The sequence below is a fragment of the Rhamphochromis sp. 'chilingali' genome, assembly GCF_963969265.1.
Source record: "Rhamphochromis sp. 'chilingali' genome assembly, chromosome: 3".
NCBI lineage: Eukaryota > Metazoa > Chordata > Actinopteri > Cichliformes > Cichlidae > Rhamphochromis > Rhamphochromis sp. 'chilingali'.
The window spans coordinates 46,158,902-46,301,730 of NC_137931.1; the positions used below are offsets into that span (position 1 = coordinate 46,158,902).

At 44.9% G+C, this 142,829-nt stretch overlaps 5 protein-coding genes across 10 annotated transcripts; 2 read left to right on the forward strand and 3 right to left on the reverse strand.

Annotated features, from left to right (window-relative positions):
* Positions 1 to 10,364: 10,364 nt before the first annotated feature.
* fbn2b (fibrillin 2b) lies at positions 10,365 to 74,682 on the forward strand. 3 transcript variants are annotated; one of them, XM_080876788.1, is made up of 65 exons: positions 10,365 to 10,525; positions 13,752 to 14,067; positions 21,008 to 21,090; positions 21,222 to 21,317; positions 29,025 to 29,120; positions 29,483 to 29,578; positions 37,944 to 38,141; positions 41,044 to 41,169; positions 45,252 to 45,377; positions 48,217 to 48,369; positions 49,774 to 49,968; positions 50,070 to 50,213; positions 50,389 to 50,508; positions 50,610 to 50,735; positions 50,814 to 50,936; positions 51,555 to 51,830; positions 51,944 to 51,997; positions 52,078 to 52,203; positions 52,600 to 52,725; positions 52,823 to 52,942; positions 54,168 to 54,305; positions 54,433 to 54,483; positions 54,589 to 54,714; positions 54,797 to 55,024; positions 55,099 to 55,224; positions 55,319 to 55,447; positions 55,567 to 55,692; positions 55,809 to 55,934; positions 56,643 to 56,765; positions 56,842 to 56,967; positions 57,221 to 57,346; positions 57,609 to 57,731; positions 58,484 to 58,606; positions 58,688 to 58,813; positions 58,894 to 59,016; positions 59,107 to 59,229; positions 59,377 to 59,538; positions 59,624 to 59,692; positions 59,775 to 59,900; positions 61,493 to 61,618; positions 61,716 to 61,865; positions 61,947 to 62,018; positions 62,109 to 62,234; positions 62,603 to 62,728; positions 63,246 to 63,371; positions 63,703 to 63,819; positions 64,199 to 64,327; positions 65,200 to 65,319; positions 65,413 to 65,535; positions 65,629 to 65,781; positions 65,872 to 65,937; positions 66,027 to 66,152; positions 66,336 to 66,455; positions 66,545 to 66,667; positions 66,857 to 66,988; positions 67,074 to 67,199; positions 67,283 to 67,489; positions 67,694 to 67,819; positions 67,893 to 68,015; positions 68,379 to 68,495; positions 68,604 to 68,732; positions 68,858 to 68,977; positions 71,390 to 71,621; positions 71,727 to 71,880; positions 71,971 to 74,682. In XM_080876788.1, exons 2-65 carry the CDS (start codon positions 13,889 to 13,891, stop codon positions 72,346 to 72,348), a joined length of 8,610 nt encoding a protein of 2,869 aa, XP_080732914.1. In that variant the 5' UTR covers positions 10,365 to 10,525; positions 13,752 to 13,888; the 3' UTR covers positions 72,349 to 74,682. The 3 variants fall into 3 exon arrangements, with proteins under 3 accessions (XP_080732914.1, XP_080732915.1, XP_080732916.1); XM_080876789.1 differs by lacking the exon at positions 10,365 to 10,525 and adding an exon at positions 10,528 to 10,650; XM_080876790.1 differs by lacking the exon at positions 10,365 to 10,525 and adding an exon at positions 10,549 to 10,664.
* A 723-nt stretch (positions 74,683 to 75,405) lies between these two features.
* Positions 75,406 to 91,336, reverse strand: ctxn1 (cortexin 1). Of its 4 annotated transcripts, none has more exons than XM_080876791.1 (3): positions 91,198 to 91,336; positions 82,198 to 82,300; positions 75,406 to 78,896 (listed from the first exon to the last, which is right to left on the reverse strand). In XM_080876791.1, exon 3 carries the CDS (start codon positions 77,876 to 77,878, stop codon positions 77,498 to 77,500), a length of 381 nt encoding a protein of 126 aa, XP_080732917.1. In that variant the 5' UTR covers positions 77,879 to 78,896; positions 82,198 to 82,300; positions 91,198 to 91,336; the 3' UTR covers positions 75,406 to 77,497. The 4 variants fall into 4 exon arrangements, with proteins under 4 accessions (XP_080732917.1, XP_080732919.1, XP_080732918.1 ...); XM_080876793.1 differs by lacking the exon at positions 91,198 to 91,336 and adding an exon at positions 85,800 to 86,080; XM_080876792.1 differs by lacking the exon at positions 82,198 to 82,300.
* Positions 91,337 to 116,184: 24,848 nt separating this feature from the next.
* On the reverse strand, positions 116,185 to 125,520 carry timm44 (translocase of inner mitochondrial membrane 44 homolog (yeast)). The gene is made up of 13 exons (XM_080877312.1): positions 125,451 to 125,520; positions 124,908 to 125,012; positions 124,260 to 124,463; positions 124,099 to 124,179; positions 123,868 to 124,017; positions 123,561 to 123,697; positions 123,067 to 123,152; positions 122,201 to 122,293; positions 121,023 to 121,147; positions 120,818 to 120,868; positions 120,572 to 120,661; positions 120,229 to 120,339; positions 116,185 to 119,501 (listed from the first exon to the last, which is right to left on the reverse strand). Exons 1-13 carry the CDS (start codon positions 125,478 to 125,480, stop codon positions 119,382 to 119,384), a joined length of 1,383 nt encoding a protein of 460 aa, XP_080733438.1. The 5' UTR covers positions 125,481 to 125,520; the 3' UTR covers positions 116,185 to 119,381.
* Positions 125,521 to 125,722: 202 nt separating this feature from the next.
* Positions 125,723 to 133,267, reverse strand: hnrnpm (heterogeneous nuclear ribonucleoprotein M). The gene is made up of 16 exons (XM_080878709.1): positions 133,025 to 133,267; positions 131,923 to 132,104; positions 130,315 to 130,367; positions 129,614 to 129,621; positions 129,415 to 129,508; positions 129,067 to 129,324; positions 128,799 to 128,952; positions 128,644 to 128,693; positions 128,508 to 128,565; positions 127,932 to 128,039; positions 127,781 to 127,831; positions 127,631 to 127,696; positions 127,430 to 127,531; positions 126,727 to 127,337; positions 126,587 to 126,638; positions 125,723 to 126,500 (listed from the first exon to the last, which is right to left on the reverse strand). The coding sequence occupies exons 1-16, from the start codon at positions 133,114 to 133,116 to the stop codon at positions 126,337 to 126,339; spliced, it is 2,103 nt and encodes a 700-aa protein (XP_080734835.1). The 5' UTR covers positions 133,117 to 133,267; the 3' UTR covers positions 125,723 to 126,336.
* An 895-nt stretch (positions 133,268 to 134,162) lies between these two features.
* On the forward strand, positions 134,163 to 139,300 carry dmap1 (DNA methyltransferase 1 associated protein 1). The gene is made up of 10 exons (XM_080878708.1): positions 134,163 to 134,404; positions 134,699 to 134,790; positions 135,002 to 135,197; positions 135,314 to 135,472; positions 135,579 to 135,746; positions 135,887 to 136,072; positions 136,415 to 136,486; positions 137,067 to 137,139; positions 137,519 to 137,862; positions 138,259 to 139,300. Exons 1-10 carry the CDS (start codon positions 134,309 to 134,311, stop codon positions 138,316 to 138,318), a joined length of 1,446 nt encoding a protein of 481 aa, XP_080734834.1. The 5' UTR covers positions 134,163 to 134,308; the 3' UTR covers positions 138,319 to 139,300.
* The last annotated feature ends 3,529 nt before the right edge of the window (positions 139,301 to 142,829 follow it).

Here is a 142,829-nt window from a genome sequence, read left to right on the forward strand (position 1 = left end):
ATTCAAAAGTGGGATTTCAAATGTAATGCATACTTGTGAATGTACATTTTAGCGTAACGCACAAAATGTCAAACTGAGAACATTGTGGACCGCATACAGCCCAGTTTGATCCTACGTGGGCCAGACAAGTGAAACTACTGTTAGAAGCCTCTAAAGTGTTTCTCACCTCGTTTAACTCCACATTTAATCCCTGAGATGTCCTTAGAAGATTAAGTGTAATTTCAACAATATGTCTCAGTGTTTCCACATTATAAAGAAATGCTGTGGTGTCTGAAACCTTCAGCTTGGCTCTTTGGGCCTTGACTAAGAAATGAAAAAAAAGAAAGTACAGAAAAGCACTGGCAGCTCGTTATCTGCACTTTCCTTTGTTAATCTGAAGAAGATGTCCCGTTTTTCTTTTTAAAAAAAGTGCAGTGACTTTCTGGAATAACCTTTTTAGTAAAACACTAACAGTAAGAAAGCACCTTGATCTCTCTCATCCAAAATTTCTCCTTCTTTGCAATTTTAACAACCTTCTCGTGAGCTCGACCGTTTCAGTTTCCACTGGTATCTATTCGGCTCAGCTCAGCTTGACTCTGTTTTTAGGGTTTCCCCAATAGGCGGTAGTAGCTGGTACCGCATCAGCAGACAAAAAGCCATACACTGAGCAGCAGGTATGTGACGTAAGACGACAGTATGTGATCTGGACTGACCAAAGAACAAAGAGGAAGAAAATCAATCCCCCATCTCCCTCTGCTGTGAAGCAACACCACTAATCCCCGAATGAAGGTGCAGAAATTAGAAAGTGAGCTAACTAGCTTCTAAAACACTGTGTACATTAGCAAAGCATCGGCAGATGAGAGAGATGGGAAGTACTCTCAGATGTAGTAAACACAGCTGGTCACCTGATGCTTTAAGCCCAAGCTAAGCGACTTTGGGTCGCTCGCATATTCACAACGGGGTCATGACAGTGGGTAGCTCTGCATGTTGGATTTGGCAGATTTTTCAGCGGATGCTCTTCCTGAGGCAACACTGAAGGGGTTTGTGCCTCCTCCTGGGATAACCCCTGGATCTTTTCCCTGTTAGGTGAACGTGTAAACCCTACACGGCGGAGCCATTACTAACAATTTGCCCATGTAGTCTTGTGTTCACACAAAGTTCATGCAAACACATTATGTGTCACAACCATTTGTCTAAATTAGAAGTTTTTGAGTGTGAAAATCAACTCATCACCTCTTTAGATCTCACCCCCCCAACCCAACCCCTTTATTTGGTTTGTGCTTGGGTGGTCTATTGATACGCAGCTTTAGAGGGCCTCACATGTCTTACAGTAATGAAAGTTTGACCCTAAACAAATGTTTCGCAGACGGTCACGGGGTACAACAGGATTTGCTTGTGTCAATTTAGGGTCAGGCCTTCAGTTTCCCATAAAGAGGATAAGAGAGGCATTTTCTCGGATTGTTGTATCAGAACGTATACTGTATATGCTTTTCTTTCTCTTATTGTTAGCACAGTCCTCGGTGCCCGTACCCACACCCCATTCTTTATTGTTTTAGTTAGTTTCTTTCAGGCGTACAATAAAGATCTGTCCCACTGCTCCTTTGTCTTCAGCTCTGTGACTCACGTTAAAACATTTTCCAAAAACAAGACACAACCGCGAGATAACAGAAGGTCCGGCTGGATGGAAGGAATGCTGACAGACAGGTAGCTTTTAAGAGGAGTTTCCAAGCGCTCCCTGCCATGTAGGAGGCTGGTTCTTCCTGGACATCCTGTTCTCCCATTTGTCCGGTACACCTGCTCTCTGGAGTAAAGAGTTCACGGGGGTTTCACACTCATAAAAGGATTTTTGTGGCTTTTCCAACCCATAAATTGACCAGAACACACACTTAGCCTTCTAAGGTATGCATGTATATGTGTGTGTGTGTGTGTTTGTGCACATATACTACGAGACAAACACATGGACAAATGTACACGTGTTATTGTGTGCAGAAAAACGTGAGAGAAAGCAGACTGATACTAAATTACATGTGCTGTGTGTTTGGGGGGGCTGCAGCTCCGTTTGTCTGCTAATCAGAAGGCTCGGTTCTTCTGCAGGAGTGAAGCTAGCATGCTAGGCAGCCACTAAAACAACACAGCCTTCCTCTATGATCCTGAAGTGTTCAGCACAGTAATGCATTGGTAGTCTGTAGGTATCTGCATGTTGTAGCTGTCTACTGTCACATGTGGGCTGCTTCTTCTTTGCTTTAGACCTTCTGCTGCCATCAATCCTGCTTTCTCCAAATCTTCCTCCAAAAGCCAATACATCTGTCTGTTTTGTTGATGCGAACAGTTTGGACGTCACAACAATCCACCAACGCTTTAGAGTAACAACATGTTACAGCGGGGCACGACTCACTGTTTTGTAATTGACACTCTTTGCATAATTTGTTTAATTTTTATTTTTACTGCTATAGATTCTTGTCAGGAGCATTTAATGCAATCATGTTGTGTAAAATCGTTTTTGGGGGTGAAGAAGTACAGAAGGATGTAGAGCAAAGTTCACAGCAAAAAACAAAAAAAGCAGAATTACAACATCAGGGTTGAAGAACCAGCACGTGTAAAACAATGTTGTCATAAAGTCATGTGAATTACAATGAGCACAGCTTTTTCTAAACTTCAACAGGTATTTAAGTCTTTTATAATGTAAGACTTCAGCACATTTTTATCTGCATGTGCAAATTACTGCTCCGCCGAATCCAGATGACAAGTTTATGACATGCTAAAGTGCAAACATTTTAAGAAGCGGGGAGGATTACATATCAAATCTATTATACTGAGGTTCTACTCGACACATGCTTTCAGAACCCAGACTCCATTTCCTAGCACGCCGCTGCAGCCCTTCCCCCAATCCAACAGCCGGCGAGAGGGGGAGAAGGGCTAATGTTCATTTTTCACCATTTTCCTTTTTAACTCGGTGGCATAAATCATTTGGGAGGACCACACCTCAATATGAAATGCTCTATACTGACCGCAGAGGCTGGAGGAAAAGTCTTGGAAGCTTTTATTAAAAAACTATTCACTTTGAATAGTTTTACAGTAAAACTGGTTACATCAAGTCCTGAATCTGAGGCAGTAGATGTAGGAAACTTTAAACAGCAAATGCTTAAACACCAAAAAGAAAATCATGATAATCATGAATCACAGTAGTGTGGACAACATGTGGTTTGTATGAGAACACTGAAATGAGTATTTTCACATCTAAATATGAGAATCTCCATCCAGTGACTGGGATCTATGAATGTCTGTCCTGCAGTAAGGTTGCGTCTGTTTGATGGAGGTTGAAGTTAGATGAGAGGATCAATCAAATTCTCATGTATGAGATCAGCAAATGCAACAACCTCAGTTTCTGGGGTATCACATTTGACTGCAAGGTGACTGGACGGGTTGACTGATGAGAGGCAAACTGTCTCCAAACAACTGGGGTCCATCTTTGACAACAGCTGCAACTGGTCTCTTTGCAAATTTAACAAATGTGGACTTTATTAACATTACAGCAGCACAAGAGTCAGATAGAATTAGAATTAGAGATAAATTAAAATTAAAAATAGAAAAAAGAAGAAAAACTGCCAAAAATGGAGAATTAGGAAAGTACTTTGTATTATGTACAAATAGCGCTGTATACAGTAAAATATACTACAAGAAATCTCCCGATCTGATTATACCCTTATATAAAAACGAGGTTGTCTGTGTCATTTTGCAATTAAATCCTGCAGCAACTATTTGGCAATTTGTGGAGGAATTTATGACTGGACTGTGACTATAAGAAATTTATGTGAAATTCAGTGAATTTCTTTTGTATTTAGACAGCAACATTTCTGTGACTTTTATCACAGTTAACTGCTGCATTATTACAAACAGATTGCATTTTGCACAAACCACAGTCACTTTGAAGACTACAGTGATCATCGGTCTTTGAAGCAAGTGCAACAAGATCGCATGTTCAATGCAATAATTTTATTTGTCTCCAAACGGGTCATCTAACAAGTCTATGGTCGACTTCTTTTGTAGAGTAAAATTTGGCTTTTGTTTCTCTTAAATTTCAAAACTAATTAGCAGATGTATGACACTCCCATTCAGTCTATGGATGCAGCTTGCTAACCAAGCTAGCCAGTGTTAGCTGATAGCATAGCATTCCACTGTCTTATTTCCACATGTGGTCAATGAAAGATCCAAAAAAACAAAACTGCAGTGGTGCAAACGTCCAAAGCTTCAAAACATGAAGTCAGTGACAAGTTTTTCCCATATTTCCTTTTTTTTTAGTTTGTCTTCTAAGCTAAGCTAACATGTTGCTAACTGTAGCCTCATATTTAACAGCCAGCAGTGTCTAGCTTGTAACGTCTTGATGCATTCTCAATCATCCAGGTAAGTAAATGAGAAACGTTTCATCACACATCCAAGTGACTTCTTCTCCCACAAAACGCTACGTCCAGATGAACAGAATCAACTTTTGGAGACGTAGCTTGTAACTTAACTTGAAAGTAAATGTGCGTATTTTCACAAAGTTTCCCAATTTGATTTTAACCTGAGTTAAGCTGCTTATGCTGCGCGTTCTTAGAAAGCTTGGTCTCTTTCATTTTTAAGGCAAAAATGCATATGCATCTCCATGAAGCCATAATGTGCACGAGGCTGGTCAGGAAAACTCCAGCACTCGGCTGCCTCCCCCTTTTGCAGCCAACTTTACAGTTGGAACAAGAAATGACCTCACCTCATCCAAGTCTCGTTCCCCCAAGGTTTGAACAGGAAATAGGGAGAACACTACCCCCGCCCAGCTCCTCGCACCCATTACAGCGCTCTCAGAGAGAGAGAAACCCAACATTACAGGCGAAACTCAAAAATGAAAGATGGTTTTTGAAAAATACAGGCCTGTCTGAGGCCGTGAGGCATATAATGCTTGAAACGTGAGCGAACATGAGATAAACATTTTGTTGTAACGGCTGTTGTGAGTTTTGTGGATTCCAGCCATTGTTTGGATTCCTCTGAGAGGGAATGTTTTATGCTCCTTTGAAAATACAAAAGGAGTTGCACACATCTGAAAGCCATTAGCCCCTCAAACTGTTAGCAAGCAGTCTGAGGATTCTTTCCGCTCTCGTGGACTCTCGCTCCAGTTCTCTCTTTGCTTCTCTTCTCTTTACATTTCTTTCTTTCACGTTTGCAACCTCTGCCTTTTGCAGTTACAGGGATTGTGGAATTTCACTGCTCTTATCCAAAATGTTTTACTCCGTGGACCCCTTGAAACCAAATTCTTCCACGCTCCATCTGTCTCATACACAACAGCCTTTCTTCATTTCTAGCCCCGCTGTATTCTTGAAGAGTCATTTTACCATGGCCAAGCAGGCTTTGGAGGCTTGCAGTGTGCTCTGTCACTTGGGAGCAGCATCACGTGTATACCCGCCTCTTTCTGCTCCTGGTTCGCACACAAAGCAGGGTGGGGACATGTGAAGCAGGTCTTCCCTCCTCCTTCTCCTCTGTAGCCTAACCTTGTCTAAACGGACCAATGTGTTTCTGTGCTCTTTTATTAGATCACGTATTCGCATCCCCCCACCCGAACACTGACATCTTTTGTCTCTGCCCGTGTAATACTTTGAAGTTTGACATTCCTCTCCCACTGCATCACTGGGGCAACACAGCTGCGCGAGGCAGAGCCGAGAAAAGCAACGCTCCAGGTGAGACGAGGCGAGTGAGGCTTGCCTCGTGAGCAAACGATGGAAGAAAGAACGGCGGAAGAAGAGGTAAGAGGAAAAACATTTGAGATGCAGTAAGACTGTGTGTCTGTCAAATTCTGAACGAGTTTGTGTGTCTTTCTGTGCAATAATCATATTTTTACCCAGCCAGAGAAAAAACCACAAGTGGGACCGCAAGTTCCCCTGCTGGGAAACCACAAACCCCAAGATCATGATGACACCAACCTTTTAACCCAGACATCATCCTTGAAAACCCTCAGCCCCACCCTAACACACAAACATATATCACGTGTGCACACAGATACACACATCTCCATGCTCCCGTCCCCCCAGGGTCACCGCTCTGCTATGACCACTGTGATGTCTCCATATGAACATAATGCAAAGTGTGACAGTCAGCGATGCACTCGAACAAGTTCTGAAATTCTTTCACTGTGTGAGGACTTTGACTTTCCGGTAATCGTGATTAAACTCGGAAAGAGCAATCAGAGCGGTCATGATCCTGCATCCTGTGTCTTTATTGAAGACACAGGATGCATAAACACTTATTCCGTCTCATCATGTATGGCACATGTGCAAACACTTTATTAAGGTTAGTATTCATCGTCCTAGTGTTACCCCGTGCTCTGAAAGTGGTCTGCTGGCAGCTTAGTTCTAACTCTCAACACTGAGCTGAACATCGGCCTGAAGCATAATTCAACTGGGTCTCCAGGAGGTCTTCTAACGTCCCTCCTCTCTCATTCCTTCTGTGACCCAGAAATCGCTCTCGGCACACAGTAGGCACCATAATAGGCACAGACAGAGATGAGAACAGGCCTGTTGGTGGACAGGTACTCCCTTTGGAGAGGTCTCCTCACCTGTGGCGTATATGCCTCAATTAATTTGAATATAAATGAACACCTTAAAGTTTAATTGGTAGGAATCATAAAAAACTGCAGCAGCTCTGCCACGAACAACCTTTTAAACTGATGCTTTAAAATTACAGCTCTGTAGCAAGAGCATCTCCTTTACTTAAATACCTGTTGCCTTGAAGTCCCGCACTCATATCCTAGATAAGAGGACTAGGATGAGTCGAGGAAAGGTATCAAGGATGTGCCAACTGAGAGGTTAGAAGAGGAGCAAACAGCTCATAAAAGTCTGTTTTTCTTTTTTTCTTCCTATTCTGACATGTTTCAAATCATCAGATGTTATTATGAGCCATGCGTTTGTATTCTGAAGAGCACTTGGGTTATACAGGAGGACAGCGATGTGAAATACACAGACAAGTTCATCTGTGAACGGCTTAAAAGAAGAAAATGAAGGTTATGGAGTGGACTAGTCACAGTGCAGACTTCAGTAGGACCTCTAACAGGACATTCATGCTGGAAAAGCCTCCAGAGTGGCTGAATTAAAACAGCTCTGCGAAACAGAGTGGAGCCAAAATTCCTCCACAGTGATGTGAAAGACTCGTTGCCAGCAAACGCTTGATTGTAGTTCTTGCTGCCAAGAGTGGCACAACCAGCTATTAGGTTTGGGGGGGTCAATTACTTTTCCACACAGAGCCAGGTAGGTTTGGATAGTTTTGTTTCTCTTTAATAAATAAAGTCATCATTTTAAAAATGCATTTTTGTATTTATTCGGGTTATTTATGTCAAATATTAATATTAGTTTGATGGTTTGAAACCTAGAAGTGTCACAAACATGCAAATACAAGGCAAACATGCTTGTTCACTGTGTGTGCACTGTGCCTGCAGGAACCTCTGAACTAATATGTTTTAGATGATAATGGGAATTTAAACTTTGTGAATGTTAACTGTTAGTTACCCAGTCGTACAGAGTAATAATACATAGCTTTGGTAAGATCACTCGTCCTGCGTGTGCACCAGTTTACCTCTATGGGCAGCAGTGCAGTACAGACTAATTCTGAATGAGAGGAAAGTGATTTGGCTCGGTAACGGCTCTCCTGGCTGGGATTAAAGATGATCTAAAAGCCTCCATCACGCACTGGTGGTCTCTAATGGTTCTTTCTTTTAGCACTGGGAGAGAATTCAGCCAGTACACAAGTGCAGGTGAAAGTAATTCCTTTGAGTTTACACAGTCATAGAGACACTGCTGAGTCTGTGAGTGATGATCAAAGCCGACATAGACATGGACTCTGTGAGGTGTGGGAACTGAAGCGTACGCGGGCTTTATGTGTGCGTGTCGTGAGCAGAGGGATGTTCATGTGAGGACTTTCAAACATCATCTGGTTCCTGTACTGGCTTGTCATCTCTCATATCGTGTCAGCTACAAGAGGAACCCCGAGCTCCACTCTACACCAGCGGCCGATCTCCCACATTCCTGCTGGTTCGGAGCCAGACGGATGATGTAGTCTGGTCCGTGTGAAACAAATGGCTTTCTATTGTCACCACAACGCCGACCACGAGTCTCACAGGGACCATTTTTCAAGGAGTAATAATAAACCTGAAAGCTTCTTTTACCTTCTTATCTTGTAATGTGCAAGTGTTGAGCTGAACATCGTCCTCGACTGTAAAAATCAGTGCACACCATTCGTTGGTCATTCCATTCACTGCTCCTCCAGCCGTGCATTGTTACCTTTGGTCGACACATGGTAGGCCTGCGTGAGGGCGTGTTTACACATGTGTACAAATGTATGTGTGGAAAGTGACAGAGAGCGAGTGCAGAGAGGGGGGGCAGTAAAAGTATGTCCCTGGGCTCCAAAAGTACAATGCACTCCAGACAGTGGTGTGTTTTCACTATAGCCAGATCAATGCTCGGCAAAATGTGGTCCTGTTTAGAGGGTGGAGACACACACACACACAATGAGCTTAATGCTCCTTGAGGGTCTTTGTTTCTAGTCGTCTCAGTCTTTCATTGTGTCAGTGTGAGACTGTGAGACTCCCCAAGAGCTTGTGCAGCACACTGCAAATCATCCTGGGTAACTCTGCTGCATGTCAAAAGCTGGTCCCACAGCATGCTGCATGTTCCCAACTAGAACATCCTGCCATGTCCAACAGCGTGAAGCAACTATGTGGAAGTTTGCGTGTCTATTTCAGCCTCCAAGGAGACAAAACGGCAACGCTGAGATCCGATTTAAGGGAATATGGCTTAATACTTTCATTGTTGTGTCAGGCATTTGGTGCCAAGTGCACACAAAGTCTATCAGTGAACACGATGTGGAAATAAGTAACAATAAAACTTAAATACATCCCGTGATAATCACAAGTGGTTTTACATCATCTCTTCTCCGGAAATCCTCGCCGCCAGCATTCAGTTTGGCAAATTTAGATCATGCCGTGTCCTGCAGAGACAAAAAAGGATCGCGCACATGGTCGTAATTATCCAGCTTTGTTAATGTTCTCCTCGAAAACGGGCCGAAGATGTTACCACAAAGCTCCTTTGTCAGGCTTCGAGTGGAGGATGTTTAGGGAAATAAAAAGCATTTCCAGGTACCAGGTGTTGTGTAAAAATACTATTTATGACGCATACCAAACCGATGTGCGAACAACCAGACAAAGTGTCCCCTGTAAATACCCAATCGGCTCGTTCTCCTCCAAGGAGTTTGAGGTCATTGGAGGGCTTAGTGGTCACGTGGCAAAGGAGCATTTATACCCTGAGTATTCAGAAACATCAGTGGTTCCATTAAACCACACGGTGCTTCTTTTAACTCTGATAGCTCTCCAAACTAGGGTCAGGGTTAGGATATTCAGATGACTCGGAGGTGCCGTAATGCACCATGAAAGCCGTAACTCTTCACTGCCATCGTTTTTATCTGCACGTCAAAAGTGACAAAAGTTTAAAAGTTGGTTCTCAGTCATCTGGGTCACGTCGTCTCAGCTGCTTAAGAAGAAGGCAGCTGGTTCGTGACGACGTTTCATCCAAGACGTTTTTGAGGAACCTAAAGAAGATTTTTTTAAACTCAAGCACACCTCGCTTCCTTTATTATCTTTGCACATGCAGGCAAATTGGTCGGACACTGGCCTGAGCTCACTGACAGTGCAACTGCAATCCCACCTTTCCCCTTAGCAGTGAATTAGCTATGAAAATGCAACTGACTGCTGTGTTTAAGCCAAGATGAATCTTCATTTTCATGAGACTTTGTTTTAAAAGTCTCCTTTGTAGAACTGCCCTGAACCAGTTCAGCTCTGAGACCTCCTCAGCTGTCCTAACCAGTATAACCAAACATGAATGCTAACTTCCTACCAACACTTGTGGCAATAAAGGATGTGTCAGTCACCGGCAGTAAACAGATAAATCTGTTTGAACAGCAAGTGCACACTTGAAACTCTTGCTTTATACTTAGATGTAAATGAAAAATGAATTGTCTGTGATCAGAGCCACGTGTGAGGCTGTTGGATTTTTTAAAACTTTATATCTACAACGACCTAATCCCAGTATTTTAGGCTCTGATCACGAACATCATTAGAAACCATTTGGCAGTTTTGCCTCTGTCTCCACTCCTGATGTTGCGATTCGTTCGGCATCCAAGAATATTTCCTTTGAGGAACTCTTATCTCATCACTTGGTTTAGCCTGAAGGGGAGTTTTGTGCTCCGTGATGATAGTGGAGCTATGTCAGCCACAGTGTGGAGGTTTAGCTACTTGGCCCCTGTTATAACAACTCTAGGAGTCTTGAGGAATGTGGGTTTGTCCTGCAGTCCGTTACTACCCCCCTCTCGCCCAGTGTCTGCCTCACTCTGTGTCCCCTCCCCTCTCCCAAACAGGGCAATTCCCTAACTTTTCTCTTTTTCTCACAAGGCTATAGTTCAATATTCCACTCGGGGGCACATATCCTGTCTCGAATTCCGACGGGGCTCCTCGACGCCAAGGCACTCCAACTGCTGCAAGGTATTAGTACCTCTTGAGAACACTAAAATTTGCTTATCAATGGCTCTGACCATTCTTTCAGCAGCCCGTTGTTTCACGGAGATGATCTCTTTATATGCATGGCTGCCATCTGAAGATGCACAAAGGTAGATGGAAAAATGTAAGAATGCTAACGGATGAAGCGCGGATGCTGCACTTTTCTCTCTAACCGGCTTTTTGGTGTTAAAACGGGCTCGTCGCGTTTTACAGATAGTGCATTGCTCGCCTTGTTTGAGTTTTAGTGTGGTCTTAAGTTTCTAGCAGAGTATAGCGGAATGAAGAGCGCACTCACCTATTTTTCCATCTGTTGTGTTTCAACTAGTAGGAGTTGATGTTGTGTTTTTTCTCCATTCATAAAGTCGTGGTGGCGTGCAGATGTGTTTTCAGCGCGTCACTATCGTGGAAACTCTTATGTGCCTTTTTGGTCAGCTTGCAGCAGATGTCTTGAATGGCTGGTTTGCACTTTTTAAGAGTTGGGGACTGAACCAGACACACTTGTGCACAGCCTGCTCCAAATTATCGGTGCTTCTCTGTAGTGGATTAACAGCAGGCTTAAATGTACTTGTAATGTTGCACCTTAAGTAATTATTAACTGTTTAGGTGGAAAAGAGTGTAAACTGTGCTTGGTGTGATGTTTATCTCTAAGCAAATAGGCTCATTTTGTGTTAAAGGGCATGTTTTGCACCAGCGGTCCGACGATTAAACGATAATCCTGACGGATGCTTTACCTGCTTTATTTTGACAGCACGCTTGGAGAAGTGCTCGGCAGAGCTCGCTCTCCGTAATTGATCGTGCATTTCTTTTGTTCGGCTCTGATCCCGCCTCCACACTCAGCTGCAGGAAGCGCAACATTTTGGTTTTCGAGGGATTTTTATTTGAATCGGTGTTTAGAACAAAAAGCGACGATTAAAAAAGGACGTCGCGTAAAAGTTGTGCCAGATTCATGTTTGGACGCGCTCCGGTTTTTTTTGCCTTAAAGAAACGGGAAATGTGAATTATAGTATAATAGTGGACAATTATATTCACATTTCTTTTTTCCTCAACATCCATCTCTTCCTGCCGGGTTTTGCCAGCACCTCTCCCCGTGTCTGAGCTCTGCATACTTGACTGAGTTCACGGCTCATCCATCTCTCCTCTTCCTTTAAGGATGTGGGGCCATATTTCTCCTGTATTCCGTGTCCAGCCCAGCTATGTGATGCGGTTGGACACTGGGTTTGCTGAGGTTGTATATCACAGGGAGCCCAGAGTTCCCCGTTAAACCCGTAGTCTGTGAGGAGGTAAAGAAGGAGCCTCACGGCTGTCTAATGCCGCTGGCGTCGAGATATTTTTCATTTGAATTTAGCCTAACGCCCTCAGGACTGAGCTGCACAGTTACATTTAGAAACCAAGGCTTCATAAATCACTTGATGAACACTGTATGAGTGAATAAATGTCTAATTGTTCTTTGTTTTCTTTCTGGTTGTGAAATGTGGCATTTTGACCCGACTGATCATGTGATACTGTACACGACTATCTAACCCTCAACTCCTGCGCTTTTCTCCCAGCACGCCGTTAGTCCTGCTCTCTAGCTCCCTCTGGTCTGAAGGCAGCCATTTGGACCAGTAGATAATATGTGTAAACAACACACTATCCTTTAAGGGACAGCAGTGTAAAAGCTTCTTCATGGTCCAGTGTCCCAAAGGGCAAAAATAACCTCCCCCTTCACTTTGTTTTAATTTTAATGAGTAAAATCTTTATTATCCTTTTTAATGCCAGTAAACAACACTGAACGCTGTATGTTTGACACACAGCATGTTTCTCTAATCAGTTTATGACCTCATTTCCCAGTTTTTGCAGTTTTCTGTGTCTGTTGAGTGATAAACTTGTTACGAGAAGGCTTTGAAGTGCAGTATACTGAAAACAGATTGCTAGAAGTCAGAATTTAAGTCTCTCTTCTCTTTCCTTGCGTGTCCACAAATCACATGTTTTCTATTGTCTTACTGTAACCGCCCAGCATCACAAAGGAAAAGAAGAAAAGAAGAAAATGAAATGCAAAGTGTTTTGCATCGGAGTATATCGTGTTCTCTTCACAGTGGTCAGAAATCTATGATGGGCATCATTTATTTCATCTGCTCATTACACAGGGTAGACGTGGAGCTTTAACGATATATAAACTCACTTAATTAACTAGCAAAGTTATCATCATCAATAAGATACCATAAAATCGTTTATTGTAACAACATTACAAATTAAGAGTGTATGAAATTCAGATATGAAGCAGAGAAGTTGAAGTGGTGTTGTTAAACTCTCCTCATCCAAAGCTTTGCGAGGCCTGAGTGTAAATGTGAGGCTGTTAATACACCGCACTAAGATTAACAGCAGCTCTACACCATCGCCACGCCCACCAGAACCTACCGTGTAACCCGACATGCACCTCCCCCCGAAGTGTAACTACACATGACGCACAGGTGTCAGTGCCACTGTCCAACCTGTCAGGTTTCATCCTAGAAGCATAAATCTACTGTCTTCTTTGGCGTGAACCTCTTGGGATGTAACTTTGGTGCTCTCAGAAGACCCAGACAGGGAAGCTTGCACGAGCAGCACTGTAAGATCAAGATGTCGTCTGAAAGTTCAAACGAGGAACAGATAAAACAGCTAAAATGTAAAATAATTGAAACTGCTGGCTTCTTGAAACATTGAAGTAGTTTAACTAGCTAACACTGTAAAGAAACAGATATAATAGCCAAAGATACTATAAAGGACTGATAAATGTAACATCTGCCACTTGAAGAATCAATGCTTAACCAAAACACCCCCCCAACCGGCTGCAGAAGAGGGCTTCCTGTTTAAAGGGAGGCTTTCCTTCCCACTGCTGTCAGGTTGTAGCTCATAGGGGCGATTGTTCGTGGGGGTCTTTACCTTACAATTTAAAGCACCTTGAGGCGACTGTTATGGTGATTTGGTGCTTTGAAAATAACATTGAATTGAACTAAAACACTGATGATGTGATGGAGTCACAGAGCTGATGTGAAACATAGTTAAGATGAACTTTTCTGTAATTAGCAGCGTTAAAAAATCTAATTTATTCAAATGAACTCAGGTCATTCTGGTGAAATGGGCCCATCTGAGAGGCCTGCAGAGTAAATCTGATGGAAAGGTGCTTCCTGTTAGACCAACGTCTGTGTTTAACTTGTCTCTTAACTTTAATATCCTTTCTTCCTCTGTCTAGCCCTTACTGTGGAGTGCACACCGTGATTTGGTCTGGATCCAGGTCCAGGTCCTGCTGCTCAGTCTGGGTCCGTAAAGTGAAGAGTCACGGAGTGAGCATCAGCACAGGAGGGACTCAGGTGGAGGTATAGCCGACCGATGGGATCTGGGAAGCTGACCCAGGCTCTGCTGGGATGGGTGGTGATGTGCCTCGGGGCGGTTCAGGTGGCTTGCAGTCAAACTGGGAATGGCCCGTACCAAGCTAGCCGCTTCACCGGCACCGTGGACCAGAGGGAGGCGCAGCGGGTTCGACGCCGCGGCCAAGAGACATTGAGAGGGTGAGAATCTGTGTGTTTTACTGTCAATGGCCAATCACAAACATAATACAGAGTCACATGGCACTGCAGGCTGAAATGAACCCAAAGTTCATGTAGCAACATTTGTCTCTGTGTCTGAACAAGGATCCAAACCATGAATGTTTCTCCGTCTTTGAGCTGCTGTGCTTCCTGGGCTCAGACCGAGCTCGCCTTATACCAGAGCATGCTGCTGATACTACAGCGCTTTGTCAAAAACAGGACATTTGACATTAATAGACCGCTCGCCAGAATAAAATCTCCCGTGTTTTGTGGAACTTTCTATACAAGTCATGACCCAAATACCCCGACGTGTACTGGTTACGCTATACAAAGGTATTCAGGAATGTAAGGAGATTATAGGCCTCAGTGTTTAAAGTATTTAACAGAGAAATTCAGTGAGCTGGGAGGTGCAGTGCTGTGCAATAACATCAACCACTCCTCATTTCTTTATATTTTCCTTTTTCGAGCAGTAGTTCTTCTTTGTTGGAGGTCTTTCAAAGTTTTTCTTTGGGCTTTGGCTGCTTTTCGGAGTTTTCTGAGGACTGTCTTTTTCACTGTTAAACTACTTCATGCTGACCTTTAAATCATTCATGCATAAAAAGGCATCTAACATACGCCACGAGCCTGTGTCGTGCACCCAGACAAACACATATTTGTTCCCATTTCTTTAGCTGAGTATTTGAAAAATGCCAAACATGACACAGTTTGAACACCAAAGCATTTTACATCTGAACCTATGAATGTTTTTAAAGTGCTGTTTATTTGTCTGTGTGTGGGGAACATCCAGAAACATCATGTCAGCAGCTGCAGCCGCTCACCTCACCCTCCTGTTTCACTCTCTTTCACTTTGTTACCTAAACATCATGAATCAGGAACACACACGTTAGTGCATCAGAGTTTTCGTTGTGTATTTCACCTCTTCTTGACAAACAAAGAGTGTTTTGTTGGAGCCAGCTTCAGTGTCTGCATCAGTTGTTCCAGTCAGTCTCCCATCTGTCCCAGCTTACGGTTCCCCCGGTGCCAAGTCACAGGAAATGAGGTATTCGTATCACCCACGGGGGGTATGAAAAGGGCATTTGTTTCACCGTTGCAGGTGACGGAGCAGCTGAAGGAGTAACGTGGGGCTGGAATGAAAGACAGCCGAGTACCAGAGAGGAAAACTATGAGCGCATAGCTGCAGGTTTTGAGTTGAGGCTTATTAGAAGTGCGGGGCGGCGTCACCGAGCCGGTGTTTTCTCTCACAACATGTCCAGCGCTGAACCACAAATAGGCCGGCCTGCCCGTCGCTCAGACTGACTCACGTGTTTGTCCTTGACATATTTAAAGGAGATAGGCCAAAGTGCACGACCCCTTTACCAATCCTACGACTTATCCTGCCTGACACAAATATAAGCACGGACATGTGATCAGCAATAATTCACATTCACAGTTCGTGTGACAGGCAGTGGAGAGAGAGGCACGAAATCAGGAGAGCCTTGCACAATAGCGCACTATTACCATCAAATAGAGTGCGGTTTCATGAGAACAAGTAACAAAAGCCTGCAGACTTTTTCCATTACATTGCTGAGCGAACCCCACAGTGTCAGGAATAAAATGCTCATGCAGCGATAGTTGCGCTGAAGTGAACTCACAGCATCTTTGCTTTGAAACTCGGGCGTGTTTAGGCTAAAAAAGGTCCGCTCGCACGCTGGGCTTGGGGCCACGGCGAGTTCCACGAACCAGAGTTGTTTAACAAAACGCTGGACTTGGTTTCTGATTATTTTGATCGGATTACTTCGTGTGCCTCGGTGCGCCTGGTAACTGTCACTGAAATGATTCTTTTAAGCTGCCTCCCGTGTATTGCAGCGCTCCGGCCAAAGCTCACGAGCCCAAATGTCGAATCTAGTTTCAGCTACACTCTGGGGGTCGTTGGCCCGAAGCGACGGCGGTTCATCCGACATCGGGTAAAATTAGTCATCTGCACATGAGCAGCTCTGGACGGAAGCCTCGAAAATGAAGAAATCTCATTGGTGACAAGTTTGGGCTGTTAGGCTTTTGTAGCGCGAGCTCAGTGTTTGTTGAGTTTCATGGCAGTTCATCCACACTGGGTCTGTATTCATGAGAGTGGTGCTAATCACAGCAGGCTGTCGGTAACTCGGCGTTCACAGATTCTCCGTGTGGGTGATGCAGGCACGTCAGCCTAACGATGGTCATCACGTTGGCCTTGGGCTGAGGTGCAGTGTTTATTTGCTGGCTACAGCTCCAGATCCCCTGGTCTGTCTCCGGCAGTGCTGGGTTTGATGTTGACTGACTGATTTTTGTGCTCCCGCAGCACACCGCACCCTGGCACCGCCTCATGTGAAGGCGGGATCGAATCCGAGCTGGCCGGCTCCGTGTCCCACCTGCTTTACTTAAATCTGTGATTGACTAACTCAAACGAGTGTATCATTTCTTTATCATTTAGTAAGACTGCTCGTACGTTCGGGCTGAAAAGTCTTGCTTCATGATTTCTTTCACCGTTTTAACTTAGCCCTGCTCGGCAGCTCCTCGCCCGGCTGAGATGCTGGCAAACCGGCAGCCAGTCGGCCTCAAACCAGAGGATTACATTTAGTTACTTTCCAGGATGATGTCAATACCACCCTGATGGCCTGGATGGGGTCCTCTATTTACAGACTGCCTTGGCATGTGCCTGATTTGAAACAGAATAAAGAACGATTTTGGATATCGAAACGGTTTCACCTCAGACCTGCAGGAGTGTGAGTGCTTTCAGAGCACAGGAAAGAAAGTCCCTCTTAAAAATATAGCCACAGAGTTTCCCTTTCTCTTTTCTGCACATTCGGGTCCGTTTTGGGATTTTATGCTCGCTGCGAGTGAGCTGACAGGATTATCTGGGACAGCTGATTGGCGTGTGGCTCCTGCTTAATGTCAGACTGCGTGAAAAGACTTAGCCACAAGTTTCCTTCCTTCTTCTGATATGTACGCACAAGAAAACACATTTGTGTAGCTGTATTTGTTTTACAATTACCTTTGTTCAATTAGTCCATGTTTCTTCACAAGAAGCACTTTTCATGGCATGAATAATCTCTGCCCACAGAAACATAATCACTTCTTTTTATATCAAAGCAATAAGAACAAACACTCGCGCTGGGCCTACAAAACCACAAACACAGACAGTTACTGTAAAACTTTATCTCCCTCAGTCCTTCTGACTGACGCAGGATAAAACAGATTTATTGTAGTTCCTGCTCCGCTTTGATCGCTCAGCGTTTAGCATCTTCAGAGTTCCTCCTTTTTTTATTCCAGTCTGTTCTTCAGTTTTTAATTTTCTCGCTTGCCTGAGTTTCTTTCCAGGTTTTAAACTTGATGGTTTTCTTCAGCTGCTTTGAAAGCATCAGACATTGAATCATTTTGCACATATTCAAGGGCTTAAACGTGTCATTCGAGCTGGGCCAGAGTTTTCCTCCTTTGTCTGTTGCACATTATGTTTTCCAGCTTGTTAAAGCCAACTCATAAAAAGTTACCGATCATCGTCAGCTTCGTATCTGTCTGCAGCTCATTTTCTCACATTTCTTTATCGTCAGACTCATTGACTCGTTTGTAGAGAAACGGGCTGTTTGAGGCTTCAGGCGTCTGAACCTGTGACCAGTACAATCACAAGCGTACGTGGGCAAAGACACCGTGAACTGAATGAGTCAGCCCGGCGTCGTGAGTCCGCCTGCTCTGCACTGGCCAACGCAGATCAGGGTGACTAATTTTCTCAGCATACCAGGTTTCTGGGCCACTTCCCTGTAACTTTGCCTTCATTCTTCACTTTCCTTTGGATGAGGTGGCAGCTATTTCCCTTTTGTTATTATTAATGGCAGTTAATGAGCGATCCACAGGACGGGGGTTAGCTTCAAAGGCAGCAACATGGCCACAGAAGAGTTCACCTGTTGTAGTTTTAGCTGTGAGAACAGTAGGACGTTTCAATATTGGGGGAACCCCCCGGGGCTTAAACTCCTTTTTATGGCAGTTTTTCATTTCGCTCTTGGTTCGTCCTGTAAAGCCTCCTCTGTGCAACGGGAGACAAGGCGCTGACCCAGAGGAAAGAGGTGAAAGAAAGAGGAAAGAAAACAAACCAGAGCTTCTGACCTCGGGGTCGCGCCCTCGTAATTCGTTGTATATTGACATCAGGTCAGCGGAAAATCGTCAGTGCCGCGTGAAGGAATGGATCAGGAAACAATTTTGCTCGCGAGCGCTCGTTAGGCGTCGGCATTTAGATTCTTGCTGTGTCCATTTCTGAACTTCGGTTTGTGTGTTTGCAGAAATGCAGCCCCCACTCAGGGTCCGTGCAGCTCACGCTGCTCTTTGCTTCGTTTTCATATCTCTGTTTTCCGCTTCTCCTGCTTCCTCCTCTTCTCAACATAAACTTGTTTGCTTTCTCTCCCACTGATCTCCTGTTCCTTTCCCACCAACCAGTCTTTCCTCTTCCTAATCACCATTCCTTTCGCTCTTTTCACCCTTTCTCTCCAAAGGTCACAATTTGGTTTCTGCAAACACCCTTAAAGAAATTTTCTTTGTTCTTTTACGTGTTTGTCTTCTTTCTTTGTCTGACCGTTCATTCTACCTTCATTAATATCTCTCGTCTGCCTGCCCACCTGTTTTTCTGTCCTGTTGTCCCGCAGTGCCATCCGGGAATGTGGTTGGAGGTGTGTTTCCATATATCAGAGACTCAAACTCCAGCTGTCATCTTCCTGGTAAAAAACTAGGATTATTGCAGATGCTACCCAGTGAGGCGGGGTAAGCACACAGGAGCAACTTAAGTTCATCAGCGTCAACGCCTTAAATTCCAGTTTTATTTGGGATTAATCAAGGAAAAGCTGCACTGTGGTGTTAGTGGGTTGGAACTACAAATACATCAACCTGACTGTTACTGGTTTGTCTTTTTTTTTTATTCACTAAAATCAACTAGTTTCCCCATAAAATGTTTTAAAATCTAAAATCTTTTCAGCTGTTCCGATTAAAAAACAAAAACAGTCGGGCACATCGACAGTTAGCAAAAAGAAAATGAAATGTATTTAATTATTGAACTTTAAAGACGCTAATGAGCCGACGATCAAGAAAAACTAGCTGCTTTATTCATTTTGAGTCTTAATGCTAAGCTACGCTAACAGGCCTCTGTTCCCACTGCATACGAGGGTGTTAGCATCGTCTCATGAAGCCGAGCTGGTCTGAAACCCGGACACGCACCCAGTCAAACGTCACTCTGTGTTTTTGGCTAGCTTGGTGTTAGCATGCTGTCTGTGCAGATACTTACAAAGAGCTTAAGCTGTGTTTGCAACATAATGCGGATGTTTCTGTCCCTGTTGCAGTTTCCACTCTACCATTGCGCCGTTGTCAGTTTTTGCAATAAAAATAGAAATAACATCCATATTTTCACCCTCGAGACCTGTATCGATGGACCTTCTCTCACAGAAACCGAAATAAGCCGACTGTAACAAACACACGTAAACGAAAACGCACTTTTGTTTGATTTTTTTTCTTTCTATCCACCTGGTACGCAGGTAACTGCAGCGCCTCCCCAGCACAAGTAACGACATACAGTAACTGTAACTGTAAAGTAAGCAGTGAGTTTAGTACAGTGATGCGTCTCATTATTAAGTTATTGAAACAGGTAATGTGATTACAGTATCTCGTTACTGTAATCACTGTGTGTGTGTGTGTGTGTTATAAATATGAACGTGTGTGTTATGTAAAGTGAGAGCAGAGTAGAGTGCTGGGTGACCGGAGTCCATTCAACATTTCTTAATTCGACATTTCTGCCTTTGAGCTGATGTTCTTAGAAAGAAACGGGGCAAAGATATTTCTGTTAGCTCTGGAAAAGTTCTAATGCAGGACTGTGTTGAGCTGCATCATGGGAAATGTAGTATCCAGCAGTCACTTAGGGACCAGAACATCTCAGCTCTGCCAACTTATTTTATAAGTCTGGTTTGTACTGCTTCATGTTTGGTGTTATAAGTTATGAGTAATCTACTTTTACCAAAAAAAGTTTCTGTTTTCACAACACGATAAATTAAATCCTGGGGGTAGAAAATTGTCCCTGTGGCAAATTATTTTACTATGAGCATCTGGATCAGGCTTCATCCAAACTCACCACGCTGCGGTCCGTCGCTACTTAGTCATGCCATCGGCAAATGACCAACTTGGATGACCGCAAACACTCGTCATTATACGCTCTGGACGGTGACTGAGGATAACAGTAGTTTAGCCACACAGCTGGAACCCTGACCGACACTGACCTGAGTGTCTCGTGCTTGCACGAGTCTTTGACGACCGATGCCCGTTTGGACAGCTCCTCCTTTAAATATACAAAGAGGTGCTTTTATTCACGGAGCTCCTCTCATTAGCTTGTAAAACAGACCTCAGTCCTGACGGCATGTTTATGTGTGTGCTTGAGTGTGTGAGCAGACCCAGTCGGTTCTAGATGTGGTTTAGCCATTTCCTCTGAGGAAAACTCTGTGGCTAACCTTTAAGGCCAGACAAGCAGCCCATGAGCTGTAATGAGTGTTACATCTGTCAGACAGGGTCAAAGTTTGCTGTCTGCCACTAAGGATCAGAGCCGACTACCAGCAGGGTCTGTGCCAGAAATCAGGGCGGCCGGGCATATCTTTGAGAGAGAGGAGGACTCTGCACATCCTGTCTTTCCAAGCTTAGAAATGAGCATTGAAGGAAAACAAAACACTGAGCTGAAGGCCTCTTGCATTTCCCTCCTACCAAGCCTGAGAATACCTCAATCCATCACTTTACAATGCTTTCATATCAAAGTTTGTTTTTTCTGAAAGCAGAGACCGAGCAGGTTCTGGGCTCCTCAGAAATGAGCTGATGTGTGTGTGTTTGTTCAATGATGTACTGAAGTGTGCTGGCAGTAGTAAGTAGTGTGTTTCTTTGTTCTTTTCTCTATCAGACCCAATGTGTGCGGCTCTCGCTTCCATTCATATTGCTGTCCAGGCTGGAAGACTCTGCCGGGAGGAAACCAGTGCATTGTTCGTAAGTTCCCCACATCGCAAAACTCAGCGGAGAAGATAGCAAATAGGCATAGCACGATTGGTTCGTGCGATTATGTATGGTCATTAGATCGACTCTCCTTTCCGCTCTGTCTTGGTCTTTTCGCTCTCCAGCGATTTGCAGGAATTCTTGTGGTGATGGCTTCTGTTCCAGACCCAACATGTGTACCTGCTCGAACGGCCAGCTTTCCCCGAGCTGTGGAGCAGGAGGTCAGTACCTACACACACACACACACACACACACACAGTTATGATGATTATCATAACTGTAACTATAAAAATCAGTTTGATAATGACTTCGCTGGGATGCCAAGAAATCTCCAAAGTTTTCCACTTTCTAAACCGAGTGTGACCTTTGTGACGAGCCGCCTTATCCTGACGGTTACACTGTGGTCACAAAGGGACGGTCAGCAGCCGTCTTTGGGTAGGCTGTGGTTTTTAATGCTTTTTGATATGTATCAAACAGTATCGCCGTCACTGTTACACCACAACCAAAGCAGGATCCTTTCATGCTGCTTAAACCAAACTCTGACGCTGCCACCTTAATGCCAAAGCAGAGACTGAGACCAGGAAACCTTTGCTTAATCTTCTGTTGTCCAGCTTTGGTGAGCGTGAGCCTCAGTGTCCTGTTGTTAGCTGACAGGAGTGACGTCCTGTCCAGCGTTACCTTCCTATCAGCTCCAAACAGGCTGGTCATTCTTCTCTGTCCTCTGGCATCAACACAGCATTTCCCAGAGTTCTGCGACTCACGTGATGCTCCTTGTTTTTCAGCCCATTCTTGGTAAACCGTGACTGTGTGGAAAATACTCAGTGTGGCACCAACAAACATGACACATTCAAAGTCACTTTAATCACCTTTCCTCCCCACTCTGATGCTCAGTCTGAACTTCAGCAGATCATCACCAGGTCTGCATACTTAAATAAACTGCTGCCATGTGATTGGCTGATTTGGCATTTGTAGCAGTAGATTAAGTAAATCAAACAAAGCCTCTTTCTCTCTTTGCCGAAGATTAAAACCTCTGAAAACTCGATACACAGAAGATCTAAGCAGGACGTAGCCAGCAGCATCTTAGCATAAATATGAGAAGACCCGTCGAGTTATTCAGAAGCAGAAAACCTGTAGCTGTTTCTGCAAATAGTCGGGTACCAAATTCATGTAAAATGACATCATGTAAGAGTCACATGTATCTTGTATCAAGTCCTAAACATGAGGTGGTTTCTTTTTCTTCAAATTCAAGCCTTTTGCTTGAGAGCATGGCGTCCACTTGTATGTGTCCTTACTAGCACAAGCAAAATAATCAGCTGTCACTGTTATAGTGGAAAGTGCAGAGATGGTGTATTTCCTTTAGTCCTCTGCATGGTTTCAGGCCTTACTTCACTCTGCTGTTCGAAGCTGTGAAGTGTTTCTTTTCCTCTGCCACACGTCTCTGTCCCACCTTACTCTTATAGTAACACTCAGGCCCGTGTAATAGCAGTGTGTGGAGCCTGCTCAGGTCAAAGGGTTTGTCAGGATTAACGTGGAGAGTCTGGCTGCCCGGCTCAGTCTGCTGGATTACTTACAGACCACTCAGGATGTGTGTTTGGAGCAAAGTGTTGTACTTCACATACAGAGTGTGTGAAATCATGTTTGTCTTTATGAGATTACTGCACAGTGTGCGGCTTTTCAGTATAAAGTTAATATGTGCAAGACACACTGCAAACATTGTTGTTAAGCACCACTGTGGGAGCAAGAAAGTTGTGTTGGTGTGTGTTAAGTCGCATGCAGTGCGTTCAGCTTCGTTGCTTTAGTGGGCCAAAGTCAGCTCATCAGTCACGCCTGGCCCTGCCAGACCCTTTGCACAGACTCACATTCCTCCAAGCCCACTAACACACACGGCGCACACAGCGAGGCAGAGACACTCGAAGCGAAATCCAAACAGACAGAAAAATGCGTCTCACACACACAGTCATCATCATTTGGCTCAGAGCTGTAAAACAGGATCTCTTCCCGCCATAAGTAACGATTAGGAGAAGGCTGGAGGGCGGGGTGAGGGAAACGTGCCTTTGACCTGTCTGGCAGAACACGCACAGATGTGCAGTGAAATCTGTGCTCTGGCTATGAAGTCATGCTCCTCAGGGGCGTGGAAGTGAAGTGAGAGATTAGTGGGAGAGCTTGGACCAAACTTCCTGTCGCACTCCCCGAGCCGGGTGTACCCACGGCAACGGCCACGTGACCAGTTTACTCACAACGTTACAGCTCAGTGATTGGTTGATGGAAAAGGTGCTAAAAGTGTGGAGCGTGTGACCGTGCAAGAACGTCCGCTGGCCTCTGTGGCTGCAGTAATCAGGGTCAAAGGTCAAACAACTTTATGGCCAGAGATGAGTCAGTTTACCAAAGCGATCGAGGATCATGTTGTAACTTCTGCTCTGTAATTTCAAACATGAAGTTATAATCCTGCCAAACCTTTCCTGCCAGTTTCTCCTCCAAAAAGAAATGAACGAGTGATAAAGAAGAGCGTGCACAGAGGTCTGAATCAACCGGTAGGAGTTTGCATGTTCTTGTTGCTCCTCTTTGGAGTCCAGCTCTGCCCCACAGCCCACAGTCAGGAATCATTTGTGAACCGGCTGTAGGTGTAAGTGTGTCTCTCTCTGTCCACAGTGGATCCTCCTTTCACAGTCAGTGGTTGAACTGCTGCTTTCTGAGCGAGCAGACGAGAAAGCAGAGCCTGTGTGATTCCAAAATAAAGGCTGCTGCACAATCAGGCCTGCGTGAAATGAAAGCAGGAATTATTTTCCACAAGTCAGCAGATAAGAAAACGTTCTTAATCTTCAAAAAAGCTCTCAGCTGGAAGAAACTGGCTTTGTTTAGAAAATGTCACCTGAGTTGTAAAAAGGCTGTAACTTTGTTGGCATGCGATTTAAAAGAAACCGTATTCATATGAGCTGTTGGGTCGTTGTTCCTCCAAGGAAAAGCTTCCAGCTGGTGACCCAACCAAAGAGAGGTCCGCTCTGCTGTTGTAGCTCTGTCCATAGTCGGTTGTTAGGCTTGACTTGTTGAGCCAGTTCTGCAGTTTAAAAGGCTTTTTAACCCCAGCAGTCTCACAGGGCTCATCTACACTCTCTGTGTGGCTGCTGTTGTCCCAAATATGCAAACTCCCTAATTCAGCTTTGGCCAGAGTCCATCATTTAACAGGATAATTCAGTGCAGTTGGAAACAAATTGCAGCTCTATGGAATTCCATTTTTAAATGCCAATTCCTCCGCCTTAATTATACGGCCCACTTCTAGCACCCTGCTCTCCAGAGTTATAGATAGTGTTTTCATGTTTCACGTCTTGCCTGTGGAACGCAGAGGTTTACATAAATTAGCAGCACAGTTGTGACTTCCTTCACGTGACCCACGTGTCTGTGATGACTGCTGCGTCCACACAGATGGCCGTGATATTTTTTAACTAGCTCTTCCTGGAATCTCGTGTTTGCCAGGAAACAAGGCCAGGCAGGATCTGGGAAACGTACACATGTCCAGAAGAAGGAATGTTGAATGTGTGTGAAAGCAGGCTGATCGAATAAATGAGTCACATTTATCGATAACCAGAAAGTACGCGTCGCTTCCAGACAAGTCGCCCTTGTTAGCAGCCGAGTTCTGGCAGAGCAGCTGTGCTGGGGTGTCTTTAAAACCTCGTCTCGCAATAACCGTAATTACAGAATCGTTACCAGAGATGCGCTGATGCTGAGAAACAGCTGTCTCTGAGCTCTGGGGCTGGAGAGACGCAGATTTGATCAAGTCTCAGTCAGACATGATTATGTTTACATGGCTCGCTTAAAGAGCCACTATAGTCACTGGTCTTTGTCCGACCTCTAAACTGCTCTCAGGTGACTGCCGGGCTTTAACCAGCATTACAGTTTTTCTCAGCTGCAAAACATGCATACTTAGAAAAACCTGAAGCTCGCCCCAAACCATGAATTCATTTGTTAAAATGAGGTTTTTGCTTCAATGAATAAGTCAGTGCCACTAAAATGACAAATTCCTTTGACACTGTGTAAACGTAGGTAACCCAAATATTTAGATATTTTCTCTGAATGATCGAAGCTTTTACAGGATGTCCTAGCAGCATAAGATGGAAACGTCCCACAGAAAGATCCTCCCAAAGGTGGTTGCAACAAGCGCTAACCACCTCGCATCCACGCTGCCCCTAAACTATTAACAGGAACAATGAAAAGTTTACACGCTTTTGTTTATGTTTGCTTATGTTTATTTTATTTATATAGCACATGTCATTACAACAGTAGGATTGGCCAAAGTGCTGCACACAGATACAAATTACACAGTAAAAGGACTTAAAATACTGATACAAAGTAACAACAAGAGAGAGAAAAAAGCATTTCTGTGTGAATTTGTACATCTGAGTAACAACACAGGGCCAGCCTGTCTTTCACTTCACCACAGGTGTGTGTGTGTGTGTGTGTGTGTGTGTGTGTGTGTGTGTGTGTGTGTGTGTGTGTGTGTGTGTATCACCTGCACTTTTTTCTGCATCTTCTTATTTCTGACGTCTTCCTGTTTGCTGCGCTGCCACACATCCTTACTGCTCTACTAGGAGACACGTTGCGCGCTGATTCGAAGGATTTCAAACAGCTCGACTGCATCTCAGGAGTTTTGTGCCAAAGCAACTGAGAAGAACTGTAACAGCTCCAGTGTTGCAACCAGTGTGTGCTGTCTTTAATAAGAAGTAAAGCTGGAACCCACACAGGCAGATTTAGAGACTTATTGAGTAAATGATCCTGTAGTTATTCTATCACACATGGAGGATACGTCTGAGTGTGTTTCATGGGAAACTGAGGTTGACAGTTTGACTCAGCAGTCCAAACAGAAAAAGCATCCAAAGACAGTTACGATACGGCTTATCTGCTAATGCAGTCAGAGTCTCGGGTCAGTCACGTCTGTGCTAAAGAACCAGCACGATCATTCAGGCTTGAAACCAACATCATATTCCATGAAAGGAAAGGAGTGCGGCTTTGAAACCAGCCGCTCCACTGCAGTTTTATCTTGCACAGAAGTGAGTCTCTGTGCTGTTTGGTGTAAAGTTTAAAAATGCAAATAAAACAAAAGAGTTGTTCTCATTAACCCAAAAGCTGATTGATGACTTGAGCGAGGTGCAGAACTAAACAAAAGTTGGGGAGGGTTATTTCCTGGAACTCAAAGACTCCTTTGTGGTCGGAGCTGCTTTGAGAGCATCTTGTGCAACCTTTGTTTTCACTGCATCACGGGGACTTGTCACAGGTCTCTGGGGTGTGTAAATCAGGACACAACATAGCTATAAAGCACCTCAGTTTTCCATCACACTCCCGCTCAGCTCCAACACACACTCACACGCGAGCCTCGACTTCCTGTGTTTCTCAGATTCTCGTAAAAAACACCCAGATGTGAGCAGCTTACCGACGATACAACCAGAACACAGAAGCGCATTGTGCTGCCACAACCCTGCACCCCTGCTTCTTTGGATGACACACACACAGCCTCCCAATCATGCTGCTCTGCACGTCCAGCTTTCCCATGCACGGGTCATTGGGGCAGACCATCTCTTTCCACCTGCAGGAGATGGAGCGTCATGAGGAGAAGCTATCCAATGAGATCATATTTTCTGTGTCCAAATGTGGTCATTCCTCTCCTCCTCCTGCTCCTGCTCCTTCAGATGAGCTCCTGTAACAGAGAAAGCTCGTGACATGAAAGCTTACCTCCAGTGTCTCTCTCTTCAGTCAGCAGCCTCTTATCCTCCTGAGGAGCAGAGGATGATAAGCAGACAGAGAGCCTCACACTACAGCGTCTCTTGCTGTTAGCCAAAGTCTTCCTGCTCTTCCTGGACCTATTTAAAAACATGTTTTTGTGAGGAGCCCTGAGTTTAGGGGGTTTTCTCCACGGTTTGTTTCATGGAGTGGGAAAATTGTAATCACTGACTGCAGTCATTATTTATGATTCACATGACTGCTTCTATTGCTGGCCTTACAGACAGTTGCTGTAATCTTCCATCTTGAAGGTTGAAAGCTGGGAGCAAGGCCGTACCCGACTCCCTAAAGGATGAACAAGAAGAACGTTGAAAGACAGAGGCAGCCCACTAGTACACTGACCTGTAAATGCAGGCTCCTCCAGAGTCCCAAACTATTTGCTTTCATTTATCACCATGTGTTGCTATGAGGAGCAGTCCAGACAGAATGAGCTTCTGCCAGATCTGTGCATGGAGCCTGCCAAGAGTTGCACGTCAGAAAGCTAACTGGGACTTCTAGATGCATTCAATCTATGGAACAAATGAAGTCAAGTCAAGTCAACTTTATTTGTCAATTCTGCCACATGTACAGGACATACACAGAATAGAAATTGCGTTACTCTCAAACCCTAGTGATTAGAAAAATGCAAATAAAATAATTAAAAAGTAAAAATTTAAATAAATACAATACAATTTTACGTATAACAAAAAAAGCTATGCAATATACAATATACAATATTCAAGTAAGAAGGCATAGTGGTGCAAAATAGGCAAATAGTGCAAATGGGGATTTAGTAGTGTACGGTAAGAGATAGTGTAACAACAGAGTCTTATGAGGTCCAATGCTTAAGCAGTCCAATGCTCCACAAAGTGACTGGAGCAGGCCGGTGAGTGCGTCAGAGAGTGAGTGTGTGTGTGTGTGTGACAGAGTTCAGTGAGACCGTGGTGGAGAAGAGGGGAGAGGGGGGCAGAATCGGGAGGGAGTTTAGCTTCCTGACAGCCTGATGGATGAAGCTGTCCTTCAGTCTGCTGGTCCTGGCCTGGAGACGCCGCAGTCTCCTCCCTGACGGCAGCAGCTTGAAGAAGCTTTGCATTGGGTGCGTGGGATCAGCCGCTATGCAAAGGGCTTTTTTAGTGAGACGGGTGAGAGAGAGCTTTGTAAACCATTCCTGTGAAAAATACCTCGCCTTACATTTTCCAAAACTGCACAGGATCCAGATCCAAGGATTCGTGCCATTGTGCTTTGACTCATGTACACTAAAACTTGGTGCTGCGCGAGTTTCCAGTAAGGCAGGAATCTCAAAATGAAAAGCTACCTCAGAGCGTATTCCTTCATTATGATTCACACAAGGCATAGTTAGTGTGTTTGGGTACAGTCAGAGTAAGTGGGTGGATTATAGTGGCTGAAATACCTCCTGTTGGCAAGTGTGCAAACTCAGAAAGTCTCATTAGACAAAGTCAGCTCTGGGGAAGCTCAGTCATTTCCCCTCTGCTGCAGAGCGCTGCATGCCAGAAATGTTAAAGAGAGACAGACGCGCACAGACAGATGGAGGGAAGAGAGAGGAAATTAATGTTGAACTTAAGATTCAGATAAAAACAGAAGAGCATGAAAGGCACAGAGTTTATAGGGGAAGGAGGACTAAAGGACAATAAAATCAACGTCGGCGTCTCTGCTTTGCTACGTTCAGTCAAAAGCTGGCTCAGCAGAAGCTGCCTGTCGGCCAGGAGCGCCAATTAGCTGCTCTAAAGGAAGCTGCTCCTACGTGTTCGAGATCGTCACATTGACCCTCTCGACCAAAGCAGTCTGACAGCCTGGAAGGTTTTTACAGAGACACCGCTTATGGCTCTTTTTTCGTACTCTTCTTCACACCCTGTTGGCTTTTGTTCTTCTTCTTTGCTTCTTGTGCGCTCTTCTCTTTGCTCCCTTCCCCCAGTTTTCTTTTCAGCAAATTCCTGACTGGCTGTAGCCTTCAGCTGGCCTGACATATTGCCTAACCCCAGTCCGTATGATTAGCTCCGGATTTGTAGCTTGGGGTGTTTTTGAACAGTGTATGTTAATCGGAACCCTCCAAACATGTGTAAACTACCAACATGTGTAAAATCCATATTTAATTAAAATGCAGGTGTTCAGACGGAGCTGCTGATGGGCCTTCTGAGCCAAACCTTTCCTCTCTCTTACAGTTCAGTCCTGTAATGTCAGGTGTATGAACGGAGGCAGCTGCGCCGAGGACTCCTGCTTGTGCACAAAAGGATACACCGGCAACCACTGCGGACAACGTGAGTGCAAAACTGCTGAGCCTGGGTGCGGGGCGGTGCGCTGTGCATGCACATATGTGTAACTTGCATTAGTGTCTTGTGTGCTGCGCAGACCACGTGTGTTTAGAAGAATGTTTGATATTCTTCAAGTCTGCAGAACTTTGGTCACAGTTTTACGCTTAAACCTCATAAGAACAGAAGCGAGGACATTTGAAGCTCACGCCAACAGGCCTGTTGCTGCTGTCTTTACCTGCTGAGCGTACAAGCAGAAGCATTCATTACAAACACAAGACAGAATGCGGTCGCGACATTTCTATAAGAAACAAAGAATTAAAGAGAGTCTGTATTTCTCACTGGATCCATTTTTCCTCTGTCTCGGGCAGCTGTGTGTGAGAATGGCTGCCAGAACGGTGGGCGCTGCATCGGGCCCAACAGATGTGCCTGTGTCTACGGTTTCACTGGCCCGCAGTGCGAGAGAGGTGAGCGCTCATCCTTATTGCTGTGTTTATACTGTGTGACTGATTCTCTTCCTTAGAGGAGGCCTTCAAATATGAATCCCCGCTCGGACTTTGGTGGGAAAACCACGAGGAACAAAGACAGTACACCCTGCTCTCGTTATGCTTGCTGTGGTTGAATGATATGATAATCTGTGTGCCTGCTTTTTGTTTCGCGCCCAAAGACGCTGTTGAGATGATCTGGGTAAATTAAGGTATTGTTTGTACACCTGCACTGATTCTCAGCAGCTACTTTAACACTGTAACAGAGTAAAATGGCTAAAAACTGAAAATAAGAGGTTTGTGTGTATTTGGCGTATTATAATTCGAGCGGACCTCTTGGATTGGAGGAGTGATCTGTCTTTCGTCAATGCCCCTCATACCCACGCACATGCACTAATGTTAGGAAAGCTATCAAACCAGGAAAGCTTTGATGTTGTGACTGAGTGTTGTTCCTATCAGCAGAGCTGGTGAGACCTCAGGCTCTTCTAAGGTGGATGACTTCATAGCTCAGACAGACAGTGGGTGTTTGTCCTGCGCTTTGAACCGTATCCTGTGGTATGTGTGCTGTGGGGAGTGATGGCAGGGAAGTAAGTCCCAAGGTCCACAGAACGATCGCCGTGGTCGATTTCTTAATTTCCAGTCGTTTCTGTTCAGTTTGTTAGAAAAACAGAATCGTCAGATACTTTCTGTCACGTTACCTTTTGTTGACCTTCATCATCCTCTCCCCTTTTTGTCTTTCTTCCTCCCACCTGCTGTTGGCCAGGATAACTTCTCAGCCTGTAATCACTTCATGCTTCTGCAGATGTGTGTGTGTGTGTGTGTGTGTGTGTGTGTGTGTACATGTGTAGCTTCTTTTGGACGACCTGTCAGCTTAATCAGATTCTTTGAACACTTTTCCCACCGTGTTAAAAGTCTTGGTTCCTGTTTTCTTAGAGACTACAACACCGTCAGTGCTGAGTTTGTCAGCACAACATCTGGTCATAAAGACCCCCCCCCCCCACACCAAAACAACCCCACAGGACTAAGAAAGGAAAGTTTCCTTATGGACTCGTCATGTTTCCTGATGAGAAGTGGGACAAGGTAGGAAATCAGAGCAAGAGAAAGAGGGGCGGTGGAGGAGAAGAGGATGGGTGGGCCGGGGTGAGAAAATGGACTCCCCAGCTGTGTACACACAGGCTGTTGGGGGTGGGGGGTATATGTTTTCCTTGTTAAAGGAGTCGGGGGACCGACGCACTTTAAGGAAATCACAAGAGAAATGCTTGCAAGTGTTTTTGGTGCCTTGTAGCTGCTTCAGATTGAAAGTAATAGTAATAGAGTAACAGGGAATCTTATGACTACGAGACATGAAGAGTGTTTCTTGCTGGCATGAAGGTTGAAGATCAGGTATTAAAGTTTAAATTAATTTTTAACTGACTTCCTTTGTAAACCCTTAAAGCAAAATGACTTTATATATATATTTGTTTCTGAGTCCATGCATCCATGAGCTGTCGAGTGGCGATGGCAGCAGGATAAACATCTCAAATGTTGTTGACCCCAGCAACACGTTCCAGCACCTCCTGGGGGGAGCCTGAGGCATTCCCACGCCAGACGAATAAATAATCGCTCCACAGGGTTCTGGATCTACCCCAGGGTCTCCTCCCAGTTGGGCGTGTCCGGTAAACTTCCAAAGGGATGTGCCTAAGATGCATCCTTACTACTAAAACTACCTCCTTTTGATACTGAGGAGCAGCGGTTGTCCTCCATGACGCTAGGTTGATGATGGATGGATGGATGGATGGATGGATGGATGGGGCAGTGTTGTCACGCTGACCATAACAATAATTTAAAGTCCAAAAATGATCCTGCAAGTCTGAGCAGTAATTTTTTAACTTTGGGTTTGGCCTGAAAAGGCCACAGTGTCCCTGGTGTGTGCTCGGGTGCGCTCGCCATAAGGCTGCATGCGGTTTTAGAGTTTGTGTAACTGAGGCCATGAGTCAGTAGATTTACTGTGTGATGCAGTGAGGAGACTGCTGATGAGCTGTGATTATGGAGGGAGTGAAAGTCAACCAGTATGGTGAACGCCGTGTGTGACAGGCTCATGGGAAGCCCCGGCGGGCGTGGGGAGCGTGAGCTCGTGCAGCTATGCGCGAACAGCCTACGCTCGAGGTCTGGGGATCATATATCATCTGTACAGTCGCCATGGTTATTTGATGGATACAAATGTGTGTACCCATATATCTGTCCAAGCAGGGAAACCTGCAGCGTCATGTGAGTTAATGTTTGGCCATAACATCGATGAGCTTGACATTAACACACAACGTTAATCGTGTGGTCATCCTTTGTGTTCATGTATGATGCACAGTAAGAACGAGCTGAGTCTGAAACTTTGTGCCTCCTCTGTTCCAGGTCTGGTCCAATCGGTCGGTCTCTGCAGACCTATAAAGTCTCAAACGCCAGTTTGTCTCCAGTCCAGCCCAAATATAACAAGAATCACAGAGGAGCAATTTTGTACATCACCGAGTGTTGACGTCAGGGGCATTTGAGGTGCTGGACTTGTAGGAAGTTGTGCTATTTCTGTTCTATTGATTCTGGATAAGAGCGGACAGAACATGGCTGGACAGGATGGCTGCACCGCTGGGCGTGTGGGGGCGCTGGAGCAGGCACGGGTGGAAAATATCCCCCGGTGACAATTTAGCGAGAGTCAGCCACTTTGGAGCCTGGCTAAATTTGACCTGCAGAAAGCCTTTTAATGGTGCATACGCAGAAACTTCTGCAGTAAAAGCTAAAATAAATCGAACCACTAAGGAGCAAATATCAGCCGAGAGGCCAGAAAACTGCTAAAAATGTGCAAACTCTGTGAACTCTGGCGTAACCAATCCTGCCCTTCATCCAGATACTTTTTATGATTACATGTTCTGAGTGAAATCATCCTGTATTTATTAAACATAATTAGGACTGTCACGTTTCACTAGCTGTTTTAGTGTCTGCTTTCATTGGGACGCTAAGTGTAACGATCCATCTCATTCATATCAGCATTTAAGTATCGCTGCTCCGTGGTGGTGGGCGGGGGCCGCCTCTGATTGGCTGGTTGAAAAATGGACCGATTTAGTTTTGCTCCAGTTTTAAAAAAACGCTACAAAGATTCTCCCACTGCTGAGGAAGGAGAACGGCTCATGAATGGCAGCTGTTGATGCAGATTAGAGCCCACTTGACTGACTCTGACTCTGTTTGCATTCATGAGAGTGAGGATTATTGTTCCACTGTTAGACAAGTTTCCTAAAGCAGACTAAAATACTGTAGCTGCAGAACTCCAAATACATTGTACAGTACAATGGGCGCGATATAGAAACAATAACAGGAAGTGCAGCATCCACAGCCTCTCCTGGATACTGGCATGGCTGTGTGAGCTGTGCTTTTACACAGTTTGCTTGAGGCAAAAGGCTATCAGATCTTGAACGCTGAGGGTTTATCTCTCCCTCTGCCATTCTCCCACAGTTGTTGGACTTTCTTGTGTGCGTTAAACATTTAGTCACGTTTGAGCGGCTGCTTTTTCAGTGTGGAAGAAATGAAAGGAACAGGCTCCTTAAAGAATCATTACGGCTAAAGGAAAAGAGCGATTTCAGGCCTGTTGATAATGGCACTGATAAGACTAACAGAGACTGCTATGGTTGGCCGGGAGACACGGACAGACATGCTCACAATCACACGCATGTAAACAAACAAGCCCACACATTTGAATCATTTATTTACATCCACATCAGCAGAAGGACACACAAACACAAACAAAACGCTGCAATCAGAAATTCCACAAGACCCGCCAGACGTGTGCTCGACACACACACACACACACACACACACACGCACGCATGCACACACACAGCTGGTTTTCATATCTCTGTGGGGACATCTAATTGGCATAGTGCTTTCCCTAGCCGCTTACCCTAACCATCAAAAATGAACGCCTAACCATAACCATAACCTAATTGCAAGCCTGACACTACAACCTCATTTTGAGTCCCAAAAATGTCTTCAGACTCGTGGGGACAGGCACTTTGGTCCCTACGAGTATCCGGTCGTAAAGTCTGACGTCACTAGCCGTGTCTGGGCCTAAACTCCGCTGCAGGTCCATATATCAAACGATCACTGTGGCATTACTGAGAGTTGAAACACTGTCTAAAGTCTTTCATCTTTAATAAAATGATCAGCGTTCTGCTCTACCAGGTGTAACAATTGAGTTTAACATCCAGGCATCCATGAAAACGGAATTTATGACATTTAACGGAGTTAGAAGTTAGCAGGGAGTTAGCTCGCTAGCTTCTATCTAAATACAATATAGCATGTCCTGACTGCGGGGTTTTGGAAACAAATTAAAACGTACAGCTCTGTTATCACTTCCAGCATAAATGAAGACAGAAAACTAAACAGCAGTGACGTTTGTAGGGTTACTGAAGTTGGGCTAGCTGGTATATAATGATGTGCTACGTGACTGCTAGCGACACAGCTATGTTAGCATAATATAAACAAGCTAACTTTTTTTCCACTGGATAAAAGTTAACGTGAGTGTTCTCGGTGGTCAGGAACAAATGTAATCGCATGGCAGGATGCTGTAAAAGGACCAAACTTCAGCCAGGAGAACAACTGAGATAATCCATCCACAATACGAGGTTAGTCATTCATATACTGCTGCATGGGCTGGGCTGTAGCTACATCCTAAGGTTTTAAAAACTGAGCTTAAATAAATGATTAGCGGTAATAAAAGCCGAGGGAGGTCAACAGGGATCACTGACTGTTTTAGGAGCTTTTTGAGATTAAATAGAAGAAAATACAAAACATTAAACATGTTAACAACACAAAAGCCATATTAAACGCAGACTACTTTAGGCCCGGAAGTAGGATTCGTCGCGTCATCACTTAACGACCGGATAGTAAACATCCAATGTTTGGTCCCTACAAAGATATGTAAACACGCGCACATACACATTCAAAGGCTTTTGTTTACACGCTTTATTCATTTGACTTGTTGAACTCCTGTCATAGGCAAGTATGTATAAATGATAATAGCCTGATTTCCATGAAAAAAACCCTACTGGGTTTCTTATTTTCCCAGACTTTCCCTCCTGGGAGTTTTATAAATACTTCAGCGATTATTAATGAGTCTGAAATTAGATTTTTTTTTCTTCCCTTGTGCCATTTGTCTTCCCCTCTCTTTTCCTCCCAGTGCTCAGGCCCGTGCCCTCTTCATCTTTGTGATCCTACAGTTGGAGACAGTTGATGGGAAAGTGTTTGCCTAGAGTGCTTTAAGCCCCAGACAGGATTTACTAATAAAACAAGATCATATGTGAAAGCTTGCATTCTGTTAACAGTGTTTGATGGTTGACTGTATAAGCCAACAGAGGTGGAAGTGCAACAGTCACATTAAGCAGACTCTGAGCTAATACACGGACACACTGCTGGTGACAAACAAGCAAGTTCACGAGCCGTCCTAACAGGAGAGTGAAGATTATTTATGTTGCATAGAGTGAGTGAACGTAGCATCCGTAGCATGTGTGGATGAAACAGGAGATTTCAGAGTCCCTTGATACTGGAGTAAGGAGTGAGGAGGATAGCAGGATGCTTTTATCTGTTCATCTTTCTGAGCTTTAATTGGACGAAACTGCTTCCAAATGTTGTCAGCCAGACATATTCAGGATTTTTAATTTCTCTCCTGTCCAAACCAGTGCTCATGCTCTCATGTGTCTACTAAACGTACATGTATAACACACCGATGACATCACGCTCTGACACACGTGTTGAACTCTCGGCTGAATGCTTGAGGCTATTTTTTTGTTTCCAAATTCGAGTTTACGTGCATGACAAACAAAACCCTGAACACATGGCTCACACACACACACACACACACACACACACACACACACACACACACACACACACACACACACACACACACAGGAGAGCTTTATTCTCCGGTACTCTTTCCAGCTAAGCTGTGATTGCTGCTCCAGTCTTTGCTTGGCTAAACGCTGCAGCTCGTGCAGATGTTGTGTTTTCCATCATGTACACAGACAAGCAGACGCATTCTTGTGTGTTAATGTGTGTCAGAGACCGTCAACAGTGGGGCATTGCTTGAGAAAGAATGTGCATGCATATATATTTAATTTAGCAGACACGAATACGCTGATGAACTTGGCCGCTGCGTTTGGTTATGCAGTGTTGTTCGATGACTTGAGCGTGAGAGAGTCCATTTATTTTTGATGCAGGGACAAAATGAAACACAGGAGGCTGGAAGACCCAGACTTTTATTTTTTTATTTGGATTTTCTTCCTTTTGTTTCTTTTTTAATGTCAATTTAAACAGTTTGGTTTTAACGGATAAAGCAATCGGAATTTGTTTGCTTCTCTTATCTGTCTTTCAACTCGCTGTGTGTGTGTGTGTGTGTGTGTGTGTGTGTGTGTGTGTGTGTGTGTGTGTGTGTGTGTGTGTATGAAGCTATTCTTCTATGTCACAGTTGTTCAGAAACCAGTATTTTTTGATAAAGAGCAGTGTTATCAGTTAGACCTTTATCATTGATTGCACTGGATTTATTGACAAAAAATGTAAATTATAAATTACCAGCAGTTTTATTCTTTTTCTGTTTTATTCACTTTTAATCTGGAATTAAATGTGCTTTTTCTGTTGTGCACAGAGGCGTTTGCATGCATTGTGTTGCTTTAGAGCTAACCATGAGAAAAATGCATCACATACAGTCGGCCATGTGACACCAGGTCACATGAAGATGAAAGCTCAAAGAGCAGATGAGGGAGGCAAGCAGGAAGCAGACGAGAGTGAAAGACAAACAGAGCTAAAGTAGACAAAGAGAACGAAGACAGATGGGTGAGAGTTGCAAACTGCTGCGTGCTCAGTTTGACCTACTTTCTGCTCTTTTTTTTGCCTCTCCTACTTTTTGGTCCATTCTCTGTCATCCCCTTTCATATGGCACAAGGAACGAATAAGGGCAACAAGACTGGAGAATGACAGCCACCACTTCTCGAATCCTCCAATCTTTCATCTCGTTTTGTCCTTCAGAGCTGAGCGGGCAGCTCTCTTTCTCTGTCACAGCCTTGGCGAGCCAACCATGCAGTTAGCCTTTCATTTCATTGTTAGTCAATCTAACAATCTGCTTCTTTTTCTCTCATACTTTTCTTTTAACGAAGGCTATATTAAGTTTGGCGCCACTGCAGAGAACTTAATAGGCTTTCTCCCACAAGAGAAGCAATCATTAGGCTGTATGTGACTGAGGGGACGAACGTCGTGTTGCTGAAATGGTTTCAGCTTGAGCTCACCGAGTCTGATTTGTGAAGTGCAGTTAACAAGATTATGCCATTTACACTGGCAGGCAGCAGTGCAGCACGAGTGGTCAGTGCTTTTCTCGTGCAATTATTTTTGCCGTTGTTACCATGTGTGTGTAGTTCTGAATGTCTAGAAAAATACAAGCATGTCCAAAAACAAAGCCCAGGGGTGTGTGCGGCGAACTACTTACACTGGTGTCCTCAGTAAAGTTTGATGATAAACTGATCAAACCGGAGCTCTGCAACCTGTGAGCTCAGTTTGTCACAGCTGCACGAATCAGTCTGACGTCTGCGATGCTCGTGTTCATTTCAAACACAACATTAGTGTCGGTCATTAGCAGCAATGTGTTTTTGCACAGCCAAAATAAAAGGCATTGTCCCCACGATAGATTACAGAAGTGTTCAAAGGCCCTTTCATTTCTTCTGTGGCAGTTATTTAGCTGGTTGAGTCATAGCTGTGGCGGAAATTATAAGCTCCACTGTTTAGCCTGCTGTCAGCTCCTCGTTAAAGAGCTGAAACGTGCTTCAGTTTGTCCGTTGAATGTGGTTCTAATAGAGGCTCTAAATACGCAGAAGTTGTTCTTATCAGATTGCCAAATTCCTGCTGAGTGAAACCACTTTTACAGCCTAATGTGAGCAAATTTAATAAGCTAATGTTTGAAACCTTGAAATCTGAACTAACCTGTTTTAGTGGAACCAAGCCTCCTGTTGTTTATCGAAAGTCTTGGACTCCTAAACTTGTCTCCTCTTGTTTTTAAACCAGTGCTCGATACGTTTAAAGAAACGAAACTGCAGGCATGTGTTTGAAAGGCGAGTCATCTCTCCAAAATGTTGCACCAACATGTAGTAAACAAAGAGAGGCAGGAAGACTTGCAGGAAATATACCTCCTGCATTTAGAAATGTCTCATTAATGTACTGTGTGGTTTCATTTAATCCTGCACCAGATGTGCTGCAGGAAATGAATCACTGCTTTATCATTAATCAATGAAGTATTAGGTCAGCCACCAATTAACAAAGGATTGATCTCACTGTTAAACTGCAGACTACAGGACGGGGCCATGTTTCACCCAGGTGAACAACCAGATGTGTCAGGGCCAGCTCAGTGGAATCGTCTGCACCAAAACTCTGTGCTGCGCTACCATTGGCCGAGCGTGGGGCCACCCCTGCGAGCAGTGTCCTGCCCAGCCCCACCCCTGCAGACGAGGCTTCATACCCAACATCCGCACTGGAGCCTGCCAAGGTCAGACCTCGCTCTCTCTCTTCTTGTCTACACACCTGGCAGAACGTCTTCACCGCTTCATGTTAACAGAGATGAAAAAGGACACACATAATAACACACGCACGCACACAGACGCACACACAGCACGATAAACATCCAAACCATCACTTTATCCATCATCGTCTCAGCTGTACAACATCCTCAGACTAGTGATAACAGCACAGAGCGTGTTTACATGTACACAGGAGTCCGGATACGAGCTTGTATTTTCCCGTTAAGGTCTTAATTTAGCTGAAGCTGTCGGTGCGGTGCCGGAGCAGTGACGCCGCACGCGTGACGGGGCCACGAACGGTAAAGGACAGGAGTCGACCGACACGTAGTTTGGTTGTTTTGAACTATTTGCTGCAAATGTGTGACATGCTGAGGAAATAAAGCCTCAGCCTGTTAGTTTATTAGTTTCACAGTCCTAATGGGAAAAACTTTGAGGAAAGTTCAAACACTGTTTTGTTTTTTTCCAGCGATTTGTCCTGATAGTGAACCAGATTTGGTGCATCCACAACCTAATAAGCTACGAAAACAGAAAGTTTCATTTCATTAGAATATTTGAAGGATCTTTAACCACTTAGAGGCAGCTCCATAATGTAAAAGGAGGATCTTTTAAACATTGTGGGATGGCTCAACAACACACGAAGGCTTGTTTTCTAGTGAGGTACTAAATGCATGTAGTGAGAACAAAATGAATGAAATGAAAGGAGGCTTTTATTTTGGCTAATGCACGAGCTGTATACAAGGAGGGATGCACAAAAGGGAACACAACCAAACAACCTGACAAAGAGGGGACGGGTTACACAGCGACACACACGAGGGAGCAGAATACACGTGAAAGCCATCAACACAAGGTGCCGGCAGTTACAAACACCGAGGAACAACAGCAAACTCAGCTTCAAACAGGAAGTAGACCAGAAGTGAATACCAAACACAGAGACGAGATTCATGCTAAACATCATAGAAAGACAGGAAAACACTGGGAAAGCTGGAATAACAAACAGAATCAAAACACAGACAGAAACAAAATCGGAGGCATTCCGAACTAAAAGTCCAATCCACCAATCCCAGGTTAGGATCCGCTCACGGTCACAGCGAGGCAAAGAGCAAAGAATCACATTCAGCCGACTCGAAGTGGGCGGGCACTGAGATACATTTTTCTGAACTCAGGCAACCTCAAGTAATCTCTGCACAGAGGATGGAGGCTTAAGGGAACGGGAATGTCTTCAGCTTTCAGTAACAGCAAACTGCTTCCACCGAGAACTGCACCCTCACAAAGCATCCACACGGATCCCTTTGCCATTACTGCTCTTTAACACATGCAGTGTGGACATAACACAGTGATAAAATCAGGCGAGCAGAGCGACAGTAACATGAACTGAGAGTCCCCCTCTTTGATCGACACCCCCCCAGATAAAACCGGACTCCCTCTGCGTGCATATCTTATAACCTGAGGCCTTCTCCATGTTTGCCTCATGTGGAGGTCATGTCCACTGCAGAATGATCACAGTCAGGCCCTTTGTTGCTTCATCCTGGTGGGACAGTGTAGACTTTAATTTAAATAATATAATTTAGTGCTAAACTCAGCTAAAGCCAGAGCCTTAAACCTAATAACTGACAGGATGCATGCAGATGCTTGTTGTTTAGCTACAGCTTTATTTCTTTACAGCTTCAAGCCGGCTGTGTGCAGATGCATGCAGTTTTTGCTAGTTTCGCCTCTGTCAGGTGACATAGTGCATCGCTTGTAGAGCAGAGCAAGGCCCAGAAAGTCCAGACACACAAGTGTCAGAGTGCTGGTAGATGCTTACGGTAAGTATTCAGCTTATCACCTCAAACACAGCTGGGATGAATGCTGCGTGTAGCAGTAATTATTTACAGTATAGGCCGAGTGTGTCTGATGAGATGGTAATTCCACAGTTCACTCATCTATATGTATAATTGTCTTATTTATGGGGTAACTGGCAAATGTAAAGGATGTGGAACCAGTATGATTTCCATTGAGCTCCTCAGCTTCCTTTCTTTTGTTGCCAGGTTGCTCATGTGTCACTAACTCCTCTCCAGGAGTCTGTGTCTGTGCTTCCATCTCTCTCAGAATATCTGTTTCTGTCTTTTTCTTGTCTTTAACTCACTCACACACTAAAGATACCTAATGCCCAGAGAGCCAGGAGCAGCGTCTCTCTGGCAGCAGCACAAAGCACACATGACTCTGAATCCAAATGTAAGGACTGAGCTCCAGGCTCCGCGTCAGGACGTTGGCCAGTAGTTGCTTTCTTTCCCAGCCCGTGCCACGGAGAGCTCATGATTGAACAAACTGTTTCCCATTAAAGCAGCATTGTATGCAGATTTATTCATGTTGCTCGGTGTTTTTGAGGGATTAGCCACTCACGGTGCTCTGACTCTACTTAGTGGTCGGCCCCAGACAACATCAGAGGTATTCCCATTTGTATTTTTTTATGTTGAAAGGAGTACGCCCACTGACATATTCCCAATACTGGTAAAAGTGACTCACATTGAATGCTGGGAAAAATGTACATTTAAAAAGCCATTTCCTGTTCAGGCAAGAGCTGAAGCGGGTCTTTCTGGATGTGGTCTCAGACTCTGCAGCCGGTGCCAAGTCACTGCCTGTTTTAACTCATTCTCTTAGCAAAAAGAAAAACCAGAGGAGAGTTACAGCGAGAGAGTATTTGCCAGACACAAAAAGATCCTGTCATTAACTGACACCATGAACGCTGCATCTTGTTGAAGTTAGTCTGTGCAGGTTTCATCTTTATAAGACGCTGTGCCTCCCAAACTTTGGGGATCCAGTAATTACTACAACCTTTGTTCTCATGTGCGTTTGCTTGTCATTAATTTCAGTGTCTTTGCTTCCTTTTTGTAGATGTGGACGAGTGCCAGGCAGTGCCAGGGCTGTGCTCTGGGGGCAACTGCATCAATACCGTCGGCTCCTATGAATGTAAATGCCCTGCTGGCCACCGTCAGAGCGAAACCACCCACAAATGTGAAGGTAAGCCTTCTAAGTAAGAGCTAGGAATATTTTAGAACGACTATATGAAAAAATCTGCATAAATAAAGTGAGCAGCGAGTAAGTCAGATAAGTTCCCATCTATCTTTCTTAAGCGTTCTTAAGCAAGGCATTGTTTTCCTCCTGAGTTCATGGTGCTAATCTGCATCTAGTGGCTACAGATAATTAACCAAACGCATTAAATGGACACAATCGTGTCAAAAACAAAAAACCTCTAAAAGTAAATGAGATTTTGTTGATTTAACAGGGAGGCAGTCGAGACTGTGTACTTTACGATAACTCCGGGTTTGCTGGGATTGGCTCGACAAATCTCCACAGGCGCTTTAAAAGCGGAGACGTATCCAAAGTTAAAGTAGTCCTGACATGTGCGCATAAATACACACAAACACACTGAAGCACGTGCACGCACACAAGCGGGATCACGTTACAGCGTGTCGATTGGGTGGAATTTAAACGATGCCCAGGTTAAACAGTCGGACAGTTAGCGAGGCAGGGGTTGTGTCTGTTGGACCGAAGCCGATGTGTTCGTAGTCGTCTGAGAGGATTACAGAAACTGTTTGAGCCAGATGACATTTACTCTGCTGAACAAGACCGCGGGTGCACAGCGTGTGAATCATTGTCCTGCTTCATGAGCAGGAGTAACAGCAGCAGATACCAGACGAACACAACTGTTTATATTTGCTGGGAACTTTGGTTCCCACCTTCAGATTCATGAGAGGCAGTTACCGTCACGCACAAAAAGTAATTCATGTCTCCGTGAATGGAGCAGGAAATGAGGCGGATGAGTTCACTGAATCTACCAGAGTCACAGACGTGATTTTAGCGAAGCCTCGAGGGCCGGTGTCCTGCAGGTATTAGATCTCACCCTGGGTCTACACACCTGATTCAAATGATTAGTTCATTCCCAGGCCTCTGGAGAACTTCAGGACATGTTGAGGAGGTCATTTCAATCAGCTGTGTTGGATCAAGGACACATCAAAAACCTGCAGGACGCCGGCCCTTGAGGCCTGGAGTTGGACACCCCTGTTCTAAGGTTTATGAAGGTGGACACAAACCCCCCATAATCTTAGATTTAGCAGCTCTTTGTAAGCTTTTTGTCACCAAGTGTTGGCAATTATCACATCTCCGCATGGCCTGTTAGACTGGGGTTTGGCCCATGGGGAATATGTGGTGCAGCAGTGCAGCCTGGGTAAAATAATCACAAAACTGAAAATGTGTCTAATGAACTCCAGTAGTTGTGACTTGTGACCTATAAGCAGATGATCATCTTAAATTTGAATTAACATCTAGTACCCATGATTTAGCCTAATACTGACCATGAACACCACAGCTTGCTCTGCACCCGTCCCAACAGGATGCATCACTGCAACCTTTCACCTCCTTTTAGGGTTTATTCGACGGTTGTAGGGTTGGGTAACCCTAACCCCACGTATTTCATCTTTATTTATCTTATTCTTATTTCCTTTTGTTGCTCCCTGTCTGTCCACAAGCTTCTGTACCTCTAGCTTGTGGACGTGTTGTGGGCCCAGCTGCACAGAAACACTGTGTATGTTTTGTGATATTTGTTGAGCTGTTTGAAAACTGTGAAACTACCTGCTGGTTTGAAATACGCGCTCATCCTCTGTACTTCTGGCTGGAGCCTTGAACCAGATGCTAAAGTTTCACAACCACAACTTTATTGACATCTGCAGCATGAACGCAGCGATGAGAAGAGAGAAGAGGAGCCGCGTGTGAACTGTGGGATGACTTTATTTCTTTAGTGCTGGTCAAAGCACCACAAGAGTTCCCACCAAATATTTCCCATTGTAAAATTGCTCTTGGGCAATCAGATCATAGAAAGCATAGATGACCACCAAGACACAATGTAATCTGATTACTCAAACCACTCGTTGATGTGGCCTGGGAGACATTTGAGCACATATTTATTGTGAAAGCAGCCTGCTGCCTGTCTGGCAACAGCCTGCCTGAGACTTTGGGATCCTTTGGGACTGAAGCAGTAACAGAATATGAGTAGGTATGATCATAATAATAGCAGGTGACAGCAATGAAATTGGTTTTATCCTCAGAAAACAGCTGAAATAAGGTGTGTCGTGTGAAACATGTTTGGCAAACGACTTCTTTTGGTCTTATTATTCAATTATTTTGAAATTTGGTTGAAAAACGAGCCCTCGTGCTGTTTTGTTGATTTCATTATTTATATTGCCATTTGTTTGTTTGACTCGTGCAGAGTGAAGGAGTAAGAGTTTAGTGTTTGCAAAGCTTGTAAAAAACAAAAGGACAATTGTGGCGTGTACGTCACAGATTCGCAGGAAACCCGTGTTTAGTGAAATCTCCCGCACAATCTGACCAGATCCTGTGGGAGCGTTTTATTGAACAAGCGGCCACAATGAGAGCTTTCATTGTTAGAGGAGTCGTGTTTTGGAGCGGTTGAGATGTCGTGGGTGTCTGATCACACAGTACCTGAACCCACCGGGACACCTGTTGTTTTCTGAGCTCGGTCTGCTTAACAGCCTCTGCTTTTTACCCTCCTTACCCTGTTTCTGCCTCGCCTTTCATTTTTCTTCCATAAATACAGTGGAAAGGCTTTGGCTCAAAACCAGCTGTTAGTGCTGAACAAAGAAACACTTAACAGCATCTGGGAGACCTAATCACTGCACACAGACCTCACTGTTGCCCTCAGATTCACATGCATTTACTCCGGTTTTCACATATAAAAGTCGCAATTAGATTAAAAAATGAATATTGCACTCTAGCTTATCTACATGTATGTGGGAGTTTTTCCCGTGTACACACAGTCGTGCACACGCAGCAGACTCGATGGCTGTTCGCAGACATTTATTCAGGTGACACACGTTTCCTTTCACACACACAGGCAGTCCCTCAAGCGCTGGAGTAACGTCTGGCTTGCTGTTGCTGACGTAAGGTTTATTTGCCTGGGCTTTTACAGCCTCACCTCGGCCTTCAGCAGGGGGAGGACAGCCTGTAGCTGCACACTGAGATGCAGGCACATAGAGACAAAGGACGCGTGGATTTAAGTTACACACTCTTCACTCCTGCAAAGACAAACACTTACACCACGCTTTTCACTTTTCTAGCTGATCGCATTCAGCACACTCGCTTGTGTGTTACTGCACGAGCTGCACCGATGCTGTAATTATACAGTAATTACATATATGGATAAATAAGCGTAACACACCATAAAACTTTGGGTTCCCTCATCATGGAGCAACAAGGACCTCTCTCACAGGATAATACAACTTGAGCTCGACGCTGTCGTACCTCGATGCTCTCAGACCAGCATAAGTCTGAGTCCCGCCGTGCTGCGTTTGGCTTTTATCCTGTTCTGAATTTAGCCTCAAGTCGAGTCGTAATTTCTAGACTGAAAGCAACTGTGGTTACTACATTTATCCCGTACTGTTTATTTCTTTTTTTCATTGCACAACAGGACTCATTTTAACGGAAACATTAACTGTGCATGAATTTATTCTCTTTGCTTATTTCATACACTTACTGGCAGCCACGCTGGAGGCTCGGCTGGCAGTGCAGGCTGTCCACCAACAGGGCTTCATTTTCAGCTTTTTCTGCTTAACCACGGCCAAGACACCAAATGTAAGAGCGAGGGAGACGTGCATGAAAAGGTTCTGTGTTAGTCTGCACATGTCCCATTCCCAGCCTGTGATTGTTGTTCTTAGTTTCTTCTGTTTGTTTGATATTTTGTAATCTGATTGGTTGTTTTGATGTTACCTTGATGCATTGGTCAGCCGGATGTGCTTTCCTTCTCCGAGCCGTGTGGTTTACTGCGTGATTGTTCCTGCTATTTACACGTTTGGCTGATGAGCTCGAGTTTTAGCCAGAACAGAACAAACCAGAAGTGAAGTAATTCCACTTTGTCAGGCTGCAGATCTATTTGGTTTCCCCCGAGGGAGAAACTCTTGCTCCAGTGTAATAAACTTTTACTGCAGCGTGCTACTGCATCCTAACAAAGAACTGAACATTTGAACATCAGCAGATGTGCTCCACGATCAGATGAACGGAGGTATTTATGATGTAACGGCCTCTTTCAGACATCGACGAATGCAGCACCGTTCCCGGTGTGTGCGACGGAGGAGAATGCACCAACACCGCCGGTAGCTACGTCTGCACCTGCCCACGAGGCTACATCTCCAGCACAGATGGCTCCAGATGTGTGGGTGAGTCACACATAAACAGTTTCGACGTTTCTTTCTCTTACAGTTGTGCACTTCCTCGCCCCCTGGCTCGCTAAGAGCTCCACATCTGGCTGGTAACCTCCCTCCCTCCCTCCTTCGCCGCTTCCTGTGAGTGGAGTTCTGGTGAATCGAGCGGCAGACCTGTGGTCGCCATGTGCGGGAAAACAAACTTACACACATTATTTGTCCTTGACAGCATTAATCTGCTCTAATGTTAGAGCAGATTAATGCTCTAACATTGTGACTCATTCACACACAGTGACTCACACACAGTCCGTAACAAACTGACATGTCGAGTCAGACTCTGGAGTATTAACGGAGACCGTATGGACGAGGATTAGCAAACATGCAAAGGGACAGTTGATATTTTATTCTTATAAGACTTATGAGCCTCGTAATATGATTTACTTGTGAAAGTGGCCTCTGTATGCAACGTCATTTTAGGAATCAGTGTGTGATGATGTGACAAAACTGCAAACAGGGGCACTTTCATGATTAAATAAAAAGTATGAGCGAGTACAAAGTTAATATATACACGTTTTCTGCTGCGTTCCCATATGGACTCCCCTACAATCCTCCCCCCATATGGAGCTTCAGCATTAATATGTCATTTTGCTCCAAAACGGACGACATCAGAGGGAAAAGCAGCCTCTTTGCTTCCATCGTGCTTTCTTAAACTTAACATTCCTATATTTAAGTTATTTCCTAGTTTCACATATGTCATCCATCATCCGTGGAAGGTATTTGGCTCGCTGACTTTGTTTTGGAAAAAGTGGAGCTTTGTGTGAAAATGGCAAGAAGAGCCTCGCGCAGATGTGCAGATGTGTGCATCCGTACGGCGCGTACACAGAGCGCGGGAGATGTCACAGGTAGAGAGCTCGCAGTCATGTAGGGGATTGTTGAGCATCGAGCACGCGGTGAAAGAAACAAAGAGCGAAGAGATTCAGACAAAAGCTGTGACCTCTAAAGTCAGGCCTGAGAAGTGAAATGTACGTCCCTGCACGACTTCAAACCTTGCTAATCGATACGTGTGCTGACGACCTCCATCTCTCAAAGAGAAATGTGGTTTCTTTAGATCGATTGGTCAGCGTCGTACATGAAAAAGGGGTCGTGCACGTGTCTGTGGTATGTTTGTATTACACTGACTCAGTGCTCCGGTCACCGAATTCAGTCCTTCTCCATCTGTTTGTCTTTACACGAGGCCATTTTTCTCCCTTTATCACTTTCAGCCCCGTTATTCTCCTTTCCCCTAAAGACCTTATTCTCTCACTTTATTCCCGTCTCTCTCACACCGTCCTTCTTCTGCCTGAAGCATGGCTCGCACCACAGCTCGTTCCCCCAGCTAGCAGCTCAGTGATTTACTCTGGAGCTCATTTTATCTGTAAGTGGAACAGTTCTCTTATTCTGTCTCCTTTTTAAAAAAAACCCAAACTGGAGTACTCTCACACTCCCATCCTCCTCCATTTTCCCCATTACATCCCTCTGACATCCACATCCTGAGCCTTACTTCTGTGGTTGCGGTTTGATGTTGGTCTTGCTCCTGTACATCCTTGGAAAGGCTCGATTGAGAGGAAACCAAGAGGAGATCAGTAAACTTATCCCAACCAATCAAAAAGCCCACAAAACTGGGCTTAAAAACAAAACACAATCTGAGCTTGTTTCCTCAACATGTGACTGCTGGGCTCTCAGCTCCATACATGATCTCTTTGGTTTTTGTGGTTAGAGTAAATTCACAGGAGTGAATCATTTTTACAGAGCATACTGTTTGTTTGCTCTCGTGTTTTAGAAGCAGCATGTTTGTTCTCGTCTCTGTTGGATGCGCTGTGCTGTGATGAAGTGGACCGCTGGGACCTGTTGGGGCCGCTGACAGTAATCAGAGCCTAATGCTCCGTCACACAGTGAAAGTTTGGAAGAGAAAAAGAAAAGAAGACCTGTCCAGTCAGTCAGTCTGTAAAAACACCTCACCAAATGAAAGCATATGCTCGTGCACTGGAGCAACACTAGTGAGCAAACCAACATCTGGATCCAATCGAAGTCATCACCATCCTCATCAGCACCTCCCTCCCCGCTCCCTTTCTCCTCCACCGTGCCTAAAGCTGCGTCGTACCGTCTGGATCTTATAGTTTGTGGAGTTGGTTGCGTGCACTGTGTACTTGCATGTGTGGAAGGTATACCTCAGTGCTGCCTGCAAACATGAGCCTGCGTGCTGCACTGTATATGTGTCTCGCAGCACAGCACCGCATGTTCTTTCTAATTGGCAAGAACTGCGCCACATGGAACTGATTAATTCCAGACTGCTGGCTCATTAGTGAGTTAATCGACTTGCACTCCTCCCTCAGCCCCTGACCCCCACCCTGCTCCCTAGTTTTTCCTTTTCTTAAACATCTCCTTCACGTTTGTCTTGCAGTTTATAAAAAGATAAAAATGCCACTTTGCCTTGATTTTTTCTGTCTTTTGGTTTTTGCTTCCCCCTCAGTCACCTCCTTACATACGCTCATTGAAGCCCCGCCCCACATCCTGCCCCATTGACCCCGACCTGGCCGACTGTAACAAATAAGACCTCTCTTTTGGAGGCCCTTCAGATGCCTGCTGTTAGTTGAAAGCCCAGGCAACCTTTCCCACTGCTAACCTATAAAGAAACTTCCTCCCAGGCACCACACAGAGGGCAGCACAGCCTTCTGACCTAAACTTGTGTTGATTTGAATGTTTTAAATCGTAACTCAGCGGCCTGCGACAAAGCTTTGTTTTGCTGTCCTGTTTGCATGAAGTCTTTAAGTTGTTGCTGTATTTTCAGCAACCTGATATTCTTCTCTTTCTTCAGATCAGCGTGCGGGAACCTGTTTCTCTGCTCTGGCAAACGGTCGCTGTGCTGCAGATCTGACTGGTCAGTACACCAAGATGCAGTGCTGCTGTGAGACGGGACGATGCTGGGCTTTAGGGCAGATCCCTGAGATGTGCCCCGTCAGAGGCTCTGGTGAGTATATGTTTAGCTCATTTGTATTCATATAGCACCGACACAACAAGGTCACCTCGAGGTGCTTCGTGTTGTGAGGAAAAGGTTTTACAATAATGGAGCGAAAACTCCACAATCAAATGACCCGCTACAAACAAGCACTTGTCAAGGGTGGGAAGGAAAACCTCCCTTTAAACAGGAAGAGACCCTGGCCCAGGGAGGTCTTCCTTCTCTCAGATGGCCCCGCCCCTTCCTGAGCCTGGTCCTGCCAGAGGTTTCTTCCTCCCCACTGTCGCCAAAGCGCTTGCTCATATGATTGTTGGGTTTTTCTCTGTATGTATTATTGTAGGCTCTACTTTACAATAGAAAGTGCCTTGAGGCGACTGTTGATGTGATTTGGTGCTGTGTAAATAAAGTTGAATTGAAACAGAATCGCTGTGACTGGTTGGGTGTGAGGGGACAGGACAACAGACACGCTGTGGAAGCGATCCAGACAATAATAATAACTACTGATTAAATGCAGAGAGCTGCGTAAACACAAAGGTGACTGATAAAGAAACACCCAGTGCATCATGGGAATCCCCCAGCAGCTGCCTGTTGCAGCATGACTGCTCCAGCTCTGACTGTAAGCTTTAAAAAAGCCTCATCATAAAGGTAGAGAGGGCGTCCTTCTCCCAAACCCAAACTGGGAGCTGTGGTCTGGAAGCTGGAGGCTCTGCCTCCCGTCTGTACTTCAGCTACACCATGTTGGCAACGCTTCTTAGAGAGTTTTTAGGAGAAGCTGATAATAAAAAATACATGTTGGCTCATTCTGTGAGATACATATGAGATTAAAATAAGGAAAAACCCTCCAGCACCTTCAGCACAGTCAAACTAAACGACGCTGTAAGCGTGAGGCTGAGTTTGTGTTGCAGCTCTGACATAAAGGTAAGGGCATCATCCACTGATGAGCATGATGTCATGAACAAAGAGCAAACAAAGAAGCATGGAAAGGACTTATGTGGACATAATTACCCATCATCCCCCTGCTCAAGCTGCGTGAGACCATGTGACCCAGACTCTGTTGCAGAGTGCTCGCTCTCTTCCCCCGTTAAACTTCGGCTCGTGTGCTTTGATTTATCGGGACTTCCCAAACTAAGAGGTTAACATTCGTCCATGTTACCTGCTAAAAAGCACGTGTGCATACATAGCTGCATGTCTATTATGTGCATGTCGTTTTCATCATATTACTCAGTCAGGTTCTACTCGATGGCCTCACTGCAGCTGAAGGAAGCGGATATTTCAGGTGGATCCACGCTGCAGCTTTAAGCGGTCGAGGCCTCTCAGTCCACATCGCTGTAATAATCCACGTAAATGGTTTTTCTTGGCTCTCTGAATCAAACAGTTGTTGGGATCTTCTGATCTGTGCTCTGCTTTCTCTGGCAGATGAGTTCAGGCGTCTGTGTATTGTGGGCGTTCCTCAAGTACACGGTTTCTCTCAACACCACAATGGACACTACCCCTATGGATTCAAGTTCCCCAATGGCAACGGTAACGGAGGGATCGGCAACGGAGGAGGAACGTTTGGGAACAATGGAGGAGGAACGTTTGGGAACAACGGGGGAACCGTCCAGCACATAAGTCTGTCCCTCTGTGCATCTGAATGATTCTTTTAAAGGAGATTTAGATGACAGACTTTGTGTCTGTGCTGTCTGCTTCACGGGCCCGTTTTGTCTCCTCAGGCACCGTTACTGTGAATGAAACAGTGGACGTGTGCAAACACTTTACCAACCTGTGTCTGAACGGACGGTGCATCCCAACGCCGACAAGCTACCGCTGCGAGTGCAACATGGGCTACAAACAGGATGTTCGTGGGGAGTGCATTGGTAAGAAACACGCTGCATGTTGTGGAGGGTACATGCAGCGCCGCAGTTAACTGCATGCACTGCACTGCCATCTTCTGCCAGTCTAAGGAACTTGATTCAAACGTGGGTCTGAAATGTGAAGCGTGGTGTTCGTGTTTATTCTGACCTTTTATGTGCTCTTATTTTCCCGCTCCAGACGTGGATGAATGTGTGAGTAATCCATGTGTCAATGGAGACTGTGTCAACACAGATGGATCATACCACTGCAAGTGCCACGAGGGGTATCAGGGAACCCCCACAAAACAGGCCTGCATTGGTATGTCTGTGAAAACAAAGTCACATCATAAAATCTGTGTTTTCCTTTCAAGTTTTTTACTTTCAGAGAGCATTTAAGGAGCCGTCTTTCTTCTTTTTAAGATATCGATGAGTGTATTGTGAATGGAGTGATGTGTCGCAATGGCCGCTGCGTCAACACTGAAGGAAGCTTTCAGTGCATCTGTAATGCTGGCTTTGAGCTCACCCCTGATGGAAAGAACTGCATTGGTAAGGAGCAAATCCAGAGACGGCTGAAGCTCACATAAGCCGGCAGCTCTATGAACGTTTCCTCTCGGTCCGCTCTAGATCACGACGAATGTGCCACCACCAACATGTGTCTGAACGGCATGTGCATCAACGAGGACGGCAGCTTTAAGTGCATCTGCAAGCCTGGCTTTGCACTTGCACCCAGCGGGCGCTACTGCACCGGTATGTCGATTTATTAAGTACAAACGCAGACTAACAGTCAGCCGAAGACGTTCTGCTTCAAAACGGCGATGACAGATTTGGTGTTGTTTGAAATTCTGCAGATTCTCCGTTGACCTTTTGAAGTTTTGCTTCAGTAGTCAGAGTATTTGAGGCTTCCCCCAAAATGCTTTTATGCAGAGCCCAGAAAAAGAAAGATTGATGAATTTCCGAATCTCTGTCGAGAGATTTTGCCTTCAACATTCAAGAGGAGCCGCCATTCCCATGACGATCGTACCATAGTACAGAGCGCTCGCACGGCCAAAACACACACGGCTAAACCAGATCATCTAAACTCTGAGTGACCTTGTTCTGTCTTCATGTACCTGCAGACTCTGCAAACATCAAACTAAACCAACACTATTCTTTTTTCATCGCTGCATACAGCAGGCTACTTTGAATAAAACGAAATAGAACAAAATAACTCTGCATGCACGAAAAGAACATTTGAAGCAGCTGTGAGAGAGTAATGCAAACAATAAATCATTCTGGAGGAAACCGGTTGTAATTCTGGTTGTTATAGTCTTGTATGACAAACCGAGCGTGACCCGATGTGATGCATTGGCACCGTCTCTCTGTCAGATATCGATGAGTGTCAGACACCTGGCATTTGCATGAACGGCCGCTGCATCAACTCCGAGGGCTCCTTCCGCTGCGAGTGCCCACCGGGCCTGGCTGTCGATGTGGATGGTCGAGTGTGTGTGGACACACACATGCGGACCACCTGCTACGGCGCTATCAAGATGGGCACGTGCTCGCGCCCGTTCCCAGGTGCAGTGACCAAGTCGGAGTGCTGCTGTGCCAATCCGGAACATGGCTTTGGGGAGCCTTGCCAACCTTGCCCTGCCAGAAACTCAGGTACCCTCTTTGGTTCATCTTACACTTGATTAGCAGTTATGGTCTGAAAATGATAACGAAGCCGAACATTCAGCTCGCACAAATCTAATTTTCATCACATCCTTTCTGCCCAGCTGAGTTCCAGGCCGTGTGCAGCAGTGGCATTGGCATCACAGCTGATGGCAGGGGTGAGCAGGAAGTTTGAAAGTAACCACAGTGTCGTTAAAAAATCTTCAGCATCATCTGAATAAAATATGATGTTTCCCAGATATCAACGAGTGCGCCTTGGACCCGGACATCTGCCAGAACGGCATTTGCGAGAACCTCAGGGGAAGCTACCGTTGCATCTGCAACGCTGGCTACGAGTCTGACACCAGTGGCAAGAACTGTGTCGGTGAGTCGGTCTGAAGTGGTTCGTAACTGTGCTTTTCAAAGTTAGCTGTGCTTTCGGTGCGAGCCACGTGGAGTAGCAGCGTATAGAAACTCATTTTTGACCACAACGTTTCTACTTTTGCAGTTTCAGCTGTTAGATACATGAAAATGTCAAAAAAGAAATAAGTGAACAGCTTAAATCACTGCACAAACATGAATGTGTTGGACTCATATAAGCTGTTGTTCAGTTCTGTACGATACTGACAGGCCTACAGAGCTAGAGCAGCTAACGTTAGCTCAGCTGGTACATGTCAGAGGGTAAACATTACAGGTTCTGATGGTTTGCATGTTTGTTTCTTTGCATTACTCCTGTTTGGACGCAGTGACCAAACAGCACTCTGTTTCCTCTTTCTGGCAGACATCAACGAGTGTCTGGTGAACCGTCTGCTCTGTGACAACGGCCAGTGCAGAAACACTCCTGGCTCCTACACATGCTTCTGTCCTAAAGGGTTTGTTTTCAAGCCGGAGTCAGAGACCTGTGAAGGTGAGCGCACACACACACACACGATAACAATGTGTGTGTGTCAAACAATGATGATGAACCAGCTCTGACCTCAGCTGTGTGCTCGCCTGTGTTCCAGACATCAATGAGTGTGAGTCCAGCCCGTGCATCAATGGCGCATGTCGTAACGTGGCTGGGTCTTTCCACTGCGAGTGCACCCACGGCAGCAAGCTGGACTCCACCAACACCATCTGCGTGGGTAAGATCCTGCTCCTCCTCAATGGTCAGTGCAAATTAAGGAAGCGCTGCGGGGTCCAAGACACAGCTTGTGTGAGACAATTACACCAATAATTTCTTTTCCTTCGAGTGATTTTAGTCCACGTCTGCTCTCCACTTTTGTAAACAAACGCTGAGGTTTTCAGGAGCGACCCAGGAGGATTATCATCCTCAGATGGTCTCACAGACACAGCAACACACAAAAAGACTTTTCAGATAAACACTTGCATGCCTGGCCTTGATTCTTTACCTCAGAGAAATCTGCCACAGATTTAAAACGACGATTTTTAAGAGGTTTTATTTTGGAAATCTCTCTGAAGAAGCTACATGCCATCACTACAGCTGGAAGGGTGAATGAGTCATTGAATGAATGCTCATGCACAGCACATGAGCCGGTTGTGCTCGTCTCTGGTTCCTCTGGCTGAGTCCAACTGGCTATGCTGAGAGCCCGTCCTGTGGAGGATGGAGGAGGAAAAGGTTTTATTATTCAGCTGTGAGGCAGGAAGGAAAAGGCCCAAACGGCTCGACAGACTCAGAGTAAAACTCCGAGCAGCTTTGCTGCAGACGCCTCACAACAAAACAACACAACACATGAACGTAACTGGAAATCCAAACGAAAGAACTTTAGAGGCAAACACGACGACAGACTCACAGAGAGGGAGACGCAGACATGAACACACGGAGGAAAATGAGGGAACGCAGCTGTGACCTGTTCCCTCATTTTGAGACAAGGAAAGCGAAACAAAACATAAAGCACACGAAGCAGGAGACTATCAAAATAAAACAGGAAACAACCGAGACACGAGCAGACTTTTTTCATACGGGGCCAATAAAAATACTGGGACACAAAAGCAGAGAGTGCAGGGAGGGGAGGGCGTGGTGACACACAAAGTGATACAGGAATAAAGAACAAGTTCATCTTTCAACTCATCGTAGGGCGTCTCCCACTCATGGTGCTCACATTATTAAAACTATTACCAACATGGGACAGTCAGGACACGACAGACTGGGAGCAGGCTGGACACCAAAGGGAACAGGAACTGGGAGTAACCAAGTCAGATGTGCTACAAAATACTAAAAGCCCAACTGAAACTAGAATATGAATCTGTCTCCTAAATCTCAAAGACCGCGACTCCGTGTGCTTTTAGAGCAAAGCTGTCACTGCGACAGCGATACTTTCCTCACGCTGTTGTTCTTTGGCTCTACAGATAGCATGAAGAGTACCTGCTGGCTTACGATTCAGGACAACCGCTGTGAAGTCAACATCAACGGAGCCACGCTAAAGTCTGAGTGCTGCTCCACGCTGGGAGCTGCGTGGGGCAGCCCGTGTGAACCCTGCGAGATCGGTCCGTAGACTCGTAGATGTGTTAATTACAGCTACATACGTGTGGCAGTTTATTAAATCAAATATAAACCAAACTATTGCTTCATAGAAATACTTTACATCACATCTTGATTTCTCGTGGTTCTCAGACACCGCTTGTTCCCGGGGATTTGCTCGCATGAAGGGCCTCGTCTGTGAAGGTGAGAACATCTGATGTCTAACTGAGAACTGACCTGGAATCATTACTTCCTGTAACGTGTGCCTGAGGATTGCTTCAAAATATTGTTTTGATTCTCCAAATGCAGACATTAACGAGTGCGAGGTGTTCCCCGGAGTATGCAAAAATGGCCGCTGTGTGAACACCCAGGGCTCGTTCCGCTGCGAGTGCGCCGAAGGTCTCACCTTGGACAGCTCTGGGCGCACCTGCGTGGGTAAGAGGACTGCCGTGAAATCAGACACCATCCTTTCTTCCAGAGTTCTGGGACAGATGACTTTCATTTTCAATTTTTCTAGACATGCGCAGTGAGCAGTGCTACCTGAAGTGGCACGAGGATGAGTGTGGCGAGCCGGTGCCTGGGAGATACCGTCTGGACATGTGCTGCTGCTCAGTGGGTGCTGCCTGGGGTGTCGACTGTGAGGAGTGTCCCACACAGGGCTCACCTGAGTACAGAGCCATCTGTCCCCGAGGACATGGCTTTGCCAACAGAGGAGACATCCTGACGGGCAGACCCTTCTACAAAGGTCACTCTCCGCTTCCTGAATATGCACAGCTTCCATACGTTCTTTTGCTTCACGTTCTCTGTGTTTGTTTTCAGATGTGAACGAGTGTAAGGTTTTCCGTGGTCTGTGCACCTACGGCACCTGCAGAAATACCATCGGCAGCTTCCGGTGTCGGTGCAACAACGGATTCGCTCTCACCTCCGACGAGAGGAACTGCACAGGTGTGAACGACGGGCGCAGGCCGCAGCTAAGCGCAACGTCACCGTCTCCTGTAACGAGCACGCAGCGAGCACTCGTTCTGTGTTTGTGTTTCAGATATCGACGAGTGCCGAATCTCTCCCGACCTGTGCGGTCACGGTACATGCGTCAACACGCCCGGCAGCTTTGAGTGCGAATGCTTTGAGGGCTATGAGAGTGGCTTCATGATGATGAAGAACTGCATGGGTACGGATGAACCACGCTCAGAGAGTTTTGAGACGCTACACTGAAAGTGACGTCAGTCCAGCCGATATTTAGCTTTTCCCTTTGACTTCCTCTGTGTCCTGCTGTCTTTTGCCTCACAGACGTCGATGAGTGTGAGAGAAACCCACTGCTTTGTCAAGGAGGAACCTGCCTGAACACAGAAGGGAGCTACGAGTGTGAATGTCCCCCTGGACACGCACTCAGCACAGATGGATCGGCCTGCGAAGGTGCGGCATGCGTCACGCTGCCAGTGCATTCATTCATCCTCCTAAGACGTCTTTAATAATTAACCAAAAACAGTTTCGTATCATTTTAAAGTCTCTGCACCTTGTTGTTGGTTCAGATGTGAATGAGTGCCAGCTGAGCGACAACTTGTGCAAGAATGGCCAGTGCGTCAACATGATGGGAACTTACCAGTGCTCCTGTGACACCGGTTACCAGGCCACACCGGACCGACAGGGCTGCGTCGGTGAGTAGAGCTAAAGTCATACTAGAGGGCGTGTGAAAGCGAGGCAGCAGCAACAGCAAAGATGATGGGAGCTCAGAAGGCGGAGCAGGTCATCTACTGATCAGGAGGTTGGAGGTCGTTCCCCGGCTGATCCTCCAGTCTGTACACCAGAGAAGAAGAAGTTGTATGAAGTGCTGCGAGTCTTCAGCTAGAGTAGAAAAGTTCACAAAAGAACCAGACTGTTTAAGGCTGTGCAGCCATTTGGGTCCAGTCATCTGCGGCGCGGATGCAGCAGAGAAATAACCGAGACAAGCTTTAATGATTATCACGCAGGACAGAAACATGAGTGGGGGCGCAAAGGGAGACTGACACCGTTTATACAAAGAGTAACGAGGCAACAGGTGGGAACACAGCTGCAGACAACAAACCAAACAAGACAGGAAGCGACACTCAGCTCACGACACACTTACCAAAATAAAACAGGAAGAGAGACACGACTGAACAGGAGGACTTCCACAAAGATGAGACTGCAGGAAGAGAATGGGAATGCTAAAGGGAACGAAGAGAACTAGAACTGGAGGAACCAAAGCCCCACATCAGAAGATAACAGAACTGAAAACATAAAATAAAACTATGACAGAACATGAACTTTAATCACTTAGAAACCCAAACGCCCGAATAACACAGACGATGCGTGTTTTCATTCATAGCTGCGACCTCTCATTGCAGATATCGATGAGTGCACCATCATGAACGGAGGCTGCGAGACCCACTGCACCAACTCAGAGGGCAGCTACGAGTGCAGCTGCAGCGAGGGATATGCACTTATGCCTGACCTCAGGACCTGTGCAGGTAAAGAGACAGCATGAAGGAGAAATGTTACTGCGTCGCTGCGTGTGGAGACTGAACGGTCTGCCTGTGCTGTCAGATATCGATGAGTGTGAGGAGACTCCAGACATCTGCGACGGAGGCCAGTGCAGCAACATCCCTGGAGACTATCGCTGCTTGTGTTTCGATGGGTTCATGGCCTCCATGGATATGAGGACCTGTATCGGTAGGCCTATAATTTGAGTGTGAAGCCAACGCTGGCGTCTTGATCTGTAAATCCGTTTCCCTCTTTTGTGATTTTGTGTCTTTTTCGTCTGCCGCCTTCATTTATTCATTCAGTCTCTGACGTGTTTATAAATATAGATGAGCTTTCTGTGGCTGCCCAGCATCTGTGGGACTTCCACTGTCACTCTCATTTTGTGTCACTCTAATCTCCACGGTGAGAACATTCATGTATAATCTTCATCTCTCCATCTCAGATGTGAACGAGTGCGATCTGAACCCAAACATCTGTCTCCATGGTGACTGTGAGAACACCAAAGGCTCCTTCATCTGCCACTGTCAGATGGGATACTTTGTCAAAAAGGGATCGACGGGCTGCACAGGTACATCAGAGGCCGAGCTGAGCGGCCTGAGCTTCTGTCGGGACTCTCTGAGTCAGCTCGTTCATGCATACAAGAGTTCCCGATCCAGAGTTCAGAAATTATTCATTCAAAGTGAAGACCTGGTCAGAGTTGTCCTTTCCTTAAATAAAGGAGAATTTCACCCGAGTAAACCAACATTATTAGTGCTGCCTGCTTCTTCTTCGTACCGGGCTAGAAAACAAACTGCCTGTTCTTTGCTTAACTGAACTCTGAATATTTCCAGATGTTGACGAGTGTGAAATCGGATCCCATAACTGTGACATGCACGCCGCCTGCGTCAACCTTCCCGGAAGCTTCAAATGCCGCTGCCGAGACGGCTGGGTGGGAGATGGCATCAAATGCGTGGGTGAGTGGGTATTACTGTGTAGTTTATGTGGAGGCATCAGGTTCGAAAGAGCATAGAAGGAATTAGAGGTGGGAATCACCAAACATCCCACGATACGATATTATCACAATACTTAACGCACGATACGATATTATTGCAATTTTTTAAAATATTTTGCGGTATTCAGATTCTGTCCATAAAGGTAAACTTTATCAATATTCATTTTATCTAATATCAAAGTCTCACACTCAGTCTTTCTCTCATCTCAGTTTTATTGTTGACAAACTGAACGGTTTGTATTACAGTCTAGTCCAACTTAACTGAAACCATCTGGTACAATTACAGCTATTCTGAACTATGCAATATGAAAACTATGCAGCCCCTTCAGCAACTGAAGAATTTGAAAGTAAATTAAAACAAAATATAATTTTACATTAAATAAAAAAGTTTTAAACGTAATTAAAATAAAACATGTCTTAAATTAAAATAAGTAAACTGTCGTGTTTATTGCTGCCAAAAAACAGTTAAACACATTTGGACAGTGTCAGGATTGTTGCTCAGAAAAAGGATCAACATGCTCTGAAGTCAGAGCACAAAAACTTTTTTGTAACAAAATATCGATTTCTGCCGTCCCTGCATCGATACATTATTAGCAAACAAAATATCACGATGCTACACAGTATCGATTTTTTCCCCACCCCTAGAAGGAATACAATTACCTCGTTAAATCCAGAATATGCTGACGTGAAGCTTTCCACTTCTGTCTCCTGCAGATGAAGACGAATGTGCTGCAGAGGACCACAACTGCAATCCCAACGCAGACTGCGTCAACACGCCGGGATCCTACAGGTGCACCTGCAAAGAGGGCTTCAACGGAGATGGCTTTTCATGCTCCGGTAAGACTGTTGGAGCTGTCCCGATTAAAGCCAGCGACTGCGTGTCCAGCGCACAGTAAGTTTTTAACATATCTCTCGCAGACATGGACGAGTGTGCAGACAATGTGAACCTGTGTGAGAACGGCCAGTGTCTGAACGCCCCGGGAGGCTATCGCTGCGAGTGTGAGATGGGCTTCACTCCTACAGAAGATAGCAAGGCCTGCCAAGGTGCTGCTCACTTTACTCGTTTTCCTTCCAAACAGGTGGTGTCCAAAAGACAAAAACCCAAACTTGTGTCCTCCCCACAGACATCGATGAGTGTAACTTCCAGAACATCTGCGTGTTTGGAACGTGCCAGAACCTTCCAGGGATGTTCCGCTGCGTGTGTGACGATGGCTACGAACTGGACCGCAGTGGAGGAAACTGCACTGGTTTGTGCTTCTGTCTCAGCTCATTAATGGTTTCTTTCATCTGCTTTTTCCATTTATATGAACAAGTTTTCTGATTGCATGTCAACGCAGACATCAACGAGTGTGCGGACCCTGTTAACTGCATCAATGGACTCTGCGTGAACACACCAGGAAGCTACCTGTGCAACTGTCCACCTGACTTTGAGCTAAACCCCACAGGAGTGGGCTGCGTGGGTGAGTCACACTGAGAAATGCAGTTTGTTCTGTGCCAGGATGGGTCACACAGCATAATGAAGTTTAATGTGTTTAACATATCTGTGCGCCGCCCAAAATGTTGCTCGTTTCATTCTTGGACTCGCTGCCGTTCGGTGTCTTTTTCAGACACCCGTGTTGGGAACTGCTTCCTGGATGTCCTCGCCCGCGGCGATGGAGGAATCTCCTGCAGCGCAGAGATCGGAGTGGGTGTGACCCGAGCTTCCTGCTGTTGCTCTGAGGGGGTCGCCTGGGGAAACCCCTGTGAACTGTGCCCCCTGCTCAACTCCAGTATGCACAGACCCACTCGCTTCATTTATTTACAGTGTTTATTTCCAAATGCAAACCTGCATGTGTGTCTCTGTCTCGTCTGCAGCCGACTATAAGACTCTGTGTCCGGGAGGAGAAGGGTTCAGACCCAACCCCATCACGGTCATCCTGGAGGGTAAAACGTTGTTTTCTGTCCTGTGTTTAAAGACAACACGTTGGTGTCACTGATGGATGTAACAAAGCGAATTCTTTTCCAGATATTGACGAGTGCCAGGAGCTTCCAGGCCTCTGCCAGGGTGGAAACTGTGTCAACACATTTGGCAGTTTCCAGTGTGAGTGTCCACCAGGGTACTACCTCAATGAAGAGACTCGCATCTGTGAAGGTGAGAGCTGAAATCACAGTTACACTGAAAATCCTGCCCCTCGTTATAGACACTTCCTGTCAGAGCTACACCAGGGTGTACGTCTGCTGTAACCAAGGAAACATGCACAGATAAACTCAGCTACTCTGAAAACAAACCAATGAGAAACTGCAGTTGAAGAATTGAAATAAGTGAACAGGTGTGAGGAGAAACCTTAGCAGTTATTTTTAAATATTAGTATTAATCACACTTGATATAAACATATGAGGTAAACATGCAGTCGTCCCCTGAGCCCGGGTCATGTGATGATGGAGCGTGTCCCGTCCCTCCTGTCCTTCTTCTTCGTCGCCTGCTGAGGATGTCTGACAACCGTCCTCCTCTTATTAGAGTTCTTTCAGTTGTACGACTGCATCGTTTTTATTTATTGAGTCACTTCCTTTCTTGTTCATCAGATAAACAGTAAAGTCAAGATGTTTTTAATGTGTTTATTTTGTATTCATTTGCTGCCTAAATGCACGCACACACACACACACACACACACACACACACACACACACACACACACACACACACACACACACACGTGAACATTCAAGCACAAACACTTACAGTAAGTTGAGTTACACAGTAATTACTCAGTAATCCTGTACACAGCCACTCGTCAGTGTTGTTTCTGTTTCTTTTCACGTCCTTAAAATGAGTCTCACCACTGTGCCTGTACAATATATGTTAATTACAGAGGCCGGTAGTAACTAATTACATTTACTCAGTTACATTTACTGAGTAACTTTTAGGAAAAATTACTTTAGGAGTAGTTTTACTACATTACACTTTTTAATTTTACTCGAGTAATATTATGATGAAGTATCGCGACTCTTACTCGAGTGAATAATAAACACGTTTGAACCAAAAATGCAGGAAACACAAACCTGCAGTTTGTTAGTGTTACTCCGTCTGCTCCGCCTGTTGGAGATGAAGTTACACCATCACTCTGTTCGAACATGTATTTATATAATTACATCTATATTACCTTCTCTAAATATTAGTTTAATAATGATTTGGAAACGTCTTTCTGCTGCTTAGATTTATTCTTTTCAGTCTTTAAAATACCAACATTTGCACTAAACATTAAATCAGATGATCAGTTACTCAGTACTCAAGTAGCCTTTTTTACTAAATACTTTTTTACTCTTACTAGAGTAATGTCTTGGAGGCTACTTTGTACTTTTACTTGAGTAAAACTATGTTGAGGTAGTGCTGCTGTCACTGTTTGGCTACTCTGCCCACCTCTGGTTACATTGTTTTCACTTTTACCCCCATTACATGAAATATGTAATTAATACATAATTTGTTATTAATGTTACAAGTAGTGGTGAGAAAATCAGACACATTTTGTAGATAAGTCCATGAAATAGAACATTTTATTAGCTAATGCTGTTGCCAGTAGCTGATATTAATTGTGGATTAAATTATGGAGAAAAAGTAACAAAGTAAAATTGTAACGATAATCAAATGTCACATCCAGTCTGAAGTAAGCGTGACTCAGATGTCCAGAGCTGATAACGATCGCCCAGCAGCAGGTCTTTGACACGCTGCTCATGCTTTATTTGCAGATATCGATGAGTGCACGACTCACACTGGGATCTGCGGGCCCGGCACCTGCTACAACACTCTGGGCAACTACACTTGTGTGTGTCCGCCTGAGTACATGCAGGTCAATGGAGGAAACAACTGCATGGGTGGGTGGAGCAGATTCGTCCTCGCTGTTGCTTATTTAATGACATGTCCAACAGTGTCAAACCTTTCCTGATGACTACTTTCCTTCTCGTATGGCAGACATGAGAAAGAGCGTGTGCTACCGCAACTTCAACGACACGTGTGAGAACGAGCTGTCCTTCAACATGACCAAGAAGATGTGCTGCTGTGCCTACAACGTGGGGAAAGCTTGGAACAAGCCGTGTGAAGCCTGTCCAACTCCTGCCACCAGTGAGTTCCAACAAAGTCCTCGAAACACGAGCTACAGCCTGTTTCCCATCGCTGATTCTCACTGGATTTCTTTTTCTCCAGCTGAATACCAGCTGCTGTGTGGTAACCAGGCTCCTGGCTTCATTATTGACATCCATACTGGCAAACCAATTGGTAAGTATTACGACATCAAGAGCCCCACCTGCTATCGTGCATGTTCACTGCTGTGCCTCGTAAATAGACCACGGTGGTGATTTTCTGCAGATATTGACGAGTGCAGGGAGATTCCTGGCATCTGCGCCCATGGAGTGTGCATCAACCAGATTGGGAGCTTCCGATGTGAATGTCCGATGGGCTTCAGCTACAACAACATACTACTGATCTGTGAAGGTAGCACTCAGGCTTTCAGTGACATTTGGTCTGAAATGTCCTCACACCATCCTCAGTGCGACAGGGGAAGACTCTGTGCACACTCGAATTAATACTCTGATAGTTGCTTTTACAGTCACTTCTACCAATATAGTCATTGCTGCCTTTACCAACAAGAGGTGTCTCCTTGTAAAAAAGCACAGTGGCTCTAAGCGGAAGTACCTGCCAGAGCCATCAGTCAGCCAGTCAGCAGCTGTCTGTACTGTATCAGAGCCAAAATGGCGCTGTTGTGTTTCCTGCTGTCCGCGAGCTGACGCCGTGCTCTGACCAGACAGTTACAGAGCCTGTGATTGATGCCCACTGTTTCTCTCCTCCTTCCTCTGGCGTAGATATCGATGAGTGTAACAGCGGGGACAACCTGTGCCAGCGCAACGCCAACTGCATCAACATTCCCGGCAGCTACCGCTGCGAGTGCTCGCAAGGCTTCAAGCTGTCTCCCAGCGGGGCCTGTTTGGGTGAGTCCACACTGTGTGACAGGCTCACAGAGCCACCGTGTAAGGAGTCCAGGGAGACACGAAATGGGTTTAGGTTCATTCAGCTTCTCTATATGTAAAGAAATGTATTTAACCTCCTAGGACCTGCGTCCACATATGTGGACATCACATTTTGGGTTATTTAGACCAAAATACTCAATTTTGCTCTACAACGGCCTGAAATCCACTTACGAGGACATTATGCTGCTACTGTTCTATCAAAATTGTAAATGAATATCCTCATGTGTGGCTCAGATTTTTCTTAAAAACAAAAATAAGGTAAAAAAAAAAAATCTGGTAATTCTTTGTTTTTACATTCATCGGGCGCCAATCGGCCCAAATATCAAAGAGACATTTAAAATGCTGCTGTGGAAGAGTTCGGGTCTTAGGAGGTTAAAGATGTCAGTTTAGACTTTGGGAATCTGTCCATGATGATCATAACTAAGCTTTTTATCGGTGTGCTACGTTTAGCTGATTTTCTGTTGTCCCGTCTCCACAGACCGTAACGAGTGCCAGGAGATCCCCAACGTGTGCAGCCACGGCGAGTGTATCGACACGCAGGGCAGTTACCGCTGCATCTGCCACAACGGCTTTAAGGCCACTGCTGACCAAACCATGTGCATGGGTGAGCAAACCACAGAGCGCACACTTTATCTGCTCCAACCACACAGAGTGTGGAAATAGAGAAGAACTAAAGAGGAGGAAACAACAACTATTGTGCAAAAACATTTCATTTAGACTTTCAGTTGCTACTTTTAGTGTTTTTCATCAGTGTTGTACAGAGGCCCAGTGTCAGAGGGAAGATTAAATCAGGACAGGAGTTACAATAAACATACAATTGTGTACATTTGGGCTTAACGTGCAGCGTCAACAAGCTACTGGGTCTAAGTTCATCAACAGAGTGGTTCACCGTAATATAAATGCACTTTACGTTGATGTTGTTCTGTCTGTTTCAGACATCGACGAGTGTGAACGGCAGCCGTGCGGTAACGGTACCTGTAAAAACACCGTGGGATCCTACAACTGTCTCTGCTTCCCCGGCTTTGAGCTCACTCACAACAACGACTGCATGGGTACGAATCACTGCTGTTCTCCTCCACAAAGGTCAACGGCAGTTTGGGCTTTGTGTGAAAGGTCAACGGCTTCTTGACAAAGCTGTAGTTGTCATATTATTAAAAGCTGCGCCCTGACAATTCAATAAAAACAAGCTGCCCTTTGCTGCGCCGTGACATTTGGACTGACGTGAAGTAAGATTTAGATGTTCGCCCTGTGTTCTTACTGTTCTTTGGTTTCATGGGGAAATTTGTCAAACTGTATTAAACATCTTTGAACTTTTTCCTGAAGGCAGCTTTGTCACAGAGTCTGCATGTTAGGAGGAGAAAATAGGTTTATTCTTTCCAAAATCGGAAGAAATTCAGACGAATCCTAATCTTTGCACCGTTTACCTCACAGATATAGACGAGTGCAGCGCTCTCCAGGGCCAAGTGTGCAGGAATGGACAGTGCATCAACGGACTGGGCTCCTTCCAGTGTCTGTGCCACGAAGGTTATGAGAACACGCCTGATGGGAAGAACTGTGTTGGTGAGTCATCGGCCAAATCCTCAAGAGTAGGAAACCAGGTCGAGGTACGATCAGGACAAAAGTGCCGAGCTGTCACTGGAGAAAGCATCATGCTGTAAGAAATCAGTTTAGACTTGTTGATGCTCACAAAGCAGGATCTAAAAAGTTCTCACAGGGTTTCCAAGTGTCAAGAAAAGTATCGTCAAGACATCCAAAGAGAGTCAGAACGAGGCTGGAAGATAAGGAAGCAAAAGATTTTAAAGACTCTGGAAAGGAAACTAGTGAGAGACGTGTCTAAAGACCCCACAGCAACTACGAGACAATAACTACCACCAAGAAAAGTCGACTTTGCTGAAGCGACACGATGGGCTGAAGTGTGCTGAGGACAACCTGAGGAAAGATTAGGTCCTTTGGTCCGTTGAGACAAACGTTCCTCAACCACAGAGACGATGTTTGAGTTGGGATGGGAGTGCTGTGCTGCAGGGAAGCCTCAGTGGTCAGGTTTTGTCTTACAACCAGACGAGGGTCCAAAGCATCCTGGTGAAGAACTACTTCCAGATGACCAAAGTGAAGAATAACGAGTGGTCTGAACAAAGGTGTGACGTAACTGAAAGTCTGTGGGATGAACTGAAGACCAAGGTCCACGTCTGAGGACCATCAAATGAGGAAGAGCCCGAGAGATTCTCCGAAGAAGAGCGGGCTCTGATCGCTCAGGAGACGAGTGAGCTGTTATCCAGCTAAAAGGCCTGTTAGCATCAGGCTAATCATTTTGACTCTGGTCATTGTTGTAAAATAACATCTGAAATACTAATACTGCTACTGTATGTTTGGAAAAGCTGTGGTGAAAGTCCCTGGCAGCGTGTTTGACACACACCTGTGTCCGGTTTTCACAGATATCAATGAGTGTGTGAGTCTGCCTGGCACCTGCTCTCCGGGAACCTGTCAGAACCTGGACGGATCCTTCAGATGCATCTGTCCTCCTGGCTACGAGGTGCAAAATGACCAGTGCATAGGTAAGACACGCAAAGAGTGCGCGTAAACATCAGGGAGTCAAAGACAGTCAGGCCGTCTGCTCATGCACACGCTCTTTTATGCTCACCTCCAAGATATCGATGAGTGTGTGGATCTCAGCCTCTGCCAGTTCGGGACCTGCACCAACACCCCGGGCAGCTTCCAGTGCTCGTGCCAGCCGGGCTTCGTGCTCTCTGACAACAAACGACGCTGCTACGGTGAGAGAAGCTGTCGAGTACAGTCGAGGCACGTTGATAAACTTGGAGGAGATCTTTGAAAACAAAGCTGACTCTTTATTTCTGCTTTGCCAGATACCAGAGAGAGCTTCTGTTTCACCAAATTCGAGGCAGGCAAGTGCTCGGTCCCCAAAGCCTTCAACACCACCAAGGCCAAGTGCTGTTGCAGCAAGATGCCCGGAGAGGGCTGGGGACTGCCCTGCGAGCTGTGCCCACGAGAAACCGACGGTTTGTGCAACAGAGTCATTATTAAGCTGCTCGAACACACGCAGTAGCATGCTTCAAATATTAAAACCGTCTTTTATGATGTGTCTCCAGCTGCCTTTAACACTCTGTGTCCCTACGGCCACGGAGCCCTGCCTGGACTGGGCGACGCTCGCGAAGGTGAGCGCTGCAACACCGAGCGAAGCGCTTTCATTTGAAGAAGAGTGGCGAGAGGCTTCGATGGGTTAACGCTCTGTCCTTCTCTGTAGATTTGAACGAGTGTCTGGATAACCCGGGCATCTGCCAGAACGGCATCTGCATCAACACAGACGGCTCTTTCCGCTGCGAATGCCCCTTTGGATACAACCTGGATTACACTGGCGTTAACTGCATCGGTGAGACGTGCAGAGTTTGCATTTATTTCACATTAATTCACAAAATCAACGCCGTGTCCGGGTCGTTTTCCGGCCTTGATTTATTCTGGGGTTTAACCTGCTAATGAATGCTTTGAAAATCCACGGTGCAGCATCAATTTTTGCTCAGTTTGAATTCATCTGTCTGCTCTCTGGCCTCTGCAGACACCGACGAGTGCTCGATAGGAAACCCCTGTGGAAATGGAACCTGCACCAATGTGGTGGGAGGATTCGAGTGTTCGTGCGAGGAGGGCTTTGAACCAGGACCCATGATGACCTGTGAAGGTCAGTCATTCAGCAGCACGAGTCAAACTGACTCATCAGAGGACAGTTAATAAAATAACGGCTCCAACCAACTCTCTCCTTCACTGCAGACATCAACGAGTGCTCCCAGAACCCCCTGCTCTGCGCCTTCCGCTGCGTGAACACGTTTGGCTCCTACGAGTGCATGTGTCCCGCTGGCTACGTGCTGCGAGACGACCAGCGCATGTGCAGAGGTGAGCCCGCCACCGCAGATTCCTTATTAAAAGTGCTGCTTTTACTTTGCAGACAGCTCACCTTCCTGCGTCTCCGTGTTCATGTGTGACGAACACAATCGTGTTTCGTGTGTTTTCTAAACAGTGTAACAGGTTTTTTAGTGCTTCAGCTTTAACCTTGGATGACCCCTCTCTCATTCCTCTGAGCAGACCAGGACGAGTGCTCGGAGGGACTGGACGACTGTGACTCCAAAGGCATGACCTGCAAGAACCTCATCGGCACCTTCATGTGCATCTGCCCGCCTGGCATGCAGCGCCGACCGGACGGAGAGGGATGTATGGGTGAGTGACAGTGACCAACACGGGGGGAGATGGAGTTCTCGCACATGCAGCATTGTGCTCTTCACTCGTCTCTGTACCCCTGCAGACCTGAACGAGTGCCGCACCAAGCCCGGCATCTGCAAGAACGGCCGCTGTGTCAACATAGTGGGAAGCTACCGCTGCGAGTGCAACGACGGCTTTGAGCCGAGCTCCACTGGGACCGAGTGTATCGGTGAGACCGCTGCAGCATAAGAGCCCGCTGAGCACGCAGCGCTGGGGTGAACGGTAACTAAAGTGCTGCTTCTTTCCCTGCAGACAACAGAAAGGGCTTCTGTTTCACAGAGGTGCTGCAGACCATGTGCCAGCAGTCATCAACCAACAGGAACAGCGTGACCAAGTCTGAGTGCTGCTGCAACGCAGGTCGGGGCTGGGGGTCGCAGTGCGAGCTTTGCCCGCTGCCTGGCACCATACAGTACAAGAAGATGTGCCCACTCGGTCCTGGCTACACCACTGATGGCAGAGGTGAGACGCTCAGTGATGAGAAAAGATTTTACTTCTGTTTTTCTGCTTTTAATAATATTTATTTATTATTATCTACAATTCTAACCTGTAAGACTGGAAGAATTAATGTTGGGACACAAAGCGCGCTGACACAGCAGAGCACGAGGCTGATGTTGTGTTTCTCGGCGTGGCTGTCCGTCTTCTGTAACCGCTCATCTCTTCCAGACATCAACGAGTGCCAGGTGATGCCGGATCTGTGCCGTAACGGTCAGTGCATCAACACCATCGGATCCTTCCGCTGTCACTGCAACGTGGGATACAAAGCCGACTTCACAGCAACCTCCTGCGTCGGTACGTCTGCGCTCTGCTTTCCCTGAACATGATAAAGAATGTCTGTGTTCTCACTGTGGTCTTACTTTGTCAGATATGGACGAGTGCGCCCTGTCCCCGAAGCCCTGCAACTTCCTGTGTAAGAACACAGAAGGCAGCTACCTGTGCTCCTGCCCCAGAGGATACAGCCTGCAGCCTGATGGGAAGACCTGCAAAGGTACCCACTGCATCTCTCTGTAGCTGTGTCCGAATCACAAGCTGTTTCTGTTGGTCCTGTTTGTAGCTGCTGTCGTCGCTAAGTTCTGTTTATTGAACTAAAGTCGAAGGTTAGAATTCAACGTAACAAACATATTATAAGTATTAGTTTCATGGCTTTGAGGCGTCTGTACCCCCCTGGTGAGCAATGACAGCACTGCATCATTTACAATAAACACAGATGATTATATGATTACATTTTAATCTGGTTTAGCACAGTTGTAATGTTTCACTGGGCCTCCAAATGTTTCCTGCTTTCAAACAAACAGATTCTTAAACTATGGAAAAAGCTTTTCCAACCACTGTGATTTTTTCCTCTCTGAAGATCTGGACGAGTGCGCGACCAAGCAGCACAACTGCCAGTTCCTCTGTGTTAACACCGTTGGGGGCTTCACCTGTAAGTGCCCCGCTGGCTTCTCTCAGCACCAGACTGCCTGCATTGGTGAGTGCAAAAGAAAAAGGAAACCAGATCAACCTGAAACCGGTTAAATATGAGACACGCGTGTTTTTACACTTCACGGGTGCAGAAACACTTTTTCAATGTTTCCAGACAACAACGAGTGCACCGCTCAGAGCAGCGTGTGTGGTTCCCGGGCCTCGTGTATCAACACGCCTGGTAGCTTCAACTGTGAATGCTCCAAAGGGTTCTCCTTGGACACGACGGGCTTTGAGTGTGAAGGTAAGGTGTCCTTTACAGCCAGAGATCAACGAGTGTTTCTGCCGAGATGATCAGGCTGCAGCGGGATCCAGAATTGTTCTTGCACTGATTCGTGTCACTAAGTGAGAAGTTTTCATGTTTTTCAGATGTGGATGAATGTAGCAGCAACCACCGCTGTCAGCACGGCTGCCAGAACATGCTGGGAGGCTACCGCTGTGGCTGTCCTCAGGGCTACGTCCAGCACTACCAGTGGAACCAGTGTGTGGGTGAGTAGCCTGACCCAGAGTCTGTCAGCGTCTTGTTAGGGGCAGTAAGCAGAGACCAGATAGAGGAGCTAGTGATTTTAGTTTTTAATGAAACTATAGATTCATATTTATAATAATAAGACAAGCTGGAGCAAAAAATGATTTAGATAATACAGAAATATCCGGATGTTTGAGAGCTCTGTGTGCTTTGAAGTATCTTTATTTATTTTGTAATAAGCGCTGTCATAATCAAAATATTCAATTCAGCTTTATTTATACAGCGCCAAATCACAACAGTCGCCTCAAGGTGCTTCATACTGTAAGGTCGACCCTACAATAACACAGACACCCCAACAATCACATGACCCCCTTTGAACCAGCACTTTGGCGACAGCGGGAAGGAAAAACTCCCTTTTAACAGGAAGAAACCTCCGACTGAACCGGGCTCAGGGAGGGGCGGGGCCATCTGACACTGTACCTGCATCATTATTCAAAAATGTCTTCCAGTCTATTGGCCCATGTGTGCTCACTTTAATCAACTCTTCACTGGCGTCCAGTATAGTTCCGGTTTACTTTAAAAGCGCTGCTATTCTCCCACGTTTAAAACAACCTCAGCTTGACCCCTGTGTTTGGAGCAGCTACAGACCTATCTCTAAGTTACCGTTAATCGCTAAGCTTCTAGAAAAGGTTGTGGCTCAGCAGCTTATGGCAGCTCCTGATAAACACGGCATTTACGATAAGTTTCAGTCCGGTTTTCGTCGGTTTCACTCGACGGAGACAGCTCTTCTTAGGGTCTCAAGTGATATCTTGATGGATAATGATGCAGGAAAATGCTCTGTTCTACTCATGTTGGACCTCACATCAGCTTCCGACACAGCTGACCATCACGTCCTCATTGAAAGGCTGAAATATTGTGTTGGTGTATCTGGAACTGCATTAGAGTGGTTCTCTGATCTCCATCACCGAGCCTTTTCTGTGGCGGTCTCCGATTTTAGGTCATCCTCTACCTCCCTTACCTATGGTGTCCCTCAAGGGTCAGTTTTGGGGCCTTTATTGTTTTTAATATATCTTCTCCCCCTCCAGCATATAATGGGCTCTTTTGAGGACATTTCTTATCACCGTTATGTTGATGACATTCAGTTGTACGTTTCTTTTATGCCCGAGGATTTATCTAAGCTTCAGCATCTGAATGATTGCTTAGATTTGATCAAACGTTGGAAACGCTGCAAATTTCCTCCAACTCAACGAGGGGAAAACCGAAGTCCTCGTATGCGCCCCTGATAGGTTTCTATCGCAGATAGTGAAAGCCCTCGGTCCTCTCTCACTCTGTGTTAAATCCTCTATCAGGAATCTGACTCGAGTCTCACATTGGATGGGCATGTGAAATCTCTGGTTCGGTCTTGTTTTTATCATTTAAGAAATGCGGCTAAGCTGAGCCTGATGTTATCTCGCTCTGAACTGGAGATTGCTATACGTGCATTTATTTCGTCACGCTTGGATTATTGTAACTCGCTGTTTATGCGTCTAAGCAAAGGTTCTCTGGATCGGCTGCAGGTTGTGCAAAACGCTGCAGCTAGGCCTAAATCCTGCAAGTACTCACATGTGACACCGTTGTTATCTCAGCTACACTGGCTTCCTGTTGAATTTAGAGTCAAGATCCTGGTCTTGACCTACAGAGCTGTGCACAGACTGGCACCAGCCTACATCTCTGATCTGCTACAGCCCGATGTCCCAGCAGGTCCCTGAGGTCATCTGATCAGGGCTTACTTGCTATAAAAAATACTAAGAGGAGGACTGAGGGTGACAGAGCTTTTGTCACTGTGGCCCCCAGACTGTGGACTCTCCCCCCCAACATTAACTGTGGACGCAGCAGCTGTTTTTAAAAAACAACTCAAAACTCACCTTTTTAAAACTGCTTTTGGTTCATTTTTTGCCAGTTTTATTTTGTCTTTTTAAATCTTTTTGTGACTTGTAATCTTATGTGCAGCACTTTGTGATTCTGTCCTGAAAGGATAAATAAAAATGTTATTTATTTTATCATCTGCTGCCACAAATAAATACATTTCCTTTTTTCCTATTAGAGCGTCTGTGCAAGTTTAGTGTAACATTTCAGTGTTTTCTGCATCCTCTGCTGTTCATTCATTGATAAACAACAGAAATGTTTTAATACACACCTACCGGCCACTGGACCTGCTTGGAGTCTTCATGACAGCTCTCTGTAAACCCTAGAAGTCCCAGCAGTTTCTGAAACACCAGCCTCGCTGCCTCCAACAGACATACACCCTTACCTACATGTTTACAAGCCTAAATGCTTCAGGTCACTACCATGTAACTAGCTGGTGATATCTGTGTTAACTAGCAGTTCAGCTGGTTAACACAGGTGGTCAGCGAGTGCATAAGAAGTTAAGAACTTCCTCTCTTCTTTCACTGCAGATGAGAACGAGTGTCAGGGAGCGTCGGTTTGCGGCTCGGCCTCCTGCTACAACACGCTGGGCAGCTACAAGTGCGTGTGTCCCTCTGGCTTTGACTTTGATCAGGGTGCCGGTGGCTGCCAAGATGTGAACGAGTGCACCACGTCCACAAACCCCTGCATCTATGGCTGCTCCAACACTGATGGAGGCTACCTGTGTGGCTGTCCTGGAGGTTTCTACAGAGCAGGACAGGGGTGAGGGGCTCACATTTCACCAAAACATTTTTCCCGATGCTGATCGTGAAACGAATTTTCTCTGTGCACACGCTGAACTTTGCTGATGTGCTCGTCTCCACCCAGTCACTGCATAACCGGCTCAGGCTTCCCAGGCCAGTACGTCGAGGGTAAGGATGAAGACAGCCTGTCTCCCGAGGCCTGCTACGAATGTAAGATCAATGGAGGAGGAAAGAATGGACGACACAAGCGCGATGCTGATGAGAATGAGCTCAGTCAGGTATATTTGTTGCTCCTTCTGGTTTCAGGTTGAACTTTCTTAGATTATGAGAACTGACAGCCATCCTCTGCATCCTCGCTCCCCCTGCAGGAAGCAGCAGTCAGCATGGCCAGTGTGGACACGCAGGCCTCCATCCCTGTTAACATCTCTCTGGCCTCCTTGCTCAACAAGGAGCCTCTGCTCGAGCTTCTGCCCGCCCTGCAGCCCCTGGAGCACCACGTCCGTTACGTCATAACCCACGGCAACGCCGACGAACATTTCCACCTGCTGGAACGCCGCGACGGAAAGAGCGTGCTCCGACTCGGCAAGAAGCCGCCTCCACCTGGATCTTACCGGCTGGAGATTGCCAGCCTTCGGCTGTTTGGGCCCCGAAAACTGCACCAACTAGAAAAGCAGCATGACATTGACTACCTACAAGGGGAGATAGGTGACGCCCTGCGCATCAAGCTCCACGTCCACCTGCACTGAGCCCAGAGTGCCATCCTGCTCTGGACTGATCTCTAAAGCCTTTTAACCTTTTATCCAGTAACTCCTACACAGAGTCCCCTACAGGACCCCCTCACTGACGGGGAAATCGAGGGCTACGAAAGACTGAGTCAGCTCTACCACCACCTTGTTAATGTTCAATTTATTCTGTGTTCTTGTTTTGTGTTTTTGTGCTTTTGTTTTCCCCTCCACTCCTACCCGCCCCAGCGCTCGTTCTCCACCCGGAGACCCAGCGGAGGAGACGCAGAGAGGTGTCTTTGTGCTTGGACCACGGCCACCTCCACCCAAACAAAAGCAGGCAGGAGGCTCACGAGTCCATGAAGCACTTTTGTAGATGAGACACAAACAAAGCTTTAATTAGAAGTGAAGTGCTGAGAACTGCGTTTAGACGAGTATTTAAATCACAGGCAGCATCTACAGACGTCATTGTGTAGCGTCGAGAAAAATAAGGTTGAAGATAAGCGTGCCACTCTGGTCTAAGAACAAGCTCCCTTCTCTGTGATCTTGGGCCCTTCACGTATCCTAGGAAGTCATTTATTGTATTTGTGCTGTTCAGAAACACAAAGGACTGCAACGTTCGCTCTCCGTTTGATATCCAACGAGTCTTTTTAGAAAACAGTAAGCTCTCCTCTCGTGTGCCTGACGTTGGTCCTGCGTGTTTGCGCGTGTGTGTTGTCACGTTCGGTTACCTCAGTACTTCTCAACAACATGCTGTGATGCTAACTTTCAAACAACAGAGGGTGCTAATGTCCCTCAGCATCCACCGTGAGCAGGGAATGCAGCAGCGAGTAGCTCGGAGACTTTAAAGAAGATAAATACCTGATCTGACCTGATCTAAGCTTTCAGTGATTTTGACTTCACCGATTCAGGACCTGTGAGCCTTCATGTAACCAACAGTCTTCCTACAGTGTTGGCTGTCAGAGCCTTGCAGCTTCTTTACTGCAGTCACACATTTAATGACATTAAGCTGACTTTATCTGCCTTGTTTGGCTTCACCGTGAGTCTGAGGACTGAGCCGTATTTACGTGCACTGCAGCCCTGAGGACACAGACGTCCATTTCACTTGAACTCGAGAGCATCTGTTGAATTCACCAAACGGGCGTCGCTCTCGCCTTCTTGCACGCTCTACACAGACGGCACCGTCCAAAGCAAACGGAGCATCTCCAGAAGCCAGAACCATCTCCTGCCGTGTGGGACGTCGTACCAACCCCGTCCTCCCGACGCTTCCCAGAATTCATGTGTGAAAACAGCTGAAGGGACGTACACGTGAATGCAGTAGCAGCCTCAAAGGTACACGACATGCTAAGCTGTAACTAACAGCAGTGCTTTACAGAGTAAGGGCTTGCACATTAGAACGCAAAACCTCACAAAAACAAGAATATGCTTCAGGTCATACATCCTTTGTCATGATTTTTTTCCTCCTGAGGGGAAAAAGGTGCTACATGATACCAAACGCTGTAGAAGAAGCGCAGTCTGTTGTTTTTACCAGGTTTTATTGCGGTTGTCTCCATCTTTTGTCTCAGTGCTGATAAACCAATATTATTATTATTATTAAACTTGCTTCTTGAAGATTTAATTGTATATTTTTAAGTGAAATGTAGATTTTTTTTTAAATGTCACAGCTGCCAGACCAAATACTCAGATTGACCAAAAGCGAGCATGCGCTTGGTCACCACTGACTGACGCGTTAAGGCTGCTGCAGTCAGATCAGTCTTTGAGACGATCAGGAGCTCTTTTATCACAACAAGTAGGGAAGCTTACACTGTGTGTACAACGATCGAGGCCGACATGCCACCGTGCTCGGACCTGTGGTGCTAAATGCTAACCCTTCTCTTTGAACACTTGAGGCATTTCATCGAAGACGACGTTTCTAACACGTAACCACGTTCTAACCTGGGAACCTTTGTATACTTTGTATCTTTATTCTCATTTTGTATTTTGATGTTTTTTTAAACTTGCCACTATGTTTTTGAAAGGGCACCGTGTTGCCTGTGCTTACTGTATCTCAGCTTCAGCGTCAGACTTGAATATCGTCATCATCGCCGAGGTATCCTGTGCTTAACGAAAGCAGCATTTGTCACACCTGTTGATCCCAGAGTTTAACTGAAAGCTGATATGACAATCATCCAGTCACACAGCATCTACAAGATGAGGATCACGCAATAAAGCAGCCATCGCGGGACATCCTGTGCCATCATCTCTGAAAACCAAAGATTTATGACACCAAAGGGCAGTCTGTAAAACTTAGAGTCCTTCCTATTATATTGTAAACCTTTGTCCACTGACATAAATGGCAATAAAGTATTGTGGGTTATATTTTTAAGTTGTGTATTCTTGGTACTGCGTCTTTGTGGAGAACGCATACGATAGAGTGCTAAAAGAGGAACTGAGGCATGAGGTGTGACAGGTGGCTGAACTAACATCAGTGACCTGCTCTGACCCCCGTGGTGTTTATGATGGCGACAGACAGGCTGACAGATGAAGTCAGGGAGGAGTCTCCGTGGACTGATCTGTAGCGAGATCAGGCGGAGGAGAGCCTGGAGAGGTGGGGGTGTGCTCTGGGGAGAAGAGGAATGAAAGCATGTGTGTAACAATGAAGATGGAAGCAGGAGTTGAAATACCTGGAGGTCAGCTATCAGACACTGCACGAGAGAGGTGAAGGCGAGAGTGGAGGCAGGGTGGACCGGCTGGAGATGAGCGTGTGGGGTTTGGAGACAAGGTTAGAGAAGCTGAGAGGGTTCGGACATGTCCAGAGGGACAGCACAAATACTGGACAAAGAGGAAGGCCACAGAAGAGGGTCATGATGTAGTGAGAACATGCAGAGATCATTAGCTGGGGCAAGAAAAACACTAGATTTATTATCTGCACTTCAAAATAATACATTTTTAAAAAGGTCCAGCGGGCCTCGGTGCACGAAACAGCTGCTTATCTCGTCTCCTTTTAAGGCCTCGTTTCATTTAAGACAACTTTCCTCTGATTGGCTGCTCCTCGTAAACAGAAGATTTAAAAGGAGCCGAGTCTGTAAATGCCCACAGCAAAAGTGACACGAGGAGACTTTAACTAGCAGTCCTTTTATTTCATTTCAAACATGAACAACATGGACTACACACACAGTCCAGCATCAGTGGAAGTTATATAAGAGTACTTGAAGAAGAAAATCATAGTTTTTCACTGTTTCACTCCAGCGTATCAAAAACAAAGCGTATAGTCAGAAAAATATTGAATTACAAAACTCAAAAAAGCAAAGTGTTTTCCTCCTAAGACTGGGCTGCAGGACTAGCTCAAAGTTCTAGAGTCTAAAGGTTTACACAGTAAGAGGAAGAGAGAAAAGGATAGCAAAAAGGAGACTCCAAAACCTGAGTCGAGAATAGAAAAATAAAGCTTTGTTTCGCCTAAAGGTTGCAGTTTGCCTCAACACGCTCAGCAGGCTGACTACAGCAAAGGACACGACCGGCTAACACAAACTCTACTCGCAGTAATACGGGATTATATAGTTTCAGTATGGCTTCTCAGTTACAGACACAGACAAAATATACACGGACAATATTTTTATAGTGCCACAAACGACCTGCTTGGGCCTTAAAAGCATCTGGAACTGTTCAGTGTAAGCAGTCAGAATAAGCACGATAAAGGTGAGTGTTTGTGCTCCTCGCCAAGCACTGAAAGGTCACACGCTTCGTGACGGGCTTCGGTTCATTAAAGGGGCATCTGCTTAAATGTAAACTCCTTCAGCTAAGCTCTGGCTGTGTTTATTAGGGGTGCAACGATACTCGTATCGATATTGAACCGTTCGATACAGTGCTTCCGGTTCGGTACTCATATGTATCGAACAATACAACATTTGTAATTTATTTTATAAACTTTCCTTCTGACGATGCTGTCTGTGTTGAGCGCTCAGTGAATCTGCATTCGACTACTCTGCCTAGGCTGCACTGTCGAGCGCAGATCCACTGAGCACAGGGCAAGCTAGCAAGACAGAAGCTAAGCTCTCCTTGCAACATGGCAAATTGAACCTCCCCCACCCTCATTCAGATCTGGCCTTTGGAACTATTTTGGTCTTCATGTGGCGTATGACCCTGAAGGTAAGCGCGTCATGGACTGAAGTAAAACAGTATGTTGGATGTGCCACGCAATGCTCAATTACATGGGTGGGAGCTAGTGTGTTAGCGCAGTTAGCTCGTTAACGTGTTGGCCGTCCAGCCCCACGCTCAGGGCGATCCGCGGTAGCTCGTTAACGGAGATTTGCCGTGTTGTGGCGTTAACGTCATTTCAGATTAACGCTGACAGCACTAGTGGGAACACAACGAATATGACTGCACATTTACTCCGACAGCATCCTAGTGCAAAGACAAGTGGAAGCAGACAAAAACAACAAGCAGCATGCTACAAACTTTACCCGAGTCATTTAGACAGCCGTTAGCACAGGATTCTCCTTATGGGGACCTGATATGTTTAATATGCTGCTGAGAATATAGCCCAGAAGAAGCTATAGTATAGCTTTTATTTTGAAAGAGCCATTTCTCTGTAATAAACTCTCTTTTCCAAAGATGAGGGATTCCTCCATCAGATTTATTTTTTATTACTTTGTTGTTTCAGCAACATTAAATTTAAAAACTGTACTTTTGAGTTAAAATATATATTTATAATTTTAATAAATGACAAATTAAAAAGGCACGAACATTTTTTGTATCGAAAAAATATCGAACCGAACCGTGAATTTTGTGTATCATTGCACCCCTAGTGTTTATGCAAGTGGAGTGGGTTTTAAAAAAAAAAGAAAAAAAAGAAATCTAGCTTTGAGGTTAGTTGTGAGTGAATATTTCCCAAATCCTGTCCAGCTAGCCCTAAAGTGATGCTGTGGCCTGGGTAGCATGGTTCCCCTGTTACAGTAGGTCTGGTTAAGGCAGCTGTGCGTCGAGCCTCATGTCGAACCACAGTCGTTATGGTTACCTGTGGTCCTGCAGCCGCGTATTTACACCAGTACACGATGACAGTGACTCAGTACAAACTTCCTGCAATAGTTGACGTCCTTCTTAAGCAGTGCAGTCACAATGTTATGTCCCTCTAAACCAGTCCGTGCTTTAAAACAGTGTCTGTGTGCAATGGCACGCTCCCCTGCGCCGTGCCCCCCTACACCAGTGCATAATCAAACTGACCCCTCTCTAGCCCCTCCTTGTGGTCAGTCCAGGATGATGCAGGCATGCGGCTGTAGGGGTCCAGAAGGATCCTGAAGCATCTGACCAGCAGGAAGACTAAGAAGAGCATGAGGAGGCCTACAAAGGCCAAAGCGGTACGCTGCTCCGTGTCCACCCCGACCAAGGCCAGAGGAGGGCTGCTGCTGCCGCCGCCATGATTGCCGGTGAGGGAGGAGCTGGCTGGGGACAGCAGCAACTCGTAGTCAAGCGTGGGCACATCGTTCATCCTCCACGGGGCCCGAAGACAGGGCTTACACACTGACTGGATGGTTGGTGTGTTGGGTGGAGGTGCGGAGAAGGAAGGGAAGGCGTTCATTTAGGAAATGTTGAAAGTTTTTAATATTGCAGACCCTGTTTATTTATTTTTAGAAGAATAGTTACCGAGCGAGGACCGCAGAGCGTTTGTCTACGATGAGCGCAGTCCCATGGTCGCCACTTTATTGGATCAAATGTAGGCCAGTCAAAGTGACATGACCCAGACAGCTTTGACTCTCATGTGTTCTGACAGTGTGTCAAACACACACACTTTTCAATTAATAAGGACTATTTTTTGTGTAACACATTTGCCTAAAAAGTCTAATGACGCTCAGCCGTTCCTATTTCAGCGCCTGCCCTCCGGCGCTCATGTTTTTAGTGTATTTATCGGAGCCACGCCAGCTCTCATTCTCACTCCGTCTCACAGAGCAGACAGGACGTGACACCGCCTCCCGCTAACGCAAATGTCACTGATGGCGGTCAAGGTCAGCGTGCTCTAAGGGAGTTAAGAGCGCTGATGGACTTCTAACACCAAGTTGGGTTCAGCTGTTTCAGCGCGCGTCTCCGTGTTGTGACGCTAAAGTGAAACGCAGACACGAGCGGCGCACTATTAAAGCGCCTGCAGAGGCCGGCAGCCCGGTGTGCGCGCGCCTGTGTGGGCACATGTGTGGCTGTTGGTATGGAGCTAATCAGATTGGGAGGTCAGCTGCTCAGTGGCCCTGAATATAAAACAATGCATAACCTTTCCTGAAGCTGTCTGCTAAATGCCAAGTTTTCCCTTCGACCGGCTGGAGCGTGATAAGTGGGTCAGAGCTGTCAAATGCTGAAGCCACTCCTTTCCGGCACCTCCTTCTGGGGTGATCGCTTCAGAAAAACGCCCTTCTTGACAAGCAGAGAAGCAGCGAGAGGTAGAAAATGTTTATCTGATGCGTTAGGCTGTCGGTCACAGATGAAGAGTGTCTTCATCCAGATGCAGATTGGCAGAATCTTTTTATGGGCTCGTTCCACTCCTCGGCCGATACGAAGCGGGCCAAGCGTCGTGAGATTGTCCGGATTAAGCTGAGCAACCACTCCCACACCTGAAAGAAACACCAAAGAAAGCCACCTGGTTAGAACATTGCCCCTCGTCTCTATATGCCTAAAATCATGACATTCAAATTTGCACCAATAGGATGCACCGTTTTTAATGTGAAGCGTAACAAGAAGATGAAGTCATTTTCCCCACAATGTGATTATTACAACCCTGTGCTTAATAAGCAGCAGTGACAGTGATATAAACCATCTGTGAGGAGAACACAGCACCAGCATCCTGATAATGACTCTCAATTAGGACTCTGATTACGCTGCCATTACAGCCACATTAGCAGTAATGAATGCACGATTATAAACACCGATACCACGCTGCCTCGCCCGTATTTGTCGGTGCACTGTTACACCAGGACTTTCATTCACTCGCTCACTCAGGGGAAGACAATGTGCTGAGGAGCCTCATTAATAATCTAAAATCTCCTGCGGCCGACCAGGTTTCAAATAGTTGAGGAAAGATGATACGAAAGCATTTTTACCTGCTCACCTGTCTGATGGGTGGCGGCTACGCTATTTGCTTAAATAAACATGATACCAAGAGGAGGGGTCACATGTGGTCATAAGAGAGCAGTGAGTGGGAGAGATGGGTGAAAAAGAAGGACAATTGAAATTGTCATTTAAGGGAAATTAGTGCAGGGATTAAGAATTTTCATGATTCACAGCCGCCCTGCACAGAACATTATGGCTGCATTAAAGAAGAAAAACAAGCGAGCGACTCGATGTACAGGGAGTCAAACAGGAGTGTAGGAGGAGCGAAAGATGGATGAACAGAGCAGGAGTTCCTGTGGCGAACAGGCAGCAGTACAGAGGAGAGGTTTGCTGGCACAGACTGGACTGACTCTCCTCTGCGTGACGATGGCAGAATGCCTTTGCCGTCCCTCTCTGTGTCCCGGGTTCAGTTTAAAGGTTTTCTATCTGCTGCTTCATCAGCCTGCTGCCCCAGACCGGCAGCAGGCTGTTCCTATTTCAGCACCTGCCCTCATGTTTTTAGTGTAAAAACATGAGCGCCGGGGCTAACCCTAACGTGCACATCCATGCGTGTACGAAACAGAGCTGCTGCGCACGTGCCGGCAGCTCCAGATGTTTGGCCTCTGAGTGACGTGATCAGCGAAAACCTTGAAACCGATTTCAAAGACGAGGACGATGTGAACGGACGGCGTCACACGTCTGAAACGCGGGAGAAGCTTTGAAACTGTTGCTACAGTTTTGTAAATGTTGGAACTGGTTTATAATCCTGACGCATGCTCGATCAACCAGGCGAGGAAATCCCCGAACGTTGATTCATCTGGACGTCTTCAGCGTTTCGTAGGAGAAAAGCTGCGTTCACAGACTCAATGTTTAACCTCTCAGTTTATTTGTGGCTCACTTATACAAACCACTTAACATACTTGGTGTATTTTGATACCACTCAGAGGTGGGGCTGTTGCACAGACTGCTGTCTAAACTGAAAAGACTCATTTCAAAGCTCTTGATGTCGCGGGTCAGTAGTTCTATAATGTATTTATAACGTACAGCATTTCTATCTAACATGCAGCAGCAGCAGATTTCCAGCAGCATGATGAACTTCAACCAGCACGACCAGCTGGAATACTCTCAAAGAAAATGATCATTTGCCTCGTAAACATGAAGCAATCATTTTGAGTAAAAGGTCACTGAAATATAGAAAATCAAAGGTTGATTCAGTCAAATAATTCATCTTTAAGGTAACTATGCTTGATTGATAAACATTCAGTTTACATCTAGTTGGATTGGATAAATTTCCATTTTACTTTGTTTACACGTAAATGTTTTTCAGTTTCTTAAAGTCAACATTTTGGGCTTAAACATGTTTTTGAGTGTAATTTATTGTTTGAAATAATTGGACAGCTGTTAGTAGAGACTGTAATTTTCATCATAAATATAATAACATGACCTGTTAATGACATAAATAACACGTTTTTGGTAGGAGGTCTTGGTATAGCATATTGTAGCTTTTGTAGAAACGGGTGAGATCAAAGGTAAATGTAACAAGTTGCAATAAAATAGCAGACAAACATCAGACGTCCAATGAAAGTGAACTCTAATCCAGTAATGTACTTGTTACATTCTTATTTTTAGTAAGTGATAAAATTAAAATGTCATTAATAACATCAATGACTAAAGAATGTAGACAAACAGAAAACTGCTGCAGTTCCACTAATGGCCACTTGAGACTCTGAAAGCAAGTCAACCCCGACAGACTTTAACCAGCTAACATGACCAACATGTTCTGATGAGGTCAAAATATGTTTAGTGTCTCTGTAGCTTTCGTTTGCTGTAATAATAACTGTGCAGGGACATAACTCACTGCGACCTCTTTGAGCATTTTTCTACACAATAATCTGACACTTCCTGTATGGCAAACTGTACTGACAGTCTGGTCTGTGCTCAGTGTTAAACTGCAGCACTGTTTATCAGTCTGTTAGCACAGACCAGCAGGTATCAGCGCTGAAGCTATCCAGCAAGCTAACGTTAGCTGATAGCTTAGCATTCCAGGCTCTCATCCAAAGCTAGAAGCTTAATACCAAAGTGAAGACGTCACAGCAGCTGGACTCCTGCATGGAAAAAGTGCAACATACAACCACAAATACACACGTGTATCATTCTGCTGCAGTTTAGGTACATAAAAATATTATCGTGCATATTGTACCGCGTGTATATAGTACAAGTTACCTTTGTATTTCATTCATTTTTGCACTTTTGTTGTACCCCGTCTTTATTTATTTATTTATTTTAATTTTGCAATTTTTATTGGTTTCTAATAAATTTCTGATGGACTTTTTCTTCCTCGGCCTTGTGCTGCTGTAATTATTGAATTTACCCAGTGAAAGATTAATAAAGTCTATTTATCAAAGGCATGTAAAGTCTTATTTTAAACCTGCAACGTGCATGCATGTAACTTACAAATGTAACCTCTTCATCTGATTCTAATCACTCTAATTACTTGGTGAAAAAGAATTTAATAAAAACAATTTATTGTATTTGAAATAGTGAAATTTATCATACGTGGCTAATGTATATTGATTTATTCAAGCAATGAGCTGGACTGAAGAACCGTGAGTGTAAAACATACAGGATACAGAGAAGTCGATTTTTTTGGCCACATACTGTAGATAAGGTTTCACAGAGAGAGAGAGTGAGTGTGTGAGTGTGTGTGTGTGTGTGTGTGTGTGTGTGTGTGTGTGTGTGTGTGTGTGTGTGTAAGTCGTTGGGAGGTAGAGGGAGGACAGAGAGATTGCTCAGCTTATTTTCCTCCTCGTTAAGTCTCACTCCCACCATCACACACGCGCGCACACACGTCCATCAGCCTCGTCTCGCATTAGCTCTCGCCCACTCCATCTCTCCTCCAGGACACTTCCTCCAGGCAGTGACGAGACCCCTGAGATGAAGAGGAATGAAACGGACATTCGTCAGTCTTCGTCAAAAAGCCGTTAAACGCACACCTCTCACACAGACATACAAAGAGTGCACCAGCAAAAACAGACAGTGCAACAGTGGGCAGACTCTTGTTCTCTTTAGCACCACTCAGACGTACACAGCAGGCGTAGGATGAGGACACAGACAGACAGAGACACTAGGGGGAAATATTTACAGCAAAACTAGGACTCGTATAATACTTGGAGTATTAGGCGGCCACACAAATGGGGGTCTGTGTTAGTGTCTCCAGCCACCACATCATCAGCTCTCTCTGTATAATGTGGTGGTGAAGATAAAAGCAGGGGGCGATCGTGCTCAAGAGGTGGCAGTTCACCAGAAGGTTGCCGGTTCAAAGCCCGGCTCCGACAGTCTCAGTCCTTGTGTCCTTGGGCAAGACACTTCACCCGTTGCCTGCTGGTGGTGGTCAGAGGGCCCGGTGGCGCCAGTGTCCGGCAGCCTCGCCTCTGTCAGTGCGCCCCAGGGTGGCTGTGGCTACAATGTAGCTGCCATCACCTGTGTGTGAATGTGTGTGTGAATGGGTGGATGACTGGATATGTAAAGCGCTTTGGGTCCTTAGGGACTAGTAAAGCTATACAAATACAGACCATTTACTGTAGATTATTCATCTAAATACTAAACAAAGACAAAAATAGTTACATTTTTATAAAAGGCGGCGAAGCAGCTGAATGCTGAACACAAGTACACGCTTAGTATCACGTAAGAATTCATCATAACTTTTCATATACTGATTATATTTTGGTCCATCTTTGGGCAGCAAAGGCAAACCTGCGGCGCCTTTCTGTAAAAATGAATTAGAAATGATATTTTCTTTGCCCTGTGGTCTCCATCATCTTTTGGCTGCCGCTCTCCGCCCACGATACCCACTCTCATGCAAATTTCACACCCAAACCCTGCATCGTCTTTTCAGCCAACACAAGTTGCACAGACCACAACCGTCCTACCGCTTCATGTACACAGATAGCCAGCCGTGCAAGGCTGTAAAGGTTCAGTGTAGAGACAGCCTTGATTTGTCATTATTTATAGCCTGAGTAAAGCCACTCTCTAAAAGTAATTAGACTTTAGAAACAAAGAGAAAGGGAGGAGAGGGAGCGAAAGCAAGAGATGGTAAATGTTCCCAGCCACAGCCTGCTGGGAATTGAATTAACCCTTTCCAATTTGCTACTTATGAAGATAAAGTGGACCTGAAGAAAAGGCAAAGGGCAGCTGCATGAGATCCACCAGCTCAGGTGGGCATCCCCACTCCATCATCGGAGGAGTAATGCTGTTTCCAGGGCATCAGAAAAACATATCTGCCCATAAACTGCACACACATGCACGCATATATTCAAAGAGCTGGAGGCTCCTGCTGAAGCTCTTTGGTAGCACTGATGAGACACTGGTTTGGGGGACTTTCATATGTGCACGACTGTCTCGCTTCATTTGTCGCCTAAGGGAGTTGACAATTGGCTAATGAGGACAACAGGGACCGGGTCACCTTGCATTGTGTACAACAAACGTACTTCCAAAAATAAAAATAAAAATCCACCTTAACGATCTCAGACGCGTCTGGCTTGAACCTGGAGTTCACAGCAGCTCCGGTCTCGTGTACATATGCAAGCATAAAAACATTTAATGACCCGCGCACGACTGTCTAACAGGTATTTTTAGCATTTAAACTGAGACAGCACCGAGCGTCTGTGCAGCCGTTGCACTTTTTACTCTTGGCCAGCAGATAGCCCGTCATAATTGGGCTGGCAGACAGTCAGTGGCTACAGTAATGGTGATAAAGTCGGCCAATTAAATATTCCAGTGTTCCGACAGCCATTCGTTCGGCTCCGTGGACACATTTGGATGAGAAGGTGTGTATGTGTGTGCGAGGACAGATATAACAACACAAAGTGAGAGCGAGCATCCTGTTCTTTTACTGAGTAGACATGCAAATGAGACAGCAGTGCACTCAAGACTGCTGACCTCTGAAAACAAAAAGGTAGATGCAAATAACAGAGAGCGCAACACACTTCATACTGAGGGACCCGTCAGTCCACAGAAACACATCCAGAGACGTGCTCCCACACAGACGTTTGGAGATCAGGCGCTTCTACAGGAAACTTTCTTGGTGACGGTTCACGTGAAACCTTTGATGTAGTGAACCAGGAGAAACAAGGGATGAAGAAACAGGCAAAGACAAATGGAGCTGTGCACAGACGAGGGAGCAAAGGGGCAAAAACAGGGCTTCTGTGATTCTCAACAGCAGCTGAACAAATCCATCTTCAAAGCTGCGATCTATCATTTTATCACAGCCCAGATGAGCACAAGTCTCGTTTCTCTATCAGCATATTTAGGCCTCAAGGTCACCCCTGCATCAACAGTGAAATAAAACAAGATTCTTCATCACTGTTGATTCGTTTTTTAATTTTAAAGACAGGCCTTCTGCTCTACATGAGCACAGCGAGGCTTAAATCCCCGAGAGACTCGTGTGCTGTACACTGACCTGCGTGTTACTCCAAAGAAAAGTGGGATCAAGTCTACTGACATTAGGGGGAGGGGCCTGCTGTGTACTTAGTGTCCAGCGTGCTGCGTCCTCTCGCCGGGATGTTCGTGTCACTCTTTCTGACAGCCTGAAGCTGCGTCTGACTGTCAACAGGGAATATTTTGAAGGATCCTGTGGCTCAGTGAAGGAACGGGACTGGAAGTCCTGCTGTGACCTGGATCCTTAACATTTAAACATTCATTGTGCAAGGCGTGCAGATGTGAGGAGTTAACCGATACACATTCATACCAAATCAAGCTCTACAGACATAAACTGTGCATATTTACTGATATGCCCATTATAGTGTACGTGTGCCGTCCACCTTTGACATGTTTCTTTGGATTAATATTGACAAAATCGTGCACAACAACCCGCAATATACATGTTTCATGGTCATAATGCAGATCCAACTCTGAGCTGTAACAATGGTATGTTATGGGCTCTACATAACTGTAGTTACTGTGACATCAACCACTGATTACTTCCTGTTTTAAAGCAGTGATTTAGTACTGGGGCTGGGCCATATCATACCGTTCACGGTGATACCGGTGTAATGTGGGGCAACCATAAGAAAATGAAATGGCGATAGAATGTGGGTAAAATGCGCATGCGCAGTGCCTTTGTTTACATAAGCACATGGCGGCGACGGAGAATGAGAAGAGCGAAAGCGGATCGTTGAATGAAACGATGAACCAGAACTGGTTTGTAAAAATGCTGCAGCTTCACTGGTGTAGAACTGGTTTAGCTTTGGTCCGTCAGACACACAACAAAGCACTATTTTTGGTAGCGCATGCTAGCGGGCCGTCGTTATTACCGTGTTGTTTGGAAAATACGGCGCACTTAAAATCAATCCTTTGATTTTTCTGAAAGTCGACAGAGCCCCTTATAATCCCGTGTGCCTTATGTATGAACTCTGGTTGTGTTTACTGACCTCGAAACGATTTTATGTGCACGGCGCTCGAAAATCTGTCAAATGCTTCAGTACGACTTTGCTAAGCTACGAAGCCGCACCGCTTGATGGATTGTTGGAGCATTACGGCTATTGTAGGCGGAGCCTCGCGGAGTGATACGTACTGTGCTTCAACATAATGTTACCATATTGTGTGTGTATAAGCTCTTTTTAAGTTCTGTGGATATTATACATGGTTGTGCTCAGGATATGTCGGCCAGTTTCCACTGGAAATGCCTTTTGGTTAAACTGTCAGCGAGGAATTTGCATTTGCACTGTTACATTTTCATATAACTTTAGTGCAGATAAAAAACAGCTGCTTGTTTAAGTGAAGATACATTATTAGTGCAAAAACCCATCAAAGTTGTGGAGTTGTAAAGTATTTTGTCTCGTGTCAATTATATCGTCAGTTATATCGTTATCGCAAATTTTCAAATATATATCGTGATAAATATTTTTGGTCATATCGCCCTGCTCTATTTAGTACTGTGGTCAATGCTAGGTGATGTTGTTTCGGAGCTAGAGGAGACCATGCTCATAGAAGAGGTTAGTACCCGGCAGAGTTCTTGGACGGGTTGCCATTACAGTTAACTAATCAAGAAGCTGTATTATTTGTGATACAATCCAATTATAAATGCTGCAACAGAGACAAACGCCAAAAAACACAATCGAGAGCTGAAGTTCAGTGATGTGAATTAGCTGACGTCATGGTGGGCAGCAGCTAGCACCTACAGCCACCTTCACACACACTTATTACTCAAAGGTCCAATTCCTGCTAACTTACAATCCATCCAACCATCCATTGTCTTAACTGCTTATCCTACTCGGGGACATGTTGGGGCTGCAGCCTGTTGCTGTTGTCATCAGGCAAAACACAAGTTTAACAAAACATGCTCCATAGAAAAAATTTGAATTTGAATTTGAATTTGAAGTGAGGAAGGGAAAATCATCGATAAAGACCGAGACCGTCTATTCAATTTGATTTATCCAGTGCCACAACAACAGTCGCCTCAAGGTGCTTTATACTGTAAGGTTGACCCTACAATAATACATAGAGAGAAAAACCCAACAATCATATGACCCCCTATGAGCAAGCACTTTGGCGACAGTGGGAAGGAAAAACTCCCTTTTAACAGGAAGAAACCTCCAACAGAACCAGGCTCAGGGAGGGGCGGGGCCAACTGCTGTGATTGGTTGGGGTGAGAGAAGGAAGACAGGATAAAGACATGCTGTGGAAGAGAGACAGAGGTTAATAACAGATATGATTCAATGCAGAGAGGTCTGTAGTGAGTGACGGAGGCGACTGAAGTCTAATGAGCTACACTGTAAATGTTTTTTATTTTTTCTCTATATGGGATTAACTACAAAATAAAGAAATTCTAGGCCGTGCAAGGCCTTATAAGTTATTTTGTAACACGGGACATACTGTACAGATGGTTTATGTACAATATATGTATAAATACCTTTAATGCATGAGGAAAACACCTTAAAAGTGAACACTTAGTAAATGCCACCGTTTTCAACTACAGTTTCTGAAAGCTGGACATATATACACCACTTTCCAGATTAGTGGGGATAAGCAGCTCTCCTTGTATTTTATGGACTGTTTCACTGGAGTTAATTCAATTTAAATATTAAAACGCAGCTCAAGAAATGTAAAATATCAGTGCTACAGGGAAGGAATAAAACAATAGGAAAATCATGAGATTTATTAGCTTAAAAATATATTCCCAACTTTCCGGTGTGTTCTTGTGTGCTAATAGAAAGCGTTACACAGACAGAGTTGAAATATTTGGCCATGATTTCAGAGCATAAAAGACCTTTGTTTGGATATTAAGAGCATTGCATGGTGTGTTCAGTGTTTTATTGCCCTCCTCCACTGCTAAATAAGGTTACTGTAAAATAAATGTCATAGAAAATATTAGCAGCTATAAAAGTATTACTAAAAACCCCAGAAAGATTAAATGCACACACTCACAGAGTGAATTTTATTGGACCAAGTCGTGACTCTCTAAACTATAAATGTCATTTTTTCCTATTTATGAGACCTTTGGGGGTCGACTCAAAGCAAAGAGACTGCTGAGAACACGTCTACCTCACCGATGCAGGTGTGCTGACAGGACGCTCCTGTTCACCACCGCAGCTCTAATCAGGTCGAACCCATCCGTCCCACCAGTCAGTGTGAATAAATGTCAGCCCAATCATATCTGCCTAGATCCTATGTTTAATTCACAAATCACAGACATGAAATATTCACACAATGATGAGGATGAAAGGAGACCAGTTCACAAGTTTGAGCAGATCAGCAGTGGGTGGACAAAGGCTCGTGAGTGGGCTTCTTGAAACATTTTTTTATTAATTTAGAGAACGGATAAGAGGATGAGAGATAAGTCGAAGAACATACAGCAGCTCACCTTGAAAGACCTCAGAGAGAGAGCTGGTGGTGAAGTGAGGAGTGGTCAGACAAATGATGAGGAAAGAGAAAAGCAGGAAGGTGGCGGCGCTAATATCTGTGACTCAAGTCTGTAAGTTCACACAGAGCAGAGGTGTGTAGCTAACGGGGGGGGGGGGGGGGGGGGGGGGCATCTGCAGGTAAGAAATCTGAAGGAGGTGAAAGAGAAGCAAACAGATGAGATGGAAGGCGTGCGAGTGCATGTGAGGAGCAGTATGGAGATGTCAGCACTCTTAAAGCCAGAAGGCAGCACTTTCCTCCCATCACAGCCATTCTGTCAAGCCCACTGGGACAGAACAGAACCTGTGCCAGCCAGTCAGCCTGCCCAGGGTGACGGCCATATATTTTACATGCCCTGCCCACACGACACTTGCTCAGATCCAAGGTGGAAAAGGGCTGAGAGTCAGCATAAAGAAGGAAAAAGGCAAAAGCTTTCTCCCGGACAGTAAAAGGAAATGACCCTGAAAGTCAGAGTCCGGACGTAAAACAATGCTTTTCAGTCAACGAGGGAATAAAAACTAGCGGCCCCCACCCAACGCCGTGAGAGTAGAATATCAGGGTGAAATGTTCAGCAAATCTGGTCTGCCTTTAAGCCTCCCAAATACCTGGGGCAGAAGAAAGGACAGCTTCTGTGCACAGCGTGCATCATGAGCCATCGGCAGAGTCACTCCAGTAAGTGAACTGGTCTCCCTTTCTCTTTCCAGAGGAGTTAACAGAATCGTGTGGGGGAGTTTCTGTCAGTGCTTCGAGCTGAAGCAGAGCAAATAAATCCCAGAGTCAGATACAGAAGGCTGATAAGTTATGGGCTTGATGAATATTTGATGGCTGATCTTCAACGAGGAATCCAAGCCGGCCACGTCACTCTTACTGGTTAACGTTGAAGACCTACAGCGACTTTGCTGCATCTCCTCTGACACACAAGTCATTTCTACCTTCCTGCTGCAGAAGGGATGTTTATGCTCACTGGGCTGTGGTGCTACATGATGTACAGTCCAAATGAATCATGCTTAGTGTAACATACAGGTGATTCAGGTTCACGCGAAGAAGTCGTTTCAGGAGTGAAATTAAAACGATGCAGCAAAGACACGCGAGCGACTTTGTCTCCTTATTCGGCCGATTTTAAACGAGGGCCAAACAACGTAATAAAGCAGCCACCCTGGTGAGCAACAGAGAGTAAATGATGTCAAAGCTAATAACAGTGACACAGTGAGACATAACGTGCTCCATGCTGTCGATCCTGACAGGCGAGGAAGACGGGCTTAAACCCACCTGGGTTCCCTCTTTTCTTTCCATCTCTCGATGTCATTACTCGATGACTGTGGCACTCAGCGTTACTACGCTGTGTTTTTATCTGAACTGGTAAGCTGAGAGTAGCCACAGACCATTACTTCACATTAACTTCTTCCTTTTTCTGTAAATTCCTCTTCATCCAAACTGAACGCTGTGTACAAACTCAACTCTTCCAGGTAAAAATCTTACGGTTTGCCTGCATATTTAGTCTGTATACAGGAGGAGAAAGCAATCCATGGCTCTCGATTGTCATGTTTGCCTTGCATGAAGGTGTCTTGGCTCGTCAATGTGCAAGCAAAACCACAGAAGAAGTCTAAAAGCTGCAGTGCAGCGAGATACCAATGGAGTATTTAAGAAAAACAAAACGTTTTTATGAAATATGTAACTATGCATTACAGCACGATGTCTGTCTGTACTTTAGACAGATGAAGCTGTACTTTGCCTCACTGATATGCAGCCGCCAGCACAGTGTAGACACTGGAGCGAGTCTTTTTATTGGTTCTATTTTAAGCCAAGACAATTAAATAGCTCTCTTTTTGGGGTATCACTTACATTTTAATCTGAAAGCTCCAACTGGTCTCCAAAGCACCGAACCTCTCTGCTCAGCAATCACCATCAGATACCCAGACTTGGATTCCTGATTACAGTTAGCGAGGCACGGTAAATTATTCAGCAGTTGTCACTGTAACAGGAGACAATATGGATGGAAGAAGCCAAGGAGGCTGTGGAGCATCCAATGGCTGACACAGATTTATACTTTGATAAGTTAACGATACGGTGCAGGACAGGCCAAAACCCAAACTGCACGATAGCTGCACAGAGCCGATCACAGTGTGCAGATGGATTTCAAATATACGAGCAAATTCAATTCACGATGAAACCAACGTCTATTTTTATTCTGACCAACGTTGAAATGACCCCAGTTCTGCCATTTGTGTAGGACGTATGCACCTGTGCCATCCTATTGTCCTACCTGATGCCCTGCAGGGCACTCAGAGAGCAGCAACAACAACAGCCCATTTCAGCAGGATAATTCAATCCGTAGTTCCTGAAGGTGGCCTGCACAGGGCTATGAGCAGAGAATGAATTCTGTCTTTCAAGAGGACAGTCAGAGTAATTTCATGGTACAGCGGGCCATAGCATGTTTTTTTTTTCAAGCATATCCAGGTGAGCAGGTCACGTGGTTACTGATCTAAGGTTACCTTCTTAAAACTGCAAAAACGAAACATTTTTACAACATTTCCAACAGATGAAACAATCAGACGATGATGGGAACGATGCAGCAGCGTCTGTGTTTTCAGTGTGGGTCGTCCGACCCTTCGATCTTCACCCCCATTTATTCCCAAACCTACAGGAGCATTTGCTGCTGCTCTCTGGCAGAAACACTGATCAGCTAATAGTGCTTTGGCAGGCTGGGGCTGAGCTCCAGGAGGACAGAGCAGAGAAAGTTTTGCCACAAATGGCAAACGGATCGTCTGCGGACTTTTGAACTTGGAGCGACACGACGACACACGAAGGCGCCCCGCTGAACACTTGAGCTGTGATTACTTAAATGATCGCTGCCTGCCTGCTGTTTTTCAGTCGCAGTCATTACAGAGCTGCGTGCCCGCAGCTCTCTGCCCGTCATACGACACCAACCTGATTCAGGTGCGCAGTACGTGCGTCCGCTGCGTCCAGACAGCTGCAGCTACAAACTTTAGGATGTGCTCGGCTCTCCTCCTCCTGCGCCTCCGCTTGTTCCTCCTTCTTCTGCTGCTGCTGCTGCTGCTGCTGAGAGTCGCTTTGCTCCGAGACACGACTGAAGGCAGGCAGCGACTCTCAAAGCTCCCCACCCACTCCGGCCTCCCGCAGGGCGAGCAGCCAATCACAAATGTGGTCTCGGCACAATAATACAAAGACGATTCTTACGCGAGACAACTTTGTCGTAAAGAAACACTTGAATGTGTCACGAGGAGAACATGAGAGCAAAGACCTGATCACTCAAACACAGCTTAGACCGACGCGGGCGGACGTGCAGGTGTGAAGGTCATTCTTTGTATGGACACTGATAAATATCAGTAATAAGTCGGTGTTTGTGTGCGCCTGTCAAATCACAAACCTCTCTGCTGCTTCCGCTAAAGGACCAATAGAAATGCTCAGCTGAGTATGGAAGTTATCAAGTGCCAAACTTTGTTTAAACTACTTGACTGAGATCGAAAGCAAAAATCAATTTATAGCCACATGAGTCCTTTATTTTTTAATTTCATGCTCCAGTACAAAAGTGATTCAGGCTCTTTCTGGTACCTTAAAGTCATCGGCAGCGTCCGGGGAGGATGAACACACAGCACAGTCAGTGCAGTTCACTAAAGACTCGGGATTCCTCCCACAGGAAGACAAATCACGCCTCACTTTTGTTTTCTGAAGCATTTTAACAGCACGATTGAGCCACGATGGTTTCATTTCATTCTGTCACACTAATCCTTCCTCAGGTTCTTATCCTAACCAAAGCCAGTCTGATCCTCGTGCTCTTCCAGTTTCAGGTTTCCAGGTGGGGGAGCCACCTGCTGCCAGGAGCTGCCGATGCCAGGCACCATGCCCACGTCCACAGGAGAGCAGGTCATGGCAGGTGGGAAGTTGGGGCGAAGAGGCAGCATATGTTACTTTACCATCTAGAGATGGATTTCTTTTCTGGTCCTGAGAGTTTATTTCTTTGCATCTTGGCAAACATGTAACCAACAAAAGGGCTAAATGTGAAAATGTGCCAGTTTGTAAAGGAGTGATAAACCAACCAAAGCTGAGGCTTAATGACTTTTTAAAAAATCCTCTGATTAATATCAGCGATTTCTGTGCAGATGCCACCAGAACACAGGAAGGCCGCGTTACGGAAACACGGTTCATCCGTGATGCTGGGAACATGTGGGCTGACACAGAGCAGTGTTCAAGCCTTTCAACAGCTCACCTATTACCGCTGTGCTAATTTTAATTAAAGCAATTTTCTCTTGGAACAAAATGACAGCTTCACATTAGGGGCTGTAAAACGTCCGTGTATGTTCGAGCGCGTGTTTGTCCCCCGTGGAGTGGCTGTGTGGGTGAGAGCGAGCACATTATGAATGTGGAGTGTGTCATTTTCCTAGGTGTGTTTGCTGAAATGTGTGTGTGGGAGTGGGGACCTTTGATTGGCGCTAGAGAGCCCATATGTGTCATCCTAACTAGACTCTGACAGGGAAGCTGAATAAATGTTTCTGTCCTATCTTTTTAAATTTCGTGCCCAAAACTTGTTCACTTTTAACACATGCAAAAAAAAAAAAATCTGCAGGCTAAGAAGTTATATAGAAGTTTATATATATATATATATATATATATATATATATATATATATATATATATATATATATATATATAGCAGGAAATTCTTGATGCTCTCGGTTAAATAAAACATATCCTTGCAGGATTTAAGGGACCCTTGCAGTGCCTCTGTGTGCGAGGGAAGTGCAATCATTTCTACTTCTCTGTCTGTGAATGTCATTTAGGGTCTGTGTGTGTGTGGGTGGAGGGGCAGGCGGCCATGACTAATCAATACGCCTGATAATGAGATCTGAGTGGTGTCGTTGCGGCGGCCCCTTGGGCGAGTAACGCCTCCTGTACCGTAAAGAGCATCGTTGTCTCCTTTTCCTCCGACAGAGCACACAGCTCATTAACCTTTGGAGCCGCACACACCGACCAGACGCCGTTTACAACTCCCCGGATGCTGTTCGCATTTATGGTTTGGCAAATAAAGCTTTTTCTTGCGTTGGAGGATATGTTGCTGTTTCTTAAATGGTCTGAAAAAGATGACGTGTCTGCTTTTTTGGGCTGCAGCTCGCAGGTTTTATCAGCTTTGTGCTGTATGGAAAGTTAGTGTTGAGCTGGAGCGTTCGGCTGCATGTGATGCGCAGCATATTCATCAGTTTAGAGTCGAAAAGCCTTTTTTGTAGACGCAGCGTGACGGGTTACAGTGACGTGTTGGGCTGTAGGAGACTGAGGTGTGATCACGACTGGCAGAAATGAAAATTAACGTGATATTTAGGATTGCATCACACTTTGTAGAGACACGTGTGGCTGCAAACAAACTGAGCAGCTGTGATGACACAGTGTTCTCGTGTGTGTGTGTGTTTGGGAAATTTCACCCAAACCGTGAAAGATTTCTCCTCATCCCTGCAGACAGGTGTCACTCAGGGCTCATGAGTGTAACATGCATGAAAAGCGGCTGCTTTGAAAGTGAAAGTGGGAGAGAGAGCAGGCTGTCTGAAAGTCACAAAAACCTCTGGGAATCAGACTGTTTTGTAGCCACTGACCTTCAGAGCCGTGTCACTTCCCCTGTGGGGTGCTGTTGTGTGTGTGTGTGTGTGTGTGTGTGTGTGTGTGTGTGTGTGTGTGTGTGTGTGTGTGTGTGTGTGTGTGTGTGTGTGTGTGTGTGTGTGTGTGTGTGTGTTGGCTGATTGATCACCGCAGAGGAACCTTGATGACATCACAGATACAGCGGTGCATTTGCAGCCGTGTGCCAGTTCCTCCAAAAAAGATATTTAGAAGCAGCGTTACGAGGTGTTGAATGTGGGATTCAACTAAACGCACAAACATTAATTGAAATTTGGTGAAGACTCTTCAGTGGATGAAGAACATTTCTGTATCAGCACATTTTCCCCTTTCTTCACCATCTCTGGACACATATTAGAAAAAAGCTGAGGTTATGCATCGATTTACATTTAGGCATCAGTGTGGACCTTCAAACAGAATCCAGACACTCTGAACTAAATCATATCAAGTTTACTGGGTTTGCTGATATGTGCAAATATTCAACTCTGAGTCAACAAGGCTCAGGAGTTTTTAAATGTGTGTGTGCATACAGTAGGCGTTTGTCTTTGTGTGTCCTCTGCTGAAAGCAGAGACTCTTTCCCCGGTGGTTTCCTTCAAGCTCCAGGGGAGGTGATTGGTGGACGGGGTTTAATCGTCCCCTTTCAGTCCTGGTTAGGGGGCAACATTCATCATACAGCCTCACAACTTCACCCTGGATTGTCCCAGTGCCATGCACTGTGTACACACACACACACACACACACACACACACACACACACACACACACACACACACACACACACACACACACACACACATCAATCCCCAACCAGCTGAACTACACTTCACGGTCCATTTGATTCTCTATTTTCCTTTAATTACTCAAAGTGTTTACGGCTGTGCCAGGATTTCAGTGTCTGTGTTGTGACTCGATAACGAAGCAGCTCACATGTAAACATGGCAGCTTCACTGTACAGTTATTTGTATCATTTTATTCACTTCTTCTGTTTTTGATTCAATCAATAATCTGAATTTTGAGCCACAAAATGCTTTAAATTTGTTTTTGGGTTTTTTTCCGTGGCTCAGGGGGTTGGGAAGCGTATCTGTAACCGGAAGGTCGCCGGTTCGATCCCCGGGCTCTCTGTCCTGGTCGTTGTGTCCTTGGGCAAGACACTTCACCTACCGCCTACTGGTGTTGGCCAGAGGGGTCGATGGCGCGATATGGCAGCCTGGCTTCTGTCAGTCTGCCCCAGGGCAGCTGTGGCTGCAACCGTAGCTGCCTCCACCAGTGTGTGAATGTGAGAGTGAATGAATAGTGGCATTGTAAAGCGCTTTGGGTGCCTAGAAAAGCGCTATATAAATCCAATCCATTATTATTATTATTATTATTATTATTTTCTTCACCTGCTGTCGGTCGTGGCTGTTCCACAGACCTGTGAATATCCAGTGCATCACATACAGTACATACAGCTTTCATGCCAACATATCAGATCTGGATCAATACCTAAGGAAGCCCATCACTCTCCTGTTACCTTGATGGCAAAATGGGATCTTAATGAGACGTTAGCGCAGCCCCTGACCTCGGTAAGAGCATTGTAAGGGCTTATTTTGAGAGAGCTGCGTGGTTAAATGCACGGCCTTAGCTATTCATAAGAGCTTTAATTATGCATGGATGTTCAATAACAGTAAACAATCCCCGTGCAGAGTGAGAAAGCAAGTCCCCAGTAAAAGACTTTTTAACTGCTTGATGCGATTCGGAGCCCGAGGACATTCATTTCTGCCAGACTTAAATGATTGATGACCATTTGATATCAGCTCTGGAAATTAAGTGTAAAGCTGTAAAGGTCTGATCACGCAGCAGCAGCGCACAGTGACTGGAGGAGTTTGTCAGAGCAGGCTGCCAAAATCATTTTGTACCGCTACTCACGGCGTAATTTTACTTCTCTGAGAACAAGAGAGGGGGAGCAGGAGCGGTGGGAGGGGGACTGAATGAAATTAAAATGAGAGGACACTTGGTTCAGATAACAGTGTGATGGAGCCAGTTGACTGATGATGCACCGTTTCAAATTCTCTCCACACGATTAACATCACCGGAGGATTAATTCTGGCCACATTTAAAGTGATTGATCATTGCTATAAATTAATGAAACAAATAATAAATATATTAGTAACGAGTGAGGGATAAGCCTTGCCAGAAAGGCAACCAGCCATGTTGCTGCAATGCATCAATTTCAAATTCGCTATTTGCATTTTTTTTTTTTTTTTACATGCCATGTAAGGATATTGCAAACACGCAAACACACACACACGCAAACACACACACACACACACACACACACACACACACACACACACACACACACACACACACACACACACACACACACACACACACACACACACGAATCTTGTCAGCACCTAGTTTATTTTCCTGTGGAGACTCATGGAGTTGATGCGTCCTGCTTAACCCTTCACTACTCAACTTAAAAGCCAATGAGTCCAAACCATCAGACAGCAAAGGCCAGGAATCAGCCTCCTCTCATCCATGAGGTAAGATGAAATATTAACGATGGTGCAGAATTTCTCTGATATCAGGTTTTGATCAGTGCTGAGCAGGATTCCCTCAGCAGAAGAAAGAGAGCTTGTAGCCTTTAAAAGACGTGCTCAGGTTTTTGCTGCAGTCTCTATGCAGAGCTCTACCAACTGCAAGAAACCTCAACTTCACTCACTGCAATGACATCATCTCAGCAAAAAAAAAGCTATTACTTGAAGTCAGCTAGCTAATGAAAGGGGAAATGTTCATGTAATTACCATTCTTAAAGTTGATGCCATAGCCGAGGACGTTAATGATCATTTATTAATACATTTTGTTCATTTCGTGGAAAAGGAATTGTCAAATTTCTTTGTGAGTCATACAAACCATTCATACTTTTTTAAACTTACTTACAAATCAAGTTCAGTCCATTTTTGCGACTCTTTGTCAAAAACATTTCCAAGCACTTCTCAGCTGCCCACCTCTGTGACTCATCCGTGACACCAGCGACTCAGGAGGGCGCTCTGCTGTTCACACAGGAAGAGAAAAGCCCACGCGCCGTTTAGAAAGTTCTCTTTCAATGTGACACCTTCAGGTGATTTATAGAGAGCCAGAGAGGAAAGAATGCTGGCATCAATCTCACACACCTCTGCTACAGGAATGTCGTCAGGATCTTAAAACAGGGAAAAGCCCAGAGGAGGAACCGTTACTGCCTCAGTGAGGTGCATAGGGTGGCTTTTTGGCAGTGTACACATATACTGTTGTTATAGAAACAGTTTTCAGCAGCATAAGTAAAAAAGGAAAATGTTTTTTGACACTGATGAAGCAGTCGTATCCCAGGCAGGACGGATGTCGCTCTGCCAGGTTTGAAAATCGATCAACCTTGGTTTAGCTCCTGCTCTTTGAACTGTGACAAATGTGAACTGTGACAAAGTCGCTTAGCTCTGCGTCTTATCTATCTAATAATCTCCTCTTCTTCACCCCTCTTGTGTCATCTGTCTGTCGCACTCCTTATCTCTCCTCCTCTCTCCTCCCCGTCCTCCTCACGCCTTCAGCAGCGGCAGCCGAAACCTCGTCAAATCTCTCTTCTTTTTAATCTGATGGTGAGATCATAAATGTATAGATTATCAATTATTTGAACACGTGAAATCAGATTAGAATGATTACAAAAAAGCTGGGATAGAATGGAAATAAAAGCAGAATAAATTTATCTGGAAATCTCATAGGTCCACATTTTAATCACAACAGAACACAAAAACATATCAAATGTTTAAGCTTTGGGAACTTTAGGTAAAAGAGGCACTTTTTAAAATAATTGGATGGCATCTCAAAAAAGTTGTGACACAGCCACGTTTAGCACTGTGTGTGTAGCACTGTATGTTTAGCACTGTGTGTGTAGCACTGTATGTTTAGCACTGTGTGTGTAGCACTGTGTGTTTAGCACTGTGTGTGTAGCACTGTGTGTTTAGCACTGTGTGTTTAGCACTGTGTGTGTAGCACTGTATGTTTAGCACTGTGTGTTTAGCACTGTGTGTTTAGCACTGTGTGTTTAGCACTGTGTGTGTAGCACTGTATGTTTAGCACTGTGTGTTTAGCACTGTGTGTTTAGCACTGTGTGTGTAGCACTGTATGTTTAGCACTGTGTGTGTAGCACTGTATGTTTAGCACTGTGTGTGTAGCACTGTGTGTTTAGCACTGTGTGTGTAGCACTGTATGTTTAGCACTGTGTGTTTAGCACTGTGTGTTTAGCACTGTGTGTGTAGCACTGTATGTTTAGCACTGTGTGTTTAGCACTGTGTGTGTAGCACTGTGTGTTTAGCACTGTGTGTTTAGCACTGTGTGTGTAGCACTGTGTGTGTAGCACTGTATGTTTAGCACTGTGTGTGTAGCACTGTGTGTTTAGCACTGTGTGTTTAGCACTGTGTGTGTAGCACTGTGTGTTTAGCACTGTGTGTTTAGCACTGTGTGTGTAGCACTGTGTGTGTAGCACTGTATGTTTAGCACTGTGTGTGTAGCACTGTGTGTGTAGCACTGTGTGTTTAGCACTGTGTGTGTAGCACTGTGTGTGTAGCACTGTATGTTTAGCACTGTGTGTGTAACACTGTGTGTTTAGCACTGTGTGTGTAGCACTGTGTGTTTAGCACTGTGTGTGTAGCACTGTGTGTTTAGCACTGTGTGTTTAGCACTGTATGTTTAGCACTGTGTGTTTAGCACTGTGTGTGTAGCACTGTGTGTGTAGCACTGTGTGTTTAGCACTGTGTGTGTAGCACTGTGTGTGTAGCACTGTGTGTGTAGCACTGTATGTTTAGCACTGTGTGTGTAACACTGTGTGTTTAGCACTGTGTGTTTAGCACTGTGTGTGTAGCACTGTATGTTTAGCACTGTGTGTGTAGCACTGTGTGTGTAGCACTGTGTGTTTAGCACCGCGTTTCTTAACAACAGCCCATAAATGTCTGTGAACTGTGGAGACCAGCTGCTGCTGTCCTGGGTCTTTATCGTCGTATTTCTTTAAACTGAACTGCAGGCCGAGACTCTTCTCCTGCGAGGCCATGCTGTTGTAGCACATGCACTATGTGGTTTAACATTGTCTTGCTGAAATATGCAAGGCCTTCTATGAAACAGACGTCATCTGCAAAGGAGCATCCAGACCTGAAACTGATGGTTTCCAGATGTGCGAGCCACCAGTTCCACAGGCAATGCTGCGCTCCCATCAGAGATGCAGGCTTCTGAGCTGAGTGCTCACATTAGGCCCAAAGGTCGTCTTTAGTTTGAAGGATACCGATTTCCACTTTGCCTCAGTCCGTTTTAAAAAAGCTGCGATGTTCCTGCATCATGTTCATATCTGACAGAGCCTTACACTTTTCACAGTCTTCATAATTTTACATTGGTCACAATTTTTAGAGCCATTTGCTTCCAGCTCACAGTTTTTATACAATGGTCAGTTTACTCACTTTGATCATTTGATGTTTTCTATATCCCGCTGTGAATAAGATGTAGACTGTATAAAGTGTTATGTAAACCCAACTTTCACTGGGTTTGTATGAGCTGACAGGAGCACGCGAGTGGATGCTACGTCACCGCTACGCCGTAATAATTCAGCACTGGATTTGTTTAACATTATTCTGATGCTTTTACGTTAAAGTGTCATATTTAAATATGTGAATGAACCTCTTTAAACAAACTGTAGTTAACTGCTGGATCTGATGTAGCCTACAACCTGAGAAAAGACAGTAAAATATACTTGGATTAAAGACCTTCTATGTGCTCCTGAGCGACTTCACGGGAGAATTAGCCTTTATCTTCAGGCACACAGCACCTGCTCGAGGAGGAGAGTTTGCTCCACTTGTTTTATGAGAAAATTCAGAGATGTGGAGCCACAGAGGAAAGTTACATGCTTGGTTAACCTTAAATATTCCTTACAGCTTTTCAGCTGAAGCCTCTTTTTAAATGTCCCTGCAGGTATATTTTTAAAGGTCACCAGAGCAGTTGGTAAAAGTATTTAGTAACATAAGTTATTTTGTAAGAGACAGAGATGCACACAGAGCGACACGTGTTCAATGCTTTACCAGATGTATGTGTTCCTACACTTCGTATGATCTTTTCATTTAAAGCTGTTTGCTTGTTGAGAAGCTCTATTCCTGCAGTGCTTTGCAGACCCATGTAAGCCGATACTGAACAAAGTGATAAAAACTCAGTTTTAGAGTTGTTTCTATGCCAAGAATGCTAGAAAAACAGCTCGCTCCAACAGCTACACACTGTCAGCCATAACTACCTCTGAACCTAAGCTCGTTAAAGCACAGCCGCTGAAATAGGGAGAAAAGTAGAACTAATTAGGGCCCCAAAGGCAGACGGGGCTCTTGTATGAATGAACACTTTGTTTCCATTTTTAAAAATTCTGTTTATTGTTATAATTGATTGAATAAGTCAATTGGGTTAAAGAACCTTGATGCCACAAATACTAGAGCTTCTGTGATGCCACTTTCACCCCTTACAAATGAATCAAATGGTTTGGTCCACCCTGGACAGACAGACCCTGTATTTTGTAAAGCACAGGTCATTTATTCTAGAGAGAGAGCAGACTGAGAGAAGTCGCCTGTTAATAAATGTCTTTCAAAAGAAAGGTAATTATAGCTCAGCTAACAGGCTAGCAATAGGTTAGCTATCAGCAGTTAGCCAATATCAGCTGTAGCGGTGTAGCTATCAAAATGAGCTAGCTCAGCTGAACAATGTGAAACCTGGTCTTTCATTTCAGAAAGCAGCAGCAGGTCTCACCCAAGCAATCGTATCCAGAACAGTTTCAGCTGAAAGCTTAGCATACGCTTTACTGCATGTTAGCTCAGAGGCTATTGTGAGGAAGCTAGTGTGTTTCAGGCCAATGAAATTTGAAAACACCACAGAGACACTGTTCTGTGTCAGGTAAAATGAAATAATCGCAATGTTGCTCCAAAGCTCTGAATGTGCAGCTGCACAGTGTAGGTCGACGGATTACCTCTTCTTCACTTTGAAGCATACAGTCATGGGACCAATTTATGAAATGTTATTATAATAATACTGTTGTTGTCAACCTGTCACAGAGACATACAACCATTTACTCTGTAGAATCAGCAGTTAACCTGACAAACATCGACTGTGTGGCTCAGCTATTTCTTATATTGGCTGAGTAACTAATCCAACTTGATCCTTCAACGAGGCTCCACGCCGTGAGCCGCCACGAATGAGAATTTTGGGGGTTCGTGGATGAGATTTGGATAACCGGTGGGAAGTGGAAGGGCTCCATCCGCTATGACTGAAACATAGTCTGACTTCTAAGATTAGCTTCTACACTTCTGAACGATTTGACACAACGATCTTTCATAAAGATACGTTTAGTTTACTTTCCCTGAAATAAATTGTTTTCTTGCCTTTGCTGACAACCACGCTGAACATGGCAATCATCTTTCACATGAGGTCAAATGGGGTCAAAAAATTAAAAAGTAGCCATAAAAAGGTAAATGCACACATGAGAGCAGACGGTGAAAGGTGGCCTTCACAAAGTAATGTTTGAAAATTCATGCTGAATGACCATCAAGGAGCACAAGAGATATCATGAACAGCGGTGAGACTGGGTTGCAGACATACTTACATGTGGACTCTAGATCTACAACAGGGGTGTCCAACATACAGCCCGGGGGCCCGAGCCGGGCCAAAGGTTTCAGTCTGACGGACAGGATCGTTTTGAAAAATGTGAAGTTGGGCATAAATAAAAGGGCATAGCACTTTTAACTGTATTTTCACATGTTTTAATGCTTTGGCTACTAATAAAGACCTCCCCCACAGCTCTGCATACTACACTGGAGTAAATAAGTGATAGATAAACGATGACATTACAGAAATAAATGTGTAGTTAAACTCTTTTACACTGATAGAAAGCAGAGTTTTACTGGTCCAGCCAACTTCAGGGGGGATTGCTGGGTTGATTTAACTTGAACATGAGAGACTGGAGTGTGTTTTCTGATTCAAACACAAGTATTTTGTGTAATTATGAATTGAACCATAACTTCAAAGTTCTGTAATTCAACCCAAACTCCAATCAGTCCCTTTACCACGTTCATAAACCTACACGAGGTTAGAAAAAAGAACAGCTGGTGCTAATTTCATCCTATGGATGCAACATGAGCTCAGTCTTTATTTAGGCTAAGGTCGCGAGCTGCCACATAGAAAAGGTCTCTTTTGATCTCACGGTAAGGAAGATTCAAAAAGTCCATTTCTCAAATAGCAAACATATTTTAAGAATGCATTACTGATTTAAAACAGAGTGTACAAGCTATAAACACAAGTTCCTGTGTGAAGGTGAGCTGAGGTACAGGTTAAGAAAGCAAGAAACAATAATGTGATAAACAGTTCTTCTATCTGACAGAATGATCTCTGTCTTTCTGCTTTCACTTGTAGTTTGAAGAGAACGGAAACATTTTGGTGGCATGTGAGGTTCAGGTATATTCTGCCAGTGGGCAGGTATTGTATGGTTACCTTGGGAAAACTGTGAACAAGGCAATTATTCAGAGATGTATGGGTCACGGGCAGAAATGCTTCCTTTGGGAGCTTACTTGAACTGTGCGAAGTAAAGCGAGTGCACAAGAACCTTCCTGCTGAGGCTAACGGGCATGCACGGACCAGACAGTATGGCAGGGCCTAAAGGGGACTCATGAAATATTCAAAATCACCTCCACTCTTTTCATCAGTCACTAGAAATGGAAGTTGGGGAGCAAGGGGGCACCAGTTTTGATATTTTTGTCTGGGATTTAATTTCCTCTCTTTGCATATTTTATCCCCCCCCCATCTCTTCCTCCCCTGCTGTCTTCTCTCTGCTATCCATCATGTGATCTGACTTTAATATGCTTTACAGAGGAATATAAGCCATTCATCACATTGTGGCGAGGCCCAGGACATTGCCATGCTGCACATTTCATAGACCAGTAAGCCCAAGGAGTGGCCTGGGCCAGCTGCAGAGCTGCTAATGCCTCTATTTATTCCGCCAGGCAGGCCTGGCACAATCCGTCACTCCAGCCGTGACTACGCTGACTCTGTGGCACGCCTTTTATGGAGCCACAAGCTGCTCCTTAGTAAACATCTCTCCAGTCACCTGATTGGCCTTTGGGAAGGAAAGATGGATGGGTCGTTAGATCCACAGAGAGGAGGAAAAGTTATGCTTGGGAGGTGGAAGAATGGGAAAGTGGGAAAATGTTTAAGCGAGCAAGCTAGAGAATGAAAACAAGGAAGAGAAGATGGGAGCAAAAACGGATGCCACAAATAGAAATGGCCTGGGTTTAAATGTTCTGCAGTCAGATCCTGTTTCCCTTTCTAACATCGTGACTCTCAGAGACGATGTGCTGGTCTCATGACAAAGAAATATCTATTTGTTAAAGATATGAATTCAACTATGAAGTCGAGATTTTAGTGTTATGTTTATGAGCGATTTGGATTAATATGAATTTGGCAGCTCAGCATGATACCTGTTCTCTGTGATGCCAAAAGCAGGTCACAGTGTTAAATTGCGCCACATTACATGACTAACTTTGCGTGTGTCTCGTGTCTTTGGTCCGGACTTTTGCTTTAACGTGACCATAATGTTGACGTGTGTGATGCTGAGTGAATCGCCTCCTTTCAGGACAAATCATAATAATGTTCTTCCCATTAACAGGGCCAAACTTTAATTAGCTCAGTACCAAACACCTGCAACTCCTCAGCTTGTCTTTATTGTCAGTTTGTAAACACCAGCACTTAAAGCAAAGGGCTAGCCCAGCTGTGATAAGGTGGAAGGCAGGTACACCTGTGAACAGGTTGCCCATCTGTGGCAGGGCTGAAATATAGAGACAGATAACCAGTCACACTCACATTCACATCAGTCAAGAATCTGCAGTTAACCTAACATTCATATCTTTGGACTGTGGGAGGAAGCCCGAGGACCCGAGTGCACGCACACACACCCAGGAGCTTCCTGCTGTGAGCCCATACCTCGCTGCGCTGTCGTTCTCCCGGCTTTCTGAAGGTTTTCACTCACTTTGAGTCCAGTTTGTGCTCCTGGCCTTTTTCAGACATTGTTTTCTTCTTGTTTTTTTAATTAGTGTAAAGCCATTTAACACTGACCCGTGAAACATTCAAGCACTGACTCAAGGGACGACCCGGGGTCGTATCTACACATAACAGACACCTCAGTGAAGAACGAGTTTTAAATTCTCTGTAACCAGCAGCCTGCTGCCAAAGGCCATGATTCCTTTGATCTCGTTAGTCAAATCTAACACAGTTTCATGTAATACAATCTCTGGGTTTCCCAAAGAGCCAAAAACTAACCAAAGGTTTGGCCGGTGTGTCCTCAAAACCTGGACCTAAAAACACCATCTACAGCAGATGAAAAGTAATCATGTCATTAAGAAACAGGGAAACTGGAGCAAAGACCTGACGCAGGACCTAAAGATGCATCTGGTTCTTCAATCGATCGAGCCGCTGTTCACCGAAGCCTCATCAGAAATGTCTCAGTGGACGATTGGCTGTCAAGAACCGTTCTTAATGCTGAGTTATGCCAAATTACACAAGAACTGGACTGAAAATCAATGACGACGGGTCTCACGGAGTGATGATTCCAAATGTTACATTTTTGCAAATTAAATTAACAAATTATGAAATTATTGATCCACTTGAAGAAATGACCAGAAAGCTTGCCTGAAGGACAAAAGTGATTATACTGAATATTGGCTTTCAAGCTTATTAGAATTGTCCAAACTCATTCAGTTTTTCCGTGTTTCAATAAATCGCTGCACCTATTTCACATTTTCCCAGCAAAATATTTTAAAAGGGCTGGCTCAAGACTTATGCACAGTGCTGTACAATTTATTTTCCACATGACATTGCGTTTGTTTGGAAACCCAGCAGGGATATAACACGGGGACAAAGTCATGCTCTTTATGTTTGCATGAGATCAGAAACCACAGCTTTCTTGCCACAGTCACAGTGGGGGGTGTGGGATCACTGGGAAACAGAAGACTGAGGGGACGATGAAATCATATTATCAAACACCATTCACGCATCACTTTTAAATGACTCCAATTATTCTTTGAAGCACGATTAGCCTGTGGAGGAGTCTCATGAGAACAGTGCGGTGGATTAAATATGTCAGCCTGACACTGAGGCCGCGAGGACAGATTGCAAACTGGGGGACATACAAATGATGGTACACTGTTATTATGATTTATACTGGCAGGTCTCAGACCATAATTATGACTCTTTAATCAATGAGCTGATTGATTAAAGTTCATTTCTGTAGAGAAGGCCACGTGAAAAAGAACAGACTTGGACTAATTAGCCGTGTGAAACCTCGCCGTATCGCAGGTCATCCGATTCCTAAATCCTCACGTAAGCTGACATCACTAATCCTTAATGACTGTTGATAATTTGTGTAAAGGGGACATTCAAATATGTGACCTCTCTGTAAATGACTTGTGTGGCATTGCTTGGAAGAACAACCCACTCTGTGTCCTACATTTCGCAGCAGCTGGTGAAATACTGAAAGAAGTCCTGAGCGTGCATCACTGCGCATCACTACGCCGTGCGATGCACAGGTGACTTTTCGTCCTTGGGTCAGTTTGCACTATTTGATCTCTGATGTTCCTCCGTTTTCTTCTTGAGTGCGCTCAGCTTTCAGCACTTCCTGTCTTTCTGCCTCCAGTAATAAATAACCTTTTGCGTCTCTCCGACCCTGACCTTGGTAACTATTGATGAGGGGATGGAACGCTATTCACAGCCTCATCTACCTGTCATGCTGATGGAGAGAGAACAGCAAGTCAAGCGTAGTACACAGACACTCGTGCATGCTCACACCGAGAAGCAGAAGGTAAGAAGAGAAAAACGATTTCATTTTTAGAAAAACAAACAGATTTTATGGGTAAAAGAAAAGCTTTTCATCCTGAAGGCAGTCTGGTGTACACGTGCAGCCAGTTTGTATTAGATTGCTATGAATCAGACACATTTAGCAGCATACAGAATAATGTGAACTTTTTAAATTTGTTGCAGCGCTCTACACCAGAAACCCCCAAAATTTGGCGTCCAGCCTGTGAGATGAATCATATAAACTAGTTCATGGGTTTCTAATGGGTTCGCCTATTATTCCCTACACACTGTGGATTAGGGTGTGTCCTGGATTGACCTTTGATCTCTCTGAGGACATCCACAGAGGTCGCATTTAATGATAAGTAGTCTGTAATTTCCCTTACGCACTGACATTCGTTTCAGCAGCCGCTGGGCTCCATGACTGATAAGACACGGTACCAGCGTGGAAAAGTTAATCTAACCTGGCCTCCATCATCATTAGAGTTATGGGAGAGGGCGGGCAGGCTCGCAGGGCAGTACCTGTAGCCCACAACAGCTGTCCTTTGGCCTCAGCCCTGATCTAATTTACTCGTAATGATTATCCGTCACTGAAGGTGAGGCGATCTGTCACCGTGTCTGCCCACAGGCAAGCACTGAGCGTGTAAAGAGCATATTAGAGGAAAAACACCAGAGTCCTGCTGTATTAAATATTTTAAATGAGTCATTTTATTATGTTGAACCTCTTTTTATTCTCTGCTCATTGATCTGCTCTGAGCTGCCACACAGTCGTGCCCACATACATCTAAGCCTGATGCACAGGACCATTCCCCTTTTTAAAAAATGTTACATGTCTTTAAGCTGTGCTGCCGCTTGAGATTTATGCCGCTTCTTACGTTTGTTTTTTCATTTAAACTCCTCCCCCTTCACATCTACTACTATTTCTACTATGTCAGTATCCACGCCACTAAATCGTATATATCGGACGTCTGAACAGGAAAACTCGGCCCGTTGCAGGGAGGACAGAGACACTGGCTGATCAATAGAAACAGCATTTGCTTCCATTGTTTTCCCTCCTCTCAGCAGAATTGCTGTTCTCATAAGGAGACTGCTGCCTGCAATTAGAGCGGGCTAGCTGACGGTGTCCTGGGTGGACGGGGATTCGATTTAGGAAAAGAGATTGGGAGGTGGAGGTGGTGCTGTGTGTAGGGCTGGGCCATATTATACCGTTCACGGTAATACCGGTATAATGTTAGGCAACGATAGGAAAATGAAATATCGCGATAGAATATGAGTAAAACACGCATGCGCAGTGCCTTTGTTTTCATACGCACATGGCCGATTGTTGAGTGAAACAGATGAACCAGAATTGGTTTGTAAAAATGGTGCAACTTCAGTGATGTGGAACTGGTTTGGTGTTTGTCCGTCAGATACACGACAAAGCACATTTTTTTGCAGAACATGCAAGCGGCCGTCGGACTAAGATGCCCTTAAATCTGGGAGTAATCTGGGTCCTAAACTCCGTATATTTCAGGTCAAACGAAAACTGCAGCATCACTGAGAGTTAAAAACTGTCTAAATTCTTTCATCTTTAATAAAAACGATCAGCGTTGCTGCTTTACCAGGTGTAACTATAAAGTTTAACTTCCAGGCATCCATGAAAACAAAATGTATTACATTTAACGGAGTTAGAAGCTAGCAGGAAGCTAGCGGAAGTTAGCTCGCTAGTTTCGCTAGTTACCTAAGCATGATATAGCATGTTCTGACTGAGAGATTTCTGAAAAAAATCAAACGTACAGCTCTGCTATCACTTCCAACATAAATGAAGACAGGAAACTAAACAGCAGTGACGTTTGTAGGGTTACTGAAGTTGGGCTAGCTGGTATATAATGATGTGCTACGTGATCGCTAGCGACACAGCTATGTTAGCATAACATAAACAGTGAAGCTGGAGGACGAACACTAACACTTTTCCACTTATAAAAGTTAACGTGAAGGTTCTTCATGGTTAGAAACAAATGCAATCGCATGGCAGGATGCTGTAAAAGGACCAATCTTCAGTCAGGAGAACAACTGAGATAATCCATCCACAATACGAGGTTAGTCATTAATATACTGCAACAACATGGGAATAGAGCCGCTGCCAGAGAATTCAACATTAATGAATCAATGGTACAGAAGTGGAGGAAGCAAGAAGAATGAGTTTAATAAAGTTTGATTTATCTGACTGCTAATGTGCCTCATAATCCCGTGCACTTTATGGTCCGAAAAATGCGTACTGCACACTGCAGTTTAATGTTGCAAAGCACCTCTTTTTAACTTCAGTGGATATTATACATGGTTATGCTCAGGATATGTCAGCCCATTTCTACTGGAAATGCCTTTTGGTTAAACTTTCAGCAAGGAATTTGCATTTGCACTGTTACATTTTTATTTATAAAGCTTTAATGTACATAAAAACCAGCTTCTTGTTTAAGTGAAAATAAATGGAAGGTTGTCTGTTTGCGCTAGTAATGTTGTGGAGTTGTATTTTGTCTCGCATCAATTATATCGTCAGTTATATCGTTATCGCAAATTTTCAAATATATATTGTGATAAATATTTTTGGCCATATCGCCCTGCTCTAGCTGTGTGTGCATGTGTTTGTGCGTGTGTGAGCGTGTGTGTGCGTGTGTGAGCGTGTATGTGTGTGCATGTGTGTGTGCATGTGTGTGCGTGTGTGTGTGAGCGTGTGTGTGCGTGTGCGTGTGTGTGCGTGTGTGACCGTGTGCGTGCATGTGTGAGCGTGTATGTGTGTGCGTGTGTGTGTGTGCGTGTGTGTGTGTGTGCGTGTGTGTGACCGTGTGCGTGCATGTGTGAGCGTGTATGTGTGTGCGTGTATGTGTGTGCATGTGTGTGTGCATGTGTGTGTGCGCGTGTATGTGTGTGCATGTGTGTGTGCATGTGTGTGCGTGTGTGTGTGTGCATGTGTGTGTGCATGTGTTTGTGCGTGTGTGTGTGAGCGTGTGTGTGCGTGTGTGTGCGTGTGTGAGCGTGTATGTGTGTGCATGTGTGTGTGCGTGTGTGTGCGTGTGTGTGTGTGCATGTGTGTGTGCATGTGTGTGTGTGCGTGTGTGTGTGAGCGTGTATGTGTGTGCATGTGTGTGTGCGTGTGTGTGCGTGTGTGTGTGTGCATGTGTGTGTGCATGTGTGTGTGCGTGTGTGTGTGTGCATGTGTGTTTGTGCGTGTGTGAGCGTGTATGTGTGTGCATGTGTGTGTGCGTGTGTGTGTGTGCATGTGTGTGTGCATGTGTGTGTGTGCGTGTGTGTGTGAGCGTGTGAGCGTGTGTGTGCGTGTGTGTGCGTGTGTGACCGTGTGCGTGCATGTGTGAGCGTGTATGTGTGTGCATGTGTGTGTGCATGCGTGTGTGCATGTGTGTGTGCGTGTGAGCGCGTGTGTGTGTGCATGTGTGTGCATGTATGTGCGTGTGTGTGTGTGTGTGCATGTGTGAGCGTGTATGTGTGTGCATGTGTGTGTGTGCGTGTGAGCGCGTGTGTGTGTGCATGTGTGTGCATGTATGTGCGTGTGTGTGCGTGTGGAGGATAAACTTCACCGGGTTATGGTCAGATGTGCTGGTTACTGTTTACTTGGAGTTTTAATAGATGGAAGTACAGCAGCAGGTTTAAGTCAAAGACAAATGTGATTCAGAGCACAAACAGGAACCTGTGTGCAAACATAATACATTTAAATGTTTGCAGAATATAGAGAATTATACTTGTCTTAATGTGGTGTCAGTCCCAGAAAGAAAAAATGACAGAGGACGGACTGAACGTCCACAGAAAGTGCTTCATGACCCGGGGTGGCCTCACTCCCACGCAGAGAGCGATCCAGCCTGAGTGAGAATTTATCAGCAGCAGCGCATGCAGTCACACAAAGCTCCGCCTGACAGCGTCCGTCCTGTAAGAGCCATCGTCCCACGCTGATGCTGTAATGTGGGCCCTGCGAGCTCCAGCACGTCCCGCTGGTCTCTGGACGAGCATGTTTGGGTGAGGGGGGGCTGGTTAGAGCTCTCTCATTGCCTGTTACTGCTGAACAGGCACATCTGACCCTCCATAAATTGGCCTGCTTTAGCACTCATTTACAATGCTAAACGAATGCTGTCTGTCTAACTGTCAGCACGCTGCTAAACGACGGTTTCAGGGGGAGAAGCCTTGTTTCTTTTTCTTTGTCCTGAAAAGAAAAAGATTCTTGTTGTGTAGGTTTTGTATTAATAAAGATATTCTACCCAATACTGAGCTTTTGTTAATGCACTGGTTTGCACGATTGTCCAGCAAAGTTTTTAGGAGTAAAACTAACGGATCCACACAGAAACGTGCAGTCATGCAAACCGCACCTGGAAATCCTTCTTCATCTGGCTTTAAGAACAGCATGCTGCTTAAGATAATTACGACTTGCAGTGTAGTGTGTAAATGCTGAAGTGAACTACAAATGACTCCTGTGTCTTTGAATACAGTCACAATACTTTTCTTACAAGAACTGAAAAAAGAAAGTGAAGGACAAAGTCATCCTCACGGTGATATTTTTTAAACATATACAGTTTGGTCAGTAATTTGTTAGAAAAAGATGGCGACCAGGGTCTTTCTGGAACAAAGAGGCGTTTCCCCGGCAACTCCTTCAAAGAAATGTAAACTTATCCAGTCTTTTTCTGATTGTACTTTCATGAACTCTAATGTGACCCTGAGCCTGGTTCTGCTGGAGGTTTCTTCCTGTTCAAAGGGAGTTTTTCCTTCCCACTGTCACCAAAGTGCTGCTCATAGGGGGTCATATGCAGTGTTGGTCAAGTTAATTGAAAAAAGTAATCAGTAACTAATTACTGATTACTTCCCCCAAAAAGTAATCCTGTTACTTTACTGATTACTTATTTTCAAAAGTAATTAATTACTTAGTTACTTTTTAAAAACACGATTTACAACCTGAGTAGCTGATAAAGCGATAGATCTTTCAGCCCAATTCTACTTTTTCTACATAATCCATCATACAAAATGTAATCAAATGGAAAAGTCTCTTTTTAAAACTTGTTTTATCAGTTTTAATCTTTTAACTTTATGCATCAAGCAAACATTAAATTATATGCAACATTCTCTGACTGGAAGAAATTAGTTTAACATTGAAACCTATTTTCTGCACATTCCAGCTCATAAAATAAAGTATTTTTTGTGTTTACACTCAGTCTTTCAAAGTAAAACACAGCAGAAAATAAATAAAGTCAAAGACTCAGCGGTCCTGTTGCTCTATTTTCACCTGTAAAGCAGGAGTGGGGCAGGCGGAGGTTTACCCTGGTGCAGGTGTGCCGCGGTCAGTGGAAGAATCCGCGAGTTTCTCTGTGAGTTTCCCATTACGTCATAGCTACTCGGTGCTTGTTGGAAGTTTAGGGGTTTTTTCGCTGTAAAAAGAAGTTTTCTTCCCACGCACAGCGGACACTAATGTTTTTGTCACTTTTTATGGAATCAAACTCAAAGTAAGGTCAGTACTTCCACGCTTTAAACGCTGCACGCTCATACTCTCTCTGCACTCGATATGTGATCCACTGTTGATCTGCACACAGCTGTTGTCACTAACGTCGCACTCGCTTACGTCACTGTCATGAGACACTCTCGCAAAAAATCACGGTTTTAGTAACGCAGTAACGCAGCGTTCCTACGGGAAAGTAACGGTAATCTAATTACCGTTTTTGCAAGGTTCAAGGTTCAAGGTTCTTTATTTGTCACATGCATAGTTATACAAGTATAACACACAGTGAAATGTAGCCTGACACGCTCCTCGACATGTGCAAAAATTGGGGGGGGGGTGTAGAGGAAGAACATTATATATATGTATGTATGTATATATATATATATATATATATATATATATATATACATACATACATATAGTATATACACTGGGTGAATGTGCAGTAGTAGCAGCAAGCAGGTGAATTCTGTACATTAATATGAATAGACATCTGACTATTTTACAGGATAGACAATATAAACATATTTAAAATTAAAGGAATTGAAATGTACATTGTGCCTTGGTTTAGTGTCTGGAAGAGTCCTGTCTCAGTCAATTACAGATGATGTGAGAGGGCGGGTGTGTGTGTTTAGGGCCCGGATGGCTTGGGGATAGAAGCTCCTCTTGAGTCTCTCTGTCCTTGCCCAGAAGATGAGGAACCTTCTACCAGATTGCAGAAGTTGGAACAGTTTGTTGCCAGGATGGGACGGGTCCTTCAGTATCTGCTCTAGTCCGGCATCTCCTGGTGTAGGTGTCCTGAAGCGGGGGGAGAGCAATCCTGCAGCAGCGTTCTGCTGTACGGATCACTCTCTGGAGAGCTTTTTGGTCCTTCACACAGCTGTTCCCGAACCACGATGTCATGTTCTGTGTGAGGATGCTCTCCACAGCGCCTGTATAGAAAATCCTGAGGATCTTTGGAGAGACCCTGAACTTCCTCAGTTGTCGTAGGTGGTACAGGCGCTGCCTAGCCTTTTTGGTCTGGACCTGAATGTGGGCAGCCCATGTCAAGTCTGAGGAGATGTGGACACCAAGATATTTGAAGGACTGCACCCTCTCCACTGGAGCTCCATTGATGATGATGGGCTTGTAGTCTCTGTGCTGACCCCTTCTGAAGTCCACCACCAGCTCCTTGGTCTTGCTGACGTTCAGCTGGAGGTGGTTGTCCTGGCACCACGATGCCAGATTCTTCACTTCATCCATGTAGGCCGTCTCATCGTTGTTGGAGATGGCACCCAACACCACTGTGTCGTCAGCAAACTTCACAATGGTGTTGGAGCCATGGGTGGCCACACAGTCTGAAGTGTAGAGGGAGTAGAGCAGTGGCGAGAGGACACATCCCTGAGGTGCTCCTGTGTTGATGGTGATGCTGTTGGAGAAGCACCTGCCCACCCTCACCACCTGAGTTCTGCCAGTGAGGAAGTCCAATAGTAATCCCTTACTGTACTCATTACTTGAAAAAAGTAATTGGATTACAGTAACGCGTTACTGCCCATCTCTGGTCATATGATTGTTGGGTTTTTCTCTGTATTATTGTACCTTACAGAGCAAAGCGCCTTGAGGCGACTGTTGTTGAGATTTGTTGCTGTATAAATCAAACTGAATCGTGTTAACTCAGACCTGTGAGTCTCACATGTAGTTCTTGGGGTTTTTTTGCATTTCTCTGAGCACTGCGTGGTTTGGGATGATTTGCTGGGCTGTGCATTAGTGGGAAGGCTGTGCCAGCGCGTTAACGCACACCCGAATGCTCCAGACCGGCCAAAACAAAATGCATTTATGTAGCCGCTGATGGCTGCTACTTAACCTCTTAATTCCTATAGAAACGGTAAGGATGCACTTAGTTTTTCACAGACAGGCACAGAGCCCTGATGTTGTTTTCTTCACAGGACTGTAGGTAGGAAGCGTTTAACGACTCAGTGAAGACACTGATGGTCTCCTGGGACCTGAGGGTTTGCTTGGATGCATCTTATTTTTCTATTTAAAACAACAAGTCTGTCCTCATATGGAGACAATAAGTTTACTTCAAAGCACAATACATATACAATGATTGGTGTGAAATGTTAGCTTAAGAGGTCAAACATGCTATTTGACAGCCAAGAGCTATTTTATGGTTGCTTGAAGAAATGTAGCCAGAACAAAGAAGCTTCTCACAGCAGCTGAATGTTGTGCTAAACCATGGCAGCGATGATTATATTTACCAGTCTCTGCAGTGCTCCTCCATGTCTCGATCTTCTCCCCTCTCCTTGTTATTAAAGGTAAAGCGATTCTCATAACACGTGTCCACATGTGGTTCTCTTTCTCTGTGTGATATCTCTGTTCGATCTCAGGGGTGTGGAGCGTTATATGAATATGAGATAAGGATATATTGACCGCTGACTTTCATGAGAAGGACAGCTTCTCGATATTAGATCGCAAACACAGCAGCAATAACGAGGCCAGCTTTATGAAAAGATGAAGCAGATAACCTTTGAAAGAAAAATGTAATTTTAATGTGTGCCAATATCCTCAAACAAAAGTCTCAACAATCTATTATTGAACTGTCCTCACCCGTAGTTGCATCACCACTGAAACAAATCGTTACCGTGACAGAAACATTTCTATTAAAATTGTTGGTTTTTGGGGAAGTCATCACATCACACGTGATTCAGCAGATAATAAATGAGAAAATCCATTAATGAGAAAATTTACATATTTTTCCCTTGACTGTAATGGCAGCGCTATGTTTTGGTTTTATTTTTCATTCAGACATTTCTGCCTCCGTCTCATTACTGCAGCAAATTGGGATTTAATTCCATGTTTGCGGAAATGAAGGAAAACCAGTTAAACGGCTCAGCGTAGATGTGTTTCACTGGGCTAATGTTCAGATGTATCCATAGACGAGGAAGTCATCAGTTCATATAAGACGTAAAAAAACTGCTGACAGAGCTTTTTCCCCATTTCTGATTTCTTTTTTTCAGACATGCGTGTTTCTGATCCTCAAACACATTTTAATATTAGACAACCTGAGTGAAAACAAGATGCAGTTTTTAAATAACTATTACAAATAAAATAATTACATTTTCCAAACCTACCTGAATTTCATGGATTTAAAGATCAGCTGAACGTATCTTAGGGGGGAAATTACCTCATAAAAGAAAATAAAGAAGATAATTGTGAGTTTCTATTGTTAAAATGATTTAACCTTGTTGTAACCTGAGATTTCTTTTTGCCAGTCAGCTAATTAGAAGGCAACAAACATGTGAGTGTGAAGGACCTACATGCACAGACAAGAATATGTCTGCTGAAATCCTCCAGCGGGTCGCATGTTCCCGTCTGATTTTGGGTTTACCCCCAAAGCCAGGCGCAAAAACGATGAACGTGGCTCACGAAGCCGACTAAACCTTTTTTAAATCTTTCTTTCTTTTATCTTTTCTTATGTTTTACAGTTATTAAACCTACATATCCTCAGTTTTAGTCTCTTTACCAGAGAAGAAAGGCTCTGACCTGGCGTCCAAACACGGTGGTGCAGCAGCTTCCTGACACACGTCGCCGCCCCTGCATATTCCCTCACACCGGTGCACCTTTCTGGCCTTTCCCCCTGGACTGCTGTGCGACCACCTGTGTGAATGAGCATGTGTGCGTGTGTGTGATTATGAGTCAACACGTTGGCTCAGTGTCCCACTGCACTGGAGAATCTGGGTCAAAGTGAGCACCTGAACAGCACACGCCTGCACAGACAGAAGCCTCCTCTTTCCAGCACACTGCTGAGCCCAGCTGAAAACACCTGGTGGATAAAAATGCTGTTTTTCTTTCAAGCTGTACAATCAGCTACAGAAAAACGCTCGACGGGGTTAACCTAGTTTAGCTTTTGTGGCAAATCTGTTAAAATGGATAATTAGATGAAAGTAGAGAAGTGCAGATGCTAAAGGAAACGGGGCTGTCAGGGGAGCTCAAGGACGGCATAGTTAATGGGGCATCACGCAGATGACACAGAAGAAAGGAAACAGGGTGGGTGTTGAATGAAGGGATGGCTGGCAGGCTCGGAGCACTTAGCTTGTGTGATATAAAGATGAACAGGAAGTGTAACACCGCAGAACAAGAAAACAGCAAGACGTGTTCGGGAAATTAAAGCCAGCCTGTTATCTAAATGACATCAAGCTTCACAGTCGAGACTTCAGGCTTCATAATGTAAGATTTGGATTTACTGCTATCTTTAAATTACAGAGGACAGTGTCGTTGAAAGGATGTCTTTACACACTAAAGATATTGGCTGAATTATGACTCATCGTGTTGTCTTTTGAAAGTCCCTTTTCTTCCTGTTGTTGTCACTCGGCTTGTTAGTCCTGCTGCAGCTGCCAGCCTGGAGCCCAGGCAGGATGTCAGCACTCACCCATCAAGCGAGCGAGTCTATGTGACACTTGCGTCCTACTTTGTTGACTTTCTTCACCTGGCACCACTTCTCTCCGTGCGTGGACAGACGTATGCATGAGTAGCCCCTTTTTATAATTTTATAATTCACAGATTCATTACATAAGTCATCTTTTCAGGATTAATAAATATGAAAATGGATGTATTTACATAAAGTGATGTTACGTCACTGTTTGGGACTGGAACCTAAAAAGGGGGTACCTCTCAGTTTAAGTATGTAAGTGCAATAGCAGCACGAAACCCTGCGTGAGGGGGAAGGGGCGGAGCATGGAGAGGTTAGAGTCTCACGGTTTTCCGACCGTGTGCACAGGTACTTCTGGATAACTGCTTTGTTTTGGAACGTCCATGCTTATTTAGGAAGGAGTTCATTGTTACATCCTCAGTTTGTAATAAATAAACAGTCATCAAGTCATAACAAATTTCCCACCTGTGGGACTAATAAAGGTCATCTGATCTTATCTTATAATGCAACTGGAAGCATTTCTTTGGGAACCCAGGAACACGCGTCAGCCATAGACTCCCTTTGTGAACTTGCTTTATTGGAAATTACCCTACGACGCTCTTTCCACCCATTCAAATACTGTTGGCTCGTTTAAGGCTGGGAATAAGAATTCTTGTTCTTATTATATGCACAGTGGAGCTGTTATATAATATAGTTTATTCACTCAGGTGTTCATGTGTGTCACTCACTTCCACCTGAAGTAGTAGCATCAAAGTATAGTGCTGTAAACACAACTGATGACTATTTGATGCTGCACACTGTGTGTGAGCTCATCATCAACGTGATAGCATATGGAACAAACACAAATGAGTCGGGTCTTCTCTCGGTCAGCAGGATCCGTCTGACCAGTTGTGGATTCTCCGAGGATGCTCCTCTGGACCCTGAGTGGGGAGTGGTGTGTGCGAGACCACGGAGGTGCACTGTGAGCGATGAGCACAGCAACAGGGAGCTGCAGCCTCAGCACAGCTTAGCAATAGTCAGGATTCATCATCCAGGACAGCGCTTGAACAGTGGAGGTGCTGGTCTGCATGTGCAGACATGCAAGCCTGTGTATGAGCAACCACCAGCCGCTGTCAGCTTCCGTGAGCGACGCAGGACCAAATGAATGCAACACTGCATTCTGCTCAGCATCTGTCCCGAGCTGCCTCGTTACTGCTGCACACAACGAACATCTGCTGCCATCAGCATTTCATCTGGACTGAAAACATTTACTCAACTTTACTGGGTTCAACTGCACATTAATGCAAATATGTAATCAGCTAATTCAGTGCATTTATGCAGGCAGACATGGTCACGGTGACCGTGAAGGTCACACCGAGTGTCACAATGTTCAGCGACTCTGAACATGGCGGCTTGTTGGCTCCAGACCGGCTGATCTGAATGAAACTGATGATCTACTGGGATTTCCCCACATAAACATCTCTACAGTTTACAGAGAGCAAGAAACTAACTAAATCATTACTAGTACTACTACTAATAAATACATAAATAGAAACATGATTGAATACGCTGAACACACTGAGCTAGCCCCAGCCCAAACTGACCCTGAACTTCAAACTGATGAGTCCAGCTGCAGCCTCGGTTTCTACCTGTTTTCTGAAGTAGGATCACTGTGGCGATCACAAGTGTCTTTGTGCTGGTTTCCTCTTTGCTCCTGTCAGCTGTGAGTTCATACCTGAATACTGAGAGAAAGCTCGCTTGCGCCTTCATTGCGACAGGAACTTGCGTTGGTGTGCGGGACCGTAGCCTCAGCTGTGATTCAGCTGAAGCAGCAAAGTAATGTAATGAAATACTTTCTCCTGGGAGTAATTAAGTAACATACGCTGCTTAGCAATGGCGGTGACGGTCACAGCGAGCCAGTGAGAACCCAACAGACTCAATAACAGAATCAATAAAGGATCGAATCAATAATTGATGCCAGTAATAGAATCAGAATCCAACTCCCATTCCAGGTCGGATCACATTTGGTGATGAAACATGAAAGTATGGATCCATCCTGCTTGTATCAGCAGTTCAGGTGTAATCCTGTGGATCTGACACTGTGGGCCCCTTAGCACCAACTGAGCATCGTTTAAATGTCACGGCCGACCTGAGTATTGTTGCTGACCATGTCCATCATTTTATGAAAACAGTTACCATCTTCAGATGGAGCTCACTGCAGACCTCAGTCCAACAGAGCACCTTTGGCGTGTGCAGCTGACACACTGACTGACTGTGTAACGCTGTCATGTATGGAGCAAAACCTCTGAGGAACGTTTCCAACACCTCCAGTCTGTGCTGTGACATAAAGAGGGTCCACTACAGTCCCAGCAAAGTGTACCTAAAAATATGTCCAGTCAGTGTACATCAGAAAAGCACACTGATAAAGATTTTGTTGTTCTTCCATGAAACTGTCTGAAGGTGTTACAAAAGTTATTGAGCAGACACAACAGAAATAAAACCGTAGAGATGAACTCTTTCTGTCCCCAGACTGGAGATGCTTCAGGTCCCACGTGGCCTTTCTAACCTCCACGTTTCTGAGACGAGCTCCTGGGATGCTGACCGCACAACAAGGCACAGTGAGGCTGGCACATCACAGCACTGAAGGCCGAGCAGTCGCACCAGAAGTCACCGAGGAGAAACACGAACGGCACGAATCGCCGATGAAACAATCCAGGTCACCCTACATCGTGACATCATCACACTGACAAACCAATGAGTGCTCAGCCTCCGCTCAGCCCCGGAGATGCTCCCAAAGGAAAGATGACATAAACAGTGAAATCCCACACGAGGATTTAATTAAAAAAATAATTAGCAACTGCCCTCGAAGGAATCACATGATCTCTTCCCAAAACGAACCGTTAAAAAACCAAAAAGGTGGATTGAAAGTTGTTTCCAAAGGTGACTGTTCATTTTATTTCTTATAATAAATATAGACTCTTACAGGTCAACAATCACACTGAAGCATTATCATACATACAAGGACGACAATCCTCAGTAAAGATGGGAGCGCACTGATTGGCACTGGCGAAAGCAGCCACTGTCACCTCTTCCACCAATCAGGTGCTGGCGTGCTGCGACTTCAGGACCAGCGTTTGCCTTAGTCCTGAAACGACCATCCCACATGCTTGAAAACCAGATATTCCATAGTGTTGTGCAACAAAGTTAATTTTTGGAAATAAAATCACGGCAGTGGTTTTGTTTTTTGCAGTAGCACCTCCCACAGCCACTGGGATCAATGGTTCCAACTCTGGGCCCAGTAAGTTGATGGTGTGCGTCTCTTTTTGATGGAGAAAGACGGTGGAATAAAGGTATACGGTGACATCACGGTGACGTCACGGTGACAGGATATGAAGGAGTCTGTTTGATGACATAAGTTTTAGTTACAAATCTATCGGCTGATTCCCACATGATTGTTTCCCATATTGATAAAATGGCATCATTTAAAGCCAACAATGGCAGAGCTGCATCAAACAGCAAAGCTCAGCCTACAGGCTGCAAGAAGGACTTTGGATGAATGTTGTTGGTGGTCTACTGCCCCCAAGTGTGAGCCTGAGGAACGGTCAGGAATAACTGACGGAGCAAAGCCAATAGATGGAGAAGCAGCTCGAGCGTTCAGCAACACTACTCCACAGTGTTTTCGTAGCAAAGTCCGGCCCCCACACGTCCACCTGTGTGTGTCCCCTCCTCCCTGACTGTGAGTGTTTAGTGCACATCAAAGAGTCTTAGAGGATCTGCTCCGTGCTCGAGGCGGAGATATCCAATAGTCTCCAGGCAGCGTACGGGTTGAGCTCTTCCTGGTCTCGGCAGAGAGCCCACACGTACATCATCCGGAGGACTTTTTCCTGGAGGAAAGATGACAGATGAGATCACTTCACTTTAAATTCAAACAAAACAAATAACATGATGATACATCTGTAAGCGACTGATTGAACCACGACACAAACATCTGTTTTGCTGCTGGCTTGATCGACCACACAGTCTCCTGTGGTTCAAAGGGAGGGGCTCAGCCTGTGCAGAAAGCTTCTTGGCATTTTCAGTTTCAGTCAACATCCAGACGTCGCATTAAAAAGTTTGAAAGATGAAAGACATGGAAACAGAGACGCTGAGTCCAGGAGCCATAAATGGTCGAGTGTGTCATTTAATGCTCAGACATTAGAGCTCAGCTTATAAACTCCAGAGGAACAGTACATCCACCATTTATCCTTTGGCAGAAGCCTTGTATCCTGAGCACTGGGCATCTGCCAGCTGCACGGTGCTGAATGGATACTTTGACCTCGCTTCCAACCAAACGCGTCCCCGAGCTGTCCTCGGCGGCTGATTCACAGCCCATAAAGCTTTCTGGGTCTGAATAAACAAAGGCCAAACGGCTGAATATGACTCCACCGTCTCGTTGCATTCACTTAATGATCAATTTAAAAGATCTCACACACGTGTGAGTGTGACAACATGCCAGCTAAAGCTCTGTAATAGTTCACGATCAACCAACAACTCTGTGTGTGTGTGTGTGTGTGTGTGTGTGTGTGTGTGTGTGTGTGTGTGTGTGTGTGTGTGTGTGTGTGAGAGACTTACAGGATCTCCTTCCACCACTTCTCCTTTGGTGTTTCGGATCACCATGACTAACTGAGCCTGGAAAGTGATAATCAGCACTGGACCCTGGTCCATCATCTTACCCATGGCCAGCTGGAGAACAACATGCATGAATATTTACTGACCAGAATTCAAGGATTTCCCTTCATCAGGTGAAACATTTACAAATATAAAAGTCGAATCAGTGATCAGAGTCGTTACAGCTCCCGTCAGCACACGTATGAACTGCAAACTGATGAAGTGTTGCTATTTTTAAACCTGAGATTGCAAAGAAGAGCCAGTAGTCTGAGTATCAGCCCGCAGAGTCTCGTCTTACGCAACTTACATCAATACTGTCGATGTCCAGAATCTTGGAGTGGAACTGAAGCCCCATGGCCTTGGCTTGCTGGATTGGATGAGCCAGCTGGCTGTACGTCTGCAAACCCAGTGAAGGAGAAAATGGAGATCACATAATGACAAAGACACTTCATGAAAAACTGGCCACCTGCAGAGAATCGAGGCACAGCAGAGCCATGGAGCTGTCAGTCCACTTATTTAAACACGCAGAGCCAGCGTGTGCAAAAGGACGTACCGCTTCATAGCACCAGTCCTTCAGAACCTCCAGCTCCCCTCGAATCATGGCCTGTGTGGAAAAAAGGCTTAAATGGTCGTCCTGACTTGTTTTATGAAGGCAGTGCACAGTCGTACCGAGTATTCTCCTTTTGCAGAGGTACACTCTAAATGACAGTTTAAAGATTTAGAAAAACTTGAGTGATATCTGCTGAGATTGGTGTTACCTCCAGTATGTTGGGGATGATGTCTCGCTCACACTGCTTGAGAAAGGAGTCTTTGTCAAAGGACGGGTCCACCTTCAAAATCTCTGTCAGCACTTCAGACATCTCAGTCTTTGAAAACAGTCCACCTTTATGCACACAGACGAGCAGGACAAAGATTTGTAAAAGATTCATCAAGTATATGATAAACAGCGATATAACCTCCAATAATATAAAGACTTTCATCTTTACGTAAGTCAATCCTCTTCTGCTTATCCGATCAGATGTCTGAATCACCCCAACCGGGTCCTTTGGATGTGGAGGTCGGGCTGTTTGATACAACGATATGAAAATGTCTGTCGTTTCATATCGTTTACTTCCTGCTGTCGCAAAATAAACTGTTCACGCCAATATTTTTTCACCGTTTTGATGGTCACTGCAGAATTAGCTTCTTAAAGTTCTCTCTTACATTTAATATCACCACACTGCGGACGGACAAGCGACTGTTTTTATGCGTTGTCGTTAGCAACAACGACGGTAAAACCACCATCCGCTTGTTTATTTTCCACATAAACCTTTCACAATAAAGCTGAAGATCCTGTTGAGATTTTTCAAAATAAATTGAATCACGTGAAAGATGCAGAGTGTTTAGAGACGAGAAGCTAAAAAGAGCCGTCAGGTGCTAACAAATAAACCTTAGAACACGCCGTGTAATAAATACTCAAAGAAAACGGCGGCCTTTCAACTTATGTCTAAAAATGTATCGTTTCAGCATCGGTCAAAACACTCGACTCCAGCTACACGACGCGCAGCTGGAAACACTTCACACAAGTCGAGCTGCCCGAGATTCACAGAATGGACAGAAAATGCAAAATGTTTGTGAAATATATCGCTGTTGGACGGCGGATGTCTTATATCGCGATATCAGATTATAGTCAAATCGCACAGCCCTGTGTGGAGGAGCTGTGCTCCTTATGAACGACTCCACTTCCCCCCCGAGGAGTGGGCACTCCACCCTGTCCTGGCTGAGGACCAGGTACTGATCCTCTATTGGTGGATCAGTACCACATATGTTACTAAAAACATCTTGACTAGACATCATATCAAGGTCCACGAATACAAATTAAGTCTTTCAAGCATAAAAAGAGATACATGTAACAATTGTGTGTTTCAAAGCACCGACAGTTCCCACAGATGCTCACCTATGATGTCAGTCATCTTGTCAGTGACGGCACGGGACGCTCTGATAAACGCGTTGTCACTCTCATCATATTTCATCTTCATCTCAAAGAACCCTGTGATTATTAAAAAAATCAGTTTGTCAGAGGTTTGGATACAAAGGTAATCTGATTTCCAGCCCTGGATAAGTTCAGGAAAGCAGTACGAATATTTGTCTTTCTAACAATAAGCACATTATACAAGCAGCATGTTTGTTTATAGCATTTTGAGTCAAAACATTCACAAATGTGTCAGAACATGTGGGCGGCGGAGAGCTTCACCTCACAGAAAGCAGGGCAAGAAAAGCGTGAAACCAATCAAAGACTCATCCTGCATCCCAAACTGGAATGAAAGACTTTCATGGCAGCAGTTTGCCAGCAATGTTATTTTATCAAACACAGAAGTGAGTGATCAGCATTTTCAGCTTAGAAACGCTGATGGGGCCCAAATGGCTGTGAAAAAAACTACATGATTACTTTGTGTAACGTCCCACCTGAAAGGCCATCTTTCACACGTCCAAACATTATTAATCATTAACAGCGTTTCCATAACTAATGCACATAAAATTAACCGAGTGTAGCTACATCTTCCATCACCCTGCTCTTTCAGAAAATGCTTATTAATAGATGCTAATAAACTGGAGGGTCAGTAACGCCATCGCCGGCCAAACACAAAAGTACGCCAGCTTTATTACTCGGGGTCAACAGTGAAGATGCAGCAGCATCACATTTAAGACAACAGACATATCATTGGTCCTCTCCTATAATTACACTGGGACAGTTAAGCAGGTAACGCCTGAGCGACTAAAACAAAGAGTCAGTATGTGTAACATGGGGGGGTTATTGCTTACTGTTAAAGACCACGTTGTTGTCTTTGAAGTCCTTCCACTGCTGGTACCATTTTGAGTCTTTGTGGAGCACCACGCCCATAGCTTCCCTAAAGTGATGATATAAACATATACAGTGATATAAAATGTGATAAATAAGCACTTTACAGCCAGATCAACAAGGCAAATAGAAATGAAACACTTGAAATGACAATGAGGTGGAGGAAATGGCACACAGCTGTTACAGTCCTCCTCCAAACATCAGGCAACAGTTTGTGTGAAAACTGTCATTTGATGGTGTTAAGCTGATGATACCAAAACCTGCTGAAGAAATAATATTAATGTCAGTTTCTTGGTATCTGATCGGACGTGAGTCCCAGCTCTCGCTGCTTTTAGCTTTGGGTGAGTTTCAATTCTTATATCTTTAGTAATATTGGCCCGATCGATCCAAATATTGATCGTGAAGCTGAGGGGCATGTCCCCTCTTAGCATCAGGCAAACAGAGGGCCCTCACGTACTCGTTGGCCTCAAAGACCCTGCTTTCATCCGCTGCCCCCTTGGAGGAGAATTCCGTCCTCTTTCTGAGTCTGGTGGGAGGCCGATAAGGGCCAGTGTGACCCAAGTCACCGATCTCTTTCTTCACACTCTCCATTCCCTAAAAACAGAAAATCTGTCAGTGACACAAATTATTTCTAATAGTTAGTAAATAATGACCTCGTCTTTAATGATAGCTCTGAGAATAATGGTAACACGTTTATGCGTCATACATGCTGTACAGGAGAAATAAAAGGTGAATCATATTTAACTTGCACTGTGACTGCATACCTGCGATATTGCTTTAAATGCGCCCGTCTTCCCCAGCATCTCTCCACTCTTGGAGACAGTCTCAGCAGATGTCTTTGCTGTTTTGGCAGCTTCTTCCATTCCTTCTTTGATTTTCTTCCCAAATTCTGTCCGGCTGACCTCTTCCAGTCCCTTACAAACATACAGAATCGTACCAGCTTCAGCAGCATGACTACAACAATCAGAGTTTATACGTGTACCTGTCATATTTACCTCTTTGACCGTCTCTGAAATGTTTCCCAACTTCTTCCTGAGAACCTCGGACGTCTTCACTGTTTCAGACTCTATATTTTTCTGGGAAAAGACAAGAAGAGCATTTCCAGACCTGCTACTAGTTTAAGTGACAGAAGTTCAGCGTGCGGCCAGATACTTACATATTTCCTCCGAGCTTGCTTCAATGCCTCTGACTCCTCGAGTTTTTTGGCCTCTTCTCGAAACTTTTTGATGTTTTCTTTCATTTCCTTGCTCTTGTTTAGCTCCTGTTTGAGGTTATCCAAAAACTCTCCCAGGAAACCTCTTCGTCCACCACCCCGCTCTCCTGACAAATACCTTACTTGAAGAAGGGCTGACTGAGGCACCTTGAAGACACACAAAAACCCCACCAGGTTAGGATGAATGCAAATATAGAGTTTGTATTTCTCAAATGTATTTCTTGTGCCAGAGTTCTAAAAATGTAAACCTGACCAACAGTTGATTTTTAGAGAGAAAAGAAATCCCACCATCTATATCTATCTAGATACAGTGTGCTAGACTTGGGCTAAAAGAGGAAAATTACCAAGCATTTGTATTAAAGTTTCAGCAAAGCCTTTCAGAAACTATACAAACGCAGGTTAACTCTAAACTACAAGCTGCAGTACGACTTCCCTGAATAAACTGACATTTTAGCATTTTAAAGCACCCCAAGTATCTTTCTGTGTTAATACTAATGATTATATATGCCAATATAAACCAACAGTATATAGACTATATGGCAAAGGCAGACATAATCAGGGTCAAGTAGGACTTATTCCAGGTGTTGTTACCTGTGGAGAGTGTGTGAGGAGCCCACGTATCGTGTAGACATTGGGTCTGTTGGAAAGCAGCAGGTAGGAGGAAGGGAAAGCCACCAAACCCCTTCTTACACATATCTGGACAAAGAAACAAACTTCAGCAGACACTCGAGGCTGAAATAAACTCTTGAACTGAACGTGACGATAAATCACGAAGCTTTGGTGTTTTTACAGGAAACTTCTTTATCGGAACGCTTCAAGTGAAGCAGCAGCAAACAAGCTAACGATAGAAAAAGTTTTCCAGAAACAATGTTTGGAGCTTTTGGACTTTTCACTGAAATTCCAACATTTTATATGCTCCCAACTCCAAGAGCTGAGACACCGGCTGCTTACCCCTCTATTCAGACGGCTAGCTCGGCTAGCTTACAGCACGTTTAGCAGAGAAGTTAAACGAAATTGAGATTTTCGCCGTTTCGGCTAAAAGAGGCCGTGGAATAAATGTCGTTTCAGTTCGTTCCCTTATCGTTTTGTGGTGTTTTTACGTGGATATTTTACACACATGGCCCAAACACTCACCTGATAACACCGACATAAGGGGGTCGCCATCTTGAACGTCGTGCTTGTGACCTTCTTCCGGTGGTGACCTTCCTCGTCCACGAGGGGGCTGGACTACAGCTCATTGTAATAGCCAACCAGAGCTCAACAGGACCGTTCCACCGCCCCAGTGTTTGTGCCTCATATTTACGAGATCAACTTTGACCTGCAGTCGTTGCTCACTATTTGGCTCATTTAGCTCACATGTTATGAAACGTACGATCAGCGCACGAGCACCACAAACAGTGAACGCGTTTCAAATATTGAGGTTTATTTTATCAAAACACCTTACAGAACAAAAGCACTGACAGGAAGCATGATAGGACAAAAATAAAAAATTAAAAGTTGGTCTCTAAAAAATTTAAACAGAAGGAAAAACAAACACTTTGACTATGACGTGTCACTAAAGCCCATTTCAGACATGCATTTAGTTTTACTTTTGTAACAGCATCTGAACGTGCTGGCTTCATGCCTGAATGACTTCTTAAAACTCAAGAAAGCAATAACAGCACGAGCTAATGTTTGAGTTATGTCTCCTGAGCTCACTGTAGAACCCCAAAGGAGAATAACGTGAACATTAACAGCCTCACATCTCAAATTCATTTTTGAGCTGCAGTAAGATCTCTCACTGAGTGGTACTCTGACACATGGTGATCAGTCTAATAGTCCTCATAGCTTCATTCAAAGTCAAGCTTACCCATGTCTGAGTGATTTTAACATGTGACACATCCAATGTCTGAAAAGGGCAAAAATAAAGAGTTTCACTGTTACATTTATCTAACATGGTATACTGGGTGAAGGGGCAGTTCAGGAGTACAGAGTGAGATCACAAACTAAAATAATGTCAGATGCAACACGGACACACAGGTTATGCATTCCTGTCAATCCTAACATCAATTTCTCTTCCATTCAGGCGATAGCCGTTCATGGTCCGGCAGGCGCGCTCGGCAGTTTCGGGATTGTCAAAGCGAACCACACCGCAGCCCTTGGACTTCCCGTTCTCCATCTTAATATCAGCATACTGGACCATTCCTAAAGGAGGATGAACACAGATGTCCAAAATGACTGAAAATGCTGATTAACAGTGCTGATTTCATTTGATTTCATTTGAGTCTTACCGCATGCGTTGAAGGTATCCTTCAGCATCTTCCAGGTGAAGTCAAAAGGCAGCTGAAAGACAAAAATATCCCCAAATTAATTTAAAGTATAGACATACTTCTCCAGTGAATACGCCAAGCTAAAGTGTGGATTAACTTACATTCCTGACAAAGATCTGACATCCCTTCCTGACATTGCTTCCCCCGGCTCCAGGACCTCCAGCCCCAGCTCCTCCAAAGGAATTGCCGCCAAATCCACGCTCCAAGTCACCAGAACGGTCAAACTGACCACCAACACCTCCAGATCCCATCCGGTCAATTCCAGAGCTCATGCGGTCAAGGCCGCCAGATGGAAAACGGTCAAGTCCTCCGGCAGAGCCCATGCGGTCGAAGTTGCTCGCCATTCTGTCAATCCCGGTGTTGCCCATGCGATCCATTCCCATCGGAGAGCCAAAGTCCATGCCGCCGCCGCCGCCACCGCCACCACCCCCCATGCGGTCCAAGCTAGATGGGCCCAAGCGGTCAAATCCAGATGGGCCGAGGCGATCCATACCTGAACTCATACGATCCAGACCAGGTCCGACCCTGTCCATACTGGGTCCCAGCCGATCCATCCCAGAGCCCATTCGGTCAAACCCGGAACCCATCCTATCTAGATCAGACACGCGGTCCATCCTGTCCATTCCCATCCGATCCATTCCTCCCATGCGGTCCATGTTGGTTCCCATGCGGTCCATTCCAGAGCCCATGCGGTCCATTCCCAGCGAGCTTCCTATAAAAGTGAGCAAACAGAAGAGAGAGAAAAATGCATGAGTGGAAGTAAGCACCAGTGTGGCTTTCAAACAGAATCCTGTAAATACTAACCCATTCCTCTTTCAAAGGAGTCTCCAAAATTATTGCGAGACATTCCCATTTCATTTCGCCCAAATTCCCTGTCAAAAGCACCACCAATCCCACGGTCCATCTCTGACAATGCAAGAGATGAAACCATTAGACATCCAGCAAAACGTGAAACTGTTCCACGCTTGCTCTGGAGTGCTGAGTGGGTTTTCAACACTTGCTTACCGTTCATCCTGCCCATCCCTGAAGAGCCAAAGCGGTCCATGTTCATTCCTCCAAAGTTGTCCATCCCTATAAACAAAGACATTAATATTACAGAAGGCACTTTTTTTTGGAAAGACCAAATGTAGGTAGACTCAAAGTTTTACTACATACCTCCTCCTCCCATCCGGCCTCCCATGTTGGCGAAGCCCATTCCTTCCATACCTACAGGGACAGAGTGACACTGAGCTCTCACTTCACTGCTGTCTTTTAGTCAGTGGATTAAAAATAAATTAATGTGTTTTAAGAAGCTGCAGTTGTGTACCTCCAGGACCCATGTTGCCCATCCCTGCACCACCACCTCTGTTGAGCTGAGTAGCATCAATAGGTTGGCCCCCAGGTCCCAGTCCCAAACCAATACCACTCAGGCCACCTGGTTCAGAGACAACAGGTTAAGTTTGAAGATTGTGTGTGTGCGCACGCACGCACGCGCGCGCGCGCACACACACTAGCATAAATACAGCAGCATAAATACAGCTGACACTTTCAGGGGAAGCAGTAAACCAATGTCGACCTCCATGAAACAAAGATCACATGACCCCAGGGGCTGCTGGGAAACAACAGACATGAAGCATGAGCAGACAGTAGAGGAGATGGGCGACGTCAAGTAGTTTTGGAATATCATTTAAATAGTTACTGGGTTTCTCTCTCCCCAGTTTAACAAAAACTATGGTAGCATGGATCAAAGTGGTCTTCAATGCAGCAACTCGAGTGAGACAAAACTAAATATTTCATCTAATTTAACAAAATTAATCATAAAAATCGGGACTTTAATCGACGTGAATATTTTAAACTCTCAAAACCTTCTGTTATACTAGAACAAGGCTCGATGTATACTCACGGGGAAGGGCAGCTGCTCTGTCCGGTGGTCCAAAATCTTTAGGAAGAGATTTCTCATCCTGTAAAAAAGGCAAAGGCATTGTAACCATACTCATCGTCAGGCCATAGAGCTCTAATGTACAGCAAAGGCAACATACCAGTTTGACGTGCATCGTCCTGTTAAACAGGAGCTGTCCATTGAACATTGCTTTGAAACCGTTAAGGAAAACATGCGCGCGCGCACACACACACACGAGAGATTCAAAAAGATTCAATGGCTACCATAGAAATGCTGAATTTTTCCAAAGGATACAGACAGCCTGCACTGCTTCGATGGACATATCAAATGTGACGGTGCCCATGCCTCGACTTTTCCCGTCCTTGTCCTCCAGAATGTCCGCCCTCACCACCATGCCCGCCATGCTGAACACCTCCTTCAGCTTCTTCCAGCCCACTTTGTAGTCAAGCTGTAGGTAGTTTCAGACAGTTAATTAGACAAGACTAAAGTTACAATAAGACACAGTTCCATATATTCAGTATTCGTATACAGACTGAAAAACGGATAAATCACTAAGGCTTACATTAGCCACAAAGACAGTGCTGCCAATCCTGCCAGCCTGGAGACCATGGATGATCTCATTGGGGATGTTCGGGTTATTCAGGAGGCTCGGAGGAATGTTGACCATGGGACCATTTGGTCCAGGACCCATACGATCCATTCCGCCCATTCCACCCATTCCTCCCATTCCCCCCATGCCTCCCATTCCGCCGTGACCTCCTGGAGGGCCTCCACCTTGGGCCTTGTTGATCTCCCGCTGGCAAATCACACCATCAGGGTCCTTACAAAGAAGCACAAAATAATGAGTCGGCCAAATCCACAAGTACAGCTTTTGTCTGTGCGTCGGACAGCTTCCCCCTCTGGGACCTACCTCTTTCACTTTGAGGGGCCGACCATTGAGGTTGTGCTTGTTGACCTTCTCCACTGCTTTCTTCATCAACTCTTCCGTCCTGAACTCAACAACACTGACAAAAACACATTTCCAGTGAGAAATGTGTGTAAAACACTGGTGCATGTCTCACGTGCAGTTTGCACTATTTGCTTTTGACGATAAGTTAAAGTCTACTTACGCACAACCCTTTGTTGATTGAAGTCATTGGAACAGGTCAAATCAAAGGGAAGAGAAAATATTTCAAATTAGTTAAAGTGATTGTAACACTGGACATATTTTGACAGGTCACAATAAACAATCTCATGCAATTAAAAGTTCATCACCATACACAAGCCTACAGCCTTGGTCACATCTGTGCTTCCAAAATAACACTACATTGTTAAGATCTTTTTAAGCCAAGCCAGTAACACAATACAGGCAAATGTATTCAATAGAGTTTTCCCCCAGCATCCTAAAGGCAGACAGTGACAGAGGATTCCCAACTACTGAGATATTAGAGTTTTCCAGCAGTTCTATGGAATGAGTTTTATTTATCAACCATCTAGCAGCCTTGCTACGACCTCTTGCAGACTACGGCCCATTAGATCATAAGGAGCAAATCCCACAACCACAGGGACATTATCAGCTACTGCAATCCCACAGGATTGGCTACAAAGGAGCTGAAGTCCTGTTATAAGATCATCAACCCTTCGATGGCCTCGAGTCAATGCCACAGACAACTTCAAATGAAACATGCCTCCGGCACGTCACCGTGTCACACACACTCCACCAGGTTTGTATCTGAACAATTCCAACATAGTAAATAAGGAAACCAAAGCTGACAAACACAGGTTTGTCTAGGCTTATTCGTGTGTTTTATTTGTATGTATTTGCACTTACCCTGGATTTGCCTTCTGCGTCCATTAAGTGTTCCACGTACGTTACCTCACCCACTACAAATCAGATTCCAGAGACGACACACACCAAGGGGAGAGAAGCCGAGAGAACAATGGGGGTTTAGAGCAGAAACAAGTAGGGTGGCCGGTGACAGTGAGCTCAGACAGCCAGTCCTGAGCCTTCCCCCAGCACCTCATTCAGCACAATCTGGTACAGGTCTACAAAAAGCAAGCTTGGACTTTTCCCCTCTTTCTTTAATTAATTGAGACTTCTTAGCCCGTCCTTGTTAGAATTCTCCCGAAACACCAAACGCAGTAGACTGAGGACAACAACTTTTGGACTGGCCAACAGCCTTTCAAGTTGGATATGATGCCGCAAACACCACCTCTTCTACCTGAAGATAATTGACCAAATAATTTCAAGTTGGCAAAGCCTCCTTAATACCTCAGCCGCTTTCCTGTCAAACCTCAGCAAACTTTGTCAACGGTTTTAACCCTCAGTCCATCAGCTGAGCCTAGCTGAGCTAGAAACCTACCCATAATCGTAATGAAGAAAAACTTTTGGATGAGAAGCTTCTCTAACTGCCAACCTGATCATGGACTGGACCTGGTCCTGAAATGCACGATCGTAATTTGGATTCAGCGTCGACCACAGCCACGCCTTTGTTCCAGGTCATGTCTGCTCAACAGATGGACATTGATGACCAAACCTCTAGAGACAAGGACGGTGCATAAGAAGCTGCTTCGTTTTGTAGACCTGTACCCCAAATAAATCCGCAGCACAAAGCTGTGCTTGGTACAACATGAAGATCTGCCGAGAAAAACATTTGCTTGTCAAGGTCACACCTAAAAAAGAAAATGCAATTTAACTCCACAGTCAGTTGTCATGAAACAAATACTACTTGGACCTTCTGAAAAAGCATTGTACCCTTCTTAACACATGCTCAAATAGGTGCCAGTTAAATGCATTACTCCATAGCTACACAACATGTTTAACACTTTAATTGACTTTTAAATAATCCTTACTCACATCCACATTTACTGCATCACAAATTAAATATTACATTTCTCCGAAGGTTTGACCACAAGTTAATAAATCTTAAGTGTGTAAGTTTTACTGTTAATTACAAATTTCAACTGAAAGCAACCTTTTCCATGTTTCTGGACCAAAAAAAAAAATCACTATACTGTAACAAAGAACTGTATTTTTAATGCATTTCTTGGGGGAGGAACCACATCATTATCCCATTCATGATCACAAGCCATTGGACTTTCGAGTTAGTGGACTTCCTTTGCACATTTACGACCGCCACTTCACAAAAACTCAAGATTTTAGTAATCTTAAGGGAGACTGAAAATTCAAACATCCAGGTTCACCACGCTTGTACACGTCTGCAGCGACTCCTTAGCTGACAGACAGATTTTTAAAAAAAGGGGACCTTGTCCACAACCATTGTTCCAAGTGACTCCAGCATGGTCTCAGACAACACTGTACAACTCCCCAGAGCTCTTCAAAACTGCAGTGGTCAAACAAAATGACCCTGCATCCTGATTTGATCTTTTATCATGTCAAAAATGTGACACGAGTCAACCCCTAATCCTGATACCTTACCTTTCTCTTTCATCAGATCTTTCAGGGCTTGCCACTTCACATCATATGGGATGTTGCTGACGAAAACGCGGTATCTCTTGTTTGCGTTTCCATAGGGCTCATAGCGACCACCTCCACCTCTCTTCTGAGGCCTTTCCTTCCTGCTGGCATTGGCCTCATTCTTGCCTTTTCCATTCATTTCCCTGCAAAATGTAAAGTTCACAAAACTTTCTAAACATACTTTAAAAAGCTTTTAAAAGACTTGCCAAACTCACATCCATCACATCTCCCATTTTTGCTTCATTACAATCCATCCATCTTACTTTAAAATGTTTCGTTATATTGTGTTTTTTTGTACTTTAATTAGCTATAGTTGTGTTTAACTCCTTATAACTACTGTAACAAAACATTTTCCAAAATCTGGGGGAACAGAAAGATACCTCATGTCAGTGGTTCCCAAGGTGGGGTGGGAGGGGGGGTCTGTTGTTTATTTATTTGGTAGGTGGTAGTTTATTTTATTGCAGTTTACTTTTGTTTGTTTATTTGTTTACAGAAGGTTTCCTTGTAAAACAAAGGAGGGCCTAGCAAATAAAGTTTGGAAACCGCTGCCTCGGGAAAAGTGAATTTCAATGCTAAATGCTAATACTAACTGCAGACACAGGCATCATTTACACAGACACACAATGGTTAACTAGCAGCCTGCTATCTGCAATCCAGCCGCATGGCTAGGCCTCTCCTTGGATAAAGCGGGCCTGTGTTATATTAAACTGTTTAAGTAATGCCAAAAAGCAGCAACAGCGACCGGACATAAAGTTAAATATGTCCACTTTCTGTTGCAACAAAGCAATAGCTACATGTACTTTTAATCCTATCATACATCCAGTAATATATAACGCAGGGTTGCATTCGGTAAATAGACGGGCCCCAAATGCCGCTTAAGCTAGAAAAACACGTACAGAACGTATTTAAAGCACACCGGGGCTGCTAGTCTACCATTAATTGCATTTTTAAAAAATATAATTAAACAGATGCCGCTGTATACAAATTTATCGCTGTGTAAGAAAACAAATTAAGCTAACTAGCTAATAAGCCGCAACAAAGGAACCTCGATGAATGGCCTTACCCCTGCTGCGAAGTCGGCTGCTGCTGCGGCGGCGTCGACAGCTGCTGCTGGCCTGCTTGCTCTGTGGTAGTTTCTACCTGCTCGTTGGACATTTTCTTACGCAAATTAGTGCTTATGAAAGGAAACTGTACTAGAAAATTTGATATTAGTGATTCTTGCGCTTCTAAAGAGAAACTCAAAAGCACATATACTGAATTCGTACAACACCTCTCACTGGTACGCCAACGGAGGAAAATGGCGGAAAGAAGGAGGAAGCATGAGTTTAAACGAGAGGTTCTTCTTCTTCTTTATATTATTTATCGGCGTTTGGCAAACAGCAAAATGGTACATTACCGCCACCATCCGGTGAGGAGTGTGGACTGAAATGTAAAAAAATAAAATAAAATCGTCCCAGACAAATTAGTCTACATTAAAAAAAATATATATATATATATGGCCTGATAACTTTCACTTATCGAGTTCTTACGAAATAAATCAACCAAGTCCAGTTTCAGTTTCATATCACCAAGCTGTCTTCATTCAATGAAAGGGTCTGCTTCCGGTATTTTCTTTTAAAACTAAGGACATCGCGGCACGTACATTGATTTTCAGAATAATGTGCAAGCGTACATAAAGTAAACGGTAAAATAAGTAGCAAAGGTTTATATGTTTTCAAAGAAACGTGACAAACAGGTCCTTCATGTTTGAAGCGTTACTATTTTTATAATGGCATCACAGTTTTATGCTCTGCAATTATTTTACAAATGTGCCGGGCATGGTTTGAAGAATTTGTATTCTATTGCAATGATTTTGTTGGTATTTTTAACCTCTACTGTCGTTTACATTATTTAACAATGTAAACATAATAAAGCTGAATTCGAGTTGTTATGCCCGCCAGACCTCACGGGGGCGATAATTAATAGGCAATCCGTCTAGTCACAACGATATGAGCGGGGACGGAAGGAGTGTCGGTTTTGTGCTAATTGCTCTCTTTGCCTTAACAGCTATCTCGTGAATGTTCATTATAAATGGCCCTGTAATGTTCACATATTGTAGTCAAGTACGCAGTAATATTAGGAATATAAACTCTTACGAACTCTTTATATTGCTGTTTGCGGTTCTGAGACCTAAGCGTTGCTACCGAAATGCTAACATTAGCATTAGCGCTTAGCTAGGAGTGTGTACGACGAGTCTTTCGTTACCACATGCACAGAATGAATGAGTGCGCGTGAATTAATTCGTGTTATTTAGCTTTGATAGATTTTTCAAAACGTTAAATAGCTAAACAGTTAATCTCATACAGCCATGGCTACCGGTGCTGATGTCAGAGATATTCTTGAGTTGACCGGAGGGGATAATGATGGTCCCATCACCAAGAAAGACCTCATCAACTCAGACAAGGTGAGACTGTGTTATTCATGTTTGTCTTATAGTGAGATGGACGTTTGTGTTTTGTGTTGTATACGATAATTCTAACGATGTCTGTCCCTGGATTTAAGTAACACTGGTTTAAATTATACTTTCAATGAATTTCACTAGCTGTTGGGTTCGTAACATGCAGGTATAATAATGTACTTATGTACTTACAGCTCAAAGCTTTTGCCAGGGAGAGAAACTGAAGAGATGTGTATTACAATTGTTTGAGCACAAATATTTTTGCAGTTGAATAACGAATGTCTGCATCTTCCACCTCAGAAAAAAACCAAGAAAGCAACAGAGACGCTGACCTTCAAGAGACCAGAGGGAATGCACAGAGAGGTCTACGCTCTGCTTTATTCTGATAAGAAGTATGCTTTTCTTTTTCAATATTAGTCAGTTAATCTGAAATGCATAAAGGCCTTTTTAATGTTTCCTGTTTGGGAATTTCAAAAGGATTTATTTGCATTTGGAAGGAATCTAAAGTGTTTTGTAAATAACTTTGCATTTCTGTGTTTCTTGATTTTATGATAACAATTAGAATATTGATAATAAAGAATTGTTTTTTCTGTTTGTCCATAGGGATGCACCCCCCCTGCTGCCTAGTGACACCACTCAAGGTTATAGGACAGTCAAAGCCAAGTTAGGCTGTAAAAAGGTTCGTCCCTGGAAGTGGATGCCCTTCACAAATCCAGCACGCAGAGACGGGGCCATATTCCACCACTGGAGACGTGTTGCAGAAGAGGGCAAGGACTACCCTTTTGCTCGCTTTAACAAGGTAGGGAAAACCCTCTTCTGCTTATGTAGTACAGGCAAGAAGGACATGTGGTTGCAGCTACCCGTCCTTTCGCATTATTCATCCTTTTTCACTGTTTCTCTGTTTTACCTCTATAGACAGTGCAGGTGCCAGTGTACTCGGAGCAAGAGTACCAAATGCATCTCCACGATGATGGCTGGACTAAAGCAGAGACAGACCACCTGTTTGACCTTTGCAAGCGGTTTGACTTACGCTTCATCGTTGTCCATGACCGATATGATCACCAGCAATACAGAGTAAGTGTTTAGTGCCTCATCTATAATGGATTTGAAAATTACAGTAAGGGGAATTTAAAGAACACACGTTTTAATTTTAAAAACTGTTTTGTTTGTTTTTTGTCAGAAACGCTCTGTGGAGGACCTGAAAGAACGATATTATAGCATTTGTGGTAAGCTGACCAAAGTGCGCGCAGCATCAGGGACAGAACCCAAAATCTACATCTTTGACGCTGGCCATGAAAGGCGCCGCAAAGAGCAACTGGAAAAGCTGTTCAATCGCACACCTGAACAGGTTTGTGATTTTGCATTTTGACCTGTATCTATGTGCAGGTGTATAGACACGTTCTTTTTGTGGGGGGAAAAAAAAAAGGAAAAAGATTTTTCACAGCATTTTAAATGTGAAAGACCGCATTTCTCCGTTTTTCCCTGCAGGTGGCAGAAGAGGAGTATCTTGTTCAGGAGCTAAGGAAAATTGAGACTAGGAAGAAAGAGCGTGAGAAGAAAGCCCAGGATCTGCAAAAACTCATTAAGGCAGCTGACACAACGACAGAGTTGAGACGAGCTGAAAAGAGAGTTTCCAAGAAGAAGCTTCCACAAAAAAGAGAAACAGAAAAACCGGTATGATAGGATTTCACTCAAGAAGAGCAAAGTAAAGCACATGACTGCTGGTAACAGAGGAAGTCAAAGAAAAGCAACAATGGGGAGAATTTTAATAATAATAATGGTCACGGTGCAGCTTTGTCCTCATTTTGCACTAAATTAATTGTTACTTGCTTTAAGTGGTGTTTTGGTCATTTCTTTATTTTGATGGGACAAGTGTCTCTAATAAACCGCACCGATCTTCTCTCAGTGTTCTAAGTAACATTTAAACCCAGTTTGATCCATAATAATGCCTCTATGGTGACGTTTCAGACGTATCCAAACAGTTTGTGTCTCGCATTTATAGTTTTTCTTGTTTAGGCTGTTCCAGAGACGGCAGGCATCAAATTCCCTGACTTCAAATCAGCGGGCGTCACACTGCGCAGTCAGAGGGTGAGTATAGCTCCGTCCTGTTCAATATTATTAAATAGTCCTATAAAATCACTCTTAGGGAATTGATGTAAAAGTAAAAATGTGAAATTCTTTAAAATAGCAAGTTTTTGTTTGTCCAACTCTTAATTTCAAGATACTGATTTGTGAGAAACTAGAGTTTCTGACTTTAGTAGCTATTCCTCTTATCACTGTGATAATTAATTCTATTACTGACTAGCTAATATCTGTAAAACCTAGCCTAGCACGGGGACTCTTATTCATCTTCAAGACTGATGAGGAGCTGCCGCTCTCTATGGAAAATACATTTGCACAGCTAAAGGAGTGGAGTGGCCCCACAGCTAATCAGTCAGATAGAGTTCAGTGGATAAAGACATTTTGATCTGGCCCGCTGAAGTGCATTTCATACGAATTAAAAGCCCCGAGGTGGAGCTGTTTATCCTAATGTCCCGGTACCTTAAATCACACTCGTGTGTGTGTGTGTGTGTGTGTGTGTGTGTGTGTGTGTGTGTGTGTGTGTGTGTGTGTGTGTGTGTGTGTGCGCGCGCGCGCATTTTTCTCTGCGTGTTTGTGTGTTATTAAGATGAAACTGCCAAGCTCCGTAGGCCAGAAGAAGATCAAGGCCATTGAGCAGATCCTGATAGAGCAAGGAGTGGGTGAGGATGACTAAACTTTAGCAATTTGTTAACATTCCCCAGTTTCACAGTCTTAACTCTTCTTTGCGACAGAGTTTAGTTTCAGTACAGAAGGAAATAAAAGGATTATGTAACCTTTGAAGCATTGCAGGGATGCTACAAATAAGTTAGAGTTTAGTTGAACACACAGGACGTTTTTCACTTGTCTTTATATTTGTTTGCAGCATCTCAGGCGCTCACTTCACGTTACAGTTGACAGTAATGCAACAACACTTTGTAACATGTAACCACTTTAGCTAAACACACTGTGCATGCGTAGACTGTACACACCATCAACTAAATAAATGTGTTAAAGTGCTTAAATCACACTTTAGTCTTTCCTCTTTGTGCCCTTCTGTAGATCTTAACCCCATGCCCACTGAGGAGATTGTGCAGATGTTCAATGAGCTTCGTAGTGACTTGGTGCTGCTGTATGAATTGAAGCAGGCCCACAGCAACTGTGAATACGAGCAGCAGATGCTGCGTCATCGCTACGAGGCCCTGCTGAAGGCCGGCGGGTGCGTGGGAACTGTAGGAGCCGGTCCAGTCATTGCATCACAGGGTGGGGACATCAACGCCACCAACAGTACTACAGCATCCACCCCAGGGGCTGAATCTCAGTCCTGGCTCAATGCAGATGACATTAAGGTGGAAGCCAAGGAGCAGATCATCGACGTTGTAGGAGCACCGCTTACCCCCAACTCGGTATGTTTGTGAAACTCGGAAACGAACTTTTCCAAACCGTTATCATTGTGTAATAATTTTTGTTTTATACTATTATTAGTAGTATTAATGGGCGAGAAACCAATGAAGAATCCAGCGCTCGTTATTGCAGCAGTCACTCGTCGTGGTTGCTTTTTTGTATCTGTGTTGAAAAGGGTCGAACCTGCTCATAGCCTCATAATAAAGCTCTGCAGCAGTAGAAAAGAACAGTAGAGACTAATGACTGTCTTCACCCTCCTGAGGCAAACAGCAGGTGTTAGCAGGGGAGAGCGCAGCATGAGTGGGTCAGACTTTTCTCCGTTGTAGGCATTTTGGATGTTATTCATTAAGTGGTCGTAGCAAACCCCAGCGTGACTGTCGTGTATTTGTGCATTGCAGCGCAAGCGGAGAGAATCGGCGTCCAGCTCGTCTTCGGTGAAAAAGGTGAAGAAGCCTTGATGGGAGCGGCAGCTTTTACACGTGGAAGCGAAGCGGCAGTGTTACTCATTCAGATCACAGTGGCGACGGCCACGAGTGAACCAGAGAGACACAGCAGAGCTGGACACCATGTTGTTGTCTATTTACGTACACTCATTGCTCACAACACACACACACCTTTTCACCTACTAACGAGGCCTTTCGAACCCCTCCCATCAGGCCTGCTCAGCATCGCTGTGACAAAGGCAGCGACTGAGTGACATTTCATTCCATTACTGCTCGTCTCCCTGCCTCCACCGCTGCTCGGCCTTAGATGAGGCAAGATCAACTGTAAATTGCCCGGCTGAGCTAATCGGGACACGGGGAAGAAGGTGGGAACGACTGCGTAATTGAAATGAATTGGAATGAAAGAACGGGGTCGGGGAATGGGAGGATGGCGAGCCGCAGTGCTCGTTTGACCCGTGTGAGGGTTGTTGTTTCGTGCCGTAGTGTTTACTGGAAACGTGTTTTGTGTTAACCTGTGGCGCCGGCCCGACCTCGCTTCCATCTGCTGCCCAGTTTTTTTCATGTCGGACTAGCGGGACTGATTTGTGTTCTCAGGTGACCTTGGAGATGCTTTAGTCAACGTTTCAATAAATGTCTGTTTCTTTCTTACATGGAGGTGTGCGTGTCTATACCTCAGAAGTTTGCCGTTCACATTTCAAAGGGACGTCACTCTACAGATTTCAGAGATCTGCACTTGGGGGTAATTAGTGTTGAATACACATTTGATGGGGAAATTGTAGGGTCACGACATTCTTACCTTACCTGTCATCCAAGTTAAGTGACAACTAATGACTTCATTAATATGATAATTAAGCAGTGATCATTCTTAGGTTGGCATAGCCACTAAAACTTCATTAGGTTTCCTCCTCATAATATTGCTAATTGCATGTCAATTATGTCGTTTAGCCCACTTAGACATTAATTTCTATGCAAATTTTGAATACGTTTGCCAAGAATAGGGGGGGGGGCGCTTTGATATGGGTGTACATGGGTGCACATCACTTTTATAGCCTTTATATTCTTTAAATTGAATCTCTGCAGCCTGCACACAAAACTTACATGTCAGATGTTTGTCTGCCTTTTGGGTTCCAACCTGCAAAACAAAGCACATCATGCATGTATAGTTTTTGAGTTATTATTAAAGTATTCAAATGTGAATTTATCTGCAGGAGAAACTGACCCCGAAGCAAAGAAAGCGTTTGATCTTTTTAAAGTCTTGATCTGCTGCAGCTTCCCACAATTTCCCAACAGTCAGATGTGGAAACATTCGATATCACATGAAATGATCAAAATGCTGCAATTGATCGAATCTTTACTTCCAGCTCTAATTAGCATTGCTGCAGTTTCCAGAGTCGAACCATTCACAAACTGCAGCGTGTTTGATTGAGAGGAAAGAGCGAGAGAAGCCAAGTAAACATGGCTAAAATGGATTCTGTGTGTCTATATTTCATGTTGAAAATTGGCTCATAAATCCAGCGGTTTGATCTATGGAGCCCGTTGTTGCTTGAAAAAACCTCCGTAAATGTGTAATTTCTCCCTTGACAGAACACAGCCGAAAGGCTATCTTTCTTTCGCCTCCTCCTCCCCTCTCTCCCTCTCTCCCCTTCTTCTGTCTTTCATTCTCACCCCCTCTCTCCCAGCCTGCTGTTGGATTAATGCTCTGCTCCCTTCCCTCTCCTTTCATGCTCCTCTGATATCTTCTTTTCATCGCTGCTCTTGCATTTATCAAAACTCGGGCCTCTCGCTACCTCTCGATGTCTGAGGCCACCTTCAGTTATACGGCAGGCATCGTGTAAGACTGGCGCGGAGAACGCGAAGGTTAGAAATAAATGCTATTCTAAATTGAAAATAGGCGAGCACTGAGGCGTCGGCGACCACGTGTGCGGCCCCCCATCCAACTCTGACCAGCGTGGACTCCATCCGTGCGACAGTATACGTTCTGCAACGCTGATGTGAAAAGCATGAGGCAGACCTGCGCTGGAGAGCGTCTTATAATGTGGTCGTGATGGCGCTGAGATGGGATCTCTTTATCAAGGCCCGGCTGAGGCTTTAATCACGGCCTAAGAGGTGTGCCGGCTTTTTATCATAATTGAACTGCATCCGGGCTAATCGCCGACATACGTCACTGTCGAAGGGGAGCTCGGCTCCAGCGGCAGGCGAAGGTGGAGGTGATTGAACGCACAGTTAAGAGAGAAGATGTGTACTGAGGGACGTGTGGCAGGAAGAGGCAGGTAATAGCACAAGTGATAGAACGCTGCTCAAATGCATCACGCCTGGAGGTAACCGTTGATGTGACAAAGATTAGATTGTGGATGCTTCCTGTCTGTGGCACAGTGCTTTATACCCATCATGTCACATGCAATCACTGATTACTACATGTGTGCATCAGTAGTGTGAGGACAAGCTCTGAATTATTCCCTAAACTCTGGATTTTGGCTCATCTACATCATTAACACGTCCACAGCAGGCTTTCACCTCCGTGCCCCTCACTCATGTTTCTCACTTTCACCTTCTCCACTATTTAGGTCACCTTGAGGGAGAAAACTTTTAATCATTGTTCCACATCAAATTCACCTGTGCCCTCTGGGACACTGAGCCGCAACAGAGGGGGGACGTTGAAACTGCTAGTTGGGAAATAAAGTGCCCACAGGGCTGGACAGTAGAAGTCATTTCCACTGGATTTTTTTGCTAGTGGGGGGAAGGCCCGCTGCAACACAAACCCAATCACTTGTGCTAAGCAGTGCTTACAGCTAGGCATTAACCCCACTGTCCACTCTCCACATTAAAGCCCCGGGGAGGCAGAATAAAGAAGAGTGGAGTGGAGCAGAGCAGGGAGTGGGACTGCTCCCCGGCACCGTGATCCTTCTGGGAACATCTCGAGTCAGGTGGTGCCGTCTGTCAAGGTGTCCTACCTTGAAATAAAAGAACGGGGCTGTGTACTGATGGGCTTGGAAATGTCATTTCTTGTCATGATATAAAGACAAATGTGAAAGAGGTTGTGCTTCAGCAGTAAAATCAGAAGTTGTGCTGCTCCCCAAATGTGAGAAATGTAACATCACAAACTTCAATCTGCAAAGACAAAGTACTCGATTCGATTCAGTCATAGGTTGGTGCCGAGCTGAGGCTGGAACCCAGTTTTCTTCTCCCTGAAGCTTTGTCACAGGGACTAATCACAAGAGTTTGATCCTTTTTGTTCAAATGAACAATGAACAGCAAGGTTAGAAAGGCCCCATAAGGAACATCACCTCTGTGTGTGTAGTGATAGCAACCATGTGGGCCACGTTAGAAATGCCACCATCACAAAAGCTCTGACTCCTTTTCTTTGTAGTTGTCACGTGACCTCAAATATGAAGTGAAATGTTTCCAATTTACCTTTTCAACACTTGAAAAGATGGACGAGGGGGGACGGGTGCATAATTGCACAACACTGTTTATAAAACACAAAGATGTCTGGTGTGGAAATAACTTTGGGCTTCAGCTTCCATGTGGTTGCTTTGCTGTTTGTTATAGTCTATCATGGCGCACATAATAAAGAGAAGGACACGTGGCAGGCTGGGAGAGGCTGTTCAGCACAGTGTGCCGTGATTGCATGCCGACTATAAACAAGGCCCGGCCGGACAGATCAGCTCCACTCTGTTCTTCCATCAGCCTCCAGAAACAAATCGGTTTGATTTGATTTGTCAGTGAGAGATCGAGAAGACTCTGAACAACATGTGACAGAGTTACCTTGACAAAGCAGCGCAGCGAATGCTTTTCTCCCTCTCTTTACCTGCACAAGCGCAGCTCTAACAAAGAAGGAAAAAATCCAATTTGCCATGCGGATCCACAGCTGTCACGGTGGGGGAATTAAACATTACCCATAACTCACTGGGGTGCTGAGCAGGTCAGCGGATGGCGGGGATTGTAACATCACTCTGGGGTGCAATAACAAAGGATTTTAACCTCTGACTCCTTTGCTATGGCTGCTAGTAGAACATCCTCATGAACAACAAGAGCTTTTGCTTTGCTGGTTAATCTCTGGTGGGATTGACTCAACACACACCTTGGCCTTCGCTGCACAAAATTCTCTGCAACACAAACAGGAAGACGTGCGCAAATGTCGGCATAAACACAACCATTTTTTTCACCCCGCTGGCTCCTGTGATGCTCCATAGGGGGTTGCAGGGATACTGTAGGTGCTAATGTCCCAGTGTCATCACCCACGCCGGATTCCTAGCCTCCTTGCCTGGCTGGCCCGCCACCACCAGCGCCTCAATTACCTGACTGACGTTTCATTAGCGCCTGCAGCTGATCCCGTGGCTGAGAGGCAGCGGGGCGCAGAGGAGCACGGAGCGAGTGAGAGAGGCGGAGGGGAAAAGGAGGCTTCAATGCGTTATATTCTCATGCGCTGTCAGTGTCATAGCTTTGAGTACAGCCACACAGCCACTCATTACATTGCAGTCATTTAGTACATGCTCTTATTGAGATGGACCGTGTATACTGAAATA

Bases quoted from the DNA above. Each gene is read 5' to 3' on its own strand.
- fbn2b (XM_080876788.1), top strand. From the start codon at position 13,889: ATGGGATCTGGGAAGCTGACCCAGGCTCTGCTGGGATGGGTGGTGATG. The intron at 56,968-57,220 runs GTAGGCCTATAA...TCTCCATCTCAG, and splicing joins GGATATGAGGACCTGTATCG to ATGTGAACGAGTGCGATCTG. The intron at 65,536-65,628 runs GTGAGAGAAGCT...CTGCTTTGCCAG, and splicing joins CAACAAACGACGCTGCTACG to ATACCAGAGAGAGCTTCTGT.
- ctxn1 (XM_080876792.1), bottom strand. From the start codon at position 77,878: ATGAACGCCTTCCCTTCCTTCTCCGCACCTCCACCCAACACACCAACC.
- timm44 (XM_080877312.1), bottom strand. From the start codon at position 125,480: ATGGCGACCCCCTTATGTCGGTGTTATCAG. The intron at 122,294-123,066 runs GTAAGCAATAAC...TAATAATCACAG, and splicing joins CAACAACGTGGTCTTTAACA to GGTTCTTTGAGATGAAGATG. The intron at 121,148-122,200 runs GTGAGCATCTGT...GTGTGCATAAAG, and splicing joins CAAGATGACTGACATCATAG to GTGGACTGTTTTCAAAGACT.
- hnrnpm (XM_080878709.1), bottom strand. From the start codon at position 133,116: ATGTCCAACGAGCAGGTAGAAACTACCACAGAGCAAGCAGGCCAGCAG. The intron at 128,953-129,066 runs GTAAGCCTTAGT...AACTACCTACAG, and splicing joins GCACTGTCTTTGTGGCTAAT to CTTGACTACAAAGTGGGCTG. The intron at 128,040-128,507 runs GTGAGTATACAT...TCTCTGAACCAG, and splicing joins CAGAGCAGCTGCCCTTCCCC to GTGGCCTGAGTGGTATTGGT.
- dmap1 (XM_080878708.1), top strand. From the start codon at position 134,309: ATGGCTACCGGTGCTGATGTCAGAGATATTCTTGAGTTGACCGGAGGG. The intron at 135,198-135,313 runs GTAGGGAAAACC...TTACCTCTATAG, and splicing joins CTTTTGCTCGCTTTAACAAG to ACAGTGCAGGTGCCAGTGTA. The intron at 137,140-137,518 runs GTGAGGATGACT...GCCCTTCTGTAG, and splicing joins CCTGATAGAGCAAGGAGTGG to ATCTTAACCCCATGCCCACT.